This window comes from Saccoglossus kowalevskii, chromosome 21, assembly GCF_978046115.1.
Source record: "Saccoglossus kowalevskii chromosome 21, keSacKowa6.1, whole genome shotgun sequence".
NCBI lineage: Eukaryota > Metazoa > Hemichordata > Enteropneusta > Harrimaniidae > Saccoglossus > Saccoglossus kowalevskii.
Window position 1 is genome coordinate 19308202 of NC_140661.1, and position 117866 is coordinate 19426067.

Here is a 117866-nt window from a genome sequence, read left to right on the forward strand (position 1 = left end):
CTGAACAATAGGGTTAGGGTTGTGGAAAAGAGTTCAACGTCCTGAGTTACACAGTGTCAGTTACAGTGTCCAGCGAGCAGTTCTCTAAGCAATTCACAGATAGCTAAAGTTCTAATCAAAGTCTATAAGCGTCTCTTCTCTTGTCGCGTTAGTCCGGGTCGTTCTTTATCATCATCTTCTTGTCTTTAATGTCGCTCAATTCTTAATTATACTGTCCTATCCGGTACTCATCCTTCATAAGGGGTTCAGAGGTCTTCATCTCTTCAGCGTCGTTCATCGGTGCCATACTGTTAACGGTGTTAGTCGTCAAGCGCGGTTTCGTCTCTGCCATGGAGCCAGTTAGTTCTGTATCATACTCCAACAAGGGAAGCTGCAACACTGTGATTGTTGAGGATTCATTAATCAAAGATATTGATCTTCAGAAATACTTTATACCTTTGTGAAGGTTCTACGCAGCGATGGAATTGACACAGCAAAATCATACATCAAGTTTCAAGAATCCACAAAACATAATGTTACATATAGGCTCTAATGACATTGATTCGGGACTACCACTCAATGAATGCCATAGAAAATATGAAGAACTTTTAGAAGAAACACGTAACACCTATCCAAATTGCAAAGTGTTTGTATCAAGCATTTTGCCAAGACTTGAAAATGCGTCATTCAAGCACACCCAATCCAGACTAAATGATTTAATTCAAGAGACCTGCAAATCCACCACTGATGTTTATTACATCCATCACAACCTTATAGATAAGGAAAATAACATCAAATCATATCTATTTGAAGACAAAGTCCATGTCAATAAAAAGGGTACAAGCTTTCTGGTATATAACAAAGAGATACACCTATAGAGCAATAGTTTCACATGTAATGGACCAACGACCTAACGCAAGTACTACATCAAGACACATGGATCACCACAAACATACACACGAAAGAGACAATCACTGCTTCAATCAACGTAACAGAATGAACAGTTCTGGCACCAATAAGAAACAATTCATTGAAGATATGTTGACCAACATAATGAACTATATTGGAAGATAACTTTGACAGTATCTGAACTGTTTTAAAACATGTACAGACCTAGGATCAGGTATCCTAAAGCAGTAATTTGTTGCTTTTTTCTATTCTTCTGCACATTATTTATACGAGTATGTCACATTTTGGAGTGAGTAGACATACCCTTAAAGTGCCTGTGAAATGGCTGCTATTTTCACGCCTAAAATTATCATTTGATACATAAATATTATTAATTTTTATGTTTTTAAGCATGAATTAATTTTTTAAGTGAAAAAATGTGTTTTAAACTCAGTCTACGGCAACTTTATTTTTGTGTATTTTAAAACGAGGCTCCTCATTAGCTTCTCATTTGTATACAGAAATTCCCCTTGTGACGTCAGAAGGGGAAGTCGCATGGCAGCTTGCATTGCCGATACGTGTAAATAAGGCAAATTTCTTGTGCAGTTTTCTCGTCTTTGACTAAATTGTCACTTATGTACTTGTTCGTCGAGGAAGAATGGACCATAATGAACACATAGTATCATATTTTGTTGCATGGGGTTGAGTTAGATGCGAAATATGTCCGTTCTGGTGTAGCTGGTCACCGTGATCGTCACCGACACCGGCGCACGTTTGGACACTGTCGCTGGACAAAATAGAATTTGACGTCGGAATTATCTCGTTATTTAGCAGGTTACTAGGCACGTCACTACACTGTTTTATTTCATCGATCGAATTAAAATTAAAATAAAACAGAACATATTTGACATTCTAAACATTAGACTATAGTGATCACTATAAAATAATTAAAAAAACGACAAATCACAGTTACTAAATAAATGACTAAATAAATTGAGTTTTTGTTGAAATAGGTGAACGCGTCGGGTCACGACGAGGGCAAGTGCGTTAAAAGCGGCGTTTAAGTGGATAACAAAAATAATCGAGATCGACACACATACAGATAAATTCAGAGTGGATTCGAGTTAGCGTGATCCATGGCGTGATTGTCATAATTATTTCATAAATTATTACGCAGATCAAGATGCAATCATGGAGGTAAAAAAGAAACAGAGGTGTGAATTCGACATTCAATACCAATCACCAAACAATTCAGAAACGTTTAGTTCCCCCCCCCCCCCCACTCAGGATCCATAGGGGGCCGCATGCGCGTTCCCGTTTTCTCGGGAAAGGGGGTACTTTTTGACGATCTGTCTCGGGAACATTTTCCCGAGAAAATCGTAGAAAAGGGGGTATTTTTTGCTTGTTTTCCCGAGATTCTCAAAATAGGGGGTGTATTTCAAAACACTTCCCGAGATATACAAAAAGGGGGGTTTAAAAGGAGTTCTAGACTGAAAAGTTCCCTAGATAGGGGGTAAAATTCATCGGAAAAGCCCGTGAAAGGGGGGGTTAAATTTTCTTCTTTTCCCTAGATAGGGGGGGGGTCAAAAAAAATGAGGGAGCAAGCATAGGCCCCCCCTAAATATAGCGAGTGGGGGGGGGGGCGTTTAGTCTTCGAAAATGAAAACAATTAGAAGTGTGTAAGGGCTGTGTAATTTCCTGTTTGTCCGACGCTTCGTTTTCGTGTCATTGTCAAAATTATTGCTACCTTTTACTTAACAGGGACTAAATGGTCTCTATAAAACGATAATCACGATCGCAAAAAAAGTCAACTCATTTGAAACACTTGCCGGACGTCTCTCTCTCTCTCTCTCTCTCTCTCTCTCTCTCTCTCTCTCTCTCTCTCTCTCTCTCTCTCTCTTCTAAAATCCGCCTCGGTGATCATGGGCTGGTCCGGAATCTATTTCTTTCAAAAGTGTTGCGCCAGGTTTACGTTAAGTGGCTTTCGTCCACTGATGTCGCACCTTCGGATCGATTAGAAACGTGTGAATACATACACTATGACTATACGTTTCACTGCTACTGCCCACAACACAATAACTAAAAACTCTCTCTCAAAAAAAAAATAAAATAGACAAAAAAAAAAAAAAAACGCCGACCGAAAAATGTATATCGTTTAAAACTATAATGAATGACCAGTGTTATTACGGCTCGGGGGTATGACTTCCTCTCACATTTTTGTCATTTGGTGGCGCACTTTCGGCGAGAGTCGGAAATCCGGAAACAGTCGACCGTTTCAGGATAGGTGGGCGTGGCTACAACACGAGAAATATCCCAAATTTACTTGGATACGAGTAATCATTTTCAGCAAAAAAATCAATAACTGCCCATTTCAGTGGAACACAGATCTAAAATGGGAAACGTGGGGGTGGGCATTGCACAGGCACTTTAAATTTTCTACTTGGAATATTTTTGGTAACTTAGAAAAGAAATTAGGTGACAGCACCTTTTTAGATAGTATTAGTAATTTTGATTTTATTAGTTTAACTGAAACAAAAACAAACACAGACTCGTGCATAGATATACCAAATTATAGTTATTACCACTCATTTCGGTCCAAAAAACATAAAAAAGCACGTTCAAACTCGGGCGGGGTAGTCCTCTATTTCAAAAACATATACAAAAAAGGTATAAAGCATGTTAATAGTAGCTCAGATGACTTTATTTGGGCACAACTCGACAAAAAATTCTTCAATTTAGACCAGGACTTATTTCTATGCACACTATACATTAGTCCTCAATCGTCTAGTATTTTCACTTGGCAAGAGTGCAATCTGTATCAGCTACTAGAAAAAGATATTGCCAAATATGAAAAAAAGTGGCAATAATTCTGACAGGGGATTTCAACGCTAGAACTAAAAATGAACAAGAATTAGTCATGTATTACAATACAGATTATACAGTATCCAATTCTGCCATCAGGTTCAAAAAGAGGGCGTCACAAGACATGGCCATTAAGAATCAGTACGGCGAGCTTCTGCTTGATCTTTGTATGGCCACTGAGTTAATTATTCTGAATGGTAGATGTATAGGGGACAGTGGTGGTAAATTTATATGCCACCAAAGTAGAGGTAGCAGTACAGTGGATTATACCATATCAAGTAACTATCTATTTGGGAAATTTAACCTATTTCATGTTCACCTACTTAACTTATCGCTTTCTGATCACTGTCAGATATCATTTCACCTTCAAACTAATGCATCTACAAAGTACAGGGATGTGAAAGATGACAATTACAATGCCAAACAGCAAAATAACTTTAGTTATTTCTGGAACGATGAATCCAAAATACATTTTAGCAATGCCTTGTGTAGCAAAAATATTGGTAAATTAATTGATGTCTTTAACAGGAAAAAGTTCAGTGGAAATCAAGAATCAGTTAATGAAACTAGTTTACTAATCTCAAAAATATATCTGGAGGCAGCTGATAAAAGTTTAAAAAAAATATTTATGAAGAAAAATAAAGGGCATGGTTACAAATCGGGTATAGAAAACAAAAATCCTGAATGGTTTACAAAAGACCTCAATAATATGAAAAAAAGAAATAAAAAAAATATCAACACTCAGTCAGCATCCATACAATAAACAACTTAGAATAACATGCTATAGTCTCAAGCGAAATTACAGACGGCTCCTAAAAAAACGTATTTTAAAAGAGAGTTTTTAAAAATGACATTATTAATAAACTAGACACAATGAGTAAATCTAATCCAAACAAATATTGGGACCTGATTAAAGAACTACAAGGTTCTGAACAAAATGTAAATAAAAATGATAGCATCCCAGATCAAAAATGGCATGACCACTTTAAAAATCTAAACTCGTCTATGCCTGAGGATAACAATATATATGATGATGTGGATCACAACCAATCGTCTATCAATATACCGGTACTAGACAATTTAATATCTGAACTGGAAACACAAAATGCAATCAGCAAACTAAAAAATGGTAAATCCCCTGGATCTGATCGGATAAGAAATGAAATGATAAAAAGTAGTAAACATACACTAATAAAACCTCTACAAAAATTGTTCAACCTTATCCTCAGTAGTGGTTTCTATCCCAGATCCTGGAATCTTGGCATTATCACACCTATTTTCAAAAAGCGTGATACCACTGACCCTGGTAACTATAGAGGAATCACTCTTCTCAATACTCTCAGCAAATTATTTACCTCCATCCTAAAACAAAGATTAACTAGGTATTTGCAAGAAAATGAAATAATAATTAAAAAAACAAATAGGTTTCATGCCAACATTTGGTACGCGAGACCATATTTTTGTCTTAAAACAACTAATTACAAAATTCACCAAAAAAGGAAAACAAGTTTACTCATGTTTTATTGACTTTCAAAAGGCCCGTGATTCTGTTTGGCATGAAGGTCTAATGCACAAGTTGAAACAAATGGGAATCAATAATAAGTTTTATAAAATAGTAAAAGACATATACCCAAATTCTGTTGGCTGTGTGAAAACCAAAAATGACCTGACGGACACCTTTCCTGTGCAAAGAGGCATCAGGCAGGGTGATGGTCTAAGCCCATTATTGTTCAATATATATATTAATGACATAAAAAAACATATACACTCGTCTGAAAATGATGCACCAACGCTTTTAAATCATAAACTCCCTTGCCTATTATACGCTGACGACCTGGCAATCCTATCGGAGACTAAATCAGGGTTACAAAATGCAATTACTAATCTTGAAACCTACTGTAAAAAATGGAAAATAAACATTAATATTGCAAAATCAAAAACTATCACGGCATGAAATCGCGTGTTTCCGGTACGGTTACACAACGGTTACATGACGGTTATGCAGTAAAACCGCCGCGTAACCGTCGGACTATGGGGGTGGCATATCCGTAGCGTAACCGTCAGCCGGAAATGCTACGTTTGTCGTCCATTCAGTCCAACGTAAATCAACGGTAATTTCTGAAAAACCGCAGATTTCCGTACAACGTTTATAACGTATACTTTTAAATAACCGCTGATTAAGTTGGACGTAAGAAACGTAAATGCAAAAATATACGCCTATTTACAGTGAGTACGTTGAAACTGAAACAACATATACAGCTGGGTAACCGATCATTACGTTAACGGTTTCCGGTGTATTCTTGTGTTCTTCCACGTCATGTACGCAGAGTACGCCCATTGTAAATTACATTTATTTTGACGTTTTCCGGGAACTGCCTTATAATATTTATCCTTACATGGTGTGTATAACCGTTTACAATTTAAATGTGCATTAGCTAATATAATAAAATTATTCCATATTCGTATATAGCGCCCTCGTACAGCTTGTTTTTAAATTGCTCGTTAAGTACAATTATTCCCGCGTCATGTTCCCGCCATCAACGACAAACACAGTCGTGGCTTGAAGATTGATGTACCCCAAGACGTGCTTAGCTCCAATACATCACGCTTCTTGTACGTCTTTATTAGTTAAATTTTATGACATTTCAAAAATCTAAAGAAAATTCTAGTTGGGCTATGATAGAACGAAGTTCCGTCATATTTTACGTTTTGGAAAAAAAAAACGTGTAAAAGGCTGCACTTGAACTCAGCCAAGACAGCTCACACTTGTTTGTTAATGCACTGTTTATATTCACGTGTGTTACTTCTACAACAAAAGAGGTGTTACCACTGTGGCATCAAGTGATATTTGTTTTGTCTGATGTGACTGAACTTATAAACATACTGTTGATTAACCTATGATTAAAACACACAATAGTTGTGTTCACGTTACACGAAGTACGGGCTAAGATTTAAGCTGATTTAGGCTTATCTAGCATATTTGCATTTCGGCTAGACCCAATTGCGGCACTGGTTTGTATACTAGCCTTGGCACTGCTATGCCCGTGTGAGAGAAATTATGGAACTGTTAATAATATAATAAAATATTTAAATTTAAAATGTGCATTTGTTGTAATGTCAATGTAATGTGCCTGCTCAAAATCATCCGATACCTTGATAAAAACTATAATAAAAATAACATTCCAAAGATTTTCTAAATTAAGAGTTGTAGTCCTATCAGATTAAATACCACATCACAGTTGAGAGAATAAGACAAAACTATATACAATATACAATGTATTTCAGCAAAAACAGTTAGGCGAAACTCTGTAACTTTGCAAACGAAACCCAAAAATGTTTAGCTAACTACTACCAAACACGCATATACAATTTCAGCTTACAACTGATTTTTGCTTCGTGCCGAAAATATGCACAGCACGTTGTGGACACGGATTACCGGTCACCCCAAGTGCCAAACCAGGATAAACAGCCATTGTCAATAGAGTAGCCAAGGTGTTAAAAATGGATTATGTACTGGCAAACCAAATTCTGCATAGGCATATGTCTCTAACGCGTTCTTTTTGGATCATTTAGTCTTTTTTTTGACTCAGCAGCTCTCAAAACCTAATATTAAATATAAGAACGAAACAAATCTGTCGCGATTTCACGCTTTCACGGTAAAGGGGTGGTGGCTGCCCCCCTGTAATCCCCTGCGTTTACTACCAACTCTTTCTACCGTGTCCTTACTTGGTGACGTTTCTCAATTTATAAACTTGCCACGCTACTAATTTCGCCCAATCATCCGCTTCTATCGGTTTTAAGCAACCAATTATCACATAATATCCGACCACGGGATCTTTTCCGACCGAAAAAACTACCCCATTTTTATCAATTTCTTTTCTCGCTCGTTTATTTAAAACACCAATCGCTGGCTCAAACACTGGTCACTGGTACACGATTGGTTGAATTTGTTGTTTCAATGGTAAAATGTAAGGATACAACGAGTAATAGAGTATTAATTACTATTAAAATCCGAACGACACGACACGGACGAACGACAATCTATGATACTTTGTATGGAAGGGGGCAAGGGGGGTAGCTGGTACAGTTTTACGGGAAATAAAAAGGGCTTTTTACAATTTACAAGGAAAAAAAGACGTTTTTACAGTTTACAGTGAAAATTGAATTTTGCAATGAATTGTGTCATCTAGTCATTTCACAGTTTCGAAAATGTAATTTCGCTAGATTATTCTTTACGATTTTTTTCATTTACATGTAAATTCTTGTATGTACCGAGAAAAATTACACATTTTTACAGTGTACGATAAAAATATTTGATTGATTACGTCGTACGTCTAGCCTGTGATTACACAATTACGGAATTTATTTTTTCAATTTACGTTGTACGAACAAAAAAATATTGCAATTACGTTGAACGAAAATACCCCCCCCCTGCCCCCCCTGTATCATTCGCGCACGCAACTTGAACTACGTTGAACTTTTGTTTAACATGCTGAAGGAGCCGAATTGTGTTCCGTTTGAATCCAGGACCGCTTACTCCTTTCATCAATGATTATCGAGACAGTTACTTGATAAAGACAACGCTAACTCCCTAGGGCAAAAAACGAAGAAAATATTGATGTGCCATTTAGCGCCCCACCCCATCGTTTATTTTATAGAAGAGAACCAAGGACCGAGACGTCCATCCTGGTCGAAACCCTTGGCCGAAACGTCCGTCCACCGGAACGTCCAAACCCAATCTTCAGTCATTTCAAATATGATTACTCAGTAAAGTAACAAGGAAGGTATACATGTTCGATTTATAGTTATAAATCGATGCCAAAGCAAATTTAAAAAATGCAGATTTCAGTATAACAGGAAGTGGACACGGTGTCTCGACGTCAGTTATTTTTTTCGCTTTCACACATTATTATTTAGGCCGCAGTTTGGTTACGTCAGAAGTGTCCAACACGCCGGACCTCAGCGTGTTGTTTCTCGGTGTTTTCCTTTATGTACGTAGCAAATTTCGACGAAAAGGTAGTCTGCATCATCGGAATAGTGTCTTAAATTGAAGTCTCTGCTTTATGTTTCTACAATGCTGTCTTTGGAATAACCATTGAGAAATTAGTTTTCTTTTAATATACCATGGAACTATAGTTCCATGAATATACCAACCATTGGTTTTGTTTCCTCGGCAGGCTAATTGACACCTCTCACAGCCATCGTTGTTGCAATTGTAAAAACAAATGTCACGAACTTAATTTAGTCAATGCATGGAGGTATCTGTTTATACCTCCATGGTCAATGATAGTTGCGGTTACGCAATCTAGCGCTTGATCATGCTGTAGTTAGGCCACCAATGGAGGCTCTTTTTACCTCCATGTGCCACCTTACCTTGGAATTAAAATGCAATGGTCGTCGCGCCGCGTCGTGTTTGATATGGACTCATAGCGACATATACAACACGTTGTTTACTTACATAAAATTCAAACACGCACTGAGCAAAGACCACCGCCCTTTCATCAAAGGCCTCTTCTAAGCTATGATTTATTTATACCGCCCGAATATTTTGATTCGAAATTGAGTTAAGCCACAGCCCCTACACAAAAGCCTGCATTATTTTACAATGTGAAACCACCTTATTATCGATATCCAACAACATTTATTATCTTGAATATTACATTTAAGCCCAAATAATAAACGTCTACAATATTAGTAAATGCTAGAACAATCTCAATTATGAATTCTAAGTAGGAAGACTGAATAGACGTGATGTCACAGCGTCACCCGTAGTGCTTGTCACGATTACAAGATCTTAAAGCGGAAGTGATGTAATCGTAGAACGATTTTTAGCCCTTGAAAGAGAAGCAACGTCACAACAGTTATAAATACGCCTGTCGCTGTGTTGGCTGTTGGTTGTAGGCTCACCCGCTTCAAGTTGTCCGAATATAACGCCTCGGGGGATAATTACTACTTAATGCTAAGTGGTGTTGTTTGAAATAACGCTATTTTACAGAGTGGTTTGCGTGAAACGAATTGTCGTATGTTTTAAAATTACGTCAATTAGTCGCGTAAATCCGGGCCAGAATCCCAGGGCCGACCTGCCGTTCGCAAAAACCCTCCTGTAGATTCGTGTGCTACAGTAACTCATGCGTAGACATCATCTATATAAAACAAGATCATAACATTTTCCCTGAAAATTACATGGTCATCAAGTAATGCAATACACTACATAGTAATATAGCATTTAGTTTAAAAATTGTAATATAAGTGATGATATAGAAAACATTCCCTGTAGACACAATCCGGGTAGAACAAACTCCCAGACAGTACATCGCATGGAGACAATGGCATTTAATGTGAGCGTACCACAATCCGTTAATTGTTAAACCACCTATTTTTTTAGCTGTATATTATATATTATAATTTATAAAGCCACAATTGGACTATTTGTATTTTAAAATAAAGATTGAAATTGGTGACCTTTTAGATCTACTGTGAAATATTTTATTTTCGCGAATATACCTTCTTCCTATGTTTCACATTCAACTCGTCAGATATCAGTGAAAAAAAATCCATACAAAACACTTTTCAGCAAAAATTAATTCCAGCTAAAATAAAGTATTTCACAATACATCAACGTTCATCGTCGATCCTGTTCTATTGTAATGTGTTGGCAGTAACTTAAAAATTACATTATCTAAATACATGTTTTCTGAGATAATGTCCGCCGGGATCTTGCTCTGCCGGAAACCAGTATATCGCAAATTCAGGTTAACCTAAAAAAATGTTTCCTGCTCGTAGGATTAGCGAAGGTGCGGGTAAAACCCATACCTTATCCATGGAAGGTCCAAGTCCACTTCACAAAATGTCAATGAATCAAGCTATTTACTGCCACACTAAATAATAGATTAATAAAATATTTAGAGAAAAATAATTTATACTCTCCTTATCAATTCGGTTTTCGTAGAAATAGACGGACGACAGATTGTTTATTTATTCTAAAATCTATAGTAGATAAGTATATTCACTCAGAATACTCAAACAATTCAAAAAGTAAAAAATTGTATGCATGCTTCGTAGACTATAAGAAGGCATTCGATAGCATGTGGCGTGATGGATTATATTGGAAATTGCAAAAATATGGTATCACCGGAAATATTTACAACCTCATAAAAAATATGTATAGTGGGGTATCCTACAAGGTAAAAACTAGTAAAGGGCTCACAAATGAATTTGATTCATTTATGGGGGTAAAACAAGGCTGTAATATAAGTCCAACTTTATTTAGTTTATTCATTAATGACTTGCCGGAAAAAATAAAATCTGCAAATGGCACCCCCCCCCCCTGAACTAAACGGCCAAAAACTAAACTGCATTTTATTTGCTGATGACGTCCTAATATTATCACAGACCCAGGAAGGTATGCAGTGCAGCATAGATGCACTGGAAAAATACAGCAATTCTTGGAAACTATCAGTAAGCCTCAATAAAACTAAATTAATGGTATTCAATAAAAGAAATCATACATTAAATAAGAAGTCAGTGTTTTATGAGGGAAATGAAATTGCCACAGTAGATAGTTTTAATTACCTGGGTATAGTTTTCACGCCGAATGGAAAATTCAAAACTGCGTCCAATACTTTAAAAGAGAAAGCTATGGAAGCTATGTTTCCACTAAAGCAGTCTTTATTAACATTATCACATTATAAAATTAGCACAGCATTGAATTTATTTGATAAATTAATTGTACCAATCATTAATTATGGGTGTGAAGTATGGGGAGAAGAATCAGCAAAACATAGTAACATTATAGAAAGTGTACAGTTTGCATTCTGTAGATTTCTCTTAGGTGTCAGCAAAAATTCAACAAAAATTGCTATTCTTGGAGAGCTGGGTAGATATCCATTGAACATCAAAATTGAAACACAAATGTTAAAATATTGGTTGAGACTAAAAGCCCCAGTAATTCCAAACATTGTAGCAACTGCCTTTATGGAAATAAACACTTGGAAAACAGGATGGGTAGAAAGAATAGAAGAGATAACTAAAAACAACAATCTTTCAGAATTATCAAAACAACATGAAAAAAAGATAGGGGAGGTACTCAGAGAAAATTATGTAAAAACATGGAGAAGGGAATTATTTAATGACAGCAGAATGAATGGAGCAACAAACAAACTAACTTCATACAGAAAATTTAAAACTACTTTCAATATGGAGAATTATTTAAATGATATAAAAAAAATTAAAATTAAGGGGATTATTTTGCAAATTTAGAATTTCTGATCATAAACTACTCATTGAGACTGGCAGACAAAAGAAAATTCCTAGAAACGAAAGAATATGTAAACTCTGCACAGATGATAAAATTGAAGACGAGTACCATTTCTTAATAGGATGCAGTAAATATGACATACCCCGTAATAAATTATTTAAATATATACAGGGCAAAAAATCTGACTTCTTGAAAATGAATGAAGACGAAAAATTCCGATTAATTATGACAAGCTTTGCAGGAATAGAAACTGCACAATTCATACATACAAGTATGAACTTAAGAGATGAAACATAGCAACTCCATCAAATGAGTCTGCAGGTAGTTTTAATGCAATGGCATATTTAGTAGCTTAGTAGTTTTATTGTTATACTAATTTTCATATATTTTTTCCTCCATTCTTAGTTACATGTATTAAATGTTTTATTCGTGATTCTGGTGGATTGAACTGTACTTCCGTCTTGCTTTGTACTAAACAATAACATTAGCTTATGTTTAATGTGCTATTTGTGATATTAGTTGTGTGAAGTATTATTTCTGTTCTTGTTTTACAACCATAAAATTACTCTCTGTAGTAGATTTTCGTGTTGAATACAATTATTATTATTATTATTATTATTATTATTATTATTATTATTAATAGTCGCTAAAGTGTTAATTCCATAGACAAACATACACAATTTACAGAGGGCACACAACCATCGCGTAAGCCATGATAAGGAGCTATTTTGCTTCGCATTAATTGTAAAGTTCAACTGGATTTGAGATCGGCGAGGGCGCAATAACAGAAGTAATATTATTATTAGTCACTACGGATGCGTATGTAATAAATTATTATATGTCGCTATAATAGCATATTTATGTAATGTACAGTTACAGTCGCTAGTTAAGCACTTCGCCACAATCGAATCATTGAGTATTAGTTCAAACAATACCATTGTAAAACAAAAAAATATATAGTTGACGATAAATCAGTAAATTATAAATGGACTAGTTAAAAATATATTTCTATAGTCTTTAGACCTGGCCACCTAAGCTGGTTTATATGAAAAGTGAATGATTTCTACCATGTCAAGCCAGTAGTGCAGCAGTTCAAGGTGCGTGATTTCCGCTTAATAAGTTGAACGTAAAACAACAACAAACTCAGAGTTGCCCGTCAATTTACGTTGAAAATATACAACGGGCAACGTAGTATATCAGTTCTTTAAGTTCAGCGTAAAACGACAGCAAATTTGGAAATTTCCGCTGTTTACATTGGGCGTATCAAACGCGCAACTTCTAAATTTACGTCGTTTCAGTTTCGACGGTTACGCGAGGGAAATTCGAACGTTTACACACCCAAATATAAGTTGCGTTCACGCACAGCTCCTTAGCACGGGCTAAGAGGTCAAATTCCTTAGCCCGTGCTAAGAAAACGTGCGTGAACGCTTAGCACGGGCTAAGGAATGCTAAGTACGGGTTAAATCTGATCCGAATTTAAGACGCGGTCTAGACCTTAGCACGGGCTAACGAAGTATGCGCGAACGCTTAGCCCAGGGCTAAGCGCCCTCTGCGGCGACCTTTGGGTGTGAAAATTGTCCCATGTTCGTATAACGACACTATTCCACCAGTCATTACTCCGCGCTCACTTCCACACTAATCGGGTCACTGTAGTAGAGCGTACAGCAGCTCCAATCGTAGACAAAATAAATTTGGTTCGCTGTCTGTTCGACATGCATTAATAAAACGCTGTATTCTGTTACGCCCGTTGTATACTGTTTATGTGCATCCAAATAAGTGGCCCGTCTTCTCTCGCGTTCCTGTGCACGTCGCTTCAAAATTAGAACGAAACATGCCAGCAGCAGAAATAGAACCTCGCGCGTGTCATCCATTTTTCGTTCGTAAATAGCGGCTTACCAAAGGTCACCAACTAATGGTAGCCCTTAGCCCGTGCTAACGACTGGCCCTCCCTGTGCGTGGACGCAATTGGGTCTAGCCGAAATGCAAATATGCTAGATAAGCCTAAATCAGCTTAAATCTTAGCCCGTACTTCGTGTAACGTGAACACAACTATAAACAACGGATTTACTGCAAAACACGTTGCTAATCCGGCAAGCGGTTACGACGGAAATTCGAATTTTCATGCAGTGTATAATATTTAACAAAAGTGGGGAAAACTTTAAATAAAATAAAATTTTATGTGAATGATCAAGAATTAGAAAGAGTACCCCCATACATGTATCTTGGTATAAAACTAAATACCACTGGGAACCTAGATATAGCACAAGTAGACTTGAAAAACCGGGCTCTGAAGGCATTTTTCAAACTGAAGCAGATGCTCTACTCGGACACACAAGTTCCCATCAAAATCTATCTGAAAATGTTTGACACTATGATCAAACCAATACTCACATATTGTGCAGAAATTTGGACATGTGACATAATAAAAAATAAAAACTATCTGATGCACTTATTGACACCAATGGAAAAAAATGCACTTAAAATTTTGCAAGTACATACTGAAAGTAAACTGCAGGACCACAAACCTTGCCTGCTTATTAGAATTGGAACGATACCCCCTAATAACTACATGTATCAGACAGATGCTTAAATATTGGTTGAGATTGCGTAATATGCCTGAAAACAGCCTCATAAATGAAGCATACAGATTGGCAATCAATATGGATAACTCAGACAGCCAATTGTATTAAAACAATTCTCAAAGACTTTAATATGGAACATGAGTGGGAAAATGTAAAGATTAATGAGAACAAATACCTAATAAATAATGTTACTACAACACTTGAAACAAACTTCAAAATAAACAGTAGGGATTCTCTAAACAATGACAATAAAGGTATTAACCACAGAAATAAACTACGTACTTATAGAAAATTAAAAACTGAATTTGGACTTGAAAATTATCTGCTGACAGTAAATAACCCACTACACAGATCATCAATGACCAAACTAAGATTAATTAAGCGCACATGTTTTACAAATTGAAATGGGCAGATACCATAAAATTGACATTACCGAAAGAAGCTGTCCTGTATGCAATACAAATGATATTGAATATGAAGAGCACTTTCTGTTAAAATGTCAGTTATACAAACGTGAAAGACAAATCGTTATCAACATATTTAGACAGTGTTCTGAGGGCAACACTGATACAAGCTTTATTAACATACTAGGCACAAAGAATACTGTCATGCTAAAATGTCTAGCAAAATATATATACGAATGTTTCAACATAAGAGAAAGTAAATTTAAAAAAAAGCTGCCTCACAGATATCTAAATAAGTAATCCTAACATTTACTTAATTAATTTGAATTTCTAACTCACTTTCGGGCAAGTTTGTTGTTTTAGTTGTGTTTAGTTTAGTTTTTTTATACTGGTGTATCTTCTAGTGTATCATGTTTCTGACATGGAATGACAACCATGCTTTATTGTACTTAGATCTATGTCCATTTTTAGGATACGACTTCAATAAAGAGTATTACAATTACAATTACACCAATCACAAAAAATGTACTACGTAGACGCTTTGTGTTTATACTTTTTGTTTCTGATTGGATCTAAACTTCTAACAGGCCTCAACATTTAAACATGGTAACAGTGCCAAGGCAGGCCGATCTCTGTTGTTTCTTTGGCAGCAGTCCGTCCAGCACATCTACTAGTTCTCCCATTGAAGCTTCACCAGCTACGTCCAGTGAAAATCCCAAAGTTTTACTAAAGAAGGATCGTTCTTTCAACGATGGGTGGCTAAATCGTTTTAAATGGCTTCGTTACATATCAGACCAAAACGTGAAGTTTGTGTGAGAGCGAAAGCTAAAAACCCTTTCACTGATGGGTGTTCAAATTTTCTAAACTCAACTCTCATTTGGCATCAAGACTCTAAAAGTTACATAAACAGTGTCTGTGTGTTGTCCATGAAGTCAGACTTTACGACCGCTCATCAGGTAGCAAACAAGCTCAGCTGCGAACTGTTTATGTAATGGCTAAACGGGATCTCCCTTGCGATGTCTTTACCGATTTCATGCATGTTCAGAATTTGAACGGTTTAAATATTGACTATTATAAATGGCCACAGATCGTCATGGAGTTCGAAGAATGCATCGAAAAAGTAATCGCAAAATCTCTACTCGACAAGATACGTGTGTGTGACTATGTTGGTATTATGCTTGACGAAACTTGTGACATCACCGTAGATAAAAACTTGCTATTTATGCCAGATATGTTGAAGACGGTGAAGCGAAAGTATCCTTTCTTGGAATCGAGCAGATAACTGATTGCACTGCTGCTGGGATTGAAACCGCTTTGATTGATTTTTTTGCTAAGAAATGGTATCTAGTGACGAGAATATACCTAAGGTGTTTAGACTAGGCACTGATGGTGCAGCTGTTATGACCGGACGTTTAAATGGCCTTGGTGCTAAACTTAAAACTAGGAACTCTGAACTTGTTACAGTACATTGCATTGCACATAGACTAAACCTTTCTGCTTCTCGGGCAGGCAAAGACATTGACTATTGTAAAGATTATCATAGAAAGATTTATTCTGTTTATAGGTACTATAGTGATTCCGAGAATTACAAACTGTTCTGCATGGTAAGGCAAACAGATTACTGAGCCTACATCTGTTCGTTGGCTGTCAGTTGAATCAGCTGTAAAAATGATTCTGAGTAATTTTGAACCAATATACATGTCCCTGGAAAATGACAAAAAATCAGGGAAAGCTGATGGATTACTCAAATTTATCTCAAACATAAAATAAAGAAATAAAACGGATAGCTTTAAAACCCCAACCTAATGTGTGTGCAGTATGGAATGCGAGTACGTACATTTCAGAAGTGCAGCTGGAGATTGTCCCTGCAGCGAATATTGAAAATTGTCCACGCAGCGAATAGTTTGTGACACAATTTCTTCAGACTTTCATTGTCGACCACTGGAACAGTCCATGCTAATAAGGGTTAATTCAGGTAGGAGTAGATGATATCAATCTCTTAGCGAACGTTTTCTTGCCAGGGACTCCATTCAGGTGAGGTGCTTACACCACCACGACACAAGATTGAAAAGACCATGGACTGCCTTAATTACGATCCTTTATAGGTCTGAATATGCATAAGTTTCCAATTAATAGACGTACAGTATTACTAACGTAGTGTATGTGTAAGAAAATAATCTAATCTAGCTGTCACCACTACACTAATCATTAATTAAAAAAAAAAAACTAAACCAAATCCGATTATGAAAATGACCCCTTGACAGGGATGAGTTTCTGGTTATTTTATGATCACCTTTCACCGCGGTTTTCATGGAACCATTTGTATCTGTAACTCTATATGGATGTGTGATATATGGGGTTGTATCTTTTCTGATGTACCCATCCCGTTTTATCAGCACAGTATCACACACTTGAATTTGCTTCTTGTTAGTATTCTCGCGATTGTCCGCATTTAATTTCATACGTGTTTCCTGTTTTTTATCGCGTTGACGTAACTCGCTGTCAACATGGCTATGTGTGCTGATTTCCGGTAAGCGTATCCGCATTGGTTTCTTAAGCAATAATGACGCGGGTGGTACACTGGTTGTCGTGTGTGGTGTGGCTCTGTAGTTATGTAAGAGTGTGTACAACTGCTGTTTCCACGCCCTGCCTTCAACATGCGCTATGTGGTATATTTTCTTCATGATACACATAAATTGCTCGACCTCACTGTTTGCGCAGGGCCATTTTGGTGTTACTTTGCGATGCTTAAAACCCAGACCTTTTGCGAATGCTGCAAATTCAATGCTGGAGAATGGTGGGCCATTATCAGAGCGAACTATCCTGGGTATTCCAAATAGCGCAAATATGCTATCTACTTTTGGAACGAATCTAGATGCGGTTGAACTTATTACCTCTACTACGGGTAGCGGCTGTAGTCATCGGTTACCACTAAAATATGTCCACTATTTGGTAAATCACTGAAATCAACGCTGACTTCCTCCCATGGACCCTTAGGCAGTACTGACATTTTTAGTGGTTCTCGTCCACCTTCCACAGTGTTTAGTTGATATGGAGTACACAACTCAACAGTTTCTTTCACCATATTATCGATTCCAGGAAACCAAACTTTCTCTCTTAAAAGCTATTTTGTTTTAACGATGCCTTGATGGCCCTCATGTGCAATATTGATTGCTTGTTGTAGTGCTTCAGGTATTACAATTCGGCTATTGCGAAGTGGTAGGTCGCTGGATGAATATAGTGTCAGCTCATTTTGCACATTTCAGTGTGTTTTTCTCCTTTGTATTAGTAGCCTGTGAAATAACTTCATCCCACTTGTAAGGCTTGCATGCACAGTAACAAAGGTGTATCAGTCTTTGTCGCTGCTTGGATGTCTTCAATCTGTACTGTTTTAGGCATAGCATGCTGTATGATAGAATTTATGTGTTCTTCAGCCATTTTCTCCTCCCTGCAGGTTGGTTGGACAGACGATAGTGTGTGTCGGGAGATGTAGTCTCTGTACAGGTCGGTATGACACTGCTGAAGTTTGAAAATCCATCGTTCTATGTTTGCTGGAGGTTTTGCAGTTGGATTGTTGAAAAGCGGTACTAAGGGCATATGATCTTACACCACCTCAAACTTGTGTCCGTATAGATATAAGTGGTAGTGAAGCACTCCCCATGTCACAGCCAGGGCTTCTCGTTCAACTTGTGAATATCGTTGCTCAACAGGTGTTAGAGATTGACTGGCGAGTGATATAACAGCAACACTGCAAGTACTGTCACGGCTTAATTATCGTGTTATTAAAGTCTGAGGTACCAAGTTCTGGGAATTCTCCACCTTTCTATCGAACAAAGACACACCGAGAATCGAATTGTGTCACATTTGGTCTCAGCCACATCGTAACTCTCTCAAGACCGGGTCAAGACTTGAGCCTCGTGGTGATCTTGCCACAATTAACTGAGATTGGCTTTATTCACTTTCCAACTCTTAGCCAATTACAGAAAAGTTTTTGAGCTTGAGGCGTAGCCTTCATACATTCAATTCACATATAGCCAATCACACAAAGTATTTAACACGCCATAATGTATGATTAATTGCCCCCAATGTCGGGACATAACTTGTTTTAACCAACATTCCATATTCGACAATTATATCCGCCAGTTGTCTCCTTGCTAATCTCACTAACATGCAAATGAACGTGATCATGACAAATTGTAAGCAGATGCGGATTATCCAGGGGTCACCATTGAAAGTCGCTATGACCGCTAAAAGCGGCCTCACCTAAAGACATGAAAATATAAATCATGACAGTACTATCACGCTGTGTAAGATTAGCACCCAGGCCAACTGGACTTGCATCTACAAGTACTTCAGTCTGTCTGACCAGATCAAAATAGGCCATTTCACAATTGACTGAGATTTTGTCTTTGATTTGTTGCAGTGCTTGTTCTTGGCACCTTCCCAATTTCGAGGTCACGTTATTTTTCGTAAGTTCACAAAGTGGTTTGGTAATGGTTGCCGAATTTGGAATGAACCGACTGCAGTAATTCGCCATGCCAAGTAGACTCTTTATTTCTGCTACATTTTGTGGTCTTTTTGCTTCATTTAGCACTGCAACTTTCTTAGGGTCTGGTGAAACTCCACCCTTGCTGAATACATGCCCATAAAATTTGACAGAGTCGTTTGAGACAGGTTTCAAGGTTGGCATTATGACATTGTTGATCACAACCATATATTAGTATGTCGTCACTTATGTTAAGTACTCCCTTCAAGCCTTGCAGTGAAGAGTTAATCATATTCTGAAATACTTCGGCTGCTGAGCACACACCAAAATTCAGACGTTCATATCTGTATAAACCATTGTTGAGAATACGGTAAGATGACGAGACTCTGTTCTACTGCAATATGCGTATACATTTCTGCTGCTTTGCATGTGCAACTTGGTTTTTCAGGTGTTTGTAGGATTCCAGACTCATCAAATTCATAGCAGAACCAGCATCAATCAATGAAGCAATTGGTGTCTGTTCTATGTATAATGTTATTCTGGGCTGACTGTTCTAATTTTGTGTCACAGTAAAGCAGTAGTCATCGTAGGAGCTACATGTGTAATCACATTGATGAACTGCTACAGCTTTGACGTTTTCTGCTTTTTCATACTTCTTTGATTTAGCCTTTGAACGACAGCATTTGATTAATGCATAGTGATTAAGTTTACCACATGAATTACAAGACTTGCCTTTTGCTGGGCATACAGTATCGTTTCCGCCACAATTATAGCATTTAGTCGACTGTCTATCTTGCCGAGACTTGCTGTTGCGCTGTGGACGGTGTCGTTGTTGGTGATGTTTTCTGATTGTATTCACTAACGTTGCACTCGCACTTGGGACATTTGTTCCTTCCATTCCAGTTCTCGAACGTAGTTTCCTCGCTGAGCGCACGACGGCTGAGCCGAGCTGAGGTGCTACCATGTATTATCTGAGACTTGACCTCTTGAGATTTATCGGTGAAATCAAAAGTGTTCGCCAAACGTTGTAAACGAGTGTGAAATGCATCAATTGACTCACCACTGTTCTGCAGGCTATTTCTGAATACATATTCAATGTTTCGTTTTGATGAGAAATATTCTGTTAACTTGATTTGGGCAGTTTTAAAATCGCTTCCGGTCTCTGATAGCGTATCAAAAACATCGTCTACTTCTTCACCTGCCCAGTGTAGTAACAGCGCGCGCTGGCGTTTGTCGTCTGTGATGTTGAAAGCAACAAATGCATTTTCCACCCTGTTCAGGTACTTCTTCCATCTTGTACTTGTTGTTGGATCGGAGTGAACTGGGAAAATCGGTAGTGATGGTGAACTCTCCATCCTCGTCGCCAAAATAATGTAGTACAAGGAGACAACTTTCGTACAGTGTGTACAGTGACTTGGTGTAACGGTCAAGTGCCGGAGCCTCGATTCCATCTATATTCCAGTAACCCGGATGTGACATTACGCCATTATTACATTGTATATAATACATAGGGAGTATCGATATATAAGTATAATATTGGTAGATACTTGGACATTACACGTACGTACATTGAGAACCGATTAAAGACGGGAAGTACACATTGACGCTGCAATTCGGCGTCTTCTACGCCGATCAAGGTACCTTACGCCGATCTGACGCATATCGCGCAAGATGTGCCGGGAGTTTGTTCGAAACTTCTAACAATTCGAAGTCAGTCGTCGGTTGGCACGTATTTTACAGAAATATTAAATCGTGTCATGGGCCTGTTTACCAAATAATGATAAATGAAACATAGAAAACTTGTAAGAACAAACTAGGCCCAAATTGCGCAAATTTGCAAGAAGTTTACGCTACTAGTGTCTTGTTTCGAAGGCGTTCTACGCGTGATTTTATCGCGTTCAAGGACGTTCTATTTTCGAACCAACTGAAACCGGAAATTACACGTGTACTTTCGAATTTCAAACAAAAATTTGATTATCGTTATTATGTGTTAGCATTGACGCTGCAGTTCGGCGTCTTCTACACCGATCTGACGCATATCGCGCAAGGTGTGCCGGGAGTTTGTTCGAAATTTCGAACGTTTCGAAGTCAATTGTCGATTGCCGCGTATTTTACGGATATATTAAATCGTTTCAGAGACCTGTTTACTAAATAATGATAAATGAAACTGCGTGTTTTTATTGCGCTCAAGGACGTTCTATTTTCGAACTAGTTGAAACCGGAAATAACGCAACTACTTTCGAACTTCAAACACAAATTTGATTATCGTTATTATGCGTTAGTTTCTGTTGTTTCAAAGATTGAATTATGTATGACAATAATATTTCACTCTATAAACAATATTTCACTAAAATACGCGATTAAAAAGCAACTTAAATTGGAAAAAAGATTATCAAGTTCCGTGTATAAACACTAGTGTAAAGAGGCGGTGGAGCGCTATTTTAGCCAAAATCGGCTAGTAAGGCGTCATATGACATAGGTCTGTGCTGAGACAGCGCTTGCTGTGACGACACAATGGGGAAGTACATGTATTCCAGGGCCGTAGCTAGCTTTTTTTCACTAGGGGGGCAGCAAATGTATTTTTTTTAAGTTGCGTATAAATGTATAAAGGCGTAGAGGTGTGCAGTTGCGCCATAAGTCTATGGGGGGGGGGTATATCTATCTATTTTTAACAATAACATCATCTTGATATATTTTATGAATATATACAAAACACGGGATATTACAGTATGAACTTTATACACCTGAAACAATTTTGTTCTATCTTCATATATAAGCAACATTAATGTACAGGATTAATACAATTGATAGTTGTACAATACACAGTTTATATTTACAACTTTGGCAATAGCATATAAATTTATCTCCAATTACCTTTCCTTGAATAAATCACTTTTGGGGAAGGAATGATGTCTGTGCCTCGGTGTACTAGTAACATTGCAAGAGCGCTGAGTCTGTCTTGAGCCATGCTAGATCGTGTCCATAACTTTACCCGCCGAAGTGCAGAAAAAGAACTTTCACATTATACGTTGTAAAGAATATTGTGAGAATTCCTAATTTTCGAGTTGTTAGTTTTCTACGGAATTCCGCTAGAGGGCGCATCCAAAATACCCGGATGACGAGCCTGTCTGGGGTTGTTTTTATTGAAGTTCTGTATTCTTACATGCGTAAATCAATAGATTGGAAAAGCAAAAAAATCCAAATCTCCGCAAATTTCTTCAGGATCGTGGTATAACTTGCAGCAATGTTCATAAAGCTACACTTTTTGAACTTGTTGAGTTAGGAAACGAGTTAAATGTTCGCCAAGAGTCAAACAATCGTCGTACTGTAAAACACAGTGAGTCGACAAGATCTGTGTAACGTAAAACCTTCATACTTTGCCTTTGTTTGAAATAGCTGATATGTTCGCATATTTGTTGCATCGAAGTGACTGGACAACAGCCAGACTGAAAGAATATCGACTTGATAATGGTTATTTATTTCATCATTTTCGTAAAGCTTCATCATGTGCAAAATACAGAATTTATTTTTATTATGGCAGAGTGTATTCGGCAATGATCCATGAAGGAAAATCCTTACAAGCCATGGTTTATTATTAAATCAAACTCTAAAATAGTTTCTGGTGTAACTGTGTAGAGTAAGTTTGATTTAATATTTTATTCACCAGGCGATCAGCAGATGCAGTTATCATAAATGGACACACGTTTTTTCCTTCCGTAGTTCTTTTAACTTCAACTTCGCAACAAATGCCATCATAAGGATTCTGAACAAGAAGATCGATGTGGGAATCGGCAACGAGCGAATTTTCCATCAAATCCGGCTCAATGTTTTCGTTTGCGCTCGTCCCGGGAAGCTGACAGAGTCTTCGTTTTTCAATCGATGTATAACTGCGGTTGAAAGACGGCTGTCTCCAGTTATTGAACTAAAAAATACTGGCGCAGGATGGAAAATGCCGTGAATAAACCCAGGAATATAGCTTGGCGTCCACTCAGGTTCCCGACGACGCATTCGAATTCACTGGCGTTGAAGTAATGATTTCTTGGACGAAAGAAATGTATGAAAAGTTACGCCTTTCATCTCAGAATATTTCGCTGTTTTTTTTTTTTTCTTTTTAATCGAACCCCGGGAATGGCCTGGGGCATTACAATACCAGTTAACCATTTTGACCAATTCTTGTAAAAAATAAGACTTCGGCAACAGTAACTACTAGTATATTGCTTACAGCAGACGCCGCTCAAATTTCAACCCCACCACGAACGTTGAACGAACTGTCATCCGGGTACTTTGAGAACGCCCTCTATCGAATTTCGTGCGAAAAATAGTAACTCGGAAATTAGGAATTCTGTGGATGGCTGGGAAATAGTTGACATCACAAACAACAAGAGATGAAGCAGCATCATTGGGCCTTTGCTCAATTGGTGTATCACTGAACTTTGTTATCCACTTCTCAATTTCAATATTCAAAAATTCAGCCCTTTGCAAAAATGTCCCTTAGTAGTTTTCAATTGAGTTCACATGGGTTGATGTGAGCTGACCAATGTTGCATTGTAAAGGTGCTTGTGCAGCTATCAGACCACAGTGATGATCAGCAAATCGCGTCTCAAGATCTTGGATGACATGATCCGTGAAAAGATAATATACATGTACATTCAATATTTTTGAATATATTCCGCATCGTTTACGAAATTCTGTCAATTGCTTCCCGCCGCCGTGAGGCATTGCAGACCCTGTGGAATCTCGACCACCAAGAAGATCGTAATGAAGTGATCGAGCTTGATTAGTGGCTTCATAGCAACCAAACTAAACGGCTCTTTTCAGGGTCACCACATATTCCAAAAGGAGAGAAGCCGTAATTTTAAATGATTAATATCATCAGATTGTGGCGAGTGTGATCGACTTTTCGTTTATTTGAATTTACTGCCATACATACTGTCAGGGCGACGTCATACATCAATCATATTGATATTCCTCACATAACTTCTTGTACTATAAAAAAATCAACATTGACAGTTGTGTGTAACGTGTCTTCGAAGCTGCCATGGCTGACGTGTCAATCTGAAATACGTTTGACCCGCTGTGTATCAAAGCGTCAACGCGCTCAGTAATAAATATAAACAAAGTACACGCAACTGGCTTACCATGTTTTATTTCAAATCGTGTACAAACCAAATACGTTGTTGCTCGAAGCTTTTCTATTTTAAGTTTTAAAAAAACTCCCAAACACAGGGGGGCAACTGCCCCCCCTTGCCCCCCCCCCCGCTAGCTACGGCCTTGTATTCGTGGAATACGGTGTATCTCACCGTTGCCTGAGTGAACCAATTACTACGTACATACGTGGTAAACAATAAGGCCAAAGCGAAAGGTATGTACACTATCTGCGTACCGGGTGAGCGGGTAAAGTTATCTACTTATACAGAATAACCTTTGAGCCGTTTGTTCGACAAGATGTCAGCCTACCAGCTTCTATGTCGTGGTCTGTGTTGAAAACTAAATAACTACCCTATTCAACGGTATATTTATCCGTGCGTGTCCCTTACTGCCAGCTCATTTACCTACTGTGCTCTATCTTAGGAAATGGTGTCACGTGTTCAGCCAGTTTACGACAGATAGTTTCTGAATACAGAGTATCCGAAGATAGTTCAACTGCGACAGGGTTTGTTTTTTGTTGGTGTGTTCGTTATGGTTAATATTTAACGAACGTGGCGATACGTCTTGTTTGGTGCAATTGCCGTAGTCACAGCTTATCTGTGTTTTGGGGCAACTATGACGGTGAACAGACTCCACGGATCATGTCTTGTCGTAGTGCTCAGTCTGTACATGGCGTATTTATCGGTGACGATGTCCCAGAACAGTATACAAGTAGACCCAACAACAGAGCATGCATGCAGATCCAATCGACTGTCAGCTACCGAGTGGTACGTATCGTAAGAATGACTTGGCAACGTTACCAACGACATTTATATGCGTAATCCCGCCGTTAGCGTCGGACACCTGTGGGATTATGGGTGCTTTCTTTATTCAGTTATGTCTATTACGCTAACCTTTCCGCGGACATGTGATACTATCATCCGGGTGTTCGTTATTACCTGATACTCTACCCCCCCCCCGTACACACTTTGATTAACAGTGTTTGTAATTTATCAACATTGTGTATCAGACAACATGAAATGTAGCTTTCAAAATTCAAAAGCCATACCATAAATCAACCAGCCCTGCAATAGTAATAACGCTCATTTTTAAATACTTCCGTTAAAAATTCAAAGAAAGCTCGCACGCCTACATGCTAGCACAATAAGGGCCACAACTTCCTGAATGAGGTCAGTGTCTCCTTGGCCATTTCACTTTCGTTTTCATCTGAGAGGTTTAAGAATTTAAAGTTTAAGCTACACGTTTAACATATGTAGTTTGTACTGCAGCGACAATCATTATTATGCATGTAACGTCATCGAGCCTCAAAATATTCGGTCAGCTTGTATAGTCACTGCGTTTTGTACAAGTCACATGTGAGAGTTTTATTTTTAAAACTCCAATTTAAATGTTTCGTGGTAACAAGAATACCACCCGTTGGTAACGAGTGGTGGCCCAACTGACCAGGAAAGTACATTGTTCGAATTTCGGTCGGACGCATGGTCATATGGATGAAAAATTCGTTGTACAAATTCAAAAGGAAGAAATATATGTGATTTAATTAGGATTTGATTATGTTCAATTAAATATAATAATGCCAATAACATCATTATTATATTGACTATACAGGAGCATATAATGAACCTAAAATAAATCGCAGACCAATCTTTGATGGAAATGTTCCATTGAATTTTGTTTGCAGGACAAAGTCATTTCCAAATTCGCGTGCGCTACCAAGATATCATGCAAGTATCGTTACCATTGTATTTGATACATGACACATGCTATGTCATATGTCAAATACATATATATATATATATTGGCGACGATACACAGCGTTCATACGTCAGACACGTGATACTCATATCCGGGTTCCAGTCACGGTCGACACGTGGTATTCTCACTGATCCTGTTACTTTCAGCATACAGAGATAATTACAAACAAACATCAACAAAATTGAATAAACTATGAACTATTTATTTTCGATACAAAACTGATACCCCAAAATTACGTTATACGTTATTCACTTGTATTGTGGGGGTCGTCGCGCAGCGTCCTGTTCGTCTCGCTACGGTTACCGTGGTCTCGCGTTCTGGAATTAATAGCGACGTAATATCTGGGAAGCGAACATCCGGGCATTTTCACCGCCTGGCAGCCATCTCGGTGAAAACAAAGGCCGAAAACTCGCAGAAAACAGTACTTTGAGATGGTTGTTGAGACTCTCCCGACCAGTGTAACAAGAATACAGCACATATGCATTTGATTGTTCAAAATAACTTCAAAGTATCGGAGTTTGTGCTGTTTTCACGGGCTCTTCGACAGGCGTTTCACAGTAGCTCGCGCAGAGCCCATGGAAATACATGGTACAGCGGTAACTCCGTTCGAAGATACAACATCTCTCAGTCTAAAATACGTTGTTTGAAATTCGAACGCACGCTGCGCAACGACCATCGCCCTTTAAGCTGGATAGATGGTCTGCAGAAATGTGTGAAATCACACGTGTTAATTACAACTTCATGGCTTTTGGTATTTTTAGGTTACAAACGATGAATTATCTTGAAACAAATAATTGTATTTAGTCGTGACTTACAATGTATATATCATACAATGTATAGGCCTGAAAATGTGTCCATTCACATTCGCCGACATTGTCAGAAAACTTCTTGCATTTAAAGCGGGGGAGTCGTCACCTGCGCATGCGGCAGATGGTCATAGCCTGTCATTGTTTATAAACAAGCGTCTACCCATGCGCCTATGCGTTTTTAACGTGTGCTGTTATCGTCGCTTGGGACTCAATTCCCGCGCGTGCGCAGGTGACGACCCTCCCGCTTTAAACAAACACGATTGCGGAAGAGAAAACGTTATTTTATTTATCTCCAGTCTGAAAATGGCGTATATATTTGTGTATATATGTTGCCTACTGACCCACTCTTTCATATGTATTGTGTATTATGGATATTATATGTTATACAGGTTGTATAAATGTTGCGATGGATACTATAATTATAATTATACTACGTGCCTAGGTAAGTACAAACGTCGCACGTGTGTCACTTCCTTGCACTATATTTCCCTACATTACTGTACACTGTTTTGTTGTGTCGTGACGTGGTTTGGCGTGATGTAGTGTAGTGTAGTGTAGTGTAGTGTAGTGTAGTGTAGTGTAGTGTAGTGTAGTGTAGTGTAGTGTAGTGTAGTGTAGTGTAGTGTAGTGTAGTGTAGTGTAGTGTAGTCTGGTGTGGTGTAGTGCAGTGTAGTCTGGTGTAGTGCAGTGCAGTCTGGTGTGGTGCAGTGTAGTGTAGTGTAGTGTAGTGTAGTGTAGTGTAGTGTAGTGTAGTGTAGTGTGGTGCGGTGCGGTGCGGTGTAGTGTAGTGTGGTGTGGTGTAGTGTTGTCTTGTCTCTAAATGTATATCGTTACATTCATTGTTTGCATTAGCCGTAAAATGTCCATAGTTGATCTAATAATAAAGACCTATACCGGTTTCCCATTATATATCGTCATCTATGGAGTGTCACCGGTTATAATTTTGAATTTACTAAATCTCTCCCTAGAATGTAAACCTGGCTATTATGGCGATGGCTGTTTCAGTAACTGTCAGTGTGAAAATGGTGCGGCGTGTAGTAATGTAGATGGATCGTGCACGTGCCAAGACGGTTACTATGGTAACACATGTGCTTTACCCTGCAACTGTAAAAATGGCGCAGATTGTAGCATGGCGGATGGGTCTTGTACTTGCCAACCTGGTTACTATGGGACTTTGTGCGGGAAATCCTGTAACTGCCCGGATAATTCTGTGTGTTCGCAAACAGCAGACGACTGCGTGTGTGTAGATGGATTTTATGGCGCCGATTGTGATGGGAGGTGTAATTGCTCCAATAACGCCATATGCGATCCGATAGAGGGCGCGTGCTCTTGTAAGCCCGGTTACTACGGAAGAGAATGTCGATACCGGTGTGATTGTTACAATGGCGCCCGCTGTGGTTCCACGGACCCTCATCAATGTGTCTGTCCAAATGAATGGGCCGGAAGTAGGTGCATAAATTGTGTGGACGACGGTAACTACTGCAAGGACAAATGCCTACATTGTTATAATGGACACACGTGCAAGGCCACTGAGCAAACCTGTGATTGCTCGCCGGGTTGGCAAGGCAACCGTTGCGATGAAACGTGTAATGTCGGGTTCTATGGAGACGGTTGTTCAGAAGAGTGTATGTGTGAAAATGGCGGAACATGCCATCATGTGACTGGCGCGTGCACGTGCACACCGGGGTGGATAGGGAATAATTGTACTGAAAAATGCCCAGTCAACTGTCAGGATTGTACCAAAGTTGACGAGATAGTTTGCACATCGTGCAAATCTGGGTGGATTGGTTCAAAGTGTGAGAAATCTTGCAAACCAGGGACGTACGGAACGATGTGCACAAACATATGTCCTTACTGCGACGGGTCGTACTGCTATCACGTGGATGGGAGTTGTGACTGCCCTCACAGGTAAGATATCGAGTATACGTGAATATGAGATATGAAGAGTTTATTTTATGAACAAAAGATATGACTGCCCTCACAGGTGGCATATTAAGTATCACACTAGTATGTACATTTGAATGTCAAGTAAATTTCGATAGTAGATGGTTTATTAGGTTTTCAAGACACATGTCTTGGAAACCTATTGTAATCGTTATGTTTTTTATTATTCCGCCAGATTTTTTCGCTAAGCGCCATTTCGACACCGTTGCACATATCTGTAAAAAATTTTCATATGTTTTTAAAGGTTGATGAGATCTAGTGCATATCCTAAGATGACGCATATTGATCACGTGGTACGGCGGCCATTTTGAATTTTAGGCAAAAAATGGCATGCTCATTTAAACACCTTTCTGGGGGCCTAGGAGTCTCAAACTTTCGCCTAAAAGAAGCATTGGCCCTAGAGCTACGTATATCAGAAAAAAAAAGTTGAACGGTCATGTGACTTTTTTTTCTAGAATTTTCTGAAATATTGTTTTGCATCTCATTTGCATAATTTTGATCGTATCGAAATTCCACGCCATAATTTTGAAGAACATCATACATACTACAGATTAATCAAAGAATCATGGAAGTGCGACCAGTAGTTTTGGAGCAGTTGATTTATGAATATTTTTCACATTTTATATAAAATAGTCAGCAATGTTGCATTATGGGAAAGGGGGGAGGGCCCATATACGATACACATTGAATTGACATATATTGAGAACTATTGCATATACAAACATGGAACTAACGCTATATTGAAGACATTGGACAAGAGAATTGACCAAAATATTGGATGACCATAAATGGTCATGCAACTCATTAAATATGCATGTCTCTAATATCTCAGGCACTATTGCAAGTACAAACATGGAACTAACGCTATATTGAAGACATTGGACAAGATAATTGACCAAGATATTGGATGACCATATATGGTCATGTAACTCATTAAATATGCATGTCTTTAATATCTCAGGCACTATTGCAAGTATAAACATGGAACCAATGCTATATTGAAGACATTGAACAAAAGAATTGATCAACATAGTGTATGACCATATATGGTCATATAACTCATTAAATATGCGTGTCTCTAATATCTCGGGCATTATTGCAAGTTCAAACATGGAATCAACGCTATATTGAAGACATAGGACGAGAGAATTGACCAACATATTCGATGACCATATATGGTCATAGAACTGATTAAATATGCATATCCATATATCTCGAACACTTTTAAAGATAGAAACATGTACCCAAACCTATATTGAAGACTTTGGACAAGATAATTGACCAACACAGTCGATGACCATATATGGTCATACAACTCATTAAATATGCATGTCTCTAATATCTCGAGTACTATTGTAAGCACAAACATGGAACCAATACTATATTGAAGACATTGGACAAAAGGATTGACCAACATATTCGATTACCATATATGGTCATAGAACACATTAAGTATGCATATCCATAATATCTCGAGCACTTTTAAAGATAGGGACATGTACCCAAACCTATACTGAAGACATTGGACAAGAGAATTGTCCAACATATGAGATGACCATATATGGTCATAGAACTCATTAAATATGCATGCCTCTAATATCTTAGGCACTGATGCAGGTAGGAACATGGAACCAATGCTATATTGAAGTCATTGGACAAGAGAATTGACAAACATACCTGATGACTATATATGGTCATATAACTCATTACATATGCATGGCAATAATATCTTGGACACTATCACATATACAAACATGGGACCAACGTTAATTTTGGGGGCTATTGCAAACAGTCATACCTGGCCATGCATTGCATGTGACTTGGCCATGTGCCATGGTCTTGAAAACCGGTCATTGCTGCTATGCAGCTATATTTATTATTATTATTATATTGATCGTGTTTCAGCTCAACTGGCGTAGCACTGAACAGATGTGGTGAGAACGCGTGTGGCTGTCTCAACGGTGGGAAGTGTAACACTACATCTCTGCTTTGTGACTGCCTTGATGCATGGCTAGGAGATTACTGCAATGAAACGTTTTTACTAAAAGAAAGTAGTAATGATAGCGAGAACCAAAATAGTAATAATGGTGAGATTCATTAGTTATTAATACATTGCTCACACTTTCAACTTGTGGTGTTTTTAAACCCAGGTTCTTCAACTTTACCTGTCGGGTTTTCCAAATCGATCGATTGATCAATCACAAAAATACATACCTCTGCATTGCCCTCTGATTAATAATTCTAGTTATAAATTATAAGTTTATAATAAGTACAATTTCATTTGAATGACCTTTTAACTAATTTCCCTTGGAATGATGCTTGAAAAGAATATGGATGTGTTGAGTTTGGTCCACGTGACGTGTAATGACGTCATGTCCATTATTCACTATTTAGATCTATCATTGAGAAAGGATACTTTGTCCAAATCATCTGATTATATTAAATAATTACCAAGGACCTGCACCATATATTATATTCATCGGTCCTAGGAGTATTCAAAATTGTAAAAGTCTGTCCATTGTAATGTTAGATGTGCGAGTGTGAGATAGGTGCTTTCGTTACACGTCCTTTGTAAGACGACCTGAGCCGTATGGCTAGACTATGCGGTGCTATACGTCCGCATCAGTTCGAGTCACGCAGGCAGTGCGATAAACTTTAATTAAAGCGGGGGAGTCGTCACCTGCGCATGCGTAAGATGGCCATAGCGTGTCATTGTTTACAAACAAGCGTCTACCCATGAGCCTTTTGCGTTTTTAGCGCGTGTTGTGTCCGTCGCTTGGGACTAAATTCCCGCGCGTGCGCAGGTGACGGCCCCCCTTTAACATAGTCTTTACCATTCCTCATGTTTGGTGTTATTTATATGCTTTAGCAGTTTATGGTATTTTACAACTTCTTGCATTTCAGGTACAAAGAGTAAAATTGGTTCATCTAGCAGTCTTATTGACATCATCGCAACTGTAGCAGTCATCGTTGCTGTGATGATCTGTGTTGTGGTCGTCATTGTAGTGTATGTCATGCGACGTCGGAAGAAAAATAACAAAAAGTCAAACGAGTTGTACGTAGTCTTATTTCTCATCTCTGATTAGTTACTTGCTAGTTCTTACACCCTAATAAGTTGACAATGCGATACATGCTCTTGCGAACAAAGTCATTACACAATATATGTTCTCACGAACAACTCAAGTTACTACACAATGTAATATTCCAATGTTACGAACAAACTCGTTACACAATGTAAGTAGTAATACAATGTTACGAACACAGTCATTACACAATGAAAATATGTAATATTACGACACGTTCAATTTGTATGATGATTATCATGGACTCTAGTCTCTGTATACCATGAGCTGATAACGTCTATGTCGTCTGTCCATCTCTTTCGTGTCTGTCACCCGGGTTTTATTTCGGTGAACGTAAGGCATAATAATATCGTAGGGATTATCTCTTATTTTGAACATTTATTTCAGGTATATCACTCAGCCTACCAGTACAATAGCTTACGACACAAGCCAGGACTATGCAATCATTTCAAACGAACCAAGAACAGACACTGATATATTTTCCAGCACTCTCAGATATGCAGAAATTACAGACGAAAAGAAAGACCAAACTAACATACGACCACCAGAATCCCCAAAGAATCAACAAAGAGATACCGTAAATTTGCCGTTACTAAGCAACAGAGCAGAGTGTCCGGATAACATGACAGCAAGCGATCCAGACGAGCATATTTATGCCGAGCCGTTTCAACATGAACAACATGTGGATCGACCAGCTGAAAAGGTCAAATCTGCGCCAATCGAGGCTTATCAGATTGTCCCGTTAACAGAGGGGCATGCCGAACCCGAAAATGCCGACCTCTACGACCACACCAACTGGCAGCCACGAGAAAGAAGTGATCAGGAAACACTAGAGGAATACAATGAATTGAACTTGAACAAAGACACTCGTACAAGAGATCACATTTACAATACCTTAACTAAATGGTGATGGTTTACCGATTTCAGTGATACAATCTGGTACAGCTCAGCCCGGTCGTCTTGTTATCTTACGTCGTGTTCCAACATCCCCTAGCTGCAGTTTTAGCATTTCCGATTGCTGTATGTTGGACTATGTTGAGCCAAATGCAAGCGACCACAGTTCCATGCATAAAGTAAATGCAGAGTTAGTTGACGATACGTACTGTCTGACTATACCCTTAACATGACACTTTGTCGCATACGACTTGTTTACCACTTCCGTGTGACTGAGAATGTTCTAGAACCGTACTGTGTCTGGGTGGAATTTTTAGAAGCTGGTTGAATAGGTAATAGGACACTGTAGAAGGCAATAGAAGGTAATGAAACATTCTAGAAATTTGTAGTAAATTCCAGATTCATTATGTATGCTGATGTAATGGTCTATTTATAGACAGCGTGGGTGTATATATAGGGGAGTTGTTCAGCACTGAGATCAGATCGGAGATCTCGTTGAATTGTGTTGGAGTTTAAGTATCTAGTTATTGGAGGTTTGGAGTTTTACCGCGTTATTGTACTTGATGTTTGCAGAGTATAATAATACCAGTACCAGTTGAAACCTCATCTGTTGGCTCCGTGTTCGTATTTTATCATCGCCGCCAGGGAAGTCTTTTTGTTACTGTTGCCATTTTGGTATTTGAACCATCACACCTGTACGATACCAATTACGGTAATATTACGTTGCGTGTGACACACTTAGTTGGCATATTTACCATCTAAACACATTAACCACATACTCACTTACTTTTCCACATATCGACTTCACCATTATAATATTCAACGTGTAATTGTAGCTATATTTCCTAAAGAATTTGGTTCAAGAAAATGATTATAGTTCATATTATCACATTCCAATAGATATTTAGCAATCGACATCACATGTAGTGGATTCGATTTAAACCAAGGCAATATAGTTACTCCAATTATGATAAATTCATTTTGTAGCACATAATAACTTTATTTCTACGATGAAAACTGAAATCCAAAAATGCACATGCGCAGTGATTTTTATTGTACGTACCATGTTATGGGATTTGTTATTTGCGTTTTATCCTGAAAAAAGTATACAGATGTAGTTGTCTCCCCTCGTCAATTCATCTGTTGGTTTGACCCGCGAACATATATAATTCGTTTGGAATCTGAAGCATACGTGAACGTGCTTCTGATATTATGGAGGTTTTGAGTTTTGTTTTCACTTGCGCATGCGTGCATAATAAAACGGAAAAGACCACGGTATTCCGTTGAGTGGCAACATGGCTGTTGTTTTTGTTTTTGTACTCTAGTATCCTCCTTTTATTTCCTCAGTTGAAACTAGTAACCTTGTCAGCATCCTTTATTATATCTTTTTTATATTACCTCAAACCCTGCAAATAGAAGTGTGCATGGAATCGTTCTGATTGGCTCCTGTGGAAACCCAGGTGGTGTACATGAAACTGGGCCATATATTCTCAATACATAGGCTAGATTGAGGACAGCTGTGGACCACCATTTCAATTGAATATGCTGTGTGTTGCTGCTGCGATATTGTGAGACAAGTGATGTAGGCTTCAATCATCATTATGTGAGACTTGTATAAACTGCTCTGCGATCTCCTGCTATCAGCGGTGCCCTCCAGAATAACAGCGTTCCTCTGCAAACAATACTCATGTATATCTTTGTTGTTGTGTTGCAGAAGCCATTAACTATCATCATCCACATCTTGGAACTGTGAGTTATCAACAATGCACACTTCCCTAAACAATCCCCTATTTTAGTGAATTCACGCATTGTATTAGTCTGTGCTTTGTTTCTTGTAATTATTTTGAGAGGTATTAAAGCCAGGAGTTTTAACTTGATATCTTGGTGTATGTGTACTTCATTTCCAGTACTATTGTCTTGTCTACTCCATTTTAGCAGTGCAAGAACGCCCCGTCCAGTGAGAGTTCTGTAGCTGAGCCTCTGGTTATTTTGTTGGGTATACCACTTTTAACTCAAATACTGTGCTACAGAATGAAGTTTCTAAACATGAGTTGTGTGATTCGTACGGCTAGGATGTAAACACCCTGCAATGAGACATGTGAATTCCTTCGAAAGCTAGTAAACTTGATGGTGAACGATAACCTGGGAGGAGTAATGAACATCAAGCTCGTGGAGAGTGTATATGGGAATTATTAGAGTACAGACAAAATCACCTGCCATGAGAGTCAATGTTACAAAAAGCTCAACCGGAAATAACAAAATAGCAAAACACTAAAACTGCAATGGAGTTCACAAGAGCAGAAAATAAATGTGGGACATCTTAGAAACCCATTCTAGGTGCTGATAGAATACTGATCATCATCATCTGTAAAAACGAAACTGAATGCATGGATGTGCAAACTAACTATTCTCAGTGACAATACTTACAGCACACGTCTGTAAATGATAAAGCTGTGAAAATAAATAATATCACTGATACAAGCAATAATATGGATGGAAATAAACGAAACATCACACAACATAGTCGTGCATGTGAATCTGATTATGGTGCTAATGATCTTGTCCAAAATAGTACACACAAAACAACTGGAACTAGCAATGTCTCAATCTCTGATGCACTAATAAATGTTTCTGTTGATAAGAAGAGGATACTAACTCTTCCCTCTGTTCCCACGTCTATTGTGGATACAAAGTCATCTTGTTCTGGGGTTTCGCGGGCTGATCAGCAGGTCATCGATTTGTTTGATCAGAGGTTTGTACTTGTCGATCCTTGGTGGTTTAGGTGGAGGATGTTGAATCGTTTGCATCGTACATTTCTGATAGCTCCCAACTTTTTTTATTTGCTGGCATTCTGGAATTTTGACTGCAGTTTTTTTTTATATTTTAGAGTGAATCCTCTTGATATGTTATTAAGTTGCTTAATACCCGTCTGAAATTGACTGTGGTCATATTTCCCGATTATGAGTCGTATATTTAAATATCTCACCGTGACGGGTGTTTTGCATTATGAAGCACATGTATAATATTATAAAGGTCATCACACTGTACTTTAAGTAAATATTTACCTTTTTTATTATTTCGATAACAAATTTGAAATATTCCGGACTTTACAGATTCCGTCGGAATCACCGGAACTCCGGAGAATACCGCTTACCCTACCCTTAGTACTGCTGATGCCCTACCTGGTCGTCTCCTGCTGCTTCTACATATTGAGGTTGATGATGCTCGCTTTCATTTAGTTAATGTCTTTATTCCGACAATGGTGCTGCGGAGAGTGTGTGTTTTCAGCTCTCTATCATAATGAAAGGTAATTCCAACTACACCTTGAACAGTGGCAGCGGCACCGGGCGATCGCCCCCCGAAAAATGCGCGCCCCAATTGCGCCTATGGGGCGCAAGGAATGGCGAGGAGACCCCCTCCCAACGCAACATTTCGTGACGCCGCCTCTGTTAAAAATAATCATGAACCATATTCTCGCTCGTCGGCTCTGCTCTTCAGCATCACAAGACTCTTCAAACTCACTGGTTCGTACGTCATTGTAACCCAGCAACTAATATTGAAACAGTTCTCCTGGTCGCGTAATCATCCCAGGTCACAACTAGGTCATGTTGTATATTTCAAAATCTATGTTCACTAGAATTAAACATTCTTTCATAAAACCAAACTGTTCATTTCTCAGATCATTCTCCTGTCAATCTCAAATTGTTATTATCACCTATAAGTAATCGTAATTATGTCTTTCAACTGCAGTCTACTACACGGTGAAGAATTTTGTACTGTCTGAATACTGGTTCCCATGGTAACGTTTCAGCTCCTTGCAGACATTGTGGGACGTCGGAAAAATAATAAAAAGAGTTGACAAAACAAAGATGTGTAAGAACAGAAATATTAAACATGATCCATACAACGAGATAATTGATCTGAAAAAAGGATACATTTGTCCATGAGAAATTACTAGTAAATGAAAAGCAAGCCACTGTTAAAATGAATTTGTTAAAATCAAAACGACATGTGCAGTGATTAGGACCAGACATCAAATACTTAATGAGAGCGATGCTCTTACTTGTAGTCTTTTAAATCCAAGCTTAGATGCAGATTAGTAGCAGAATTTAAATACCATCTATTAAATCATACCATAGGGACATTTGAACAGCAATTCTGCATAAACAACGCTATCGCCATCGCCACCGCCGCGCCACCGGTTTTCAGATCATGGCTTAACTTAAGAAATGACTTCATGAGCCGAAAATGCGTAATTGTAATACCTAAGAAATGCTGTGGCAAGTGTTCAAAAACGGAAGTATTCATTTTAGCAGCTGATTAAAATGCTTCATAAAATGTTGATGCAATGGGGGACAACTAATACCAGACTTATGTCGATTTAGCGGCGTTGGTGGCGCTGTTGATTAGCAAATTTAGAGAGGGTTTGTTAATGGATTTGAATGATAGTAGCAGAATCATGTGACTTATTTTTGGTCACCCACCTGAATTAAAACGTCGCAAGTGCCAACAATCAGACTGCAATGAGAAATCCTGAAATCCTAGTAACTTTCTACGTCGATAGTCAAAGTTGTCAAAAGAAAGTAAAACACAGTCGGGGAAGTATCGTTGCTTTCTTGCTCTCTGCGAGACTGATCAAGGCGACATATTTATTTCAATTCAATTCAGTGATCCATCGGTTGGGCGCAGTAACTCACGCCGAACAATCTGGGATAATGCGAGAAGAAAAGACGAACCAGGGCTTATAATGAAACAAGTGTTTCCAAGTTTAACAAATGGTGGGACAAGACTTATATTTACGCATTGCCATGAATTAACAAAAACATCACATAATAATTTGGTAAAAAAAAATTATATATAATTTACTTATTTACAAATTTCAACATTTTGAAATATTCATCTATGCTGTCTGAAAAAGTTTACTTTCTAAATACAATATATACTTTCGATGTTATATCGTTGGTCCTTGACAGTGCGCCCTCTGTCGTTTGTACCACAGCTCCAGCTGTGTGATGTCATCTCTCTAGACGGATTGGTAATTTGACCGTTGGCAATAGTTACCCATACATGCGCAGAAGCCACAGCAACATGCGCATATACCACAGATGAGAGCAACAGCTAGTAAGCAGGCAATTACGATGACGACTATGGCCCATATTCTGTAAAATATAACGATAGTAAATGACAGCGTGAGTTCATCTGACGCCATATTTTTCGTGTTGAGGTAATACATATGGCCGAAAAGGCGGGTCACCGGCTCAAAATATTGGAGAAAGACTCTCATTTCAGTACGAAAAAAAAGTCCCATTTGTACACAGAATATATAGCCAGGGTTAGTTCATTTTATCTCTGGAACTCCCTGGGCTACACTAAAATGCTAACGCAATAGTCAGTCACCAGTGCCACACCATAACATTGCTGTTGAAGAATTGCGTGCTGTTATTATTAATAATATTGCATAATAGCAATATAACGTTCCAATAATTTACGCCCTCTAGTGTCGAGGTACACCTGTGACAAGGAAGTGAGTTGTATATGTGAAAGCGAGTCCGTTTAAAGTGTAACTGAATTGGGACAATTGACTTTTTTTGTGTGCAAAATTTATTTATAAACAACATTATGAAAAAAAATCAAGTGAAAAGGGTATATAAATTGGGTAAACAGTCAATGATATTCCGAAATCGCGCCACGCCCCCCTCTCCCATCACCTTCGAGTTTTTTCGGCATTACGAGTGTAACCGAAATGGCGCCACCAACGGGAGCATAAAGCATGAGCTAGCTAGCAGACAGGATTGTTTATCATTTTCCATACGCACGCGTTTCGTAAACATATACAACGAGTTACCAAGATCGAGAATTCTTACGAGTTACCATCATATACAACGAGTTACCACGATCGTTTTCATGGGGAAACGCTGTGTTGTTGGCGGGTGTAGTAACACACACGGCGATCGCGTAAGTCTTTATGGGTTCCCAAAAGATTCGAATTTATGACATCAGTGGACCAAAGCCGTCAAGAACACCAGGAAACATTGGGATGGACCTTCTCCATATACCGTTATTTGCAGTGTCCATTTTACGCCCGAATCATTTGTTGATCCACCATCTGGATTCGTTATGAATTATTTGGGTTTCGGGAATAACTGTAAATAACCAGAAGAATAACATTTTCCATGTAGAATATGAATATTAATTTGCTTGAAAAGTTTAGAATGTATTCATGTTATTATGCCAGAGTCGAATTAACTAGATCGATCGTGGAACAACAACAACAAAACACAAAATGGCAATTGGAAAATGTAAGCACTGGACGCATTCACCGTTCACGTACTTTGTGTCTTTACATGATTTCTTCAGAAGATCAAGAAACTGAAAATTGCACACTGATATGTGTTTAGAATTTGGATGAACAAAAGACAGAAACTGGAAACCCAATCTGATTAAAATCTGATGTAGTGTACGGGCTTTAATTATTTTGGCTATCAACTTATTTTAATTTTATTTGTTATTACTTTTGTTATTAATGCCTTTTTATTTTATTATTTTACTTTGATTTTGATTTTTTTTAATTCCGCCCTACATACATCTGATCCGACGCCTACGTAAGTCCCGTTCAAATCTCGCGTAAGTAACAGCCAATCACAGGCCCCCTTTTATACAAGCTGTCGGTTGCTTACTTTTCAGTGTAGCGATACTCTACTGGCAATCTTTCTGTACATTATATTTTGCCCACTTGAATAAACCATTAATAGAAAATTGCTAGTATATTTTTATTTACAAAAGAAATTCCACAGCATTTTACAATTTTTGTCATTACATTGAATATTTTGTTCACTTCCAACAAATGTGTACACTTCCTCAGGCTGATACATCTTCGCCAGCCAAGGTTCGTTTATTCAGTCATCGCTTCAATTTTACATCAAACACTGAGCATAATTATCTAGAATGGAAGCAATAAAATAAGTAAATCGTAATGATTAGAACACTGTAAACAGCTATAGTAAACAATGCAAATTTTAAATTGTATAACGGTCAGCGGCCCACGGCATCGACGCAGAAAATTGGAGCAAAAAAATATTTCCTGATCAATTGCGATGTGTTCCAAATAAAAAATATTTTATTCCAGTCCAAATCAGCTCAATTACTTTAATAAAGAGTTATTGTATAATGTACAAAATGTTGATACATTTTGATGAATATTTACAGCTACGGCTTCAATACCGTAGACGGTTTTGACCCGATCGTCAACAAAACATCACCCGTCTCCAGGGCAAGCGACAGGAAAAAGACACCGGTGTTCGGTCGAACCGGTGGAAACAAAATCGTCACTCCCAGAATAACTACGCAAAATAACGATCTAAACTCGAACCATTCGAGCCACAATATAAACATAAAAAAATGACTTTCGTTGCATTTGACAATGATAAACTTACCGAAAAGCCGTGTTCTTCTCGGTCGCTAACGTCGGTATAATCCGCCATTTTATTTGAGTGTGTTTGCCACCTGACTCTGCCCAGTGACGTCATCATGTGCGCTATAGAAGAAGGTCTGTGATTCGTTGACTAAAATCGTCGACAGTGGGTCTCGTTGAAATCTCGTTACATAGGCATCGGCTCAGATGTATGTAGGGCGGAATTTAAAAAAAAATCACAAAATCAAAATCAAAGTAAAATTATAAAATAAAAAGGCATTAATAACAAAAGTAATAAAACATAAAATTAAAATAAGTTTATAGCCAAAATAATTAAAGCCCGTACACTACATCAGATTTTAATCAGATTGCTGGAAACCAAGCCGGTCACGATGTTCAAACTCTGTGTCACGGTCATTTTGGGAAGGTACACGATCACCCACATCGCGTACTTTTCTTGCAGGTTCAAACCTGTATGGGCCAATTTGTCCCTGGCACTCTAAAACAAAATCGTGACATCTCTCATTGTCATCATACTCTTCGATTTCATAACTCTCGTCAGACGATAACATAGATTCCGTGTCGCTTTCCGAGCACTGCATACGTATAGCGGCCATTGTGAGACGATGACAAGTTCCCCCCGTGACGTCACAAAGTACCCTTGTATGCTAATTAGGTACTCTAGTTGGAGCCTCGCTCTGAGTCGACCAAGAAACTGAACGTGGGCGTGTCCTTATCCAGAACATTATTATTGATCGTTTACTTAATTTATGTACATTTTTCACTTGATTTTTTTTCATAATGTTTTTATAAATAAATTTTGCACACAAAAAAAGTCAATTGTTACAATTGTTACAATTCAGTTACAGTTCGAATACAGAACAGGTTTTCAAACACCACGTTGAATGGCGTTACGCCCATCCCACAACAAGTCAGCGTAAAGTCAGCGTTCTATCATTACAACAAGCGGGCTTAGTGGAAACGCACATGGCCACGAAACGTGTGGTTGTGTTCATATGATTAGAAGGAAAAAATGCATATGTATCTCGCAAGTCAACCCTAATTTATCAAAGGGCGACAGTCGTCGTGCCGCGTCCTGTTCGATATGGGACTCATAGCAACGTATACAACGCGTGTAAAATACATTGTTTATTTACATGAAATTCGAAAACGCGGCGCTGTGCCACGACCACCGCCCTTTAATGAAGTCTTACAAAATGTATTTCACTGAATTATTGTAAAACACGTGAGCTAACAACATTTCAGTTTCCCCTTGACATACATACACACGTGTAAAACATTATAATGCGTGGCAAAGCCTGTTTATGTATATTTGAAACATGAAAACCTACTTACGCTAAGGACTCGTCGCAGCAGTGGTATCCGCTATCAGTGGTGTAGCAGCATACTGTGTCTGTTTCCTCGTCTGTCGTCACGTTGAGACGCGGGCAACTGGGAAAAGGATAGTCACTTGGGCAATTATACGCCAAGACCCCTGTAATATATAATCAGAAAATAATGAGAAAAAAAAACGCTTTTAGTAAACCATCAAGAAGATTATTCACGAGCCAGGAGACTATTCACAAAAAATCACATAAGCAGTAGGTAAGTTCAAGTTCAAGTTAGCGAGAGCAATGCATATGGTACTGTACGAATGGTTATTCGTAAATGTCACGGTGAGCCAACAAGACAGGAACCGCGAAAACGAAAACACTGAAAGCCGATAATTTAAAAGAGGAACAATGCCGAAGCAAATAATGTTACTAGTATATAAGTTGAAAATTACCCGGATACTTTATGTATTTTGTAGGGGTAGCCAGGTGGGAATATTAATGAGATATTGTGTACACAGTGCGCATGCTCCGGACCCTTTTTTCGTAATCCGCAACGCTTGCGTTATTACAGTGAGCGTTTTATCACAGTCCCTCTATCAGATAGAGGGACTGTGGTTTTATGTAAGTTAAGTTCAGTACCATCAATGAGGTTTGTCAATCTAAGGATGACTGTGTACACACTCCACACCATGTCATTCTCTGCAATACTATGCAATTGCAATTGCAATTCTGGTTCCCCCATAACTCTGGGTGCGGATTTTATCCCGTGTGGCGTATGTATAATTGTTCCGTATAGTGACGATTATGATGTTAATTTCCAGCTATTAACAAATGTGCGTACGCGTGACGAAACGTAACTAATTCTGTTCAACCGCCACAAATAAACACATTAGACATTCAATGTATTATATGAAGTGAAAGTGTATTGTCTGTCATGACGTAACTTCCGCAATGAAACTAGTTGGAGAAAATAAGCGGACATTGCCATCTATTTAGAGAATAGACCAACTTAGAGGAAGTAACTTTACAATCGAAAATAAAAAAGTTAACTTAAATAGAAACTTGGAATGAAATTGTTATCGAATTATGACATTATCCAAAATGATCTAAAAGTCTAAATCAATAGTTTATCACTGACGAGTATGGCGTCCATGTTATCAACTGCGAAGAATACGAACTGACCGAGATAATCGGCTAAATAAAATGGGACAGTGACGTAGACTCTTATCACGATGCCACTTTATTTAATCTGTATTTACCGAGGTTGTTTTGTAGCAGAACAAAAGCTGTTTTTCGTGACACGTGACTTTTATGAGTGTGTACGCCCGATTAGATCAAACCAGCGTGCCCATGTCGCAGATACATATGAGTGCATCCATTTGTCGGAGTGTGACTCATGGCGTTCTGCTGATAAGCGTGTGACCTGTATGATTATTTTTTTTATTTCTATTGTCTAATAATCATATGAACACAGCGTGGCACTGGGAAAGTTATAATTTATTTTTTTGTACACAAAATACGTGGTAGCTTTCTTTCACTGATCGCTAACTTCGTTTACTGACCTCTAACTTCGTTCAATCACAGTCCCTCAACACAGGACTGTGGTTCAATGGTCGCTAAACAGTTAGCGATACTCAACTTAAACAAACATCGGAAACATCGCGAAGTTGTTTAGTCGTTAATGTCCAGCAGGGGTACTAGTAGTAGGAGAATTCGAAATAACTTGAGGAAGATCGGTGAGTGACATGCTTCGACTCTCAGTGCGATCAGTCTGCGTGTTTGCCGCAGAGGAACAAAGTAAAATAATTTACTAGTACAAGTTAAACTCACAACACCATTCGTATATGTACACACATTACACAGTACCACGGTCAATTCTCCGATGCGCAATAAGTTAGCATTAATACTTACCATTGATCAGGTATGCGGAGAATGCCACCAGTGTCAGTAAATTAAACCTACCCATGCCGATTTCAGAACAGAGTGATATCAATTCGGTTCTACAGTTTGTGCGGTGAGTTTGGCACTGGAATTTCCCTTTTAGTATTGTTCCGGGTTATTTTCAGCTCAATGATGTCAGTTGTTCGGTCAGCTGACAATTTAGTAATCAGTCTCTCACGTGATGCATTCATCACAATAAGTGCGTGTGTGGGCATGCGCGTTGAATCATAAGAGTACAGTGTCAGTATCACATGGTCCCGTATAAAGGTCAAGCACAATTCATTGCGCAGTACACATTGTCTTCATCGACCACGTCGTCTGCAGCATGCAGTGATATCCGTATATACCAGTGGCGGCGGCGGCGGCGGCACGGGGGGGTGGTTGCCCCCTGGAAAAAATGTTAGGGGCGTCGTTCCCTAAAATGAAGCTGGAATCCTTTGTGTCAGCAAAATTTGCCCCTCAAAATTCAAAAAGTAGCGTTTCAGAGGGTCTAGATTTCAAAATTTTTAAGGGGGAGTATGCCTCAGACCCCACAGGAAAGTCGTGCCGGGGCGTTAATCCCGTGGACGAGTAATACGAAATAGTTAATATATATTCAATGACAGGAAAACAAAAACATCCTCGCTTCCTTCGCCTTTTTAATTAGGGTATAATTTCAGGACATTTATACAAAAAACAAAAATGACACGTCGTACTTAGGAGAGAATTTGATTATTTTTTATTAAGTTTGACGAACTGTTCTCTTTGCGTTTGAAACAGTGACGGTGTCGTTTGAGAGCTACTTGTTGAACCGGGGATGCCCTCCCATAGTTAAAGTGAACGGGTGTGTGTCGCTACTATGACCCCTCCCCCATTTTTACGGTCGTGCCGATCTTTTTGACCTCCAATATTCGTCAATTCCGCAAAATAGAGGAGATTTTTTTTCAGGTAAAATGATCACTCAATATTGACATTTTTTGGTCCATTGGCAGTTATTAACTGGCTTCGAAGCACTCACACTCCAAATCAAGGCGATCGCCCCGGGCTACTAGGCAATACTATTGTGCTTCAAATCAGCAGAATGTACCCACTTTTTGAGGAACCCCTGGCTCGTGTCTACTCTGAAGTTCGATCTGCCTAACACCGTGTGGAGTATTGCAAATTATTTGTTTGTGTCTTAGATTTTTAATTTTAATTTACGAAATATGATTTTAGATTTTGAATCTGTATTAAGTTACTGTATTTAGTTCACGAACGGTCGACCACGGACATGTATCCCCATGTACCAAACCAACGGCTCCCGAATCAGGTTTGCGATACGCGGCCAGCTAGAGCTTAGACCCAGAAAAATCATGTTTATTAGGTATCTGATCACGGCGCACGTCATTAGTAAAATATGACACCTTGCAGCCTGAGCTGCTTTATTTATTTATTTATTTATTTATTTATTTATTTATTTATTTATTTATTTATTTATTTATTTATTTATTTATTTATTTATTTATTTATTTATTTATTTATTTATTTATTTATTTATTTACTCAATTACTCACTCATTCAGAGATTGGTTTTGCTGCGTTAACAAGGAAGCTGACTGATGGCGCTGTGGCGCAAAACCTATCAATTCAGGTAAAAAAATACCAAAATAAGAATTACAATGCAATAAGTATGAAATTAAGAGTCTTGTTCGATTTACATAGCTGATGAGCCACTGTACTATTTTAGCTCACCGTATCTAGTTATTTGCAGCACAATATGATGCATATATAGCAAGAAATTAGCATTCACACATTGTGTTGTATGAAAGGAGAGAAGGTTAGCACTCCCCCTTGACAAGGACGGAATACGGAATACACCCGCGGTGTTCAACACATATACGGTTAAGGCATTGTCACTTACTTCGTGGCATCTAACCAAGTTTTGATTGGGCAATTGCACTGATTTTAAAGGGACTCATAGCAACGTATGCTGCGCATGTAAAATACATTGTTTATTTACGTGAAATTCGAACACGCGCTGCGCGACGACCGCCGCCCTTTAAATATTGAGTTTACATTGCTAATGCAAATAAATAAATTCATAGTAACATATCGGTAGTTTGTTTGAACCATCTGAACGTCCATAACATTGTATACATACTCTATGCAGAAATACAATAATTGAAACCACCGAAAAATCGTCACACAATGCATGCGATTACCCACAATCCTATGCGGTTTGTTTAAACAGATATCTGTTGGTAAATGGTACAGTCCAAAGCCGACATGCTTTTGAATTTTGAAAATTTTCTTCCCTCAAAATTACTGAATAGTAGTAGCTTGCTAAAGTAGCAGTGTTTTTGTTTGTGTAAAAAGTAAACCAAACTTAGTTTATAACCATACTGTAAGCCAAAGAATTTCCCAGCACTTGGTTGTGTCTTTGAATGGTTGAAAAAAGGAAATTTGCATAGTAATTTGTTGCTAGGTGATGAAAGCACAGCACAGCACAGCACAACACAGCACAGCACAGCACAGCACAGCACAGCACAGCATAGCACAGCACAGCACAGCACAGCAATAGCACCTCTGTGAATTGTTTTCACCAGATTTTGGGTGAATTTGACATTGCAAAACATTCTTTTGAAAAAACAAATACAGCAGACTCCTTAAAAATTCAATAGGGTCTAAAATGGTAAAGCAATAAAAAGTAGTAGATATATCAATACCCGATGATACAGATCATAGATAATTCTGGATGATTTTTGGCACTGCGGTGTTGCACCTTGGCTAGTTGTCCAAATAAGTTTCAACCTACACGTGGGTACATCTCAAAATAAATGTAATGGAGAATCCGGGCATCGATACCGATACCTCTCACATGCTAAGCGAGCGCTCTACCATCTGAGCTAATTCCCCGTCTACGAAAGATATACACGTGGTTATTGACACATCACTGGCAAACAATATGTCAACACAAAACAAAATAAGCATGGTATAAATCACACATAAATTTGACTTTCAATACAAACAGCCACGTTGCTGTGTAACTGGTAGCTAAGACTGTATCGGCGTTAATCACAGTTGTTCAAAACAATCTCGTGAATGAGAACATTCGCAGCTGTGAAGCGGACAGGGTTTATACGGAGCCTCGCTCTGAAGTAACAACAACGATGGCAGTGTTCAAACATGTTGTCTTAGTTCGTAAATAATTTATAACAAATATAACTTTCCTGTCATTGTCGTTTAAAGCAACCATGACAACTGGTTTGTTCAGTTGCACGTCATCCCGACTTGCATTGTAATCTGACCTAGAGTGTTATTGTTTTGTGCTTGGCCATCGTACGACACATTACGTCCTCACACGTCTAAAAAACGCTGGTGTTAACACTATTTTTTTATTAGATGATCTGCTGAATTGTCTGCTCGCGTTCTCACTTAGTAAAAGTAAAAACACCGGTGTTTGAGGATTGAATGCTGGCCTTCCACCTAATATTTCGTGTAGTTCATCCCAAAATGGTATAGTTTTCGGATCTCTACCGCTTCTGTTGTTGTGCTCAGTCACTTCTCTGTACTTTATACGTAAAGTTTTTTATTCCTCAGCTCCTGGGAGCGAGGTTATTTGTAGATATGCTGGCGATCGCCTCTGTGTTCCCGGAAGTACTATGGGGGATTGCGTGATGGGAGTGAAAAGTCTTTTGATCAGTAAAATAATTTTAGAAAAGTGAAAACTAAAGTGACTGTGAAATAAAGGTGGGTATTAAATATCATGACATTTGGATGTAATAATGAAATGAAATTGAACTGGTATGAAAGGGCAGTACATGTATCCGGAACGCAAGGTCAGAATCCGGGGTCAAAATACGTCACAATACATCCATCCATCAAGGCGGTTGCAAAGTGTCAACAACTATGGATGAGGTAAAAGACTTCGTTTTCAGTTTGCGTGAATGGCCGGGGAGGAAAATTCATGCAAATTCTGTGCTTCAGTAACAGTCTCTTTTTTTTGTGCAATGAAAATTAATACAAGAAATGCTGCCAATAAACATGTCATTCTAGTACACAAAACAACCCGTTTATCTTGAGAAATTGGGAAGACGAAAATCCCCTGGGCCAGTCGTTGTGAAGCAATAGACATGCTTCTACAGGGTATCAATGTTGTTTTGATTATTTGAAGATGGAAACTGCTGCTTTATGGAAGAGCAAAGTTTAATGTCATTGGCACAGTAATGACGTTTTTAGAGGGGTGACTCGCTAGAGAGTATTCGCTGTGACTCCAGACTTCTCATTTGGGTTTTGTCACCAAACTGTACGTTTTGACGACTCGTATGCACTTCTGGGACTTGTAATAATAATAGCAAATCACATATTTTCCTTATTAACTGTTCATAGTTTTTATTTTCAGTTTTATTGTTCATAATTATTTACAGTAATAACATATTTTTCCGATTGTGTGCATGACAGCTTTGTCCACACACAATAAGACAGGATGATATGTACGGATATGTTTCATGGATTAATAGGTCACTCCTTTGCTTCAATTCCAACTACATCTCAGGAATATCACTTGCTGTTTATCATCCATATTTTGATATCTCACAATGTGTTGATTGCGTATCTGGAAATGCTAACTACTATTTCGCAGAATTTGACCAGCCTTGCTTCTACCAGTCATTTAAGTCAACTCCCATATTTTCCTTCACAGTGAAGGTTAATGCAGATATATTGTAAATTACACAGAGGTAACACTACAATACATTTCCCTTCACATTCCCTTGTATTACATAACAATCTTTGAGCTGAGGCAGTTATGGTTCTACAACCATCACCAGTTCTCTTGTCTTCTGTTGAAATTGTAATGACGTCCTGTCCCCTTTTCAGCCGCTTTCTCTGCAATCACAGCATATGCTCTAGTATCCCTAGACGTTCCGTCCATCATTCTTTCAATATTCGATTCTCTCTATACAGATATCAGTAATCTCGTTTCTTCGTCTGACCAGTTCGACATTCGACCTGTAATCTCTGACGCCATCTTGGGTAATGACAAGCATAAATAAGTCGGCGATAGAGGGCGTTTGACCGTCGTATTGTGTTCACACGGCACATTGCGTTGTGCAACAGCCGGTGTGACAACGGCGTGTAGGATCTGGTTCACCCCTTTTACGACGGTGTCAAAAACGTCGACGCCACAACGGCGTTTGCTGTTCACACACACATTTTAACAACGTTCTCAAATAAAAGACGTCGTGACAACGGCTTATTTCGTCCAGTGTAAACACCAGATATGTAATGTTTGGAAAATGGTATGAATAACGCCGCAGATGTACCAAGGCATAACATGAGCAGACACTAGCTTTCAGACGTGTATTTAGTGTCCATAGTAACCAACATCGCCAAAATTATACTACAACGCAGAACTGTAATGAAACATAAGTCGTCGTGCCGCGTCCTGTTCGATATGCGACTCATAGCGACGTATACAGCGCGTGTAAAATACATTGTTTATTTACACGAAATTCGAACACGCGCTGCGCGACGACAACCGCGCTTTAGTGTTTTACGCGAAGTGTGCGATCGTTCAGTGCAAACGCAGTTAAAAACCTCTAACCCCGTCTCTCCCTCAAACGCAAACACATTCGTCTAGCACGCAATAATTATTGGAATAAAGCAGTAAAATGTGTAGCTGAATTTAAAATGATATGTCATGTTTGTCACAGTTTCATTATTAAAAGTTCGTACCTGTCCATCGGAATGCCGAAAATAAAATAAAAAAATGGGACCAACTGATGGTTTGTTCGTGAGTTCAAAATATCAAGAAATATCAAAATTGTAATTTTACGCTGGTTTTTATGGTGAGAATACTTATTCACAAATATGTGTCTGTCAAATAGGGGGATGGTCGCCTATTACTGGCTTAATGTCAATGTGTAGATACGTGCATGGAGGTATAAGACAGACTGACATATGTTTTAAACAAGTCAAACTGTCATTCGATAAACCTATGCGTTCAGAAGTTAAATAGTTTTAAACACAATTTAACCAAAAACGGACATTTTCAACCCATTTTCGATACCGTTAGCAACCACAAAAAAAATGCATCATTCTGTTAAAAAGCTGGCAAAATAAGCTTTCACGTGGTATATAACATGACAAAATTAACGTATTTGTTAGTAGTGTAATTTATTGTTTAAAATTCCTATAAATCATAGTGCGGCGCCACCTTAAGCAGACTTCTGAGTCAGCATTCATATGTACTCCAAAATCCCTGATGGACTACAGTTTGTTATCGTCCATCCAATGTGATACGGGAATGTATACATCATACACAATACGGTAGGCAAACATGTATCATATGAATATCTGACGGGTTGGGCAACCTTCCTGGAGTTGCAGAAATAAAATAAAAAATCAGTCCAATAATAGCTACGGAAATCTTCATTAGAATATCTGGAACGTCGTATGTAGTAATCACGGTTCCAGAGATTCTAATGAACATTTTCGTAGCTATTATTCGACCGATTTATGGCATACATTAATTACCATTACTTAGGTGTGTTTTCATTATTGAATTTGTTGCAATGACATCGTGCTGACAGTAATTTGATCACTCCAAACCATCAAGTGACATTATATATGTATGAAAATACCCTTGAGCAACATGTCAAAATATATAAATATCGTTATAATGCTGGGCCGGTATGTGGTTGGTATTTCCAGCGGTGATTGTTTCAATTATGTGTATACATGTGACTGTAGTCGTGCACCTTTTCTTTTTTTTTATCTCTGGAAGGAAAACTTGTTATTATAGCTAAAAATTGTATGTACCTTTCGTGTTAACAATCAGTGAGAAAATATATACTACTGTAAACCTACAAGTATGACATTATCTTTATTGGTATGGGAAGATCTAGTGCGTAATTTGTATAGGAAAATGGCCGCCCAGATCTCGTTGAGAACGAAAGAGTCACGAGACTTGTTTTTGCCTTTCAAATAGAGTTCAATTTCTTCCGCCATCGCGTCCACTGTCGTGAACGCGATGACGGAAGAATGAAACATTGTCTGTCTCAACAAAATCGTGGCGGCCATTTATTTCTAAGGTCTACAGTATACACGTATACAGTATAACGCATAAATTCTTTAACACCATGCAGCATGTTATTGTCCATTACTGCTACGTAGCGGGATAGATCTTGGCAGATTGCCAGATCGGTGGCAGAGCATGGGGTGTTATTTGCCGTTTATTCACAGAGGCGGTGGCACGAAATTTTGCATGGAGGGACAAGATCTGCTCATCACCCCTCGCGCCAAAGGCGCGAGCTTACTAGGGGGATCCAGGGGCATACTCCCCCTTGAAAATGTTGAAATCTAGCCCCTCTGATACGCTATTTCCTGCATTTTGAGGGGCAAATTTTGCTGACACAAAGGGTTTCCCCTTCCTGTGCCGCAATTGATTCACAAAATGCTAACCCCGAAGAACATCAGCAGCATTGCAGAATTCCAAACAAAGTACTCTCGGTGCAACAAACGTATTCCCTTCATTTTTTCATAAACATTTATAAGTTTCACTATTCAGCGTGAAACGAGAGGATTCGATTGACTGACTCTAAACATTGGAACGTTTTCAAATGAACTTCTTGCGCTTTGTGCTCGTTGATAGGCTGGTTTGAATTAACTGCCATCGACATTTATATATCATAATATCAATATTTAGTTATAAAGATGAATGGAATGCCTTTGCTGTGCCAAGAGTATATTATTAGTATTGGAATCCAGCCATGCATAACCGTTCATTCTTCTCAAGCTGATGCCTGTATGTTATGAATAATGTGAATTAGAAATAGAAGTCTTCACAGGGTGTGTGTATGTCGAATTGAGTATACCACATGGCGTGCCGTGGCCTGTGCCCAACGCGAGCAAAGTGTGCCTTTGTCGTCGCCGTTTGCGGCTGTTATGCTTTCCATTTGATTAATCGCGCGTCACTCGAACCGTCCACGAAAGTTTTTCAACCGGTGGATTCTGGCATTGTCAGTCGGCAGTTAGACGGGGATAAGTACGATGCAGTCACTGACAGTGCTAGCAACATTTCTCAAGAGGATGGATCACGAGGGAACCGATCCGGCATTGGGATAGAATCAACTGTCAGTTACAACAAATCGAGTAATCCGTCAGAAGGAAAAAATGGTTAGTTACTCGTATCACAAATACGTTTATCACTATAACCCTAGTTTTGTCATTTTTAGCACAAAATCGGCTGCAAATAACCCATTGGTTAATTGATACATCTATCGAGCTCTGTTCAGTCTAATTGTCTTACCATCCAATAAAGTGTCAGAAAACCTATTTCACTCAAATTTAGCCCAATATATGCGAGACGCTAACAAAATAGATCGATCGGTTCATATTGTATGTCCTTCACTGTTACTGTTATTCACTCACAACCATATACAACGCGATAGTAATTCCTGTTGTGGGCCATGACATATTTAATACGCGAAAGGTTTATAAATGTATTTAGGAAAATTCGGGTAAGGGAATTTAAGCAATCCAATAGTTTAGTTAATTCTGAAAATGCACTCGTACGAAACGAGAAACGTATGATGTGACGGAGGATTTCGGGACATAACATGTAATTAGGGTCGTGGGGTCGTCATTGCGGTCTATAAATGTCCCACGTGTATATTATCAGGATTGTGAGCAGGGAAATTAATCACTAATGCAACTATTTATCTCTGGTGGCAGCTTGCCTTAATATAATTACCAAGTCATGTATATATTTCAAGGTAAGCGATATTTGATGCATATAACCGAAAAGACAATCAACATGAGTATCAATCCTCTCGGTTTTCGACGCAGCTTTTTCGAACTTCCTTCTATTTTTTTTACTTTCGCCGGTTTCCTCAAAGTGTGTTGCGTTACTACGTTCGAGTACTAATACTTCATCATTTGACGCGATCTGTGTTAATAGAACTAATGTTACCGCCGTTGCCATGTGTACTATGTGGTTCTTACAGATTTGTTTCCATGGTGACAATGCCGCCAATCGATTGGCGGCATCACAATAAAAACGAGATCATCCGAGTATATGTATCGTCGGGCCAAACTTTGTATCAGCTCGTTCGCGTGGAACGCCCTCTATCAATCTTTCTTATTGAAAGCCGATGTCGGCTGAGCTTTCAGGTCGCAAGTGTGCATCACATCTAACTGCGTCTGACTATCTCGCAACCAATCAGTACCGGTGTTACAGGCCACTTTCTACTAAGGTATACTCTAATTGGTTGACGAGTCCCGTAACAACATTTGCATAGGTAGTTGGTCAAGTGCAGTAAAAAGCGATGTACATAGAATTTTAAACATATATATTTTGACCTTCACCTTATCACAGTGTAGCATATTATTATAATAGACACAAGTTCTGCTATTCCACGTAGATTTTTGGGTTGCAAACCCTTGTCAGTTTCGTATCCAGAGTTATTTAAATATATTAAATGTATATAAGTATATAACACCAACGTAAAATGTCGCTTTATTGTTTTCAAGCATTTTTATTTTTTTTCTTAAAACCTTCAAAAGAGGGTCGGCAAGGGAGATTTTCGTAAGCTGTAATCAATTGTTTTTATTTTCGTAATAATGTAATTTAAATAAATAAATAATGTACGTAAATTTGTAGACATGGACAACCTGTAAAATGTAATCAGCTATTTTATTCGTCAGTAAATTGTACAAAGATCTTATTTTTTGTAAGCGTATAAAGCATTTTCAATTCAAGTACGAAATTTCCAATTTAGATTCTTGAACGCAAATTGCCAAGTATGTTATAAAAATATAAAATGTAATTAGGAATTTGCTTTATCTATAAAGTGTAAAAAAAATATTTTGCTACTGTAATTGGAAATTTTCTTTTTTATTTCCTGTAAAAACGTAAAATGGATTTTTTAGTTCCTGTTTAATACCTGTACCAGATACCCCCTTGCCCCCTTCTCAAATGATTCAGATGGTGAATGGGTTACGCTCGTAGTGTATATAAACGTATAACATCAATAGGCGTCACCGACCGTAGATACTGAAAAAGACTCAAATAATTTGTAATTAATATATTCTTTTGTATATTCACAGATTTGAACTGTGATGTGCATCTGGCATCTAATGGTAGTCTACCATTTATCGCTCTGGCCAGTTCACCCGGATCTGGGAACACCTGGGTGAGGTATCTCCTGGAACAAGCAACGGGAATTTATACTGGATCTGTTTATCATGATAAAAAATTGGAACGGGGTGGTACGTGTCATCTGATCACACAAAGTAGACGTCGGTTATGGGTAATAGCGATCGCAGGGAGAGCGACTTGTGACTATATAGATGACGTCTGTAGATACACTGTATATATAGCGGGAAATATGGAAGGAATCTAAATACTTTAAAGCTGAGGCAGTCATCACCTGCGCATGCGACAGACGATCATAGCGTGTCGTTGATTACAAACAAGCGTCTACCCATGAGTCTTTGCGTTTTTAGTGTGGTTATCATCGTCGCTTGGTTCTCAATTCCCGCGCGTGCGCAGGTGACGACTCCTCCGCTTTAATAGTTTGAAAGTATGCACTTTCATGGACGGTGCTATTTTGTTTGTTGTTACACGAATTATGCAATGAAATAGTAGCAAAATATCTTCAGGAATGTTTTTAATGATAAGCCACCTGTTTTCAGACAACGAGTAGTCCGTAGTTTATTGTAAAACACTAAATTTTGGCGTCAAGTCAGGCACAGCGTCATTTTGAATTCCGCTTAACTCGCGAGCGAACTAATAACTCTTGACACCTGTTATATCCTGGCCTTATTATGTATACAGCGCCCTCAATAGGCTAGTCTACAAATATACCCATGATGCATTGTTCTTCTCATCATGGCTGCCTACATGAAATAAATACTGTCCAGGTTAGTTAATCACAATCAAGCCATCCTGTCTTCTATATAATATTGGTGAACATATAACATGGTGGCAGCAGTAAACTGATATGTTAAGACTCTCAACAATATATTATTAACGATTTTGAAGTCAAACAACTGTCAATTTGGAAGCCATAAAGATGACGCTACAAGCTCCATTGCCAGCACCTCAGATGGACTGGTAAGCACCCGATATAGTGATAGCCTTTGCTCGATTCCGACAAAAATGCGAATTAACATTCAAAAGTGCACTGAAGGATGCCACTGATGAAGAAAAGGCTAGCTATCTATTGTTATGGACAGGAGAGAAAGGCCTTGATATGTACAACAGCTGGAATTTTGATGATGCAGATGACAGGAAGAAGCCTAACAAAATTTTGGAAAAATTTGTGCAGCATCTTGAACCCAAGTCTAACCACCGCATACATAGGTACCAGTTTCAGGACATGAGACAAGAACCAGAAGAAACAGTGGACAACTTCATGTCAAAATTAAAGAAAGTTGCAGGCAAATGCAAATTCGAATCTGACAAAGAAATGGAAGAAAGGTTAGTAGATCAACTAATATGGGGTTCATGTCATCCAGATGTTCAAAAGAAATTGATTGGGCGAGATGAGAAGCTTACACTCAAAGATGCGATAGATGTACCCCGCAGTTTTGAGGCAACAAACAAACAAATGCGATTGCTTGCAAGTAACCAGGACTATTCCTCACCAAATAAATCTGTGAATACAATCAAAAAGTATAGCAAGCCACAAAGCTACAAGCCACAACAACAGACAAAAATATGTAACAATTGTGGGAAAACGCATGATATTTCTGCACGAAAAAATTGTCCTGCGTATGGATCTCAGTGTCACAAGTGTGGAAAAATGAACCACTGGCAATCAGTATGCAAATCATCAAAGAAAATACAAAATCGTCCACCAACACAACGCCGTAATAGACAGCAGATACATGATATGGGGTACAACACAGATATGACAGAAGAAGAAACCCTGACAATAGGAACTATTCATGCAGATGACAACCGGGAGGAAGTGTATACAATACTGCAAATTGAACTGACACAGAAAATAAACCTGAAATGCAAAGTTGACACAGGCGCCCAAAGCAATGTACTCCCATTGCGTCTATTTCGTATTATCTTTCCAGATGAAATGGATAGTAAAGGCAACCCCAAACCAAACGCATTACAAGGAACAAACATGATTCTATCAGCATATGGAGGATCACAAATCAAACAGTTGGGAACAATAACAATCCCTTGTCAACACAGTGGAAGTGTGACAGATGCAACATGTCCTACCATTCTAGGCCTAAAAGCATGCAGAGCACTTAACATTATTTCATTACATTGAGCTATAGAAAGTAAACATACAACAAATGCAGCAAAACAAACTGCACATCAAACGGAACAGAAGAGCCTCAACTACATTGATAGCGACATACCTCTAAAAGATCGTCCACCGATACGAGACAAGGAACATCTACTACAGATGTATCCAGACTGCTTCGATGATGTAGTCGAATGTTTTGAAAAGTATACCTACCACATCACTTTAGACCCAAAAGTACCACCTGTAGTACATGCAGCTCGTCGAATACCAATAGAGCTCAGAGACAGACTCAAAACAGAACTAACTGAGATGGAAAACAAAAATATAATTACCAAAGTTAACCAACCTACTGATTGGGTCAACTCGCTTGTCATTCAAGAGAAAGAAAATGGCAGATTACGACTGTGCTTGGATCCCAAAGACTTGAACACTGCAATCAAGCGGGAACACCACCCTACACCAACACTTGAAGAAATCACACATAAGCTGACTGGTGCAAAATTGTTCAGTAAACTTGATGCTCGGAACGGGTATTGGAATGTTAAACTAGATGAAGAGTCATCAGTACTAACAACATTCAATACAACATTTGGTCGGTACAGATTCCTACGAATGCCATTTGGACTCCGCATGAGTCAAGACGTTTTCCAGTTCAAAGTTGACGAAGCATATCGCAACTGCAAAGGAGCCATAGGCATAGCAGATGACATACAAGTATACGGTTCAAATGAAACAGACCATGACTTACATCTACATGAAGCTATGGAAGACACCAGACGGGCAGGCATAAAATTAAACAGAGATAACTGTCACATAAAAAGCAGAGAATGCAATTTCTATGGTATGCTATACACCGCTGAAGGAGTTAAACCAAGTCCAGACAAAGTCAGAGCCATAGAAATGATGCAGCCCCCAAATGACAAGAAAGAACTACGAACATTTCTTGGTCTTGTAACATACATGGGTCCATTCATACCCAAGCTGTCAGACCACACAGCATCACTGAGAGAACTCATCAAAGACAACTCAGAATTCGTTTGGACGCCAACACACACAAAGAGTTTCAACAAAATAAAGAGCCTTATCAGCGCCGAGACAACACTCGCATACTATAACCAAAAGAAACCAGTCATTCTTGAAGTTGACGCTTCATCCAAGGGCATAGGAGCAGTGCTACTACAAGACAACAGACCAATCGCCTTTGCATCTAAAGCACTGACACCAGCCGAAACCGATACGCAAATATCGAACGCGAACTACTTGCTGTAGTATATGGATGTGAAAAGTTTCACAACTATCTATACGGGCCACCCTTCTGTGTCAAGAGTGATCACCATCCAATTGAGCAGATTCACAGGAAAACTTAACCAAATCACCACCACAACTACAGCGAATGTTACTACGCTTACAACCATATGATTTTGACATCAGATATAAACCCGGAAAACAAATGCTTCTGGCTGATGCACTATCGCGTTTGTCACCCCAGGAAACAATTGAAATCCCAGATATGGAAGTGAAGATTCACCACCTGGTAAGCATCACACCAGTAAAGCTATCAATGATCCGAGAAGAAACAAGCAAAGACCCAACCCTTCAGTTGTTGATACAACAAATCATACAAGGTTGGCCAGACAGCATCAAGAAAGTACAATCAGTTCTACGACCATACTGGTCAGTACGTGACGACATATCCATTGAGGATGGCACAGTTCTGACAGATAGCAGAATACTCATTCCCACAGCATTGAGAGATGACATCTTACAACAAATACACAAAGGTCATCTTGGAATGGAGAAATGCAAACTGAGAGCAAAATCCAGCGTCTACTGGCCAGGTATCTACAAGGACATAGACAATCTTGTTGCAAATTGCACCTCGTGTCAGAAATTTCACAACTCGCAGCAGAAAGAGCCAATAATTCCTACAGAAGCCCCACCAAGGCCATGGCACACTGTTGGAGCTGATTTATTCTACACCAATAACACTTGGTATCTCATTATCGCAGACTATTACTCAAAATTCCCATTCATACGAAAACTAGAAGACCTTCGAGCAAGTACAATAATCCGACTAACTAAGGTATTATTTGCAGAACAAGGCATACCAGAATCCTTTATCTGTGACAACGGTTCATAATTCACGTCAAGAGACTTTAGAAATCTAGCTAATCAGTATGGTTTTGAAATTATAACCTCTTCACCATACTACCCAAAGGGCCATGGATTCATTGAGCGCCACATCCAAACAGTGGAGAAAATACTCAACAAATGTAAAGAGTCGGAAGATGATCCAAACTTAGCTTTATTATCAATACGCACTACACCACTAAAATCCAACGTACCCTCACCTGCAGAATTACTGAATGGCAGAATCTACAAAACTACATTACCAAATAAAATCCATCCACCACGAAATCAGGAAGATATACGCCACTATCTCACCTCACAACAAGAAATACAAACCCACCACTACAATCAGCATGCCAGACAACTGCCTGAGCTGTTCGTCGGACAACAAGTTCTTGTCCAGAGTCCCATCAATAAAACATGGTCTCCAGCAAAGATAATAAACACAGCTAACACAGCAAGGTCATATGAGGTAGAGACAGAGACGGGAAGCCACATACGCCCACAGCAGTCAAATGTTCACCTGACGCCTAAGAAACAAATATCAACACCATTAGACTGTAAACAAGCATTGCTTGCAGATAAAACCACTCAACAGTCAATGCCTAATAAATCTAAATCAACAAGATCTAGGAGTAATATACAGATGCCATCACGATTCAAAGACTTTGTTTCTAAATAATGTTCGAACTGAACCTTGTTAACTTTTACAGTTTCACTTGAGTGTTATTATTAATTAGTTACTTCTTCAAGTTCATTGAATTCATTGTTAAAATTGTGATTACTAAGTCGAATTCAACCATATTAAGGACATGTATTACCATATCGTCGAGTTGAACTTTTCAATATTTTCAAATACCATTGATATTAACATTCTTCAGAGATATCTTCGATACATTGTAAGAACTATTTGAATGATACTTTTGCTTAAAACAAGAAGGGATGTTATATCCTGGCCTTATTATGTATACAGCGCCCTCAATAGGCTAGTCTACAAATATACCCATGATGCATTGTTCTTCTCATCATGGCTGCCTACATGAAATAAATACTGTCCAGGTTAGTTAATCACAATCAAGCCATCCTGTCTTCTATATAATATTGGTGAACATATAACAACACCCGCAGCTGTGCTCGCCATTAGACCTTAGAAATTGCCGCTGAAATCTCGTTGCTAGCGAGAGTGCCACGAGACTTGTTTCTTCCAAACAAATATTTCGTACCGTGTAAAAAAACGAATATTTGATCACATGTCTCCAAATCAATATATAAGTGACACTTTTAAAACAAAATATTGTTATTACCACATATATATAACAAACTATTTAAATGCGCATGCGCTGTGATTAAACTGTACGTACCAATCAATTCAAAATACTCATTATTAAATCAATATATTATTAAATCAGTATTCATAAATGTAGTTCTACATAAAATATCCACACGCATTAAATATGCTCAAATATTACTCCCAATCTATAATTTCATGCAGGTTTCTTGGGAGAGATGTTGGACAGAAAAACAGGCAGAACAATCGTGATTAAGACGCACATCCGACGTCGGACAAGGGGTACTGACTCGTTCACCTCTGCCATCGTGTTAATTCGGAACCCATTCCGAGCTATAATCAGTCATTATAATTTCAAAGAATCATCAGGTCATCAGGGTATTGCAGATTGGAACATCACCATGGAAACCAGCGAACGTAAGTACAACACAATGACACACTTCCTCATTATTATACCGAATAAAGAGAGAATCAGAAAAAATGTTTTTACATATTGCGTCTGTATTTAAATCAACATTAAAGCGCGGTGGTCGTCGCGCAGCGCGTGTTCGAATTTCATGTAAATGAACAATGTATTTCACACGTACGTCGCTATGAGTCCTATATCGAACAGGACGCGGCACGACGACCGCCGCCCTTTAAATATAATAAGTATAGTAAAAATATCATTCCAATTTTAGTACATTCCAATCTGTCGAATTATTTTAGCGTGAATAAAGTAGACAGAGGGTATAATATCATCGATAACATAATATCATACATTCAGTGAATTCAGACCATTTTGTAATTGGTTTATTTTATAAATATATTTGATTTCAACAATTGTACTCGGTGAGAAAGGATGAACCAAATTTATGATGTAATGTTTAATTAAATCACATTTTAAGAGATGTACTTAAAAAGAAACGTATTATTGTCGTAACTTAATGAATGCCGTTATTACTTTATTTCAGCTGGAATTAATTTTCGCCGAAAAGACTTTTTGGGTGTTTTGTATGAAATGTATGTATGAAATGTATGATTTTTGGCGTGTTGAATGTCAAATATAGCTAAACATTAATTCCAAGCGAATATGAAGTATTTTACAGCATTAGAAAAACTAATTATACATATGTTTTTGCGTCGCGATCTTAACCTAGAGTAATAATTGTTTTACTGTGGGCCAAGATAATTCAAATCTCATTCAATTTTACAAAATCGGCGCCAAATCAAAACCGTTCCATGATTCTGCAAAAAAAATAACTCTGTCACTACACGTTATGTTCCAGATTGGCACAATTCTTCCCAGAACTCACTGATATGGTGGAGAGATGTGACAAAGTTCTGGCTGAAGTACTACGGAAAGCCGATACTGGTGGTCCATTATGAAGACCTTGTGAATGATACCATAAGTGAGGTAACCCGGATGTTGGACTTTTTGCACGTACCACAGAAGGAACGACGAATGGACTGTGTGAGGCGGAACCTGGAGGGAAAGTTTCATCGCCATTCCAACGTGGACGAAAAGCTTCAGTTTGCAGCGTTCACGCCTGAAATGCGACGGGAAATCACAAATGTCACTGATTGGGCTTCACGCTTACTTGTAAGGAAGGGCTTCAAACCAATACACGGTCTAGAAGAACTGGAACTCAGGCCCTAAACTATCCAGGAGACTTTGGACCTAAAGAAAACTGAGTTAAATATGTTTATACTGGCAATGATGAATCGTGTGCCATATATAGGAATGAATCTTCGCTAGCCAAGGTCTAAGTTTATTCGACCAAGCCTCTAAACAGACCTTGGCAGAACGACCATCAAATACGTGTGTGTGTATGCGTATTCTAACAGCGCCCATTAGTCAGTTGCGCCTAATCATTGTCCAATCAGTTTGCGTGTTACAAATCCCTCTTTGGCGTTTCATTTTAAACAAAATGGCGGCGCCCATGAATCGTAATATTTGTGATGAAAAAAAAAATGCGAAAGTTTTCGGTGTTGGTGTCTTCTAGCCTCACCAGGTACAGTTTTGTGTGGGAAGGATGTCTTCATAGCGACAAAAAAACAGGAAGTGGGATTTTGTTTTATAATTTGGTACGTCCAAGCTGATTGGGCGCCTTGTTACGCAATTAGCATATGCGATCCGGACGATGCAATGAGCACTAATTCAATTGTTTCGTGACGGGGGGGGGGGGGTGACGTCCCGAACTCGATCAATTTTGTTGATGTATAATTCTCGAGGAAGTTACTTAACAGAAGAACGGTATCTCCGTAGGACACAAAGAAAACAAAATGCTTGTATTATTATCAAAATGCATGTTATGTTCTGAATAATGTTGTAATTGTATATAAAATTTATATCCATTCATACGACAGATGAAGCACTATTAAGATTAAAGGAAAGGTCAATGTTGCGAATTTTTATAGTTGCCTAATATTATGTGTATGTGCTGTTAATTAAAATGTATTTGTTGTTGAAAATTGTGTGTGTGTCAAATCTAAGAGTTTTAATACATGCCTCCCAAAGGCTACGTACATCGCTATTGTTCTAAATAAAAACGCCCTCATGCGGCTATGACTGACAATTTAAGTGTAGCGCCTTATTTTGATTCTAATTTAGAGGTTCCCCGTAGTCCTTGACGCCTATTCAAGACCGTATGGTTTATTGTGGCTAGCGTGATGGGGTAAACTTTGTTTCGACAATGAGGTGTTATAACAGTTCAAATATTCTCCAATACTCAGTTTAACTATCGAAAACAACTATTTTTTTATTTAAACAAAAAGCATGTATTTAAACTCTTAGAATTTGACACACACACAATTTTCAACAAAAACAAATACATTTTAATTAACAGCACATACATATAATATTAGGCAACTATAAAAATTCGCAACATTGACCTTCCCTTTAAACTGTGATATCCAGAAATAACTGCCATGAATCAGGAAACAACCCCACTTCCAAGATTTTCATTAGTTTCTTGTGACGCAAGTTCAGAACAAAGTAAGGCCATGGTCAATTTCAAGGCATAACGATGTGAATCGACTTTACTACAAAATAAGATGAGACAGGAATGACTTCTTTTGTTATGCAGTAACTCAAGTTTCTTGTAGTTGTAGAGAATTTAATTGGTTCGGTTTGGTTTGGTTTGGTTTGGTTTTACCTTTTAAATTACCAGAATCAGTTACTTGAGTTTTAAAAGGTGTTGATTATTATTTCCTCAGTTTGATCAAAAAAAAAAGTTATATTTATTTGAATACAGCTAAAAAAATACACAATATTAAAGAGTAAATCATTTTTTCAAAATATATGGTGGATCCTTGATGTAAAATATTAGCAGCGCCACCTAACATGTTCGTAGTGGCGCTATCGCCACAACTTTAATAATCCTACAGCGCCGTAACACCAACTCGAATAGTTGTATGTTATTATTACTTGGGGTCTATTAAATTCATGATGTCATCTGAAGTACAATTTACTAGTAACTTAAGGGGCATTAATCGTCGCGAAGTGCGTACATGTATTTGAATTTGGCGTAGCATCTCTCACCCAATCACCCTCAGTTATTCATTGAAAGAATGCACACAGAATAGAAGAGGTTTTATTTTTAGTTTATTCCTGATTAATGGTGAATGTCCAGTTATGTTGTGTTTTACGGGTATTTAGTTTCAATAGTGTTTACTGTTTAAGAAGTATGTCTGAAAACATGCCCATGACGTTCGAAGCAAATGACAAAGCAAAGTGTGTTTGCAATTATTTTGTTTATCGATTGTATTTAGAGCGCCACAGGCGACCTCGTGCAGCGCGTGTTCGAATCTCATGTAAAATATGTATTTTACACGTGGTCCAGGCTTTTAATAGCTTAATTAGACGAATTAATTTAAAGCATCTTTGTAACTGTACTCATTTGAAAAGACAGTGGAAATTGAATTGAAATTACCCATGAGCACTTGGTGCAATATCTGTGATTGAGAGTTTTTTTTTTGTCTGTTTCTTTGTTTATTTATTCCCTTGCTCTTTTTCATTCAGTGTTTTTACCGATTATTTTTTATAAATAATCTGTGAAATCTGTGAAGATCGTGAAAGATAAACCATGCGGTATCTGCATATCGCAATAATCCAGCCATGTTTAGTTCCATCAAGCTGGTGCATGGATCGTGTGTTAATTATACCTATAATATGTAGCCCAATGTATTGGTGGTGGCGTTCGATGCTGATGTGCCGAGGCCCATGCTCAAAACGAGCCACGCTTTTAGTTGCTGTGGTAATTTGCGGCATACTGTGCGGTACAAATTTAATTAGACACGTATCACATATCTTGTTTGCTGAACGTCTAACACAGGAGAACGATGGTCTTGCTAACGCCCACGTGAACGTAGATGACCAGCAACACGTAGACACGAACAGTGTTCGCATAGACACCCGTGAAGTGGAGATCAGCACCCTGTTGCCACCCGTGGTTTCAAGCAGTGAACCATTTACGGAGAGTTTTGATGAGGGTGAACCGATTGGGAACCGATTCGACATCGAGACGGGATCAGCAGACATCGGGAGCAAATTACCAGCAGGTAATATACAAACGCAGCACCCTGCACGATATTATTAAATGTGTCACCAGTTTGTAGATTTTTAACTCCGACATGTTTCATGACGATTTTCCACACGCGGCCTGTCGCATAATCCCTGCTAACAACACACTGTTGGCTGTTGTTCTGTTTTTAATATCAGAACGGTACAGCCGGTGATCTTTATTCGGCTTAACATGAATTATATTAAATTGTACCATTGTTGTGGTCAGTTTGAATTCGGGAAATTCAACGTATTCAAAGGCAATAAACGTAAGCGCACACCACAGATTTTTCAGTGTTCATGACCATTCGCCCTTGCCGATAGACTGATACACTCTATAACATGCAACTGGAAATTACACCTTATCCCATGAGTTTAATTTACCAGCACATTGCGACCGTGACTATATGAGAGGCGTAGTTCCGGCTGAGCCATATAATAAGCAAAACGAAAATATGAAGTCGTCGTTTCTCTAGTTATTTTTCAAAAGCGATAAATTCAGTTGAAAATAATGCATTCGTGCAACTTCCAATACTACGCTACACCATGGAGGTATTATACACACAGGTATACACAACTCGCGTTGCTAGGTAGCTGTGGTCGTCGCTATGTACATGGGCCATGCATTAGTGGAATGGTAAGTAGTTGAAGGATGTAGTAATTCGTATAACCATGGCAACAAATCACTTTAACTACATTATCAAACATTTCAAAATATATTTTATAATCATTTCTGCTGTTCGGGCACACTTGGTTGTAAAAGCGTGCCGTAATTTTGCGGTATTTTACGGGGTATTTTCATCCTACCATATATAGGAAATGCGAATTCCAAATATGGAATGATTACGCGCGTAAGCGTACTCTAATAATAAAAACAAACATGGCTGCCACCAGGGTTTGGTCGGACTCCACACAAAGAAGTTCGCTGATTCTGTTCTAAACTTTTTGGATTTCGGCATTCCCTTAGGCCAGACTTTTATTATCTCTAGTTTTGCGAACTCGCCGAATAAACAGGAGCCGAAAATGAAATAAAAATAAAATTTTATTTCAGCGTAATTTCTCACGCTCGCCAACTTGTAAGTGCAAAAAATTGCTAAAAAAATATTTTTATCTTCATTTTTTTCCGCCCGCCGCATAACAAACCCAAGTTGCATTTTCGTGGAGGTACCATGATCAAAGTACCGAAGTCTCGCGCAGATGAGAAACAAGGTTATACATGGAATCACATTTTATTTCATTTCTTCTCTCCGATATTTTTATCTTCATTTTTTTCCCGCCCGCCGCATAACAAACCCAAGTTGCATTTTCGTGGAGGTACCATGATCAAAGTACCGAAGTCTCGCGCAGATGAGAAACAAGGTTATACATGGAATCAAATTTTATTTCATTTCTTCTCTCCGATCAATGATCTCACTTACAATTTTTGAGAATCACACAAATATAATGGAAAAAAAGATTTTTTTTACACCCTCCTCAAAAAATTGCCTTATAAATCTTCGAGAAACAAGGAATAAAAAAAGTCTGGAAAAGATGTATAATAATAAGGTTATTACGAGGATACCACAAAGTATGCACTCAGACAGTACGCCGTCGCATCGACCCCCGCTGCGCGTCGGTCTTCGTGCATATTTCGAGGGTATCCTCGTAATAACCTTATATTATATATGCAACACTGAACATTGAAATCTTTCACTAACAAATAAATGCACATATTACTAAAAACTGACTGGAGAGCCCGTATGTAAATGGTGACCAACATTTCCTTGTGAAACCGGCATATTGAAATACATTGTACACTCTTTCACCGTTTACAACATGGAATCATTTGCATTGTGAGCAACATTTTCCCGAATTTTTGCTCATCGAATTGTACCCACCACTTACCCAACACCCTTGAATAATATATCAGGAAACAAAAAAATAATCCAAATAATCCAATAATCACGATCCCAAAATCGATCGAGAAAAGAAGATATACTAAACTAGAAACACCAGTAGAAAATAACAACAAATTTGAATAATGTAGAAAGGAAATCATTTTATTCTTATATTACTCTTTCTCTGTGACCTCAAACAATACTATTATAAAATGAGAAATACACAAACGCAAATATGACAGGAAAATACGATTCAATTAAGAGATCAATATAAAGATTACCATGAATTCAGCATTTGCCAGAGTTATAAAAACGATATAAATATTTTTTAAACGGTAACCGTTACACTATGTCAGCAGGGTTAAATGTGTCTTTGTGTTGCATTTTCATTACGTTTGAGTATGCTGACATTCTTAATAACTCGATTTACATTTTTTTAGTAGCTTATATGTTTTAGTTTCTGTAGGATACTTCATTTCTATTATCGAGATTGTACTTGTATTGCGTTTGTACTTATTTGGAGGGGGGGTCAAATAACCAATGTTAAGCCTCTGTTACCCGCAGTTTGAGAAAAGGGTCATTAACGTACACTGGGGACGAAAAACAAAACGTGAATTACAAAACAGGTAATCGCCATATATATCACGACCAAATATTGCACAAAATGTACTTTAACGTGTTAAAAAGTAATATACGAGGTGGCATGAAAGTTACAACTGTTAATTCCCCTCGTCAGATTAATACTTTTTTCCTGGACGGTTATAAGAAACATAGACGAATATATTCATTTATATACTTTTAGATTTGAACTGCGATATACATCTGGCGCCGAATGGAAGTCTTCCAATTGTGGCTCTCGCCAGTTGTCCAGGATCTGGTAACACGTGGGTGCGATATCTCCTGGAACAAGCAACGGGAATTTATACTGGGTCTGTTTATCATGACAAACGACTGCAGCGGGGTGGTATGTTTTATTAATTTGATACCAATCCATGTTGTTATTTTCTAATTATGATATGTATACCACATGGCCGAAATGATCGGGTCCAACCTTAACCAAGCCCTCTATCGACGAAGCGTTTCTATGACGTAAAATGCTATTATGTGGGTCATTAAAAGCGGTCATATTGTTTTGCTCTAAAGTCGCTCATCAATGAAGAATGTTTCTGAGATATCTAACTATATGATGACAAAAAACTACAAAACAAACACAATTGTCGATTTGAACGATATTAATTTCCCACCTTATACGACATTGTGACGTCACATCATGCAAAAATCGTAGTTTTCATGCTGTTTCATAATTAGTTTATCAAATAAAGAACAAATTACTGTAGATACACACATTCCTGTAGGTACGTGTGTAGCAATCTATACATAATGAAAATAATTACTATATACCCTATCGTTGCGTTAAAATGCAACTCGGACATATGGTAATCATCTTGAACTGACACAGTGCTCTCGTAGTTATAGATAGATGGCGCCCTGCTTGGCTCCCTACAATAAAATGAGTATAAACTGTATAATAGTGTATATTTGACTGGACATTGTACGATGATGGATACACTACATTGTTTGTTGATTGAGGATTATATTACTTGTTAACAAATAACAATAATGAGCAGTGTATGCCATTTTACCTTGGCTTTTTAGTACGTACCAAAAATTAAATTCTGAGTATTCCGATATGCTACAATGTACGAAAATCTGGCATGTATATAAACACGCATTACAGACTCATTCTTACAATAACTATAATATCATCATCCAGGTTTACTCGGGGAAATGGACGAAATGAACTCGGGTAGGACAATCGCTATCAAAACTCACACTCGAACAATGACAAGTGGTACCGAGTTATTCACGTCTGCCATCGTGTTATTTCGGAATCCGTTCCGAGCCGTAATCAGTCATTATAATTTCAAAGAGACACGCGACCATCGTGGGGTAGCTAAGTGGGAGGCCAACATGAACACAAGTCGTCGTAAGTCCTTATCATTCTTTATTCTAGACAGAGATATGTCGACAACTTGAAGGATCGTTTGATTTATACAACATGACATTCATTTCTTCTTCCAGACTGGCACAATTCTTCAAAGAAGACCATGGACTGGTGGAGAGATGTTGCAAAATTCTGGCTCACGTTATATGAAAAGCCGATACTAGTGGTTCATTACGAAGATCTTTTAAACGATACCGTAGGAGAGTTAACCCGGATGTTGGACTTTTTGCACGTACCACAGAAGGAGCGACGAATAGACTGCGTAAGAAATAAACTAGAGGGAGGATTTCATCGCCATTCCAACGTGAATCAAGAGCTTCAGTTTGCCGCCTTCACGCCTGAAATGCGAAGCGAAATCAAGAATTTTACTGACTGGACATCAAGCATATTAACGCAGAGAGGTTACAAACCAATATACCACTTGAACGAATTAGAAGTATGATTTAAAAAACGGGATATTGTCTTAGAAGTGTTATATCAAAATCGTATATCTTCTAGAAGTGTGATATCAACTCGTAAATATGCTATCAAAACAGGATATCATATTGAAGGATTATGAATATGATATCGAAACATGACAGGAGAGTTAGAAATGTGATATGAATATAAGGTATCGTCTAGAAGAATTAGATCGATAATAAAATATCATATCGTCTACGATATTCAAAGTGTAATATCCAAACTAGAAGTGTCGTATGAAACCATTGTTATTTTTAGCTGAACTTCACATGAAGTATCAGTTAGACTGTTTTTTTTAAGAAATAAATGATCATAAATATTCATGATACATCATGTGAATTTATGAATACGAACATCCAATCCAATCTGTCGACAATCTGTCAATTTCTGACAACAGATTCTATTAAGTCATATTTTACCCATAACCTTTTGCTGAAGAATCAAGATGGCGGACTCCATAAACTGATGAAAAGTTGAATATCTAGAGAATTACAAAAAACTGTAATTGCATTTGCCAAGCTCTTTTATCTGGGAGTATTATGCTGTTAGCCTTGACTTTCCCTTTAATAAACACAATACTACTACAAGTAACCTGTAGAATGCTGTGTGGGTAATATTTTTATGTTGATTTTTGTTGCATTTGCAGCAAATAGTTACCAAACAATGAGAAATCTATAGGATTGGATATACCTCTCAGCTGGCTTCACATGCATAGTTCAAGACTGCCTAACCGGTGCTTATACCAGGATTTAGTTGCAGCACTGTGGTCTGTGGTTACAGCTTCATTTTCCGAGTAATCACAAGAAATTGACATTACAATAGAAAATAAAAGACTGGCACTCCCATACAATTAATAGCAAGTGAAATTCCTGGAATTGAAACATAGATTTTGAAGTCACTGGTGTAGGCATTGAATAACTTCAAGTTGGCATAAAGACGAGGTAGTTTATTTAATCAGTGCTGAATTAGAGGTTGAAATTATAATTTAGATCGTTGTCATATAATTTGTTTATTTAAATTTCTCATGAATTCAAATAGAATACACTGGTGAAAGGATGTTTTTGAGGTGTGGTTACATTGTGTATGGAGTGGTAGGGTTGGGTGTCATATATTTTTTTCATTTTCAACTCTCATGAAATCACACAGAATTTCACTTAATTTATTTTCGATGAAAAGTTTTCAAGCATACGGTGTGAATCAAATTTTCACTGTGCTGTGTCAAGTCTCAATAGAGTATGAGGGAAATGGCATTTTCACTGGAATTTATTTTAGCGGAAAAATGTTCACAGTGAAAGGAAGTATTCCACATTATTACATATATACTGCAGTTTATTTTGATTCGTCCCTGAAATCAAAATCGGTACTTCCACACCCCATATGCAAATGAGGTCTGAGAGCGAATAAAGTAGTCCGTTCAAGAGTAGCGTTTTTCGAAACATAGCAGAAATAAACAATATTTAGAAGTACGATACTTTACGTTTGGGTACATGAATATATTTGCCGAGTGAAATGAAATTTGAACAACAGTAATGGTACTTCTAAGCAGTAACTTATTTTGACTAAAACTAATTTGCATATCACCCATGCAATGATGTTTTTGGTATTTTCACGGTCAATATGCAAATGAACATGGTATTGGCGATTCGCTCCACTTGGATTGCCCTTAAAATCACTTTAATTTTGTGTATCTGTGTGTGTGTGTGATTTCTAGTGTTTTCACGTATTAATTTCTTCTGTGATTTGTTTGGCTTGGCCGATTTCGCTCAAACTTAGCAGGTAGGTCACACCTTCACCCTAGTTATCAGGAAATGTATCTCCTACAAATGTTGGATACAACACCTCAGACATAGCTCATTTTGCTCAGCTTGAGTGTGGGCACAAAGTTACTATTGGTAAAATCTGAAAACAAATTCTGACCACCGTTTCCATAGAAACAGCCAACAACTGAATTTTTTAATACCTTCACGCCAAATGTATCACACCCTACATTTCTATGATTAAAAAGCATGGACGTAGCTCATTCTAATCCGCTTGAGTGTGGGCAACAATTTACTGAGATTTTTTTTGGCTTGGCTAATTTTGTTTATAATTGACAGGCAGGTCGTACCGTCACTAATTGGCAAAACAATCCTGGTCCACAGCTACCATGGCAACAGCCAAAAACTGTTTTTTGAATACTTTCGACCCCAAATTTATTACCTCCCACTAGTCTTGTATTCATGCCTTTTATTTTGGCTACGTTGCACACCGGTAAGAGATCACCGACGCCGACATTGTTACACTGTATCAACGTAATCCCGACGCAACTTTGAACTTTAAATGAACTGTAAATGCTGCCTGCAATCTAGAAAATACTATCGGTTGGAAATAATAAATTTAAGGGATTGTTCAGTTACTCTGGCCTGGGGGGGTCGGCAGATTCCATTTTGTCAGCTGTAAATCTCAGTTGACCCACCTCTATCAACAACAAAAAGTGGGCGACCCCCTAACATTATATTTTAAAACATGCTGACCCCCCCCCCCCGAAAAACAAAGAAACATTAACAGTTTTGGCTCTGACATGATTACAAAATGTATGATGTGCATTGAAAATATCGTGGTTTGCCGTAATTTTTAGTGTTTGCATTTAATAGACCAGTCACCTTAGGAGGGGAGGGGAAGCATAAAGCCAAAACAACGACTACAGAAAAGGCTGCAGGAAGTAGGGAAATCTATGCTGCTAAAGATAGTAAATAAAAACAAAGCTGTGGAGTTCTCACTCAATAAACGCCCTTTATATAAGATAGGAAAAGAGGATTTGAATCTAGGCGGTTTGAAAACTAATTTGGATTTAATATATCTTTCATATCTTATAGACCAGGAAAGCTTTACACCTGAAGCACAGTCTGTGCTTATGAAAACAAAGGACACTTTGATTTTTGTATAAATTTGTGTTGGATTTTGGTATTTTACAGAGCAAAATATGCATATTTAAAAGTTAAAAACCAAAAAAACTATTTATTTATATACATGAATCCATTTAACTTTTTTGATTTGCTGAACAAAACTGTCACTGCTCTTTGTACTAATTGCTGTGTTTTTCCGTCTCCAGCTACAATTGGATAAATCCAGTAAATATCTTATACAATGGTGACTTCAGACTTTAAATAAAATAATCTGATATCACATGGACTTGGGATGTGTTCAAAACTTAACTGTATAATTGCATGGGGCTCTGCCGCATTGCATAATCTATTAGTTATTTGTCAACTTCAACCCCAAAATATTTAGCCTATAACATTTTTTGCATCAACAAATTTATAGGCAATATGGGTAATAGTTATTATTAAGAACACATTTGTACGATTAACTTTTTAATCTATTGTTCTGAAATAAAATTTAAAAAAATATATGCATAAGCGCGTGTGTGAATTGTGGAAAACAGGGTGACCCCCCCCCCATTCGCAAAATCAAAAACAGGGTAACCCCCCTACTGATCCACCCCCAGGCCGAAGTAACTGACCAATCCCTAACAACAGCATACGTCCTAGCAATAAAATAAAATGACTTCTAAGGACTGAATGTTTTTTTGCGAACTTTGTATACGGTGCCCGGTTTTAGTTATAAACCGACGTTAGCTTCACGTTCATGTCCTACCATGGCAACAGCCGAAAACATATTGCTAGTTTTTTTTTTAGTGGAGTGGATCGCCAACCGGCTTGTTTTCATTGGCAAAATCGTTCAGCAACATGTTTGGCATATTAGGTGTACATCACATGGACTACTACGATTGAGAGAACTTTATGTATGTTGAATGAGTTTTATAAACCCCGAAGGGCTTTTGGAAGATCCACCCGCAGTAAAATTAGCGATTGCCATGGAGGCGCAATCATCAACATCAAAATCCCAGGAGGTTTCTGCTGGCGACGTTACCCAGTTCCAAATAAAGATCACCAACGCCAAATAAGCAACATTTTAACCGGTAATCAAGATTAATTCAATCCACGGCTAACAAGCAACATCACAAGTCATGCTTGCGTGCCTTCACCATTGTATTCAAACGAATCACGTGGTGTGCCGTTCTCTTTCAAACCCGGGATTCGATCAATAGGGGAGTTTCAGTAAAAAAAACACATTGCAAATCATGCACATTCAACATTTTCAAACCAGTATACTAAAACAGAAATGCTCAGCGATGTAAAAGAAGGATAGATGTTACTTTTCATTATACACATCTCTGTTGATACAATCCCTCACATGTTCTATTCCCAGTTATACCTGCGTAAATGGATTAGCCTCTTTTGATGTTGACATTCAGACTAAAATCACGTGACAGGCTGTTAAAATTGGCTGTTGCATACACTTTCGCCGGTCTGGAAAATGTGTTTAGTTAGCTCTCATTCAAGTAACAATGCAGATTTCTCAGTGGGAGTGAAACTATTCGACTCTGCCATTAAAAAATAGGGGTGTTTTGAGCAAAAAAACGAATAACCCTGGAGTGCACACAACACACTGAATTTCGGAACAAATCTTGCATTATTTACAGCAGCAGAATACCACAGAAATATCAGACGAAACATGGAAACACTATATATATGTATTTCGGCCTGAACCCTCTCTATTGCAATTCCAGGAATTACCCCCCATATGTGCAACCATTTTCCACCTTGGTACCACCCAAGCCTGAAAACAAAATCTTAATACCACGCTGAAGCGTTTGGTAATAAGTGATCTGTATCAAAAAGCTGGTACAGCCGTGTCACGTCGCTTATAATACGAATATATACCGATAGTACGTTAAACTTGTAACACACAAATGAAAAAATGTTACATCACGCACAGGCACACATCGATCTGCAACTGATTGAATTCATATTGTTCTAAGTCAATCGTTTAACTTGATCAACAGTGTGCGCCATGTGACATAATTTCTACGCTCCTCGTCACTTGACAGATGGCAATGAAATGGCGACTGCTCGATGCTTAGTTTTCACATCGAATTTTACGTGACATTAGACTTGTGTATGGTCACTTTACTCATACAATCGTGTTTAAAACTCATTTGCGTTGTGTTTCAAAACAATACTTTTTATTTTTCTTTCCTGAATTGTTACAGGTGGAACGTTATTATACACTCTGTGTGTAACTCAACTCCATAGATGAAAAAGATGTAAGGAGGATGGTTTACTTCATGTTGGGGGGGGTCGCCGTGCTAAATTTAAACATAGATAATTTTGCTATAAGCATGATATTTAGAATGATTTACAGAAGGTCATTATTTTGAAGTGCTGGATCGATCAATCACGAACATAATCAATTCCTCCTGTTGCAAAGTACTGTATAGTAATGTCGCCATTAGAGAGTAAAAATATGTGGATAATCAGGCGTGGAAGGATATGTGCAGTCAATATTATCGTGACACTAAATTATCAAGTCCACAAAATGCCAAGTTTGCTCATCTCTCATAGCGAATATGGGTGATAATATTTCAGCTATTACCGCGTAGGTACAGTTTTTTGTTATGATATGGGGATGCAAATACTGTAGTTGTTAAGTACGGTGTGTCTATTTAGTAGTTTATCCACGAGACACAACCAATCAGGAGTTAAAAGCACAACGTATTCCATCTAATCCGCAAAAAAAAAAAAAAAAAAAAAAAAAACTGAACACGCTGGTCCTTACACCATAATTGGTAGTCACCGAGAACTCATGCACAGATAGGACTCCGGCAAAAACTGAGCCCCACCCTTCTCCCAAAATAGTTGCCGAACAGTTAGAAAGCGTGGCAGACAAGGTACCGTATTATTCAAATCAGAATAAACACGTACAAGGTAAGGTAATAATGGAAGATGTGTTGATTTACAGTTTCACATACTTATTCATGTATCTCTCAATGAGGCGATCGGTTATAATTGATTTTCCCACAATCCAATGCGTTCTTCTAATGGAAATCACAAGTATGAGGTTTGACCTGGACGCGACTTCCACTGAATACCGCCGGTGACTCCTTCGATACCTCCCAATCAGCTAAAAATACCTAATTAAAGCTTCGTAACGTCTCAATTTGTCAAACAGTCAACGTCGCCATCTTTGTTTATGTGAGACCCAATATATCTCGCGCACGCGTGGCGCGACGACTACCGCCCTTTAAACGAGTGTGAAGTGCGATTGCTGACTGCATAGAAAATGGGTTACTTTTGTGCGTACTCGGGTGAATATGTGCCAGAAGTAGGCTATACTACAATTAGGCTGTGCCCAGTACGTACATTGGAAATTTGTACGAGTTAAAAAAAGCACGTATAGTCAGCAATGCTACAAGTGTAAATAAGTGTAAAGGCCAAAAAAAAAATGTGTTGTTGCCCTCAGCAACCGACCGAAAAATATGAAATATCGGGTCGCGTTCTTTCCCCATATACCTCGGCTATTTACGATACCCTTTGTTTTCACGAGTTTTAAAAAAAATCCGACCGACCGACCCAATTTTTTAATTTTCAGACTTGAGGGCAACATAAGTTGTTGTTTTTGTTTAGCCTACTAAATAGATCTTAAACACAAAGCGAGTGATCGAGACTTGTTTTTCGCCACTAAACAGTGTTCTACCCGCCCGTGTTGTCCACGGTATTTGAGGGACAAAAAACAAGTCTCACGGCTTTCGTCCTCAACGAGATCTGTGAAAACATCTCACGATTTGACTTGATTGTTACGTTGCTTGTTGGTAAAAAATTTGAATAAAAATTTGTCACGACTAAGCTTGAAAGTGTAATCGTCGCGCTGCGCGTGTTCGAATTTCATGTGAATAAACAATGTATTTTACACGCGTTGTATACGTCGCTATGAGTCCCATATCGAACAGGACGCGGCACGACGACTGCGGCCTAAGTTGTCATGGATTTTGAAAGAATTATGTACATACACTGAAAGTTTATATTGTGGTTTAGTGAATTTAAAAGAGCATTTTTTGTTGGATGAATAGACTCTGAAACAGGGAGGAATCCAGTCATATCTACACTGCTCTTACAATTGACAAAACTGAATAAAATGGCTTTCATTCTCAACCACTAATTTTTCTATGCTTTTACAAAAATTACAAATTCTCAGCCGAAGAGGAATTATTGGAGGAGAACTATTCCGCCCCGTCTCCACTGTCAATGTATGACTTGAACACCCAAGTCTTGCTAGAGCAAATGTGAATTTCAAGGTCATAAAAATCTACAAAAAATAAATTGCACCCTCTCCACAATTATGGAGTACTCATTACCCCATATTTCGGTCACATAACAAATTACCGGGACAACTAAATCATCGAATATCACTTATAGGAAGACCACTAAGTTTCTTAATAACAACCTGTTTAACGCTCTTTCCCCTTGTTTACTAGGTTTTCCTTTTCCTGCGTCCAGGTTTATTTTGATGAAAGTAATAAACCCAGATAGTTGTATTTCTTTACTACCTTATTATAACTGGAATACCCTTGTAAAACCAATTTTTATACAACTTCAAAAATCCTCTGTTATAGGAAAAGGCTACAATTTTAGTTTTATCTAGATTTACCGCCATGCCCCAATGATCGCAAAATTGCCCTAGCCTATTTAACTTTCCCTGCAGTAGGATAGGCATGTGCACCATCATTTATTATACTTTAAAATATCAATATTTGTGCAATATTGTCATGCTTATCCATATAGAAAGCAAGTTCATTAACAAATAAACTAAATAAGAAAGGGCTTAGAATACAACCTTGTCTTGTACCTATAGTGCAACCAGAATATTTTTACAACTACACAGAACACAAAATTTCATTTTGCTGTACATTGTCAGGACTCTGCCATGCAATCCATTTGAAATATGTCTATAAAATAAAAGCGAGTGTTCAACACGATCGAAAGCTTTCGAAAAGTCGATAAAGACACAATACATGCGCCCTCTACTTCGTGATAAATATGTCATAGCTAAACATTGCAGTGAAAACATATTGTAAGGATTAAGTTTTTAGAGGGAACTGAAGACATTTGATCTAGTCGATGTATCATTGAAAACCAGATGAAAGTACCGGCGATGGCGAATAATGCGTGAGACGACGTTACCATGGAATCAGGACAGACAGACCACAGGGAGTTGGACAAACTCATGTATTTTAATAAATTATTAAATAATAAAATGTTATATAACTTTTCTTTTACCCCCCCCCCCTTCCTGGTATCGATTTCAAGTAATCACTGATCTTTGTTTATACCACTCTTTCCTTCATCACAACTTTGTTACGCGCTAATGTTATATGCACATTTTAACGCGCGATGTAGACACACCCTATTATAGTAAAATATCCCAAGGGTTGAAACGCGCCAGGACTGTGGCATGAGCACAAACGTAAAGCCGGTGGGCAATTTGGCTCGAACGGCGTTCTCCACAGCAGCGCGCCCAGAACCCATAGAAATGCATGTACAGTGGTGCGCGTCTACAACAAGGAACGTTTTGTGACGTAGCCCCGCCCCCGAGGATTCCTGATTTTTAAACAGAATCTGAAATTACAAAGTACAAATAACTACGTCATTGTGCAAAGTTACTTCAATTGCTCTGTTATGAATATAGCGTTAAAACACTTCCATGGGAGCTACCAAGCCACGTCCCGTTATGCATAGCTAATGGAACGCGCGAATATTTATTGTCTGTGATCTCCCGTCTTAATGAATCTGTACTATTGAGCCAGTGTAATTCGCTGTGAACTCATTTTCTTTGTTTTTCCACTAATAATTTTGTTTTCCCTAAAAATGCTGTGAAAATGGTATTAAACAGGTAATATTTACGAGGACGTGTTATTTTTTATTATCATTTGATACTATTACTATATTCTGGTGAATACATTGGGCTGTGATTTTTATAAAAATGTTGTTCTTGTAATACACATTTAAAGCGGGAGGGTCGCCACCTACGCTCGCGCGGGAATTGAGTCCCAAGCGACGATAACGACTCACGCTAAAAACGCTAATGGCTAGACGCTTGTTTGTAAACGATGACACGTTATAGCCATCTGACGCATGCGCAGGTGACGACTCTCTCGCTTTAAGTATTCGTTCGATGAGACAACAATATATAAACCGGTCAATGTCCATACGTAATCGTGTTTTTTTTAATCTGTTTTGTGCTCAGTAGATGAAAACATCATAGTCCGATTTAGTCTACAGTATGGAGTATCGAAAAATATTGTTAGATAATTTATGTTTTCTTCCATATTTAAATTGAAACGTAATCGCGAAGCTCCAATAATAATATGCGACATAAGGATGAATTGAACATTGAACCACGAGTAAGGCCGAACAAACACGATTCCTCATTTTTGATTACACAAATAACCGAGCTTCATATGTGAACCTTGGTGGCGCTCTATAAACATGGAGTATATAGCATGACGTGGAACGTTTTTCTTTTAATTCATAAATCCGCAATGTGCAGCATGTTACAACTTTTAAGAGACATCCATGCGTAAAATTCAACATCTGTGACAGTAGTACATCCTAGGTTTGTGAAATTTTAACCCGATGCAAATATGTCGCTGTATTAATGCTATGTTTAGTATTACTCTCAGCTCCGATACCACGGATACGGGATCATTCATGCTGACTCGTTAGTTGATGTGGCGTAGGGACGATTTTCGATGTGTGATTATGACGAGTCTGAGGACGGTCCGCTGGTACTGCCGTATATAATGATGCTTTGGCGAAAAATGCGCCCAAAATCCACCAAAAATGCGCTTTTTTATCTTATTGGTGGCACGCTTGCCGTTGTGATCGTTTACACAAAATCCAGAACGCTCGGCACTGCGTCAAACGATCGGGTAATCTTCCGGCAGTTGGGTGATGAGAGAGGTGGTCGTGTGACTGTTAGACAGAACATCTCCACATTGACAGGGGGTCAATACCTATCGCACAAAGAAACCGAGGAGTCGAATCCATCGCCAGATGATCAGATAAATATTTTGGAAGAACGCACGGGCGACGATGTTAACACTGCCTCTGTGACTCGGACATCATTATCGGACGCATCCGTGATGGACATCTCTCGTAACTGGACTAACTCAGGCGATAACGAGCGTCAAACGACCAAACCAACCTCACCAACAAGTAAGTTGAATATATTATGTATATGTATATAAAAAACGATTGACCTTGATTATATTATGTTATTCAGTCGTCGCGTCGTTTTCGATATGTGTTTCATGCTGTTTTCAACCAGGGACACGATTTTCGTATAAATAAAAATTATATTCATCGTATAAACTGTTTCGTCGATATTTCTTCAAACTGTATAAAAATGTCTCCAGATAAATTATCATTCAAGGGATAATTATCATCTGGGATATTATCATTTATTAAAATATAATTGACAGTATATTTGACAAAATTGTGTCTGAATCCTCAAATTAACGACTTTGCCAATGACGTACGATGTGACCCGTTGTGTATTACTCTTACTGCGTGTTTAAAGGGCAGTGGTCGTCGCGCCCGCGTCCTGTTCGAACAAGCGCTGCGCGAAGACCACCGCCATTTAACACACAAGAATGTTGACATCAATGACACTGAAATGCAAAGAATGATGACGTCAAATCGCGCTTGTGTTAACATTTACAAGACGTGCCATGGCGTAGATTTGAATTCTTGCCTTTTTGTTTTGACTACATTGACAGGTTTTATTTACGCGCACATTAAATCGTTAAATACCATTTTAATTATGTTCAGTGGAAAATACAAAGAGTGTAATTATTCAGACTCGTATAATATTGATTCTTGCTGCACACATCAATAACTGAACTATATAAGTCCATCACAGAGAGCGGTGGCCGGGGTATACGATGTAACAACCCAGAGTGCAACACAGATATACACGTATTGTGCACTGGTGATACTTCCCGTAACTCGAAGTTCGGTTTAGCGGATAACAACAAATCGAGTTGCTAAATTTGTACGTTATAACTACGTTGCCCGTAACTCGAGGGTTTGTTATTTGTTAATTTGGACTTCGAATTACAATTTGGGCGTGGTTTTGCAAAAGTGGGCGTGGTCATTTGTGTAACTCGATGTCCGTAACTCAAACAAATCAGCATCTCAGGGGGGGGGTGCACCCTGGCATTTTCATCGCCTGGCAATCACCACGGTGAAAACAAAGGCCGAAAACTCCCAGAAAACGGTATTGAGATGGTTGTTGAAACTCTTCTGAACAGTGTAACAATATTACCCTTGCGTGTGCAGCATATATACATTTGGTTGTTCAAGATTACTTCAAAGTTGAGTTTGTGTTGTTTTCTTGAATTTTGCTATTTTGGCACCGGCTCTTCGACCAGCGTTCCACACCAGCTCGCGCAGAGCCCATTGAAGTACATGGTACAGCAGATGCGCGTCTTAGCAACGTAGAACGTCTTGTGACGTAGCCTCCGCCTCCAAGGATATGTTTGCCAGGGGAAACGTTATCAATCAAAGGCGTCATGCATGTATTATTAAACTTGCTCGAGCGATTCATTGTCTAGAACTGATTCCTGCGTCGAAACTGACTCCTGATATATTCACCATTTATTAGCTTAGCGATGCTATACATGATCTATATAAAATAATCTCGTCCCGCGACCAGAATTAGTCATTTGGTTGTTTTGCCATACCAGCTTATTTTCAGACTGCGTGAGATACCAATTTATCAGCTGTTTTGCATAATCTGTCCTCGTGTGCCATCTATCCGCCTAATGACAGCCGACTCGTTTACATTAGAAATATGTAATGCCAGTGGCGGATCCAGCAAAATGTATTGGGGGGATCCAAGCTACGCTTAAGATATACGGACCGTAAATCGCATAGAAGCTATGCGTAATCCAGATGATACGAATCGTCATGCGTTTGGGGGGGCATGCCCCCTGCCCCCCCCCTCTGGATCCGCTACTGTGTAATGCATCATTTGTGAATCAAACTGAATTCAATATTTTGGAACCCCGAAACATGTTTAAGATATCAACACCCGGCACATGATGCGGTTCGTTTCCGAAAGATTTGTTCAACATGGCGCCGATTGTCAGACATTTGCCAATTTCACCGGCTTCAGTCGCCGGCTGTTGTCTATTCTACATATATCAATGGCAAGCACACATAATCAATAGCGCCAATGTCGAAAGAATACAAATTTGCGCTCAGACGCGGACACCGGTAGTATAGTATCAATTTTTATACTAGTAACTGCAACCTATGCAAAGTACAATAATTTCTGGTATCATCATTATTTATGCAAATTTTAAATTGTATTCGATTCCGTTTGACCCCTTGACCTCGTCAGCAGTTCGACATGAATACAACCTAATCACCTGTAAATTAGGCTAACTTTAATTCCAAAATATATTTTCAGATTTAAAATGAAATATGGATGATTGAAAATTTGCTGAAATGACGGCAGTGGTTATATAAATGCGGCAGTATTTCGGTGCTGACTATTAAAGCGCGGTGGTCATCGCGCAGCGCATGTTTGAATTACATGTAAATAAACAATGTATTTTACACGTGTTGTATACGTCGCTATGAGTCCCATATCGAACAGGACGCGGCACGACGACTGCCGCCCTTTAAAAGTTTATCGTTTCTCCCGCTCGCTACTACATGCAACATTTCTTTTATCTCACAAATGCATGTTCTGTACAGTCTTCCAAACTTCTATGAACGCATGAAAGATCCGTTACCGCCTTTCTCTGGACACAACCAGATGGCATGTGTATCGCTGTATAGGGGAAGATATGCATGGGGTTTTCAATATTCCTTGGTTTTAGTAAAATCGAAAGAAAAAACTCCGATAAAAATATGAAACAAAATCATCAAAACTCGTTTCATATGTGTTTTTCCGATCAGGGACACCGTCGCTAATTTTAATATGGAAAATGAGGTCGTTTTGTATAATAATGGGGTTATTAACAAAATACCAGAATTTATGCTCTCGTACATGGCACGCTTCTGCATTGTCGGGCAAATTCCTTGGCTGACTGATGTACTAGAACAGAAATTACGGTGTGTTGTTAGTATGAATCTTATATCCTATTGTTTCACATTTGGAGCTGCGATATTTTGCAGTATTCGATCCCCAATACTCAATATCTTTTGACCTTGCATTATTTTCTGACCCCGGTGTTATTTATACATCACGTCTTTTGCAAATTGTTCTAGATATGCGTAAATTTAGCGTGTGCAAATTTAACATTACAGATTCAAATTTATTCAGTAATTTACAAGAAACCGAAATTGTTTAACATATTTGCGTACCCCACGACAATAACGAGTACGCGTCCTTCAGTACGCGCTCTGTTCTCTCACTGCTGACACGGTATAAGCTGTGGTTTCGAACACCCACTTCACTTTTCACGCTCCTCCTTTTTCTCTAGGCCAGTTTCGCGATTTTCGTGCGGATAGTGTGGTAATGATCGACGCAATAGTGGTATCTTTTCTCGCAATTTGCGATCTAAAAAAAATATGTTGGGCTTACGTTTGTCAAATGTGCATACGACCAGTAAGACTCGGACTACACTAATACGATTTATGACCATTTTCCCGATCATAATATACCGGCAGTATACCCGGACAAACCAAGCCCACTGAGTCGAGCACACGCACCCATGGACAAATTGCCAACAATTAACAAGCAGTGCACATGGAACCACATGTATACATTATTCAAATAATAGTATTGGCCATTTTTGACAGACAGTATGCGTTTATGACGCGTGCTTATAATAATAAGCATATTTCAATAACATTTTTTTAATCTGTTACAGATAACAATTCTACCTAAACGCAGAGTTCTTTTCATATATATATATATATATTGTTTGTAAGGTTGAGTATAGCGTAAATAAATGATTTAGTAATTTATAAAACAAAATTTTTAAAAAATGCGAAAAGTTGGAACTAAAATAATCTCAATTTATGATTGCAAATTTGGATTCTACATAAAAAACCTTTCACGTGATATATTACATGGTAGATCTTGATACAATCAAACGTTTTTAGAAAACAACAACAACAACTTTATTTCAGCTAAAAAATGACGTAATTTGACTATATAACCCCTGTATTTTCCCACACAATGTCCTCTCATGTTGGCACCTATCTCAATCAATTTGAAGCCGATTCACATTACAATAGTGCAACGTTTTTGTTACTAAAGATTTATTTGAACGCCTCAACGTCTCAATTATTTTTATTCTAAAACATCGTTATCACATCTTAAACCAGCAGGAAAGTTGCATAATATCGAAATATCTGCAGTCGTCGTGACGTGTCATTTTCGATATGGGTTCAATGCGACGTTTACAAACGCGTGTAAAGTAGTAACCTAGACACAATAATATCTTTTATAGCGGTACGGTGCATACGGGTCAAAGTTCACACTATATCAGTAATTTATACCTACTTGCATAAATTAAAACTGTATCATCCAATCAAAATGGTGTGTTCTAGGGTTGGATACAATTTGAGAAAATGTTCAGAAAGTGATATCTTCATACAACCCATTTCAGGTTCACTGTACCCCACCACCACTTCCTGTGTACCAGGTCACGTTATCATGTCTCCAGTAAAGTAACATTAGTAAATTATTTTATCGAAACGTTTAAACTGAAATTGTCTGACTCTTTTCTTAGATTTAAACTGCTCTAAGAGACTGGCGCCATGGCACACCCGTCCAGTAGTGGCATTAGCCAGTGCACCTGGGTCTGGCAACACCTGGGTGCGTCACCTATTGGAAGAGGCAACGGGGCTTTTCACGGGTTCCGTCTACCTTGATAAAAACCTTAAACGTGGAGGTAAGTTCACTTCAGCTCGTAACTGTTACCAGCAGTACAACATGTCATGGGTTAGGTCGCTGATGTTTTTATATTACCCTGACTTGTGTGTTTATTCGAATACATCATGATTAAAAATGTTACAATGGTGTTGACAATTCATTAAAAAAATACGAAGATTTCTTTTGTTCAGAATGTGTAAAATTCTATAAAACTGATATCGTCAATGAAACTCTTTATATCAGTTATAAAATACATGTAGTGTGCAGTTATTTTGATTATTTTCGAGTGCTAATGCGTAGAATTCATGTCACGCGAGAGCTTGTATTTGAAACTTTTCTCTGGATATTCTAAATAATGAACAACATACTTTCCAAAGGAAAATATTAAGCCGCTGGTAGAACAAAGTTCTAACGAATACGCTTATTACCAATATTGCAATTTCAGTCTTTCAAATGTTTTTGTAAAACAAGATATCCCATATTTATTAAATTGTCGGTATGTGCGAATAAATAAAACTGAATAAAAGGAAAAAATATGAGACATTTTTGGCGGAACCAATTAAGAATAATTCTAATACTAAACAATAATTGTAATGTAAACTCGTACTAGCTGCTGACGCAGAAAGGAAAGTAATTATATAACACCAAATACACGATATGGTATATATTATGTCAAAGCAAAGTAAACATGTACCGCGTGCATGACTCAAGCCGACGATCATGTATGACACCTAATCGCTTAATAAATTCGTGTTATTAAAGTGGGAGAGTCGTTATCTGCGCATGCGGCAGACGGTCATTGTGTGTCGTTGTTTACAAACAAGCGTCTAACCATGAGCCTTTGCGTTTTTTAGCGTGCATTGTCATCGTTGTTTGGTACTCAATTCCCGCGCATGCGCAGGTGACGACACCTCCGCTTTAAAGGCGGTGATCGTCGCGCCGTGCCGTCTTCGACATGGGGCTTGTTTTACATAAAAATCGGACTCGCCCTGCGCGACGATAACATTATTAGTTCACGTAAGCAGTACATGTTACTTTGATTTGACGTAGTATTTACCCTGCATTCTGTGTAATGCTTGTCATTCTAATACCAGTTTTGTGCAACAAAAAAAACTTATTTCGACCGACGCACAACTTGTTTTCTTTTGTTCGTTTCTTGTAGTGCAGATTTTCGATTCTCGATGTAATTAACGTTGTATTATTTCATACGTCTATAGGTTTCATTGGGGAAAAAACCAAATGGGATTCTGGCATGACGATCGCCGTCAAATCTCACGAGACGTGGCCGAGTATTCGGAGATTTTCGGGTGCCATCGTTTTAGTTCGGAATCCATTCCAGTGCATAATCAGCGAATTCAACCGAAAGTCTACGAGAAATCACAACGCTCTTGCAGTGTGGACTGAAGATACAAAAGACGATGAATGTAAGTATCTTGAGAAAAACTCCGAATTCTTGTTAGAATTTGGTTTTGTTCATATTTTAAAATTAATCAACAGAGATGGTTGAATTTTCATTCACGTGACGTGTAAACGTATTGGATTATTGAAATACAAGCTAAGGGGTTACCCAATGGAAACTTGGGGGTAGTAAAATATTTTGAAAACAAATCCTACATGGAAAATTGCAGAAAAATCATGGAAAGTGAAAACAACAGTAAAGCAACATCGTATCATCCCGAAAACAAATCCAATGCAAATCTAAGTAAATGACTAAATAATTATTCCCTCCTAGAGTTCTAGTGGTCAACACCTAATATTGAGAAAAGCGACTCTTAATTAGTAACATGATTCTCCGAGCACACGTGGCAGATATCTTTGTGACATTCCATTCACTGTACGCCACTCCACTAACTTGAAGGGCGGTGATCGTAGTGCCACGCATGCGCGAGATAATCGTACACTACAGAATAATCGTTCTTGTGGGTTTTTCAAGTTACATTCCTAATAAATAACGATTTACTCAACAGTTTGGCATTCGATAGTCTCCAACCGAACGCAGTGGTGGGAAGACTTTGCAAACGCCTGGCTGACAACATTTGACAAGCCAATACTGGTATCACGGTACGACGACCTTCTAAACAACACCATTGCGGAGCTTACCCGTATGTTGGACTTTTTGAAAATACCCGGCGATAATCGGCGCTGGCATTGTGTGCTGAACGACATGGAAGGAAAATTCCACCGTCACTCGGACGTGGATCAAAAGCTCCAGTACGCGTCATTTACACCCGAAATGCGTAAGAGAATCACGGCAGCGTTGGATCGCGTGTCAGCACTTTTAGTGAAAAGGGGTTACACACCACCTGAACGGATATTGGAATTAGAGCTTAGATGACTATTCTAAAGTCTGTGTATCATCGAACTTGTTGATGAAAAATTAGAATGTGCTTGTTTATTTATTGGCAGGCTATGAACCACAGTTGCCAATAACAACAAATCTAATTTGTATACATAATTATCACATGATGCACTGTATCCCAAACAACGATGCGATGTAATGGACACTTGGTAGTTTGCGTGTGCCAATAGTTGGATTACGATATAGAACCATTTATAGAGCTCGTGGTGCAAAACCCATTCTATAGATGGTTCTTGGTCGCAGTAAGAAAATAGTGGTAATATCAGGGCATGGGTCTTATTTAGGAACTTCTGTCAGAACAACTGCACACATCGTAAGGACAAGTTAACAGCTTGAATTTATGGTAATTCTATAATTAACACCAGTTGTTCATGACACGTAAACTTTAATTTTCAAGTCTTATAAAAAGGACCAGTGTGAGCGAAAGCTACTCACTGCTGAAGCCACTCATCGTGAAGCTACTAGCGGGTATAGAGATATAATATATATTATTAAGTGGATGTGTTTCCGGGACCCAACGAACAGGGAAACATTGCCATACTCTGCGAAAAAGAAAATAATTAAAAAAAAAACGAAAAACAATTCAAGTTAATTCCATATTTAAAATTTTATATAAGTGGTTTGTTAAATAAGAATAATAATGTCAGCCTAGATATCCAAGAAAAGTTGGGCTTTAAAGTTTTTTGCACTGTAATAAATACAACAGCTATGGTAATCGCAGGACATCACCTGAACATCGCCAAGCTTCGGTTGTGATCGAGTTTTCAGCATCTTAGGGTGTCATCAAGTCACCGAATCGCTCACTGGATTCTCTCTTCAACGAAGATGGACTACGAGCTTTACAAAATCAATATTCGAAAGAATTTCACAATGTCGGAAACGGAAAGTCTTTATCGTAGTATTTGTGAAGCATTTTCCCATTGAAACATGTAGAAATCGTACACAGCAATATTTAGTTTTTTTTTAAATAGTCTTTGGGTCACTCGTTTTTTTTTTACTCATGTTACCACAGCGAACTTCGGACCCCCTATATTACGTACTTTTAGGTTAGACTTAGCGCGCCCCCAATTTGAGAATTTGAGCAGCAATGCATGTCGGGATTTATTGTAGTAAAGAAATAAATATCTTCATCGATAAACGGCGCAATGCGTCACTTTTAGATCAGCTAAACTCGCAAACACCGCAACTTTTGAATTTGATTTTTGTTACACAGTTACTCATATTTAATTGAAAAAGCTTTCAACTAAGTTTTGCCGACAATACATGTAACTTTAACTAAAATATGGCAATGCGATGAATTCTATAGTAACTATATTGTTTTGCCTCAGTACTGGTAGTGTGAGCCAGATTTATCGTAATAGACATATGTTTGGTATTTGTCAGGGCATTATATTTACTGCTGAGGAAATAAAATCAGCGTCACTGATGGTGATCATGTAGTGATAAGAGACGAGTCATTGCGTTACTGGTAATAATTCCCCGCTGTTAACGTTGGTGGTTTATACCTGTTACACCAACTTCATTTTAAATTAAATTTGTAATTAAAAATAATTATTAACTGACAATTATCCGCCTCGGCTGCGGCTCGGGCAAATTTTCATATACCCCGAAGCATAAATTAACAATTGATTTGTCATCTCGAATTAGGAAATTATTTTTTCAAAATCGTGTGGTAATTTGAATGTCAGTGATCTCCAACAACCTGGCACAACAGTAACAGTACAACAAGATACTTATCCTATTTCAACGTGTCTATTAACTTGGATGTCATATAGACATACGCCGACACCGTCCCACGGACAACTCGGTTGCCTACTTGTTTACGTATTCAAATTATGCGCTTTTGCTATTTTGTTTGTACAGCTTGGATTTCGATGAAATTTCGTGAAATTTCAGGAGCTCATTTGGATGAGAGAATATTAAAATTAAAGTAAAACTCCGCAAAGCTCCCGTTTAAATACTAAATATGCAATCATTATTGTGATTTTATAAAGATATCTATGAAATGAAACTTCCAAACAAATTTACAGCAAGTCTCAGAAGTATTGGGGCAGCCAATTTGCAAACTCGCTAGCGAATTGACTAACTGCTAAACAGTTGGCTTTCAAATCTGGCAGCGCCGACTCGTGGTCGCGTTCACTCTGGGGCGAGTCTATATTGCATTAGGGAACATAGTATGCTTTTACGTAGCCTGGTACATGTCTGGATTCCCCTGAATGATCAGCCTGAGAATGGCCACAGTCTTCTGGCGTACAATTGATAATATGATAAATGCGATTAATCCACTGATATTTATTATATGAGGGTAACACTGATAAAGGGAGAAGTTGAGAAACAGTTGCCTATAAATCAAGGAGAAAATAAATGTTCACATCCAAACGATTCGTTGGGGTAACATTAAACCAACCGCTAATAAAATTTGATTCATCGTTTTTGCATGGACAATCCCTTGTATACGAACACCTCATTACACGAAGAAAATAGAACACTTTCCCCGGAATATTTGAAAGTGAAATCGCCATTCAACTAATCGTATTCACCCAAAGTGGGCATGACCACAGGACGGCGCCAGCGAGATTCGAAAGCCAACCGTCCAGTCAAAACCAAAGCAGTTAGTCAATTCGCTAGCGAGTTTGCAAATTGGCTGCCCCAATACTTCTGAGATTTGCTGCAGTGTTCTCCACGAGGGGTTTAAGAGCGCCCCTCTTTAATTTATTAGCGCCCCTCTTTAAATTTTATTTGTGGAGAACACTGCTTGCTGTAATAAAAATCTGCGGGAGAGTTTCAGAGATTTTGCTTACAAAGCCTAAAATGAGATGATATGCAATATGCACGGACATGGCCCCAAAACTAATCATATCAGCGCATTATACAATGGGTACCAAATTGGACTGAGATAATATGCAAATTGGTTACTTAATATGCACAGACATGACTCCAAAACTAACCATATCTATGTACTAAATGTGATAAAAATCCATGCAGAAGTTTTTTGATATTTTGCTTAAACAGGCTGAAGTGAAAAAATAATATGCAAATTAACTACTTAATATAATCGTGTATGTTCATTATCTCAATGTACCTTGGTACCAAATTTAACTAAAAACCGCTTTAAACTTTTTGAGATTTTGCAAATACAGGCTAGAATGAGATAAATAATATGCAAATTAGCTACTTAATATGCATGCAATGGCCCCTATGTTAATGATGTCTGCGTATTACCCTCAAAATACCATATACTAAATTACGCGGACACCCCAAACTCATGCACCTTCTTTATGTGCTTCGCATACACGGGAGTTAATGAGATTTAAAATTTGTGTAAAATCTTCAACAATGTCATTAATATTAGAAATCATATCATTGACTCTATCGTCAGACCACGTGAACTTGTTTATAACAATGTTTGTGCTGACTTCATTCAAGTTCTCAAGGGTAGAGTGTACGGAGTATATATGGTGGGAAATGGACAGAATCAATCCGTTCAGATATATATTTTTAATTATTTTCAGAATTATATTTATCGGATGCTTAATATGCTAATTAGAGCGGACAACTGACGAACAGCTGTTTCTATCCAACACAGGGGATTAACAACAAAACCAATATGATATACTGTAACACACACACAAAAATGGAAAGATAAATGAAAATATAATAGAAACTTTGTTAATAAAAATGAACGACGTTAAAATTATGAAAATGATATGACAATTAAAATTAAAAAAAACACAAATGAGTAAAATAAAAATAAGTAAATGGAAATATAAATGTATAAATGAACGGCGATATAAAATTAAAATGAAAATAGCAGTTAAAAAAAAATAATACCCTCCCCCCAAAAATTATAATTGTGAAGACAAATTAAACACCAACAAAACACAAGTTTAGCACATACGGCTTGAAATACTGTAGAATGACTAATTTTCACTGGGTTTAAATTTCACTAATTTAGCATTTCAGGCATATTCAGTGGGTTTTAAATTCATGGTTTTATCATTTAAATAATGTGTTCAATTTTACATATTCACTGGGTTTTAATTTAGCGCATTTCCCAGTCAGAAATATAAGCAAAATTAAAATCCAGTGAATAATTAATCCTTTTACAGTAACACACTATATACGATCCTCTGTTACCTAGTTCAACAATAAAGCTCAATTACGCAGCCTCTTTATTGTCTACTTTTATCATGTTTGAACAAGCATTGAACTCATAACAGCTGTTTGTCAACACAAATTAATCTCCTCCAACAGAGGGATTGTGAGTTATGTTTTGTTACCGATTAATTTGGTCTACCTTTAAACTCGAAAAACCGTGGTATATCGTTTATGTAACCAGGAGTTGCATAATTCTTGATATCGGCCACTGTATCGTAGAATGAAAAATCTCGCCCAGTATGAAATTGGAATATTAGTAAATGTAGAGTATAGACCTTAAAAGTAGAGTCACTGCTAAACACCAGTCAGTTATGTGGAGTAGCCAATTTGGCAGTTTTAGAACGGCCGTGCATTTCTAGTGTCCATGAACATGGGTAGAGTGGATTTGCCAAAAACTTCGAAAACATGAAAACCTCGAAACCCGCATAATTGTTAAACGCTGGAAAATTAATAAAAACAAATAAACAAACATATTTAGGGCGATTGCTTGACGTATAACTTCTGATCCGTAAATGGGGGGTGGGGTATACAAATCCTTACAGCAAAACAAAATGGTTCACAGCAAAAACAAATAGTTTTCCAAACAATCATCCCAATGAAATTAATTGAAAGTCCACAATATAACCATACCATACACTTAAAAAACTAATGCGTTGCTTGAAAACATGAGAGGCTTACAATTGGTGTTAGCACAGCAAGGCGGTGTTGAAAAGATGAGTTCCACTGTGGTTCCACCAACGCCCTCTATAGTTCAATTTTCTATCCCATAGTCCTCTGCAGAATTCAATATGGTGGAAACACATTTGTTCCCAATCTCCTTCCCATAGGCCTTTGCGCTTTACGCGTAACGCGTATCGGACTGTGCGGAGTTCGATTTGTTCCCTATCTTCGGGGGAGCGGACATCCGGGCATTTTCACCGCCTGGCAACCATCGCGGTGAAAACAAAGGCAAAAAACTCGCAGAAAACGGTACTTTGGGATGGTTGTTGGGACTCCCCTGATCAGTGTAACAAGATTAGCCCTACTTGTGTTACATATATCAATTCTGTTTTTCAGGATTACTTCAAAGTTTAGTTTATGTTGTTTTCTCATATTTTCAACGGCTCCACCGGCGTTCCACAGCAGCGCGCACAGAGCCCATAGAAATGCATGGTACAGTGGTGCGCGTCGTAGCAACGTGGAACGTCTGTGACGTAGCTCCGCCCCCGAGGATAGAGGAACTGTGCTTATATCCAATCTCAGTTTGTTAACGTACACTGGAATTGACATTCACACCAGCGGTAATGATTACGGTAATTCACAATCATAAATTTACCAATACATGTACATTCAAGCATATTCACTGGGGTGTGTAAATTAAATTTAAAAATAGGGGGGGGGGGGTAAAAAAAGAGCTGTAATCAGAAATCTCAATATAGACAACAATGACCCAACAACTGTGTTATAAAACGCAAATTCGTACAAATAGTATCTCTATCGCGAAGTCAGGATAACAATCTTATATAACTTTCACAAATTATATTTGAAATTATTTCTGTTTCGGAGGTTCTTGTTACCACTTTCCGAAGTTTCCATCATGTTTCTGAGGTTTGTTTAATTCTGTCAGAAGTAGTGTAGAGTAACTCTATATAAAGTACTATGTTGGGTGCTATGTTTTCACAGCCCAATAAGTCTTAATATTATCAAAAAATTAGTTTACCTTTTATTTTCATTAATTAAGTTCTATCTCTGAGAAAATAAACGAAATCGGACAAAAAACGGTCCACGCACGGTCGTTATATTTTTAGTGTCAGATGTACGTATTCAAATGGCTGAAAATGCACAAAAACCGAAAGTAGCACAACATATTTTTGCGCCAGTTATGTCAAGTCAAAACTTTCAAGTTGTGTTTGTTACTATGAAGCCACTAAAACCGATAATTTGCCGATTGAATTTGAAACAAAGTATAGCCCGTTTTTCAATTTATATTTATATTTATTTATATCGTTGGATTAGTTTCGATTGCTATCCCATATCACGACAAACATTCTGAGGTATTTACGATGGAATGTAATCTGTGACCGTTCAACTTGCTCCTAGTTTTGAATGCCATGTTGTAAAAACAGCATTCGCCCAACCTTGTCGCCTGGCGGCGCTTGAAACTATGCAACCGAACCACCTAGCACGCCGAAAATATGACAAATTCTAACCCATTTTACTAGTTCACGGGAGAACTCTGTAAGAAGGTGTGATACATAGATGTCAGGCGTGAACTGTCAGACATAGTGCCGAACACATCCATCGTATGCCGGGGTCCACGTTTAAATTTATTGACACTTTGATACACAGCGTATTAACTTCAAGATGGCGGCGGAGGTGAAACCGCGGGTCTTGATCTTGGGAGGTGAGTGGAATTTCCTGATTTGCAGATCGTACACTTGCGTGTGCAGTGAACAAGTGGCGTGTGTACGAATGTAGGAAGCAGAACATCGGTGTGTGGCACAACACATGTGGTGGTGCACTGACCGACTTCTAATGTAACCAACTCTATTCAAACACTCGGTGTTGATCGTGGCGATCTAGCACTTGACAGGCAAGTGACGCCGCCACCGGTATTCAGTCCGTACTACACAAATTAATCGGTCATCGATGCATTTATTTACTTTTCCTCTATCAACACATCTATCTTTCAAAAATCATTTGCAGTACCAGTAACCACTGTATTTAATGTAGGTGTTCTCACACACGCTTGCCATGTGTCCTTGTTTGTATGGGCAATTGTTCTGTAATTCCATTGGGACCTTGTACCATTCATACAAAACTTCCGGCCCGTTATTCAAAAAAGGAAGCCACTGGCGTAATGGTAGGTTGATTGTGACAATAGCAGTTAATTAAATCGGAGAGGTATGAAAGCATTTTTTTCTGTTTTAGGAGCGTGGTTTCGGTCGTTATGTTTACAAAGTATTGCGCTTCTTTTAGTTTCACACGTTTTTGCTTATCTGAGGTTTCAATGACAACACTTCCGTAATACTGTAAAACGTGTCTTTTGTAAAACGCACCCTATTTTAGCTAATCCGTAATTTCACCAGTTCAAGATGTCGGTAATTTAAATAAAAGTGCATCTCACATTGAGATTACTGGCACTTCAGCTAAATTAAGATTCTGTTAATTCATCCATTTATTCAAATTCGCTAAAAATGACATAGAGTACAAAATACTGTAAAATACTTTATTTTAGCTAGAATAAATTTTTGGCGAAAATAACTTTTTGGGTGTTTTGTATAGAATATATTTTCACTGATTTTTGTCAAATTGAATGTAAAATATAGCAAAAAATATATATTCGCTAGATTTTATTTTCACTGAATCATTCCTTTAGCAAAGATAGTGAGAATTAATTCCAAGCGAAAATAAAGTATTTTACAGTACATCTGAAACCAGCAAAATGGCTGTCACTTCAAAGTAAATGATGCATACCACATTTGCTCTGTTAATTAGATGTACTTAAAAATGACATGTCTTGATGGTCGAAATAAGTTGTATTTCAATGAATCTCATAAATTATTGGTTTTATGTGCGTTTCTATGGAGACACATTTCTAATAGCGCAAATGAGGCATTGTGATTATTCTTCAATATATTGCCAATTAAAAAAGATCCAGAACTGAAAGGTCAACAGTTGAATAGATTTTTATTACCTGCTGCATTGTGGGATTGAAACATTGTCTTTACCTGTTGCTTAACGTGCCTCTCTTTTTATGCAGTGCATATTTGTTGATGTGTCCAATCAAATCCCAGAATGCATTGCATCACTATGAAACTTAAAATGGCACCCAAGGCTGAAGGAGCCTGATGGCCGCCAACACCTTTATAAGCATCAAGTGCTTCTTCAATTTTGCTCGTAATGCTCATGACTCGTAATGCTCGTAAAGCATTATCCCACTTGCCACCATTTTGTTTTTTTTAAAAAAAAAACACAATGCAGTGTGGATAAAATTATTTTTAATTAGCGAAAGCGATTCAAAACATGTCACTAAATTTCAAATAGCGATTCAAAACAACATGTCACTAAATTTCAAATAGCAAATCAAAACAACATGTCACTAAATTTCAAATAGCAAATCAAAACAACATGTCACTAAATTTCAAATAGCGATTCAAAACAACATGTCACTAAATTTCAAATAGCAAATCAAAACATGTCACTAAATTTCAAATAGAAAATCAAAACAACATGTCATAAAATTTCAAATAGCAAATCAAAACAACAACATGTCACTAAATTTCAAATAGCGATTCAAACATGTCACTAAATTTCAAATAGCAAATCAAAACAACATGTCACTAAATTTCAAATAGCGATTCAAAACAAAATGTCACTAAATTTCAAATAGCAGTTCAAAACAACATGTCACTAAATTTCAAATAGCAAATCAAAACAACATGTCACTAAATTTCAAATAGCGATTCAAAACAACATGTCACTAAATTTCAAATAGCGATTCAAAACAACATGTCACTAAATTTCAAATAGCGATTCAAAACAACATGTCACTAAATTTCAAATAGCGATTCAAAATAACATGTCACTAAAATTCAAATAGCGATTCAAAACAACATGTCACTAAATTTCAAATAGCGATTCAAAACATGTCACTAAATTTCAAATAGCGATTCAAAACAACATGTCACTAAATTTCAAATAGCGATTCAAAACAACATGTCACTAAATTTCAAATAGCGATTCAAAACAACATGTCACTAAAATTCAAATAGCGATTCAAAACAACATGTCACTAAATTTCAAATAGCGATTCAAAACATGTCACTAAATTTCAAATAGCGATTCAAAACAACATGTCACTAAATTTCAAATAGCGATTCAAAACAACATGTCACTAAATTTCAAATAGCGATTCAAAATAACGTCACTAAATTTCAAATAGCGATTCAAAATAACATGTGAATAAATTTCAAATAGCGATTCAAAACAACATGTGACTAAATTTCAAATAGCGATTCAAAACAACATGTGACTAAATTCCAAATAGCGATTCAAAACATGTCACTAAATTTCAAATAGCGATTCAAAACAACATGTCAATAAATTTCAAATAGCGATTCAAAACAACATGTCAATAGATTTCAAATAGCGATTCAAAACAACATGTCACTAAATTTCAAATAGCGATTCAAAACAACATGTCACTAAATTTCAAATAGCGATTCAAAATAACGTCACTAAATTTCAAATAGCGATTCAAAACAACATGTGAATAAATTTCAAATAGCGATTCAAAACAACATGTGACTAAATTTCAAATAGCGATTCAAAACAACATGTGACTAAATTCCAAATAGCGATTCAAAACATGTCACTAAATTTCAAATAGCGATTCAAAACAACATGTCAATAAATTTCAAATAGCGATTCAAAACAACATGTCAATAGATTTCAAATAGCGATTCAAAACAACATGTCACTAAATTTCAAATAGCGATTCAAAACAACATGTCACTAAATTTCAAATAGCGATTCAAAACAACATGTGAATAAATTTCAAATAGCGATTCAAAACAACATGTCACTAAATTTCAAATAGCGATTCAAAACAACATGTCACTAAATTTCAAATAGCGATTCAAAATAACGTCACTAAATTTCAAATAGCGATTCAAAACAACATGTGAATAAATTTCAAATAGCGATTCAAAACAACATGTGACTAAATTTCAAATAGCGATTCAAAACAACATGTGACTAAATTCCAAATAGCGATTCAAAACATGTCACTAAATTTCAAATAGCGATTCAAAACAACATGTCAATAAATTTCAAATAGCGATTCAAAACAACATGTCAATAGATTTCAAATAGCGATTCAAAACAACATGTCACTAAATTTCAAATAGCGATTCAAAACAACATGTCACTAAATTTCAAATAGCGATTCAAAACAACATGTGAATAAATTTCAAATAGCGATTCAAAACAACATGTCACTAAATTTCAAATAGCGATTCAAAACAACATGTCACTAAATTTCAAATAGCAAATCAAAACAACATATCACTAAATTACAAATAGCGATTCAAAACATCTTTTTGCATTCATGGCAGTAAATCGGCTAATGTTTGAAGAAACTTTGCAAAGACTTATGGGTAATGGGCAAATGATTTCTATATCCAATAAAAGCATCTTTGGATTTGAAGATGAATTTTTCATACATATTTATAAATGTCCTTTAAACGTATTCATCCCCTTGTAACATTGCATCTCCCTATGAATGAACTTGAAGACAATGGCCACTTGAGGGCAGCAACACGACCTGTTTTTAGCCTCGTAGCGGTAAACTTCTATATGTGAATTTGTCAGCTAATAAATGTCCTGGCATCTTGTATTTTGAACATTTTATTTGTAAAGGCTTATGTTAAACACTGACTGGACCAGCATGCCCTGTCCTCATCATTTTGTTAACAAAAATTGTAAATAAAAATAAAAATCCTATTTTTGAATTCAATATGACAAGACACTATTCATTCATTCATTCATTCATTCATTCATTCATTCATTCATTATTTATTTATTTATTTCACTTCTGCTTCGTGTTATATATTGATTTGCATATAGGCATCACACTACATTTAATCTCTGAATTCACGACAATGTGAAATTGTAAATCACGGTTATTTTAATAATTTGACGAAAAATTAAAACAAGAGTTCATGAAATAGTAAATAGTATCATTCTAAATGTAGCGGCCATTTTTAACTCTAATAATTTATCAAATTCAAGCATTTCTGTCCTTCCAGAACCAGAAAGCTGTTGTGTTTGAAAGAATTACATTCAAACTTAGTACTGGTAATTATCAAAATACACGATTAGGGTTCAACGTGGAAAAAATGTTTAGATAGCTGAATAGCATCAATTTTAAAGCTAAAACATTATCAAAATCAAGCGTTTTCACCATTCTGGATCTCAGTTATGCATAAACAAATTCTGTTTATTATAGTACCTTGGTACCTGCCATTTTGTTTTTTTAGATCAAATTCAAAATGGCCGACTGATGGATATTTTGTTTTAATGAATGCTGTTCAAGAGATCTATATGAAGTTGCATTCAAAACAAATTAGCATGTTATGACAAAAATTTCCTATCACATGAAGTTCCCTGAAACCATTAGATCCCAGATAAACACAATGTGAAACGAAATGCTGGTTTCAGTGACAAAAAGATAAATATTTACTTTTCACGAAAGTATATTGAAAATACAATTTAAATAAGAAGGAATAGTCTAGAGCAAGGATATACTGTAAACCACTGTAAAGTATTCATGAATTCCGTGAGTTAACCTTTTTACCACCAGTTCCCTCTTTTTATCACAAATTCATAAAATAGTCCTGTTTATAGTCTGCACTAACCTTCAGAAGATTGAGATAAAAACAGACAAATTTTAAAACTGAAAATTGACTCAAATTTTGTCTCTTGGCTCCAAAATAAGGATTCATTTCCAGAAATATTGAAGAATATAAGAAAAAAAGTGTATACAAATTTGGGCAAAAAAATCTGGTGGTGAAAAGGTTAATGAAAATGGTAAAACTTTCTATCAGTGATGGGGTCATAGGTCGTGATGTGTCAATGACTCCAAACCATTTTTGTACCAAAAAATTGCCACAAAAAGTTGATATCACCAAATTGGTTTACACTAGATTGGTAGGGATAGAAATAGAATTTTTTTCCCAGCATGCATAGTGCGCATGTTGAATTTGAAATTTACCTGCACTAACTTGTTGTGAAATGCACCACTTTTAAAGTTGAAATAAAATTTACGGGTTCTCGATTGATGCGATCACGAGTCGTCTTACAATGTTGGTTGAACTTAATTTAGGATTAGTAAATATAATGAGAAAATGTTGTGTTAATTTCTACATGCACAGCGTGCACATTATATTTTGAGTTTACTAGCACTAGCTAATAATCTATGTGCATAGTGCAGTGTGCACCATAGTATTTCAACCCTTGTTTGGTATAACCAAAATAGAACATTGTAAATTTTACCCAGCTTGCAAGCGCCTGAATAGATAAACTCATACTCATTAAAACACGGTATGTACATCAATGGAGTACGTAATCGACAAGCCATGCACGTACATTACAATGTAGTTCATCAATACCGAATGTGAACACAAACAAAATTAAACAGCTGGTTTTACTTCTTTCATGACTCGTGTCATAAACAGGCTGTCGATCACAATTGTACCCAACCGCAGAACCTCCCTGGTTGTATTGAATTGGTGGTAATGTCTGTATATATTGTGTAAAAACAAGTTTTGTATATACCGCTACATAAACTGATATCTGATTAAATAATGAATTTATATTTCTGCTGCAAATGTTGTAATTGTAAACAGACCCATTGTTTTTCCCCGGTTTATATTTTGTGAGCAAAAAATCCATTTATTATTTTTAATTAGCATATTTAACAATGTTACATTTACCATCCATGTACAGTCAATTGTCCACCTTCCAACTTTTGCTGGAATTGTTATATTTGGGGTCACATTTTCCAAAGTGCCCAATCACTCCAAAATAGAGAAAAAAAGAATAAAATAGAAAAAAAATACTTAAATATTAGTATAGTTAACTTTTAAGGTGATTAATTTACCCAAAGTATCTGTTTTTATGTGCATCATCCACGCCTTTTTCAGTAATAACCCTCGTATTACCTAACTTTTGTCTTCTTTTCAGGTGTTGGTTTCATTGGACGTAATCTTGTAGATTATCTTATCAGTAATGATTTAACTTCAAAGGTAAGGAATAAGGGGTTAAACGTGATTGTTTACATGTGCCCTCGCTTTTAGATTGCCAGTGATGAATGCAATTTCCTGTTGAAGTCAAAAAACCCTCTATGATTGGCAATGTACAGTTATGAAATATCTTGCTGATGAATTTTCAAATTGTCCTGAATATTGATGTCAGTTTTCCTAGATCATATATGGGATTCTAAAATTGCAGCCTATAGAAAGGTTTATAGCTGTCAACATGTCCTTTTACGACTTGTGGAAGACTGGAAGCTTGCTTTAGAAAACAAGCAACAAGTAGGGGCCATTCTAATCACAGTCAGCTGGCGCACACGTGATAATAAAATAAATACGATATTTACTACATGGGGGCCGCCATCTTCGAATGACGCATAAAACTAAATAAGCGACAAGTTGTGAAATGCGTTTTTCAGTTTCCTGCAAATCAGGACAAAAATACCAATCTTTCACAAAAATACGGTCCATTGGGGTTATATTAAGCCAACCGATAACAAAATTCGGCCGAATTCGTCGTTTTTGTGTGGAAAAATCCCTTGCATACGAACACCTAATTACGCGAAGAACATAGAACACTAAGCCGAGGTATTTGAAACCGAAATTGTCATCTAAGCGTTAGGCCGTCGCTGATTGGCTGCTGTGCTGGAATGCCAATTTTTAGTTTCAAATACCCCGGCTTAGTGTTCTATGTTCTTTGCGTAATTAGGTGTTCGTATGCAAGGGATTTTTCCACACAAAAACAACAAATTCAGCCGAATTTTGTTATTGGTTGGCTTAATATGACCCCAACGGACCGTATTTTTGTGAAAGATTTGTATTTTTGTCCTGATTTGTAGGAATCTGAAAAACGCATTTCACAACTTGTCTCTTATTTAGTTTTATGCGTCATTCAAGATGGCGGCTCCCTTATAGTAAATATTGCATTTATTTTATTATATCAGATGTGCACTAGCTGACTGTGATTCTAATGGACCTTAGTAAAGCATTTGACTGTCTCCCCCATCAGCTGATAATTGCCTAGCTTTGGATGTGCATTCATCTGGTCTTATCTTACATCCAGAAAGCAGAGAGTCAAACTATCTGGGCATGACTGGCTCAGTTTATGTAAGGCGGTCCCACAGGGGTCTGTTTTAGGGCCAGTACTTTTTAATACTTTTGTAAATGACCTTTTTGCAATATCTACAAATATGTCACTTTATAATTATGCTGATGACAATACTATATCAGCTACTGGTGTAAATAAAAATGAGCTGATAAACTCAAAAGTCAGAAATGGCTGTCAAATGGTTCAAAGATAACATGATGGAAGCTAATATAAATAAATTTCAAGCAATTATATTAAATGACAAATCTGACAATACCACTTTTAGTATTGGGGGTGTTGCTATTGAAACTGAAACTAGTGTTAAATTGCTCGGGATTAATACTGATCAGAATTTAAATTTTCATCATCATGTTAGTGTTCTGTGTAAACGGGCAGGTGCCCAATTGAATGTTTTGCAAAGAATGTCGGGTTATTTCGATCAAGCCTCAAGACTATGTATATTTAGATGTTTTATTTTATCACATTTTACTTATTGTTCTTTAGTTTGGAATTTTTTGTGGTAAAGCAAACATTGCTAAGATGGAGCGTATTCAATACAGAGCTCTGAAATTTGTGTACAATGATTTTCAGTCCAGCTATCAAACTTTATTGGAACGTGCTGGACTACAAACACTAGAGATGTCCAGGAAATGTAACATACTTGTTGAAGTTTATAAAAGTGTGAACAAACTCTCCCCATCTTTTATGTGGGATTTATAAAAGGAGAAAAATGTAATGTACAATTTAAGAAATTCTCATCAATTACAGTTAAAACGACCAAGAACTAAACGCTATGGACTGGAGTCATTGTCTTATTATGGTGCTAAAATGTGGAACTCGCTTCCTAATCGAATGAAGGAGTGCAAAGATTTGTATTCTTTTAAGCAAATGGTGTCATTGTGGTCACCATCATTTTAAGATATTTACTTGATTATTTGTGAAATTTTATTGTTTTTTTTCTCTGTGTTTGATGTTTGCTTTTGTTTGATGTAATTTTTAGTAGTCAGTGAGCCTTTGGCTGGGTATTTCAAACTGACTTTGAATAAACGAATAAAAAAAAAAAATATTACACTTTTTTGGGTTTCTTTTTTAGTGTATATATTATAAATTTCATTAATAATAGCATGTCACATACTTCTTCTGTCATATTATCTCTATTTCAGATACGAGTTGCTGATAAAGTGCCGCCGCAAACAGCATGGCTGAATCCAAAACATAAGGTAGATGCAATCACGAGAGTATATATGTGATGTGAAACGAATAAACCAAAGAACAAGCTTTCGAGTTCAACTTCTTGTTTATTCTGCCATTTTCAGTTACCCCAACGGCACTACTTTTCACATATTAATACACTCGGGTGATCAGGTGACATATAACACCATTACAAAAGTATGTGAAACATGCAATAAAGTAGACCCCAAAACGTCATTGATTAATTTTCACTGGGTTTAAATTTCGCTGATTTACCATTTCAGGCATGTTCAGTGGGTTTTAAATTCACGATTTTATCATTTAGATTATGTGTTCTATGCTAAATTTTACATATTCAATGGGTTTTAATTTAACGCATTTTCCAGTCAGCGAAATAAGCAAAATTAAAACCCAGTGAATAATTAATTTTTTTACAGTAGTTGTCACAAACACATTCAGGCATTTGTCATATTCAATTCGCATGTTAATAAGTTCGTGTAGTGCATTCACGTAATTTTAGTAATTTAATTTGTTGATCATGCAGTTCAATAAAAGAAATGGCGTATACGAATGCGATCAGATACTAAAACGTCATAGCTTTGAAAAGTACCCGAATGTTAAATATATTTGTTCGTTATTTATTCCCCTCCATGAATGGCCTACATGGTGTTAAATTGCAAGCACTTCAAATGCCTATCCAAGCTACAGTTATAATTAAAACAAAATTATACTGCAATATTATTTCGAATACAGTTGAGGATATACACAACTATAATTAAAGGCCGCATTGAGGTTCGCTTTAATTGTACATTGATTTACTACAACTTCATAAATGTAAGCGAACATAAGTGCAATAAAAGCAAACACCCCCATGATTCTGTGGCATTGGAATCACCCACTAGTTGAAAAATATGGCCATGCAATTTATTAATTATTCAAGTGGGTGACATCATGTCTTGTATGATTGGATGTTTGTCAGCTAAGGATCAAAATATGCAAATTTAAAGTGGGCGGAACAGGGATCATATATAGCAAAAGTTCTGGAGTCTATTTTTCAATAGAGAAGCCGAGAAAACAAACAGCTGGCGTATGATGACAGTATTTTGCTGTGTGAAGTAAAATGTCAGTTCTAACATTTGCTTTTATGTTTTCTTTCTTTCATGCAGGAAGTCTTTTCTAAGGTAGAGTTTAAATCCGCAAATCTTATCAATGAGGGTAAGATTCTAATACATTCCAATGAAAAATTACCACACTAGAGAATTTCTACAATGTTTCTACAGTTCATCTGTTTGTATATTCCTGGTGTAAATTAACTGCAAAGCTTGCTTTGAGCTGGTTTTGACTTTTCATAAATACTTTTTAAAAAATCAAAAAAAAAAAAAATCAAATTGATTGTCATTATCACCAATAATTTCAACTTATTTTTGTAAACTTACATTTATTACTAATACTAATCCACATAAATTAAATATGTGACAGTTTTGAAAGCAAATTAAGCTAACAAAAAATGAAATTGCTACAATTAACAAAAATTCAGATTCAGTGGAGATGTGTTTGCAGATAAATGTAAATATTTCGTGAGTGATTGCTGTATTTTTGTTACAATTACAGCATCTGTAGAAAGATGTTTCCAAGATGACGATGGTGAATTCGATATCGTCGTGAATGCCGCTGCAGAGACCAAATATGGGCAGTCGGAACCAGTAAGTTATTTGTTTAATAGAAATCCATCATGATTTACCTAGTCTAGCCTCTAAACATTACTTTGACATAATTGTGTATGGGTAAAAGAAAGGGCAGTCACATTGAAAACTATTTGTTTTGTAGTAATTGTGTTATATATATCTAGAATACAGTATTTACTCTGATGGAAGCGAATCTTCAATCAAAACGTAATGAACTAAACACAGCATTTGCTGGATACTCAATCATAAAATATTACCTATTTTTAGAAAATCTGTGTAAATTACATGCACTACTAATAGAGCAAATATGGTATAGCAAATTTTGAATTGTATTTTGATTGAAGAATGATTTCATATGAAAAAACAATGGCCATGATTTGAATTACGGTAAGGGGCTTTTTTTCACACGTCTATCTGAACATAGTCGCTCTGTAGACTGATCAAATAATGGCAATGCATATTACAATGCTTGTTCTGGCTACTTTGAAGTACGTGACGAATGCTCGGTAGACTTGCATGATGAAGAAATAAATTGCTACTTTTCCTGATCTGCTATTGAAAGTAAAATCCTTAAATCAATGTTTTGGATAGCGTGAAATCAGTTTAACTTAATTTGAGCTCATTCAAGGTGGATTCTGATTTTTTTAATTTTAAAATCTCAATTATAAAGAATTTACTTTTTATGTGTGCAGTTGAATGTGCAGTAGAAATAATAGTAGTGATTATTGTCTAAAAGGTGTGAATCGTTCATTATTTAGCCGTGACATGTGCTGTTTGAAAGACATTTGGTTTGTTTCCAGACCGGTCTATAGCATGACTGTGGAAGTGAAACCAATCTAATGTAAACTGAATGTTGATTCAGTCATATTGGTTCAATTTCTTTGCTTCTCAAATGTAATTTTCTTTACAGGTGTACAAAGATGGAATAGTCAAACTGAGCCTGAATTGTGCCCGAGAAGCAGCCAAAAGAAAAGTTAAAAAATATTTAGAAATATCCACAGGTCAGGTTTATGCAGCAGATAAGGTTAGTGTGATGTCATTTCCTTTTAGTCCAAGTTTCTATGACATCACTTCCTTTAAAGGAGATGGGTAGTGTGATGTCATTTCCTTTCCATCACAGTTTCTATGACATCTTTTTTTTTCCTGTAAGATTACTATATTGTGCGAAGCATCAGGAAAAATAAAAACTGGTACTTTATGTTGTTAGAAGTATACATTTTGTCTTTTGCAGAAAGCTAGTGCGGAAAGTTCCAAAGTGTCGCCATGGACGCACATGGCCAAGCACAAACTAGAGGTAGAAAAAGAGCTTTCAAAAATAGATGGGTTGAATTATATAATTGTTCGGCCGGCAATTACTTATGGATTAGGAGACAAAAATGGAATTAGTAAGTATTTGTAAAATGAGACCCAAAACACTGTATACAACATGTATAAAGTACATTGTTTGTTTACGCACAATTCGAACACACACCTCAGGTCAACTGTAGATTTCTAACTTAATTTGGAGGAAATAATATTGCAAAATGTGAATGTTGTGAAATGATTTTTTTATAGCTGGAACAGCGCCCTCTGTGAGTTATTGTACTTAACTTTTGTTTTTGTGGGAGGGTCTATTTTTAACCGAAACGTACACGTGTCCTTTATGCATTTATTGTGCTTTCATATAGAGTGACTCCAAAACAAAAAATTAGAATTTTCGGTCATCAGTTGAAAAAAGATTGCGTCAACAGTTGTTATTCTAATTTGTGCTGAATTTTTGAAAAATCTAAATAAAAGCACAAATTGGTGAAAATTTTGAATTAAAATAAATAAAAAATGTACACCTGGATTGATATTAGGAAACGCATTGACCAGAAACTATTTTTGTTTACCTAAACTTATCTTTATTTATATTTTAATGTTCTTAATTACATTTATTGTAATCAATAAACATGATTTAGAACTTTATTATAATAGTGAGTATTTTTTACAGTGCCCAGAATAGTAGTTGCTGCTGTTTATAAACATCTCAAAGAAACAATGAAGGTGGGTTGTCCGTATATTGTTAACTTCTTAATGCTGAAATTTAATTTACAAAAACACACAAGATTTTTTTCTTCATTAAAGGGGAACCGCTCAATCTCATGGATAGCACCAAGTGCTTATGGGTAATTAACTCCGCCTCTGTCCACTAAGTAAATGAATGCTTATTATGCTTGCTTACTCAAACTGTGATTGACAGGCATTTTGCATACATTAGCCGCCATTTTAAACTCATGATTTTTACTTGTCGCGGCACGTTTCGACCGAAAACAACAATGTTTATACATAAAAAGCCAAACCCCTAGCGTACATATTCATGCACCCGTAGAAATGTATTTGGAATCACAGCTTGATCTCTAAACATCGTAAATGGCACATTTCCCGGAGCTCCCACCACGATGTGAGCGGCTTGGTTCGGATTAGCATACTAATTGCGGTGGCCATCTTGCCCTTATTTATAGTATCGGTTCCCCTTTGCTGAAATGTGAGTATGCAGTAACCGACTAGGTACATGTACGATTTTTTTTGTTGGGTGACAGGGATGAACAAAGAGAGGGATGTGACATTCGCTTAGATTTTTTTATATTAATACTGGCAATCTAGTTTGACGCTGTCACATCGTCTTGACAGTTATTATGTACTGGGTTTTTCTTTTTCTAGTTATTATGGAGTAAAGACGTACGCATGAACACTGTACATGTAGTGGACGTCTGTCGTGCAATATGGCATCTTACAATGAATGGGAAACGAGGTGACATTTACAATGTAGTCGACAACTCCAGTTCGAGTAAGTTTTACAATATTTTTCTTTTGACCCAGTTAGGGGGCTCTGTTAATCTTACTGGTACAGTTAGGGAGTTTTAGTTCATATCTGCTGTAGTTATGTACTTGTATACAATTACCGGTACACAAAATAATCTTAACGCTTAAGGTTTTTAGTTTGCGTTCAGACAGAATGAACCGTGACTATTAGTTTGGTTTCTGTCTGTATGTCTGTCCAGAGATGCGAAACTGTCATTTTAGGTAGCCTAAAATTCATGGCAGTAATGCCTCATATACATGTATGTAAACCTTGAATAATAAATATATATAAAAAAGACTGTTTGACTGAGGCATATTTTATATTATTATACATCTGTCACCGTAACGCCATAAGTTGCACCGTGCCGTAATTTTGCGGTATTTTACAGGATATTTTCATTCTACCATATTAGGAAATACGAATTCCAAATATCGAATCATTACGCGCGTAAGCGTCCTCTAATAATAAAAACAAACATGGCTGCCACCAGGATTTGATCGGACTCCACACAAAGAAGTTTGCTGTTCTAAACTTTTTGGATTTCGGCATTCCCATGATGTATCCTTGGAAGTAAAAGATGTATAATAATAAGGTTATTACGAGGATACTTCAAAGTATGCACTCAGACAGTACGCCGTCGCATCGACCTCCAATGCACGTCAGTCGATACTCCCGCTGTATTATCTTTGTGCATACTTTGAGGTATCCTCGTAATAACCTCATATTATGTTGAGTAATAGACAGATTGTTTGAGGTATATTGCAGTTTAGGGATGTTGTAGACTGCATGTACACAAAGAATGTAGTGTAGTTTTATATTCTACACCAATTTTGCAAAAACACAGTAATGCTTCACTAAAAAGACAATTTTTTATTCAGATCCTATTTCTGATTGTCCTTTGCCCAATTGATATTACTGTAAAATCTGTAGTAGAAGCTGCATCCCAAATAGAAGTCACACAAATTCACAATTGAGTCCCGAAAAATCACCATTTCTCGTATGTGTAGATGCTGTAATAGAAGTCGCATTCTTTTAATAAAAGTTTCTAATATAGATTTTACATTAAGCACCACAAAATTTTACTTTCATTATCGTAATCCATGTTAATATCCATGTGGTCTTGATTTTTCATTAGATTGTTACAATAACAGTTTATAAGCAGTTTAAAAGTGCTATATTTTTCATGTTACATAGTATTTGATATGTGTCACATGTGACAAATAGAACATTTCTAAAACACAGTCTTAATAGTTTGCCACAAATTCAAACACTCGCTGCACTACAACTTTGGCATTTCAAACAAGTTTTTGCTCCACACAATCTCTTCAATGTATATATAAAAAATAATAATAGGAATAAAATCTGAATATTATGTAATCTTGATTTCATCTTGTTTGACATATCCCATAATAGTGAGATGGAAACGACAAATGTCTATCACAGTCGTTACAAACAAGATGAGAGTTATTTCAAACCACCCATTAAAGCAATTAACAAAGTCAGTGCTCGTCTCAATATACTGATGAAAAAAAGCTAAGTTTTAATATCTTCAATTTGTCCCGCATAAAGTATGCGCTTTTGGTAATAAGTGCAAGACAACGATCAGTTTCTGATGCTTTCTCACAGTTCGTGAGACTTGCTATTATTCTCACAGATATTTTGAGCGCTTCATTGGCGATGGTATAAAATTTTCACCAATTTGTCGGTGAGGTTCAAAATTCTTACTTTTCCCATATTAATCCAAATTCTCGTCATATTGAGTATCTCTAAACAGTGTCAATTTTTGCGCAGTAATCACTTTTTTTCCCGCCAAAAGTGACAGTTTCTCGCTACGTCTCACAATTTTTTACCATGACATTTGAGTGATACAGAGTTGGCTTTCTCTCATATGTTGACCTTCATATTGCATATCTTTCGTAGATGTATGATAGATGTTGCCTGCCCTTCATTTTATCTACCCTTAAAGTGAAACTGTTTGAAGCTGATTACTAACCTCATTCCTCAAACACTTTTACGCATCTATTCCCACAATCCACCACAGCTATTCTACCATCATTGCACACTGCTACGCCGCATGGCCTAATCAACCCATCACTATCATCATCAATCCTACAAATAAACTGACCATAGGTCTCGTGCTTAGTGACCTGATTCAAACTACTCACGTACACATAGTCATTCCTATCCACAGCCACTCCACTGGGAGTAATCATCTCGTTGTCACCAAGGGAAGAGAATTCAAAAATAAACTGTTCATCAGAATCAAATACCTCGACACAGTGGTTGCCAAAATTAACCACATATAGCAATCCATCACTGTTAATAGCTAACATATAAAGTTTGTTGTTTATACCTTTCCTAAATGTCTTTATATATACACCATCTTTGGTATACTTTCTAATACAACCCTCACTAAACTCACTCACATAAATATGCTTAGTAGCAGGATTAATTGCAATTCCACATGGATTATCAAGTTCACTGCTTCCAAACTTTCTAATCAACTTTCCGTATTCATCACTCACAACAACTTGTTTGTTCCTATCATCCAACATAAAGTATTCATTATCATCTGATATTACTACATCACATGGTTTGAATGGCTCTGCAAACTGATCAGTGAATGTAAATGACTGTTTGTAATTTCCTTCTCTGTCATGGATGGTCACTCTGTTGTTCCCTTTATCAGCTGTCACAAAGTCACTGTGTTTATTTACAGTTATTCCCCAAGCATCAGCACTGAGCTGTCCTTCACTTTCTGCTTTTCCCACTGTCTGTAGCCACCCACTGCTTGGTACAGAAATATGAAATGGTGATCCTGATATATGTTGGTTACCAATCGTCATGGCAACTTGATGTTTTTCTACCATTTTTCCTGTTATCATCACATTACAAGTCCCATCATTATTGTCAGTAACATCAATGTCTTCCTGTGGTGCATCAGGGTTCATTGTCTTTACTGTGATACCTTGACGAGGAATGATTTGTTTTTCTCTGGAATCTCTGGTTGTGATGAGCAGGTTGGCAGATTCACCCTTCAGAAGTTGTTTTGGGAGGTTTTCAACTGTGCATTTGGATGGACAGGCATCAGTTTTGATAACCCCCATCAATGTATGCCTGGCAAGGTCACTTCCTGGATGGAACTCAGTGATATTGTCACTGATTGGTGGTTTGGTTTCCATAGCAACCATCTCTTTTATGTGGCTCATAGTTTCAAGCTTGGTAGATAGTAAATGAATGGCATTCCCATGATGCACTAGTGTGTTTAGATAATGATGTGTGCTGACTATGTTGCCATGGTGAAATTCCTTCTCATCAATGTTCATTGCTGCAGCTTTTAATTCCATCGTAGCACTTTCATCCAAGGCATCTATCAGCATCTTCTCTTCTCTTTTTACTCTTTCTATCACTTCTTGTGCTCTTCTCATAACTTTAACTTTCTCTGCCGCACACTGGTTTTGGATTTCTTCTCTTGTCGCCACAGCTGTTGCTTTTTCTTCCTCCATCTGCTTTTCTTTCACTTTCAACTGTCCTAGCATTTCTCTCAGTTGTGTTTTATACTCATCTGCTACCTCCTGCAAGTCTCTATGGACGTGTTCAGGAACTCTGTGGTTAACTATGGTGCATTTCAAGCATACAGGCACCTGGCATGTGTCGCAGTAGAATTCTAAGTAGGTATCTTTATGATCACTACAGAAAACTTTGGACTGTACCATGAGATAACACCTAGATTCTTTCTCTTTGTACTCATCAATTGTCAGCACTTCATGAGAGCGGAGTGCTGGAATGCGTCCATGAATGGTAACACATACATCACAGCAAAATTGTGGACAGTCTACACACCTGTGAGTTGCAGTCTTCTCTTGGCATATCTCGCATGTCAGTGAATGCTGGTCTGTACTCAGCAGCTTCTGTCTCTGGAACCTGTCCAGTAGGCTTGAAATAAAAAAGTTGGACTTTAGTTCCTGGATTGGGGTGTCGCACTGAATTTTGCATGTTTTACAGCTCAAAACCCCTCCTGAATCATCTTTAAAATCCACCAAACATTTTTGACAGAAGGTATGAAGACATGGTAGTAATTTGGGATCTTTCAAGATCTCTAAACAAATGGAACAGCTGAGGAAAACCTCACTGTTTTCATCTCTAAGTGACATGGATGTGACAGCTGATTCGGCCATGGTAGACAAGTGTTTTAACTGTTGCGAAAAACTAAGCTACTTAGGAAACTGTGAATTTGTAATATGTATTTCCTTGTGAAATTTATTTAAAAAAATGTATATATTAAATGTAAATATTATACTTGTGGGCTAGTACAAATGAAATCCATATTGTTCAATATTAAATATGTCAGATGAAAAATGTAGTCAGATGAAAAATCAAGTTTAATACTTTACAAATTCCCCCCAGCATAAGGGGTACTGTGTATCCAAGCATTGTTAACTGTATTTCCTTCTACTTTTGGATTGATGCCAAATGGGTTGTATCACTGACTTATAAATCAACTTATAAATTTTAACAACATACTTCAGACATTTATTTTATTTGCTCTATCTATAAATATAAGAAATGTTCAATTTTTAGTTCTCAATTTTTCAAAAAGTATGGGTACAGCTTCTATTAGGGATGAGACTTCTAATGCAGATTTTATGGTAATCTGAAATATTTATAAAAGTCTGATGCAAAACCCAGTGCTGTTAGACATTACCGGATTGGTGGCCCTGGTTGTTAAGTTTGTGGATGGACCAATCAGAGCCAGTGTTGTAAACCATTTTTTATTTATAATGTTTTGGTGTTATGAGAATCTTTAATTGTGGCAGCCATGTCTACTGACATGTTGAGGGACAGCAACTACTGGAAAAGCGTCTTTTCTGATATTTATAAGGCACCCTATTCCTAATTTCTGTTTTGCTGTTGTGTTTTTAGTAATTTTCAACTTTTTGTTATGAGCTGGTTCTCAAAATAAAAACTGTTATTATATATTATTATTATTATTCAGCTCAAGGAACTATATCAGATATTATATCAAGGATATTTGAAATAAAACACGACTATCTTGGATCTATTGTATCTAATATAGCGAAGGTTAGTATCCCTCAATTTTGTAGCTTGTCTACCCTATAGGTAAGATGGAATCATCCATGTCTATCATATTGGAATATGACTTCAGAGCATATTTCGTTTCTAGTATCATATACAATTCTTTCAGGCATCACTGTATTGAACTCCTTAGTATAATCATAATTACCCTTCCATAGAATACTGTATTGGACTGCCTAGTTCAATCATATTTAATCTATTAAAGAGCACTGTATTGGACTCCCGAGCATAAACATATTTAATTTTCCAGAAATCATTGTATTGGACTCCTTAGTATAAGCATATTAAATTTTCTAGAAAGCATTTTATTGAATTCTCTAGTACAATAATATTCAACTTCAGAAAGCATTATATTGGACTCCCTAGTATAATCATATTTAATCTTTTAGAGTGTACTATATTGGATTCCCTAGTATAATCATATTTAGTCTTTTAGAAAACATTATATTGGACTCCCTAGTATAATCATATTTAATCTTTTAGAAAGTACTATATTGGACTCTCTAGTATAATCATATTTAATCTTTTAGAAAGCATTATATTGGACTCCCTAATATAGTCATATTTAATCTTTTAGAAAGCATTATATTGGACTCTCTAGTATAATCATATTTAATCTTTTAGAAAACATTATATTGGACTCCCTAGTATAATCATATTTAATCTTTTAGAAAGCATTATATTGGACTCTCTAGTATAATAATATTTAATCTCTTAGAAAGCATTATATTGGACTCCCTAGTATAATCATATTTAATCTTTTAGAAAACATTATATTGGACTCCCTAGTATAATCATATTTAATCTTTTAGAAAACATTACATTGGACTCCCTAGTATAATCATATTTAATCTTTTAGAAAGCATTATATTGGACTCCCTAGTATAATCATATTTAATCTTTTAGAAAGCATTATATTGGACTCCCTAGTATAATCATATTTAATCTTTTAGAAAGCATTATATTGGACTCTCTAGTATAATCATATTTAATCTTTTAGAAAACATTATATTGGACTCCCTAGTATAGTCATATTTAATCTTTTAGAAAGCATTATATTGGACTCTCTAGTATAATCATATTTAATCTTTTAGAAAACATTATATTGGACTCCATAGTATAGTCATATTTAATCTTTTAGAAAGCATTATATTGGACTCTCTAGTATAATAATATTTAATCTCTTAGAAAGCATTATATTGGACTCCCTAGTATAATCATATTTAATCTTTTAGAAAACATTATATTGGACTCCCTAGTATAATCATATTTAATCTTTTAGAAAACATTACATTGGACTCCCTAGTATAATCATATTTAATCTTTTAGAAAGCATTACATTGGACTCCCTAGTATAATCATATTTAATCTTTTAGAAAGCATTATATTGGACTCTCTAGTATAATAATATTTAATCTCTTAGAAAGCATTATATTGGACTCCCTAGTATAATCATATTTAATCTTTTAGAAAACATTATATTGGACTCCCTAGTATAATCATATTTAATCTTTTAGAAAACATTATATTGGACTCCCTAGTATAATCATATTTAATCTCTTAGAAAGCATTATATTGGACTTCCTAGTATAGTCATATTTAATCTTTTAGAAAGCATTATATTGGACTCCCTAGTATAATCATGTTTAATTTTCCAGAAAGCATTTTATTGAACTCTCTAGTATAATAATATTCAACTTCAGAAAGCACTATATTGGACTCTCTAGTATAATCATATTTAATCTTTTAGAAAGCATTATATTGGACTTCCTAGTATAGTCATATTTAATCTTTTAGAAAGCATTATATTGGACTCCCTAGTATAATCATGTTTAATTTTCCAGAAAGCATTTTATTGAACTCTCTAGTATAATAATATTCAACTTCAGAAAGCACTATATTGGACTCTCTAGTATAATCATATTTAATCTTTTAGAAAGCATTATATTGGACTCCCTAGTATAATCATATTTAATCAGAAAAAAACACTAGAAAACACTATAAACAGAAAACACTATATTGGACTCGCTAGTATAAATGTATTTAAACTTTTAGAAAGCACTATATTGGACTCCCTAGTATAATCATATTTAATCTTTTAGAAAACATTATTTTGGACTCCCTAGTATAATCATATTTAATCTTTTAGAGAGCACTATATTGGACTCCCTAGTATAATCATGTTTAATTTTTTAGAAAGCATTATATTGGACTCCCTAGTATGAACATGTTTAATCTTTTAGAAAGCACTATATTGGACTCCCTAGTATAAATATATTTAAACTTTTAGAAAGCGCTATATTGGACTCCCTAGTATAATCATGTTTAATTTTTTAGAAAGCATTATATTGGACTCCCTAGTATGAACATGTTTAATCTTTTAGAAAGCACTATATTGGACTCCCTAGTATAAATATATTTAAACTTTTAGAAAGCGCTATATTGGACTCCCTAGTATAATCATGTTTAATTTTTAGAAAGCATTATATTGGACTCCCTAGTATGAACATGTTTAATCTTTTAGATAGCACTATATTGGACTCCCTAGTATAATCATGTTAAATTTTTTAGAAAGCATTATATTGGACTCCCTAGTATAAACATTTTCAATCTTTTAGAGTGTACTATATTGGACTCCCTAGTATAATCATGTTTAATTTTTTAGAAAGCACTATATTGGACTCCCTAGTATAAACATTTTCAATCTTTTAGAGAGCACTATATTGGACTCCCTAATATAAATGTATTTAAACTTTTAGAAAGCACTATATTGGACTCCCTAGTATAATCATGTTAAATTTTTTAGAAAGCATTATATTGGACTCCCTAGTATAAACATTTTCAATCTTTTAGAGTGTACTATATTGGACTCCCTAGTATAATCATGTTTAATTTTTTAGAAAGCACTATATTGGACTCCCTAGTATAAACATTTTCAATCTTTTAGAGAGCACTATATTGGACTCCCTAGTATAATCATGTTTAATTTTTTAGAAAGCATTATATTGGACTCCCTAGTATGAACATGTTTAATCTTTTAGAAAGCACTATATTGGACTCCCTAGTATAAATATATTTAAACTTTTAGAAAGCGCTATATTGGACTCCCTAGTATAATCATGTTTAATTTTTTAGAAAGCATTATATTGGACTCCCTAGTATGAACATGTTTAATCTTTTAGAAAGCACTATATTGGACTCCCTAGTATAAATATATTTAAACTTTTAGAAAGCGCTATATTGGACTCCCTAGTATAATCATGTTTAATTTTTTAGAAAGCATTATATTGGACTCCCTAGTATGAACATGTTTAATCTTTTAGATAGCACTATATTGGACTCCCTAGTATAATCATGTTTAATTTTTTAGAAAGCATTATATTGGACTCCCTAGTATAAACATTTTCAATTTTTTAGAGTGTACTATATTGGACTCCCTAGTATAATCATGTTTATTTTTTTAGAAAGCACTATATTGGACTCCCTGGTATAAACATTTTCAATCTTTTAGAGAACACTATATTGGACTCCCTAGTATAATCATGTTTAATTTTTTAGAAAGCATTATATTGGACTCCCTCGTATGAACATGTTTAATCTTTTAGAAAGTACTATATTGGACTCCCTAGTATAATCATGTTTAATTTTTTAGAAAGCATTATATTGGACTCCCTCGTATGAACATGTTTAATCTTTTAGAAAGTACTATATTGGACTCCCTAGTATAATCATGTTTAATTTTTTAGAAAGCATTATATTGGACTCCCTAGTATAAACATATTCAATCTTTTAGAGAGCACTATATTGGACTCCCTAGTATAAGCATATTCAATCTTTTAGAGAGCACTATATTGGACTCCCTAGTATCATTACCCTTTCAGAGCACCATTTTTTATCAGTACAATCGCATCCGATGAGCACTATTAGACTCCCTAGGCTCTTTATATTTAATCTTTGTAGATTACTATGCAAGATGTAGTGGACGAAGGTAACGAAAAGCACATGGACCCGTGGTCACGGGTGTGTGAATCAGAGGGCATCATCAACACACCTTTAAGTCCATTTATTGATCAAGAATTATTGTACAACAAACATCTTCATCTTGATGGGTGTAAGCTGCAGAACACGGGGTTTACGCTGCTCCATCCTCGTATGGAGCAGGAACAATTACAAGAGGTGAGATAATTCAAACAACTCCAGAACAACAATGATTACATATACTCATTAGGCCAGCAACAAAAAAACTTATGTTGCCCTCAAGTCGAAAAATTGGGTCAGTCAGTCAGTCAGTCGGTCGGTCGAACGGTCGGTCGGATTTTTTTTTTTTTTTTTTTTTTTTTTTTTAAATTCGTGAAAACTAAGAGTATCGTAAATAACCAAGGTTTTGGAACATGTCAGAAAAATACAGATCAACCCGAGGTCCAAAGTCTCCACTTATGGGGACTATAGGGATCAAACAACAGTCCGGAATCTTTAATTTTTGATATTTAGGCCCTTTAAAAAAAAAATTAAAATAAAAGGGACCCGATATTTTATATTTTTCGGTCTGTCGCTGAAAGCAACAAAACAATTTTTTTTTTGGCCTTATTCACATACAAGCTTTGCAGAGTTTTGTATGATATTGCAATAAATTTGAGTTATTTTCAAAAATAAAATGGTGACTTTCAAAAATTCAATTGCTTTGTTTTATTTCAGATGATTGACGACTACGTTGCTATGCGTCTATTTCCTGCATCCCTGGTGAAAACTGCTCCCAGCTAAACCATTTCCAGCTATATAGGTCATTCTAGCTGGTTTTTATCATGTACTATGTTTTTTAATTAAAACTGCAAGGGGAGGAATTAAACAATGAACTAACAGTCACTGTGCCAATTTCTGTATGTACATTTTAAGTGACACTATGATTATGTACCTACAGTTTTTTTAAGTAGACAAATGTACATTTTATTTACACTTTCCCTTTTTGATTTTGTAATGCAAGCCAGTTAGTTTTATACTTCTTTTTTTTCTTGATATATGAACCTCAAAAGTTTGTTCCCTGTTAGTGTGAATTTTTTACTTACAGCACTAATAACGAAAAAGGGAATTTGTCGCGCTTTTTGGGCATTACAAGAAATTTGAAAGCATATTGACAGTTGTGCTGAAGACTACTGATCAATAAATTAATCTCAAATATGAATATTCTGCATTGCAGGGAAACTGCCTTGAAAAAACAAAACCATCAATCTAATATTTTTAATTCAATCTAATATTTTTAATTCAAGGTCAAAAATCAAATTTGAACTAGCTTACCTATTTTTAAAAATGATCCGAAATTTTTTATGAAGTTGAAAAAAAGAGATGCAGTCTGTGAGAGAATTACACTTATTTTCCTATTTTGAAAGAGGACTACTGTAGAATACTTTATTTTCGCTGGAATTTATTTTCGCTGAAAAGGCTTTTTGGGCGTTTTGCTTGGAATTTATTTTCACTGATTTTTGATGAGATTAATGTAAAATATAGGAAAAAATGTATATTCACCGGATTTTATTTTCACGGAATCATCCCTTCAGCGAAAATAAATTCCAAGCGAAAATAAAGTATTCTACAGTACTTTGGTGGACAAAGATCTTTATATTGATCGCAGTTACTAGAAGAAGTAACCGTGTATTGACTGATCTAACTTTGAATGAAAACGGCATTCTAGCCAATCACAGAAATTACTTTCATGTATTTTTTTGCAATCATTCTGTTTCAGTTACGCATATTTTTGCCAACAAATATTTCCAATAAACTGTTAATTACCAGGATGTGTGACCTTTTGGCGTCATATAGAAAGTACCAGGATGTGTGACCTTTTGGTGTATAGGAAGTACCAGGATGTGTGACCTTTGACATTGTATATACCTGAATGTTGGTGATGTTTGTTTTATCAAAATATTAATATTGGTGATACAAATCTGTATTTGAAATAGGTTTATTACTTCGTTGAGGTAAAATCTAGAATTTTAACATTTACAGTGATGGTATAGTATTTTAAATCGGTGTGTAGAAATTACCAGGTTGTGTGACCTCTGGGGAGGTCAAGTGGAAATTACCAAGTTGTGTGACCTCTGGGGAGGTCAGGTGGAAATTACCAGCATGTGTGACCTTTGGGAAGGTCTGATTGAAAATAATTTGGAAGTATAAAACTACATATGTATATCTGATGTGCATGATGACCAGTTTTTTTTTGGGGGGGAGTGCTATAGTTATTGCTTGAATAAAGACTTTTGTATTTATTATTCTAAATGTCCCTAAATTGTAATACAACTGCACTAATGAATAAAGATGGTCTTTCTCCTACTCCCAAAGTCGCCACATTACAGCATTTTTTTTCACCATTGGAAATGTGTATTTTGAGTAATTATATTCAGTACTGTGCACTATATTTTAATAGCATAACTTTATTTTAGAACTTTACCTTAATTTAACACCAGGGTGTAGTTGCATTGTTAATATATTTATGGGAGATAATGAGGAATCTATTTTCATACCATTTTTGGGGGGGAAAATATTGAAATTAAAGCACATTTCTTGTGGAAAAGTGTGTATGCTGTTTTTTGTTTTTGTATTTCTGATTGAGTTTGAGTGCATTTGCAATGTGTTGGGTAAAATTTCCAGGCTGAAGAGAGAATTTCGACATCTTGATTGCCATAAGCTGACACCTTTCCCTCCCCATTATGGTTCAACTCTAGAAACACTTTTTCTATCGTTAACTGGGTATATAAATGGTTTTCGGAGTGACTCTGGCAATTAATCAGAGAGGCGTGATTTTGGAATTATGGCGCTGGTGAGCATGTTGATGCTCATTGGAGAGATCTCTGCATTCACAATTACTTACAGATATATGAAGAAGTGAGCTGTGTGGGCGGGGTCGCTACGCAGTATGTGTTCAAATTCATGTTACCGGCCTTGTAGATGTATTTCACACAGACTGTATACGTCGTCGCATGGGGCCAATATTGAACACAATCCAACACAACGATCACCCTGTAATTGTGCTCCTTCATCAAAATTCGGACTCTGAATTGAATGGGTGTATAAAATTTGTACTCTGACATGTAGTTGAGACGTGACCTTTAAAGCATTTCCAGTTCTGCCAAGAAGGCATGTGGTGTTATTCACCCAATCACTGATTGAATCATTCAGAAGGAATAAATAACGTAATGTGATTGAACTTTATTATCACACCATGAACAAAAAACTTGTATGTGTGTGTGTGTGTGGAGGGGGGGGGGGTAATTTTGGCGTGTTTAGTGCCAGTAGAATAAATAATGTTCCGAATGAGACAGTTGTAACTCCTGTTAGTTTTGTCAAGAGAAAACTGTAACCTGTAGCCGCGAAGGAAATCAAAGCTGTTTCACAGCTCTATTGTTTTCTCTGCTGCTCCGATGGGTGTGAACGCTCCCCCCCCCCCAGGCGAAGTTCGACTGAAGTTGCGTGGAAACGCGACCTCGTTATCACATTGCAACACCGTCCTGCATAAATTGTAATACATTTGTAATGTCGGCGAAAGCTGCCCCGTCACCAGAAACGAATTGTTAATTTCATTTTTCA

At 37.1% G+C, this 117866-nt stretch overlaps 6 protein-coding genes and 1 non-coding gene across 9 annotated transcripts; 5 read left to right on the forward strand and 2 right to left on the reverse strand.

Annotated features, from left to right (window-relative positions):
* Positions 1-27477: 27477 nt before the first annotated feature.
* Positions 27478-34968, forward strand: LOC102804692 (uncharacterized). Its single transcript, XM_006825134.2, has 5 exons — positions 27478-27612; positions 28139-29078; positions 31020-31201; positions 32019-32169; positions 32585-34968. The coding sequence occupies exons 1-5, from the start codon at positions 27549-27551 to the stop codon at positions 33105-33107; spliced, it is 1860 nt and encodes a 619-aa protein (XP_006825197.2). The 5' UTR covers positions 27478-27548; the 3' UTR covers positions 33108-34968.
* Positions 34969-37927: 2959 nt separating this feature from the next.
* Positions 37928-43926, reverse strand: LOC100373597 (uncharacterized). Its single transcript, XM_002741648.2, has 3 exons — positions 43748-43926; positions 41859-41997; positions 37928-38250 (listed from the first exon to the last, which is right to left on the reverse strand). Exons 1-3 carry the CDS (start codon positions 43800-43802, stop codon positions 38115-38117), a joined length of 330 nt encoding a protein of 109 aa, XP_002741694.2. The 5' UTR covers positions 43803-43926; the 3' UTR covers positions 37928-38114.
* A 1623-nt stretch (positions 43927-45549) lies between these two features.
* LOC144343210 (U6atac minor spliceosomal RNA) lies at positions 45550-45681 on the forward strand. The gene has a single exon (XR_013418911.2). It is a non-coding gene; the product is annotated as a U6atac minor spliceosomal RNA (small nuclear RNA).
* A 5933-nt stretch (positions 45682-51614) lies between these two features.
* Positions 51615-61757, forward strand: LOC146729692 (sialate:O-sulfotransferase 1-like). Its single transcript, XM_085495062.1, has 4 exons — positions 51615-51912; positions 53845-54006; positions 59635-59847; positions 60699-61757. The coding sequence occupies exons 1-4, from the start codon at positions 51615-51617 to the stop codon at positions 61067-61069; spliced, it is 1044 nt and encodes a 347-aa protein (XP_085351188.1). The 3' UTR covers positions 61070-61757.
* A 1844-nt stretch (positions 61758-63601) lies between these two features.
* On the forward strand, positions 63602-68635 carry LOC102804809 (sialate:O-sulfotransferase 1-like). Of its 2 annotated transcripts, XM_085495471.1 has the most exons (4): positions 63602-63972; positions 66653-66814; positions 67625-67837; positions 67933-68635. In XM_085495471.1, the coding sequence occupies exons 1-4, from the start codon at positions 63615-63617 to the stop codon at positions 68295-68297; spliced, it is 1098 nt and encodes a 365-aa protein (XP_085351597.1). In that variant the 5' UTR covers positions 63602-63614; the 3' UTR covers positions 68298-68635. The 2 variants fall into 2 exon arrangements, with proteins under 2 accessions (XP_085351597.1, XP_085351599.1); XM_085495473.1 differs by lacking the exon at positions 67625-67837.
* Positions 68636-77820: 9185 nt separating this feature from the next.
* On the forward strand, positions 77821-116853 carry LOC100373896 (uncharacterized). Of its 2 annotated transcripts, XM_085495412.1 has the most exons (14): positions 77821-78411; positions 82950-83111; positions 84310-84516; positions 98337-98398; positions 100655-100711; positions 101849-101897; positions 102294-102385; positions 103278-103391; positions 103599-103752; positions 104340-104392; positions 105050-105176; positions 110188-110273; positions 114249-114464; positions 114984-116853. In XM_085495412.1, the coding sequence occupies exons 1-14, from the start codon at positions 77946-77948 to the stop codon at positions 115047-115049; spliced, it is 1911 nt and encodes a 636-aa protein (XP_085351538.1). In that variant the 5' UTR covers positions 77821-77945; the 3' UTR covers positions 115050-116853. The 2 variants fall into 2 exon arrangements, with proteins under 2 accessions (XP_085351538.1, XP_085351539.1); XM_085495413.1 differs by lacking the exons at positions 77821-78411; positions 82950-83111; positions 84310-84516 and adding an exon at positions 91731-91992.
* Positions 106042-109365, reverse strand: LOC144343205 (E3 ubiquitin-protein ligase TRIM71-like). Its single transcript, XM_078005918.2, has one exon. The coding sequence runs from the start codon at positions 109343-109345 to the stop codon at positions 107186-107188; it is 2160 nt and encodes a 719-aa protein (XP_077862044.1). The 5' UTR covers positions 109346-109365; the 3' UTR covers positions 106042-107185.
* Positions 116854-117866: the final 1013 nt, after the last annotated feature.

What these genes read in the sequence shown, in the direction of transcription:
- LOC102804692 (XM_006825134.2), top strand. Translation starts at nt 27,549, where the DNA reads ATGTTATACAGGTTGTATAAATGTTGCGATGGATACTATAATTATAAT. An exon ending in GAACCAAAATAGTAATAATG is followed by an intron (nt 31,202 to 32,018) that starts GTGAGATTCATT and finishes CTTGCATTTCAG; the next exon opens with GTACAAAGAGTAAAATTGGT. An exon ending in AACAAAAAGTCAAACGAGTT is followed by an intron (nt 32,170 to 32,584) that starts GTACGTAGTCTT and finishes CATTTATTTCAG; the next exon opens with GTATATCACTCAGCCTACCA.
- LOC100373896 (XM_085495412.1), top strand. Translation starts at nt 77,946, where the DNA reads ATGTGTGATTATGACGAGTCTGAGGACGGTCCGCTGGTACTGCCGTAT. An exon ending in GTAATGATTTAACTTCAAAG is followed by an intron (nt 98,399 to 100,654) that starts GTAAGGAATAAG and finishes TCTCTATTTCAG; the next exon opens with ATACGAGTTGCTGATAAAGT. An exon ending in CGCAAATCTTATCAATGAGG is followed by an intron (nt 101,898 to 102,293) that starts GTAAGATTCTAA and finishes TTACAATTACAG; the next exon opens with CATCTGTAGAAAGATGTTTC.
- LOC144343205 (XM_078005918.2), bottom strand. Translation starts at nt 109,345, where the DNA reads ATGTCACTTAGAGATGAAAACAGTGAGGTTTTCCTCAGCTGTTCCATT.
- LOC146729692 (XM_085495062.1), top strand. Translation starts at nt 51,615, where the DNA reads ATGGCGTGCCGTGGCCTGTGCCCAACGCGAGCAAAGTGTGCCTTTGTC. An exon ending in TCCGTCAGAAGGAAAAAATG is followed by an intron (nt 51,913 to 53,844) that starts GTTAGTTACTCG and finishes GTATATTCACAG; the next exon opens with ATTTGAACTGTGATGTGCAT. An exon ending in TAAAAAATTGGAACGGGGTG is followed by an intron (nt 54,007 to 59,634) that starts GTACGTGTCATC and finishes AATTTCATGCAG; the next exon opens with GTTTCTTGGGAGAGATGTTG.
- LOC102804809 (XM_085495471.1), top strand. Translation starts at nt 63,615, where the DNA reads ATGCTGATGTGCCGAGGCCCATGCTCAAAACGAGCCACGCTTTTAGTT. An exon ending in CAAACGACTGCAGCGGGGTG is followed by an intron (nt 66,815 to 67,624) that starts GTATGTTTTATT and finishes ATCATCATCCAG; the next exon opens with GTTTACTCGGGGAAATGGAC. An exon ending in CAACATGAACACAAGTCGTC is followed by an intron (nt 67,838 to 67,932) that starts GTAAGTCCTTAT and finishes TTCTTCTTCCAG; the next exon opens with ACTGGCACAATTCTTCAAAG.
- LOC100373597 (XM_002741648.2), bottom strand. Translation starts at nt 43,802, where the DNA reads ATGGGTAGGTTTAATTTACTGACACTGGTGGCATTCTCCGCATACCTG. An exon ending in CTCCGCATACCTGATCAATG is followed by an intron (nt 41,998 to 43,747) that starts GTAAGTATTAAT and finishes TATATATTACAG; the next exon opens with GGGTCTTGGCGTATAATTGC. An exon ending in TGCTGCGACGAGTCCTTAGC is followed by an intron (nt 38,251 to 41,858) that starts GTAAGTAGGTTT and finishes TATATTTTACAG; the next exon opens with AATATGGGCCATAGTCGTCA.